Below are 118,804 nucleotides of genomic sequence, written 5' to 3' on the forward strand. Positions count from 1 at the left end.
CAGGGAAATATAACCATAAAAAGAAGCATCGTGATATGGGAGTAGGAATAGAAAACTAGATCAATGGTACAGAAAAAAAATCGAAAAATCGACCCAGGTATTGTGGGAATTCATAAATGACAAAAGTGATATTTCAAGTCACTGGGAGAGAGATGGACTATTTACTAAAATAGTTTGGGGAGAAATGACTGTCTTTTGGGGGGAGGGATTAGATTCCTAATTTACTCAATTCAGAAAAATTAATTCCAGATTGGCTAAAGACCTAACCATTAAAAAAGAACCTATAGGCTTCCCTGGTGGCGCAGTGGTTGAGAATCTGCCTGCCAATGCAGGGGACAGGGGTTCGAGCCCTGGTCTGGGAAGATCCCACATGCCGCGGAGCAACTAGGCCCGTGAGCCACAATTACTGAGCCTGCGCGTCTGGAGCCTGTGCTCCGCAACAAGAGAGGCCGCGATAGTGACAGGCCCGCGCACCGCGATGAAGAGTGGCCCCCACTTGCCGCAACTGGAGAAAGCCGTCACACAGAAACGAAGACCCAACACAGCCATAAATAAATAAATAAATAAATATATTAAAAAAAAAAAAAAAAAAGAACCTATAAAAAATAATCAGAACAAAATATGTTTGGAGACTATGTTTAAGTCTTTGGCAAAAAAGAAGGCCTTCTTAAACAGGATGCAAAAAGCGAAAGCTATAAAGAAAAGTAACAATAAGCAACATTTATCAGTCATTCTTGGCACTTTATCTGTATTCATTCATTTTAATCCTCACAACAGACCTCTGAGGAGGGTTCCATTTATTTTCCCAACCTACAGATTAGGAAACCAAGGTACAGCAAAGTTAAGTCACTTGCCCTAGGTCACACCAGTTTATAAAACCTGGGATTGGAACCCAAGCACACTTTTTAAAAAAAAATTTTTTTTGTATTTTTCTTAGCTTGAATGAGCCTGCCATCTTTTTTTCCATTTATTTATTTATTTTATTTATTTATTTTTGGCTGCATTGGGTCTTCATTGCTGCGTGCTCTCTGTCTCTGTCTTTCTCTCTCTCTGGAAGCTGGGGTTTCACTGCAACACAACTGAGGGGTGGGGTGAATGGGAGATATGTAGGGAGAAGAGAGGGCAGTTGGATGGTGAAATTAGGGATGTTCATAGAGAGATGTGAGGGGTGACTGAGGGTGGTTTGGGGTGAGGTTGGGGTCTATTACAGGACAGTTGGCACACAACTAAAGGACCACGTCTTCAGGAGGAATGGGGCTGGTAGAGGACAGTTTAAGAGCGCAGGTGGCAGCTATTGGAGGGTAAATTGGGAATACTCTTGGGGGGTTGGAAGATGGTTTGAGATGCAGTTGGAGGGACTATGGAAGGTTAGTGTGTGGTCTTTTGTAGTTTAAGGAGTTGTTAATAGAACTGTTAACTGTCATAGGATAGTGTGGTAGCCTAATGGCCCCCCAAAAGATATCCATGTCCTAATCCCTGGAACCTGTAAATGTTACCTTATATGTAAAAAAAAAAAAAAAAAAAAAGTTTTGCAGATGTGATTAAATTAAGGATTTTCAGATAGAGAGATTATCCTGGATTATCTGAATGGAACCTAATTGTAACCCCTAATTGTAACCCCTTATAAGAAGAAAGAAGAGAGACAGATTTGACAAACCATAAAGGAGAAGGCATTGTGACCACAGAAGCAGAGATTGTAGTGATACGGCCACAAGTCAAGGAATGCCAGCAGCCACCAGAAGCTGGAAGAGGCAACAAACAGATTCTCCCCTAGAGCCTCCAGGGAGAGTATGGCCCTGTTGACTCCTTGATTTTGCCCAGTGGAATTGATTTTGGACTTCTGGCCCCCAGAACCATGAAAGAGTAGATTTCTTATTTTTTTTTTAAATTTTTGGCCATGCCACGCAGCATGTGGGATCTTAGTTCCCCAGCCAGGGATCGAATGCACTCCCCCTGCATTGAAAGTGTAGAGTCTTAACCACTGGACCGCCAGGGAAGTCTCATAGATTTCTTATATTTTTAATCCACCAAATTTGTGGTAATTAGTTACAGCAGCCACAGGAAACTAATATAGATTTTGGTACCTGGATATGGGATGCTGCTGTGTCTTAGTCTGCTTGGGCTGTCATAACAGAATACCACAGACTGTGGTATTAAACAACAGAAATTTATTTTCTCACAGCTCTGGAGGCTAGAAGTCCAAGATCAAGGTGCCATCTGGGTTGATTTCTGATGAGAGCAGTCTTCCTGACTTGCAGATGACTGATATTTGCTGTGTCCTCACGTGGTCTTTCCTTTGTGCATGTGCACTCCTGGTGTCTCTTCCTCTTCTCATAATGACACCATTCCTATTGGATAAGGGCCCCACCCGTATGACCCCATTTAACCTTAATCATCAGCTTAAAAGCCCTATTTCCAAATACAATCATATTGGGGGGTTAGGGCTTCAACAAATGAATTGGGGGGGGGTTGAACACAATTAATTCCATAACGTGTTGCAACAAATACCTAAAAAAATTGAAGTGGCTTTAGAATTGGATAGTGGGTAGAGGCTGGAAGAATTTTGAGGCACATGATAGAAAAAGCCTAGATTGCCTTGAATAGACTGCTAGTAGAAATACGAATGTTAAAAGCACTGCTGGTGAAGGCTCAGAAGGAAGTGAGGAGCACAGTAGAGAAAGCATACATCGTCTCAGAGAATACGTATATCATCATAAACAGAATATTGGTAGAAATATTAATGTTACAGGTGCTGCTGTTAACAGGACTCAAGGAAATGAGGAACATGTTATTGGAAACTGGAGAAAAGAAAATCCTTATTATATAAGGCAGAAAACTTAGCTGAATTGTGTCCTACAGTTGTGTGGAAAGCAGAGCTTGTAAGTGATGGACTTGAATATTTAGCTGAGGAGATTTCCAATGAAAATCTTGAGGTACTGCCTGGTTTCTTCTTGCTGCTTATAGAAAAATGTGAAAGGAAAGAGATAAATTGAGGGAAGAACTGTTAAGCAAAATGGATCCGAGATTTGATGATTTGGAAAATTCTCAGGCTGTCCAGATTGCAAAAGACATAAAATTTAGGAGATTCATTGTCAGGAAAGTATGCTCTGGAGAGAAAGCCAAGGGTGTGGCTGGACAGCCTTTTGCTAGTACTAAAGAGATTTTGTGTGTGACTCATGGATCCTCTCAACCATCTCAGTAGAAGTCAGGAATAGAGATGGGATTATCCATGAAAAATTTGAGGAGGACCCTCTTGTCTAATGATGTGAATCCTTGTGCCTTCCATGGGAGATCCAAAAGATTTTTCAGAATGTTATACTGATGGAAACATTGCCTGATTGGCTTGGAAAAAAAAAAAAAAACAGAGACAGGATGAAATGAAGGAAGGATTTTGGACTCCCAAAATTTTACTGGAAGGATACAGGCTAAAACTACTCAGCAGCAAACATGTGCTACCTTTCAAGGGAAAGAAAGAACGACTCTGAGGACACAGCCTTGAGCCAGAGGTAGAGCATCAAGCCACAGAGGATTTATTATTCCCAGGCCTTGAAACTGAATGAAACTTGCACTGCTGGATTTCACCATTTCCTGGGACCAGTGACACCTTTTTTTCCTTCCGTTTTCTCCCTTTTGGAATAGGAATGTCTATAACTCTCAGCCTATGCCTGTCCCACCACTGTGTTTTGGGAACAGATAACTAGTTTTCTAGTTCCACAAGTCCAGAGATGGAGAAGAATTTTGCCTCAGGGTGGATCATACCCAGAGGCTCACTCATACCTGATTTAGATTATTTAAATGATGAGATTTGAAACTTCTGAGCTGATGATATTAAAGTCAGATTTTGAACTTGAGTTGATGCTGTAATGGGTTGAAATTTTGGGAGTATTGGGATAAGGTACATGTGTTTTTCACATAGAGTGGATGTGCATCTTTGGAGGCCAAATGGTGTACTGTTGTAGGCTGAATGATGCCACCACCAAAGATATGCACATCCTGATTCCTGGAACCTTTGAATGTAACTTAGATGGAACAAAGAGAAGAAAAGAAAAAGAAAAGGGACTTTGCAGTTTGTAGATGTGATTAAGGTAAGAATTTTGAGATGGGGAGATTATCTTGGATTATCCAGGCAACTCTAATCGTAACCATAGTGTCCTCGTAAGAGGGAGGCAGAGGCAGATTTGACAGAAAAGAAGGCAATGTGACAATCAAGCAGAGATTGTAGTGATGTGGCCACAAGCCAAAGAATGCTGATAGCCACCAAAAGAGGGAGAGGCAACAAGCAGATTCTCCCCTAGAGCCTCTGAAGGGAGCATGACCCGGCTGACACCTTGATTTTGGTCTTTTGGTCCCCAGAACTGAGAGAATAAATTTCTTATGTTGTTTTAAAATATTTCTTATGTTTTAAACCACCAAATTTGTGGTAATTCATCACAGCAGCCACAGGAAGCTAATACAGATGGCTTAGGGGTAGATTTGGGGTTGTTGGAGGGGCTTAGGGGTATGCTTGGAGGTGATTGAGGGCAGTTTGAGGGTATAACTGGGGCATTTGAAAGTGTTTGGGTACAGTTGGAGCCATCAAAGGGAAGACTGAGGTGGGGTTGGGGGAGTCACCAGAGGGTGGTTTGGAGTTGTGGTTCTTGAAGGGTGGTTTGGGTGGTACGGTTGGAGAAAATTGGAAGATGTTTTGTGGATGTAGTTGCATGTCCCTTGGAATCCATGGGGAGATTGGTTCCAGGACACCCCCATGTGTGAATACCAAAATCCAAGGATGTGCAAGTTCCTTATATAAAATGGCATAGTACAGTTAGCCCTCCCTATCCCTGGATGTGGGACCAGTGGATATGGAGGCCGACTGTAATTTAAGACAGCTATAGCTGTCATTGAAGAGTGGTTTGGAGGTATAGTTTGGGGCTGTAGCTGTGGGACCAAGGGAAGGTAGTTAAGGGGTATTTAGAGGCAGAGTTGGGGGCTCTCGGAAGGGAAATTTGGGGGGGCGACGTTTGTAATTGTTGGAGAGTAGTTTGGGATTAGAGTTGGGTATCATTGAAAGGGCACTTTGGGGATATTCTTGAGAGTTAGAGGGCAGCTTGAGGGTAAAGTAGGGTCAGTTGGAAGGTTTGGGGGTGAAGGTGAGGACCTGGTTGGGTAGTTTAGTGAGGAAGTTTGAGGGTCAACAGTGTGGTTTGGGGATATAGTTGAAGGCTGGTGGGTACAGTCTGGGATGCAGTTTAGCGGCCTGTTTTGAGGTCTGGATGTCAGAGGGATTTTATGTGTTATAGTTGAGGAGCTATTAGTGGGTGATTTAGGGGGCAGTGAAAGATCATTGGACGGAATACTATTCTCAGCAATAAAAGGAATAAACTGCTGATACATGCTACAACATGACTGAACCTCAAAAACATTATGCTAAGTGAAGGAAGCCAAATACCAAAAATCCACATATTGGATTTAAAAGGCAAGTCTATAGAGACAGAAAGTAGATTAGCAGTTGCCTGGGAGTGGGAATGGGAACAGAGATTAAATGTATTTGGTGCCGCAACTAAGACCTGATGCAACCAAATAAATAAATAAATAAATTAATTAATTGAAAAAGGTATTTGGGCATGAGGGATCTTACAGGGATAATGAAAATGCTCTAAAACTGGATTGTGGTGATTGTTGCACACTTTGGTAACTTTACTAAAATAATTGAATTGAATTGCATGCTTAAAATGAGTGACATTTATGATATGCAAATTATACCTCAATTAAGTTATTTTAAGAAAAGATCATTGTCACAACAATGTGAATGTACTTAATGCCACTGAACTGTACACTTAAGACTGGTTAAAATGGTAAATTTTATGTTATGGATATTTTACCACAATAAAGAAAAATGTAATAACTGCAAAAAAAAAAAAGAAAAGATCGTTGGAGGATGCTTTGTAATATATTAGAGTCACTGAAGAATGATTTAGGGTGTGGATAAGAGTCATTGGAGGGCTTGAGGGACACATTTGGGGTCACGGGAGTATGATTTGGAGGTTCAGTTGGGTAACTACAGAAAGTTAGTGGTTATGGAGGTTTGCTGAGGACTGTTGGAGAGTCCCTCAACTTCGGGGTCGGAGTTTGGATCAGTGGAATGTGGTTTGGAGGTGGAGAGGGTGTTGGAGGGTAGTTTGAAGTGTGGTTGGGGGATCCACCTTGAGTAGTTGGGAGTACATGGGAGTTTTGCCAGGAGTGGGGTTGGTCAGTGGAAGGTTTGGTGGTGTTGGTGGTGGTGGGAGTTCATGGAACATGGGTTGGAGTTAGAGCAGGTGACTGTTGGAATTGATCTGGCGTGCAGGTGGGGGACACTCCAAAGGTAGTTGAGAATGTTTGGGGTGGTGTTGAGGGCTCTTTAGTGCCATTTGGGGATCAATAGAGTGTGGTTAGGATGGTACATGGAGAGTGGTTTAGGGTCATGGAGGGTGTTTTGGGTGCATATTGGGGGTAGATGGAGGGTGATTTGGAAGTGCTCTTCGGAGGTTAACAGTTTCAGGGCTGATTGTAGATGGTTTGGGGGAACAACTTGGGGGTATTGGAGGGTAGCTTATTTGTACAGCTTGGGTGTCCAAGGAAGGCAGATTGGGGGTACTGCTTTGGGATCAATGGACAATAGTTTGGGGATACAATTTGGGAGATGATGGAGTGTGGTTTGGAGTGCATTTGGGGCACCGGAGGGTAGTTGGGGGAATTTAGAAGTGTGGTGGTGGCTGACCGAAGGCAGTCTGTGGGTAGTTCTTGGGTGTTCGTTGCGCGGTGAATTGGGGTGAGGGGCGCTAGTCTGATCACTGAGGGGGCGTGGCCTCGGTAGGGGACAGCGCCACTGCCCTCGAGAAAGCGTGTGCGCAAGCGCTCCGAACTGGTTCGGTCCTGGCGCTCCCAGGGCAGGGAAAAAAAAAAAAAAAAGAAAAAGAAAAAAAACAACAACAACAAAAAAAAAACGAAGACCCGAACTGGCGCCTGCGCACTTGGCCTCCGCCGCTGCTGTGGTCTCGCGCCCCGCCCCCTGTCTCTCCCCCCCCCCTACCCCGCCCCTCCAAGCTCGCGCTCAGCGGCGGAGGTGGCGGTGCCGCTGGGAGCGGACAGACCTGAGTTGAAGGTGGGGGGCCGGGGTCCACTGCCCTCGGTCGAGCGGCTGCTACCCTCCCACCCTCCCCGCGCCCCCCATCTGGCCCCCAGGGTTAACAGTCGCACGGCCGAACGCGGCCCACGGGCAGGGCGCGGAAGGGGAGTAGGCACGAGCCCGGGAACGAGCTGGGGGCAGCGAGGGAGGGGCGCTCCCACCACTCTTTCAGGCCTGCACCAACCCCGCCTACGCCGCGGGGCGAGGACCCTCGGTGAGTAACGCCCGCTTGGGGTTGGAAGGGAGGAGACGGCGGGGTGAAGGCCCGGAAACGCCGACTGGCGATGTACCTGCTCGCGCACCCCCGACCTCTGACCCCGTGGTCTCCCCCTCGACCCCTGCCTTACCTGGCTACATCTTTTTTTAACCTCGAAACCCGGCCAGTCTTGGCCCCAGGAGCGCTGGTCTGACCCCTGACCTAACCATATTTTGGCCTGGTGTGATCCTCAACCCCTGTTTTGTACCTCTAAATCCAGTCCTGACCCCAAACCCCATCCAGTTATGTTCTCAGGATCCTTGACCTGACCCCAGATCCTTGCCTGACCCTGTTCCATCTCTGAAGCTCATCTTGCCTTGTCTTGATCTCCCCAGTTTCCGTCCTGATGCTTGACCTGCCTATTCTCTTGTCCAGTCCCTGAACCCCTTCCAGTCATGTCCTGTACCCCTAACCCCAGTCTGATCCAGGTCTGTCCCGATTCCTGACCTCTGACTTATGTACTTTCTCCCCACCCAGTACTATCCCCCGGGTCCCCCTCCTGTCTCCTGAACTCCATCCTGGCCCACCACCTTTAGACTGTCCCTCTTGCCTCCTGCCATGTCCCTGCCCCCAAACCTATGCTGTTTTCCCTTGTCTTCTCTTGGCCCATCACTGTCCTCGTTCCTATCCTCATTCTGTCCTGGTCTTTTCCTGTTCCTTACCTCCACCCTGAACCTGCTCTTTTCCCTATCCTCTTCCTTGAACCGCTGTCTTGGCCTGTCCCCCATCATGTCTTCTGACTACCATTTTATACTGACCCTGATCCCTGCCCTCCTCTTTTGTCCCCTACTGTCCCCTACTTTTTCTCTGGCCTTTGTCCATCCTATCCCCTGGCCAGTGTCCTGGATTCTTCTCTGTCTTATCTTTTGACCTCCATCCTACAACTCTGATTCTGTTTTGTCCCTTATACCCCTTCCTGTCCTGTGTCTTCATTCTGTCCCAACCCCAGGCCCCTGTTTTGCCCCTTACCATGCCCCTCCACGCTGTTCAGATCTCCCTCCTTCGTAACACCCACTTTCCATCTCCTCTGAGCCCAGAAGGACAGGGGTTCCATTATACCCTGACCATGAACTTGGAGGTTCCACTGTACCTATTGTCTCTGAAATTCATCCCAAATGCTTCTCTTAGCATGAGCAAGAGCAAGCAGCCTTGTGGGCCCCGTGAGGCTGAGGGAGTTTTCACATGTGATTTCCCCCACCCAGTGATCTCACACAGAGCTTGCATTTCTCTCCCTGCCCCAGGAGGGCATGGAACTGTTCCTGTGCCCGCTACCCTCTCCAAGTGTGAAAGAACACCCTAAATTATTCAGTGACTCTCTGGGAGTCTGTGAGGTCTGGGTCATGTTTCCAGCCTTGCTAGGTTGGGGGCTGCCCCATGTAGGGGTGGGGGACTCAGGGGTATGTGTGAGTCTTCTAGGTCATGTTACCCCCATCTCCTGGTCTTGATCCCAGGTGCAGTGATCCCTGCTTTCCTGGCCTGGAAAAAAGTCCATCCTAGGCCAGAGGCTTCAGGGCTTGGTAGGGGTAGGATGGGGGCAGGAGTTTATCCTCCTCCTGTCAGCAGTAAGCAGTACAAATCTTGATGCTGAGTCCATCCTACCTCTGTGGGCAGGTCTGTGTGTATTGGGGGATCTCTGTTAGAATCAGGCTCATCCAGTAGTGACAATAATAACAACAACAAAAAAAGAAGTTCTCTTACTGTCTGAATCGCCTTGATTTTGAGGACAGACAGGGAGAATTTGAATAGTGAGGAAGTAACATGTCATTCAACTATGTTTTATTACCGTATTTCTCATAGAGAATAGTGAGAGTTTGAATAATGAAATATCAGACCTGTTTCATTTATCCAAAACAGGTATCCAAACCTATTAATAACAACAAACACATCCCTCACTGTCCCAGTATATTTGGTACCCAAGTTCCGAGAGGGAGAGTTTGGATAGTTCAGACAGTGAAAGATATTAAGTTATCTGAAGTTATTCTGTTTTTGCATTTTGCAGAGTGAGTAGGGAGAATTCAGATAACAAGGGATAATGGCTCTAACTCAGAAATGTATTCAAATCTATTCATTTTCCTGTGCTCCAGTGGCAAGAGTTGGGATAGTAAGGGTACAGCATTATATAAATGTATTTGGTTCCTCTGTTTTGCCTGGTGAGTAAGGAAAGCTCAGAGAGTGAGGGATACCAGTCCTATCTCAAAAATGTATCCAAATCCATTCAGTTCCTGTATTTGGATAGTGAGAGTTCAGACAATTTTTCTGAATATATTTGGTTCCTGCATTTTTTTTTGGGGGGGGGTTCCTGCATTTTTGATGTTGAGGAGGGAGAGGTTGGATAATGAGGGAAAACAGCTCTGTTTCAAATATGTCTGGTTTGGCAAGTAAGGAGGGTTCTATATCTGGGCTGCAAGTAGGGAGGGTTTCGAGGCTGAGGGATACCAGCTGTGTCTGAAAGTGTGTGTGTGTGTGTGTGTGTGTGTGTGTGTGTGTGTGTGTATTTGATTCCTGAGTTCGGACTGGGAGGAATACTTGTAATTATGTATGACATATTACATATACATATTGAGCACTTACCATGGGCCAGGCACTGTCCTAAGCAAGCTTTGAATGTCTTAGCTCCTGTCATGCTCCCAACCCCCCTGTGAGTTTTATACTGCTGTCAGCATCCCCATTTTACAGATGAAGACATTGAGGCACAGAGAAGTTGAGTGACTTGTCCAAGCAGTCACACAGCCAGGAAGTGGCAGAGCTGGGTTGAATCTCAGACCCACCACTTGCTAGCCCTATGGGAGGCCACAGGAGGCTCAGGTCCCCGCTGGGGTGGGGCTTAGAGGTGGTTGTCTTCCAGACTGTTAAAAGCTGTGGACCAGGGCAATGATGTGTGTGGGTGACTCCGCCTTGCCTGGCCCAAGAGACCCAGTTACCTGCTCTTCCCTCCTTACTCTCGCCCCAGCCCACCTCTGCCTGAGTTTATTATTGTAGTTATTAACAGTTGTTAATGATGTGGTATGAGTTTTCTTGCACTTTGAAATGTCTTCCAAAGTTACTTTGGTCTCCATTGGCTCTGTTAGCACCGTTTACCCGTTTTCCAAATGCAGAAATCTAAGCCTTGAGACTCAATCTGCATTGCTGGCCAGGTACACTTGTCCCTCTCGGCTCTGATGGGTTTTTTTGGCCGTGCCACACAGCTTGCGGAATATTAGTCCCCCGACCAGGGATCGAACCCATGCCCCCTGCAGTGGAAGTGCGGGGTTCTAACCACTGGACCACCAGGGAATTCAGCTCTGATTTTATAAACATCCCCCTTCCCAGCCTCCTTGGTGTCCCACAAGAGGTGGGAGAGGCCATGGCTGAGAGGACACTCCCCACCAACACCCAGCTGCCCACCTTGTGGCTGCTGCCTCCATCAGCCCCAGGCAGTGAAGGGAGGGAGAAGGGGGGTGATGAAAGGGGCCTTTGTGTCCCGTGCCGGAAATCTCACACCCAGCAAGAAAGGTGGGCAGGGTGGCGGGAAGCCTCAGTAACACGTACACTGGGGTACACTGGGCGTTGCTGATACAGAGCAAGTTCCTCTCCAGGCTTGGCCCACCTGCCAAGTGGAGAGGGAGCTTTCCTCACTCTCCTCTTTCACATCTTGGCGTGGGCTGCTGTCGGGGCCTGGTTTGGGCTTGGGCCCTGAGGTCACAGAGCAGATGGTCCCAAATGGAGCTCAAGATGTGTGGTGTGTGCCGGGGCAGGCCCAAAGCCCAGGTGGTGGTGGTGGGGAAACAGTACATCGCAGAGACTCAGAGCCCTCCATTTCCTTGACTCCTGGCCAGAAACGCCCCAGGAGGTGGGGGGAGGAACTGGGGAGACCCAGCCTGGATGTGAAGAAGCATGAGCCCCGTTTCCCACTCCTCCTCCCTTGCAGGAGTTGCCTCTGTCAACTTGCAACCCAGGACCCAGCCCCCTGAGTTCTGATTCTACCTGCTCTCATGCCTCTGTGATCAGAATCGGGCCTCTTCACCTCTGCGAGCCCCAGCTTTCATCTCTCCAAGCTGGCTATGAGGAGCTGGGTCTGTGCCATCCTCCCAGGTTTGTAGGGGTCAGGAGGGGTTAAACCACCAGTGTGTTTCTTCCATTTGCTGGGATGATTTCTTCTGAAGCTGCAGAAGGTGGTAGGGTCTTGAGACATGGTCTCTCCTTAGAAAAGTGGACCTTGTCTGTCCCAACTTGGGAAACTATTACCCCAGTGAGGGTGGGAATTGCCCTAAGACCTTCTCCCACCCCTGCCTTGCCCTGGGAGGAAAGGGTAGGGGTGTCAGGAACGTGGAGTGCTGCCAAGAGACGCACACCCGAGATACCCCAAGTCCTCTCCTGTGCTTACAACTCCCCAGACCTCCATCCCTTGGCTCCCAGGTAGTACCCTAGGGTGGGCAGGGTCTGATCTGGGTACTTGGGCAGCACCAGAGGCAGTCGCCGCTCCCACGACCCTTAGCCCTTCTTCCTCAATCCTCTGTTAGGTGTATGGGGTGAGGGGGGATGTCCAGGCTCTCTTCTTGGCCGTGCTGGGCACCCTGAGGGGACTTGGCTCCAAGACAGCTCCTAAGGGTGGCCGGAGCCCTGGTGTCAGGCAGGCAAGGGTTAAAAGGTATGGGCTGGCCCAGTCCCTGGCCAGGTAGGCTGGGCCATTGCCTAGTGGGAGGCGGCCTAGGCATCCGCCACTGCGCTCACCCGCTTATTGCCACTACCAGCCGGAGCAGGGCCTGGTTGAGACAACTATTTTTTTTGAGGTACCTGAGGCCACCCCACAGCACCTCTCTGCTCTGGCATTGGTGAGCACCTGGGAACAATGGGCCCAGGGGCGAGGGGTCGGGGGAGAAGGGCACAGGGTGTGCTGAAGTTCCCTGTGGGAGGCAGCTAGGTCTCTGTGAGAGGCACAGCGAGGAAGGAGGGCCTGGCTAGAGGGGCGAAGCCTAAAATGTCCAATTTTCTTTCCTGGCATGAAGCCGATTCCTTGCCGGAAGTGGACAAGGGGAAGGGATGGGGGAGAAGAGAAGCCAGCGTCCCCCTTCTCTGCTCCCCGCTCCTTCCTCTCCCCCTTCCTCCCCTGCAGGGGTAGCCTCTGCCCTCCTTCAACCTGGGGCCCAGCCCCCTAGAAAGCCCAGACTGGGCTGTTGAGAAACTACTTGCCAGCACCTGCCTGGTCCTCCACACTGTTCCCCTAGAGTGTGGGCGGGGGGAGAGGACCTCTGGGGCGGTGTGGGGAACAGGCCCAGGCATTGGGAGTTTGTATTTGCTCCGAAGGTGGCGGGATGTGGAAATGGGGGTCCCACTGAGGTGTTGGGGTGCCACCCAGGTGAGGTGTCTTGGTTGTAAACAGTCATTACAGCCAGGAATTTCTTTCTCGGCTGTGGTGTCAGAAGGGCAGACCTGAAAAACCTGCTGGGCCCGCCTCTGGGTGTGGGGGGTGCCCTCTGCAGCTCTCTTGCTGCAGCCCATCCTGGGACGGGACGGGGCCACGGGGTCACCAGTGGGGAGACCCAAGGGCTGGTGTGTGGGTGTGTTGGGGAGGGGACTGCTGGGATTCCCCCTTCTCACCATCTTTGGGTGGGAACCAGGCAGTCCCAGGACCCCAGGCCAATATGCGGAGGGTAGGTGAGCAGAGGCAGAGGCTTGGGAGCGGGTGTGAGCGTGTTGGGGGTGTGGAGCGTGGACCCTGCCCGATGACCCCATGACTCAGGCCCTAGCTATGTCCCAGAGGTCAGGCTGACAGGGTGGAGTCGGGGTTCCTGCCTATACCCCAGGTGGACTTCCAGGATGCCACGAGCTCCCAGGGAAGGAAGGCTCGAGGCATCCCAGTGTGGGATGTGGGACCAATCCTGGTGAACGGGCCCACTGGGGAGGAGTTGAGGTTCCTGTTGAGGTGCAGGAAGGTTTAGAGTTCCTCAAACCCAAATGGGGGCTGGGGAAGAAGGAACCCCAGGAGCCGAGGGGCAGAGGAGGCTAAGCTGGGACCTCAAGGAAAGCCTGCCTTGCCGGGTAATGTCAGACCTTGGAGGGGGGTGGTGAGGGCATGTGAGCACCTCTGCAGAGCACATGCTGCTGCCTGGATGTGCAAAAAGGCTTTAGGGACTGACCCCGCCCCTGATGTTGAGGACAAGGAACCCCTGCTTTGTGGGAGGGGCACAGCCCCCATGGGGTGGGTGGGAGGACTGCCGAGAAGCTGGTGGCACCCTATTAGCAGCTTGGCCACACCCCCAATGCATAGATGGGGAAGGGGCTTGAACCCACCCCTCCGTGGCTGCCTGGGTCTTCACACCTGGCCACCATGTCATGACAAAGTGCGAGGTAGGTGGGGATGGGACCTCTGTGGCCTCATGAGGTCCTCCCAATCGCCTGCCACCAGGTCAGGCCAGGTGGTGGGAGGTGATGTCACCTGGCTGCCCAGCTGGGGACTGAGCAGGCTGTGGGACGGAGGGAGCAAACTCCAGAGGAAGGGATGAGGGCAGGGCTGGCAGCCAGCCAGGGCCGGCTCCATGGTCAGCCAGGGTGTCTGGGGGCAGAGAAGGAGGCAGGAGGCAGTCAGCTTGTTATCTGTAGCTGTGGGCTCTGCCACTCCCAGTCCCAGCAGGCTGACTTCCCTGTGCCGGGTGCAGGACAGGCTGGCGTGCGGGGAGGGGCCGGAGGGGTCCTGAGGCCAAGTGAACGCTCTCCCTGCCGCACCAGGGCCGCGGGATACAGTTGGGACAAGTAGCGACCCACAGACCACAGTCATTCTTTTATTCACCCAGCAGACTTTCATTGAGCACTTGCTGTGTGCACAGAAGTGTTCTGAGTGCCAGAGATACTGATACATTTTCTGTCCTCATAAATGTACAAGGGAGGCACAGTCTTGTTTGACAGCAGTTGTGAGGGGACATAATGCGGGGGCCCACCTCTGGAAGTGACACTGAAGCCCCAGAATGTAAGAGACAACCAGGGGCTGGAGTGGCGAGAGGTGAAAAGTGCACTTTGGACAGCAGCGGCAGCCTGTGCAAAGGCCTGGCGGCCTGATGGGCTGGGAGCTTATGAGGGATTGGTGGGGTTCAGCACCTCTAGTAAGGGGGAGTGTTGGACCGGAGGGGTGGGCCTGGCTACATCCGTAGCTAAGGGCAGGTTATTTCACCTCTTTGTGTCTTACTCTCCTCACCTCTAAAATGGGGGTAATAATAATCACAGAACTGCCATCATAGGGTGGTTGTGAAGATTAAATGTGGCATAGAAGGTAACTGTTCCAGGCACCCAGGTGCTTAATAAATGCCTACTGTTCTTGTAGTTGGTTGAATCTGTACCATTAATTCTCCCTTCCCAGGCAAGACTCCTGACTGTGGCCCATGGGCCTCTGAGGAGGCATTGTAAGTCCGCCCAGCTCCCCACTTGCTGTGCTCCCACTCAATGGGAAGGGAACCAAGGTACCAGGGCCTTGACATTGACACAGATTCTCAGAGGGCAGGCCAAGCAGGCGGGCGGGGTCAGGGTACCCCTTATTCCCAGCTGGGGTGTGGGAACCTGGGTAGAGGGAGAGGTTGGCGGTGCACACCGGATGTGCTTCCTCAGTGGCTCCCGTGCATCACTGCTAGGCCTTGTCCAGCCATCAGCCACAGCCTCTTGACAGCACCAGGATGGAAGTCAAAGGTCAGCTGATCAGCTCTCCCACCTTCAGTGCCTCAGGTTAGTATCTGGTTCCCCCTCCTGCTGCCTCCTCCCCTGCTCTGAGTCACCACCTGCCCACTTGGGAAGGGTTGGTCCCTGGCCCCACAGCTGCCCCAGGCTGCCCTGATTGCCCCCCGATCTTTGCTCCCTCTGTGTCCAGCTGCCCTGTTTGGAGAGGCTGCCCCCCAGGTGAAGTCAGAGCGTCTGCGGGGGCTGCTCGACCGTCAGCGGACCCTGCAGGAGGCCCTGAGCCTGAAACTTCAGGAGCTACGAAAAGTGTGTCTCCAGGAGGCGGTGAGGGCCGGACCCTAAGGGTGTCGGTGCGGGGGGAGGAACAGGCACGAGGTAGGCAGACTGCGGTGGTGATTGCTGAGCCACTTGTCTGAGCTGTAGATTCCCCAAAGCTCAGCTTGCATGTCTTAGAATCAATAAAATATGGTGATATTTTGCCACCATCCCCTATCAACAATTTGAAATCCAAAAAAACTCAAAAACAGAACAAAACAAGTTATTTCCAAAACTTGGCAGTGAAACCTGACCTGAACTGACACGGGGTGATTTATAGTTTTGATTTATCCCCCTTGCTGTGAATGACCACACAGTTTGCCAGAAATAATAATGCAGTTCAGAGCATGCAGCCCACGCCCTGAAGGGAATGTCATATAATATGCAGTGTACAGATGGTGTCACCTTTATAAAAACTATGAAATTCTGTATTCCAAAGCAGGTCTCCCTGCCTCCCGTGCCCACTGCCCTGGGGACTTGGGCCACTGAGGCGCTGAGAGTCTCTGCTGCATACCCACCTGGTGGAGAATTGGGAGGAGGAAGAGAAATAACAGGCATGGGTGCTGAGCAGGGCTGGGCTCCTAGTAGGACTTCTGCACCTTCGGGGGTCGTTACTGCTTTGCCACATCCCCCCAACTAACACTTGGTAGTCTCTGACCCCTGCCCCTGCCCAGGAGCTGACTGGCCAGCTGCCCCCCGAGTGCCCACTGGAGCCTGGTGAACGGCCCCAGTTGGTCCGCCGGCGGCCGCCTGCAGCCCGCGCCTACCCTCCACCGCACCCCAATCCAGCACACCACTCCTTGTGCCCTGCCAAGGTGAGCAGATGGGCGTGCAGAGCAACATAGGGGTGGGACAGGAGCCCGGAGGAAGCCGAGAGCGGGTTGCAGCAGGGGAAGGAGAGGCTAAGGTGAGGAGGGAAGGAGCTTGAGGGAGGTGGGTTCCAGGTCTGAGAGAGGATGCTGGTCCCTGTCAGGATAGGCCTCTCACCCCCAGGAAGATGAAGAGACCCAGCCCTAATCCACACAGGCCCTGCCCCCAGAGGGAGAATAGGCCACCCCCAGGAGGGGCAGGCCCCGCCTCCAGCGTAGCTGGGCTTTGCCACCACTTGGTCCTGGTGCTTGGCCATTTCCATTTCCAACATTTGGTCCTGTCCCACCCTCTTGGGTAGTCCCCGCAGGAGCTGGCGCTCGAGGCCCTGGAGCGCGAAGTGTCAGTGCAGCAGCAGATTGCGGCAGCTGCCCGCCGCCTGGCCTTGGCCCCTGAGCTCAGCGCCGAGCAGCGCCGACGTCGGCGCCAGGTCCAGGCAGATGCTTTGCGGAGGCTGCATGAGCTGGAGGAGCAGCTCGGGGATGTCCGGGCCCACCTGGGTCTCCCGGGGATCCCGCCGCCCCAGCCCCTGCCGCTGTCCGCTGGGACAGTTATCACTGCCCAGGGAGTCTGCCTGGGCACGCGCCTCACCCAGCTCAGCCAAGGTGAGCCAGGCCCTGTCACCCCACCGATGAAAGCAGGAAGGTGGGCATTGGCTAAGGGACGTGGTAGAGGTGGAGTGGGTGAGCAGCCAGTGAAAAGTGGGAGGTAGGCAGAACTTAAGGGGCCCTACCAGTAAGACGAATTGTGTAAACTGGCTCCTGGGCAAGGGTGGGACCATTGGGAATAGGCATCAGGAAAGTGAGGAACCAAGCCTCTGGTGGTCTTGGATTTAGGTAAAGGTGGATTCTTGGGAAGTGTACGGGATGGGGAGGAGACGGCCCAGTGGTGTAAGGGGATGGCACCCGGACCTTGCATTGATAGGCCTGGGTCTCCCCTTCTTACCTGTAGAAGACGTAGTTCTGCACTCGGAGAGCAGCTCCCTCTCAGAGTCTGGGGCCAGCCATGATAATGGTGAGGACCCCTGCCCCCCAAATCCACCCATCTTTTGATGCTTAGCCCCCACCCTCCCTCTTCAGCTCCTCTTTAGCCATGACCCATCCTCCTGTGGAGCCCCCATTTTCTTTGCTTCAATCCCCCTGCCCCGCCCCATCAGCCCCAGTTCCTGCCTCATCCCTTAGCTCTTCCTCAGCCTGTCCTACCTGCTTAGCCCTCTGCCCCTCCCTACCTCCCTAGCCCCTGCCCTTTGCTTTGCCCACAACCCTTCAGGCACCCTCCCATTGAATTCTCCCCCACTTTCTCCCTTCCACCCAGAGGAGCCCCGTGGCTGCTTCCCTCTGGCTGAGCGCCCTTCACCACCGAAGGCCTGGGACCAGCTGCGGGCAGTATCTGGGGGCAGCCCTGAGCGGCGAACCCCGTGGAAACCACCCCCGTCGGATCTTTATGGGGATCTGAAGAGCCGGCGGAACTCTGTGGCCAGCCCCACCAGGTGAGGGTGAGCCCCTCCCCTCCTTCCCCAGGAGCCAGGAGTGGGAGCTGAGCCTGGGCTGGCAGGAGGGCCTGCTGCTAGGTACGGTCTCTAACCTGGACCCCCACCTGGGCCTGCTTGTCTCTGTCTAGCCCCACACGCTCGCTGCCCAGGAGTGCCTCCAGTTTTGAGGGGCGAAGTGTGCCTGCCACCCCTGTCCTCACCCGGGGCGCTGGCCCCCAGCTCTGCAAGTAAGTGGACTCTGAGGGTGAGATTGAAGGCCAAAGGAGGGAACCGGTAGTTCTAACTGGGGGTGTTGGGGAGAGCATTATCAAAGGGTGTGGGACATGAAAGACTGGCCTTTAAATCTATCAGTTTTATTCTGGTTTTCTATGTAGGTTGTATGAAAACGCAAGAATTTTATTTTAGTTTCAGAACTTTTGTTCATAATGCACCCTATTGCATGATAAAGAAATATAGGTAAAACACCTTTTGGAATATGCCATATGTGTATATGTGTAATGTCACATTATAAATAAAATTTTTTTAATTGACCAAAAGAAAAAAAAGAAAAGAAAAGAAAGGCTGGGTTTTGAAAGGTGAATAGGAGTTGTCTTGGTGGAGAAGGGGGTGGGGATTTGGGGCAGAAGCACCAAAGTTTGAGAATGGGCTTTTCTGTGCATTTTGGGCAAGTCATTTCCCTTCTCTGAATCTTTGTCTCCTCATTTGTGAAATGGGGATAATAATATCTGCCTGTGGAAGATACTGTAGGCATAAATGAGTTCTGGTTAACATGTACTGCGTACCTACCGTCTGCTAGGAATCAGTGCTTTACTTGGTATCAAACTCATTTAATTGTCACAACATCCCTGTGACGTAGGTGCTATTATTATTCCCATTTTAGAGATGAGGAAACTGAGACACAGAGAAGTTAAGTAACTTGCTAGTAAACTGAAGACCTGGTATTTGAATCCAGGCAAGTTTGACTCAAGAGTCCGTGCTTTTAACCACGGTACTCTACTACTTCTTAAACAAGTATGTACTTACTAAGTGCCTACTTTTTCTGGGCTGTGAACAGAACAAAGTCCCCATCCTTGTGACACTTGCATTCTATGAATAGTGGCTGTTGGGATGATAGTTTTGGGTGGTTCATACACATGATGGGACAGAGAATTCAGGAAGGGTCTTGAATTCCTGGCCTAAGGTTTAGGACCTCATGTTAGAGGAGGCGGGGAGCCCTGAGAAGCACCTTAGCAGGGGATGAGGGGTCAGATGTGTTAGGAAGAGCCCTCCGCCCTCCCCTGCTAGCATTTCCTCTTGAGCCCTACACACACTTACATCTCCCTCGGAGCTAACAGTCCCAGGCACCCCCATACGTTTTTAACCCCTCTGCTCCCCAGTCCGTGGCAGAACCTCTGCTGCTCTTTACATGCCACTACCTTTCACCTTTATACACACAGCTTCTAATCCTGGGCCTATTTTGGAGGTGTGGAAGTGAAGGCTCAGAGAGAGGCAGGATAGGGAGGGCACTCATCCCATCTCCCTGATATTTCTGACCCTTCTCCCATCACCCCCACCTCTGCTCCCCCAGACCTGAAGGCCTCCATTCTCGCCAGTGGTCCGGCAGCCAGGACTCCCAGATGGGCTTCCCCCGGGCGGACCCTGTCTCCGACCGTGCCTCCCTCTTCGCAGCTCGCACCCGCCGCAGCAATAGCTCCGAGGCCCTGCTGGTGGACCGGGCAGCTAGTGGGGGAGCTGGCTCCCCGCCTGCGCCTCTGGTTCCCCCTGCCGCTGGTCCCCCAGTCTGCAAGAGCAGTGAGGTGCTATATGAGCGCCCCCAACCAACTCCTGCCTTCTCCTCCCGCACAGCTGGCCCCCCAGACCCTCCCCGGGCCGCCCGGCCCAGCTCAGCCGCCCCTGCCTCCCGCGGGGTCCCCCGGCTCCCGCCTGTGTGTGGGGACTTCCTCTTGGACTACTCCCTGGACCGGGGCCTGCCCCGCGGTGGCGGCGGGACAGGCTGGGGGGAGCTGCTGCCCGCAGCTGAGGTCCCAGGACCCCTCTCCCGCCGGGATGGGCTCCTCGCCATGCTCCCAGGCCCACCACCTGTGTATGCAGCTGACGGCAGCAGCCCCCTCCTCCACAGCAAGGACCCCCACAGCCGTGCCACCCGCACCAAGCCCTGTGGCCTGCCCCTGGAGGCCGCTGAGGGCCCAGAGGTGCATCCCAACCCTCTGCTGTGGATGCCCCCACCCGCCCGTATCCCCCCAGCTGGTGAGCGCAGCGGCCACAAGAACCTTGCCCTGGAGGGGCTGCGGGACTGGTACATCCGGAACTCGGGACTGGCCACAGGGCCCCAGCGCCGGCCTGGGCTCCCCCACATGGGCCCGCAGCACCCGCCCTTCCTCCATGCCCGCTGCTATGAGGTGGGCCAGGCGCTGTATGGGGCCCCCAGCCAGGCGCCACTCCCGCACTCAAGGAGTTTCACGGCGCCCCCTGTCTCCGGCAGGTATGGGGGGTGCTTTTACTGATGGGTAGGGGTCTCTTGAGGCAGATGGCAAAGGTGTCCAGGCCAGGGAGCCAGCTAGTCATGGTAGTTAATGACATGGACCACGAGAGAAGTAGCTGCAGCCTTGGCCCGGAGTCACTGGGCCCTGCCTGACTCGCATTAGTCCGTGGGGTCTCGGTGGAGGGGTATCTTGGGTCCTGGTAGCAGCAGTTCTTCACCAAGCTAATACAAGAATTTTAATATTTGAACAACCAGTGCATGTCAGCTGAAAATGAGCCTTGAAACTAGGGTGCTGGGAGGAAGGGACGTCCTGTGCCCCTTGCCTTTCTCTTCCTCTTTTCACCACGCCCCACGCTTGTGAGCCTAAAGGTGCTGTCCTGTGCCTGCCTCCACCTCTTTAACGAGCCTGTTTTCCTCTCTCTTTCTGTGTCTTGTCCGTCTTTTCCTCTCTCCTCTGTCTTCCCACCCTGTCCTCCGGATTCCTGCTACCCCTTCTAAAGATACTACGCGGACTTCCTGTACCCCCCGGAGCTGAGCGCTCGTTTAAGTGACCTGACGCTAGAGGGGGAGCAGTCCTCCGGTTCTGACCCCCAGACCCCGGGGACACTGGTCTGACCCCTTCTCATATGCCCCTTGTTGGCCTGGGTATGACTTCAGTCTGGGGAGCACACAGCTGACCTCGCTGAGCCCTGGGGTGTGGCTGCTCTCGGTCCTGGGGGGCACCAACGTGATCTTCCAGGGCCCCTGGCTCCCCGTGGGCCCACGAAGGTGTCTGACACCCTGTGTCTCCTCTCACGCTGTGCTGGGGACTGGGGGCCCTCCGCCAGCTTAAAAGAGAGGGGAGGGGATGATGTAATGGGGACTCCAAGCCCCTTCCTCCATTTCTGTTTACAGTTGTGATCTAGGTATTCACTGTCTTCCCGCAACACTAGACGTTTTATAAAAAAGGAAACTGTGATCTCGTCCTGGTTGGGTTCATTCCTGTCCCCATGCCCAGCCTGTTCCATTCAGGAGCCCCCTCCACAAAACGGACCATATAGGGTCTCAGGGCCCAGTTTGGGGCAGCCAGGAGACTCCAGTGTGAACAGAACTCCCTGCCACCCCCCACTGTGGCAGTTTTTCTTGGGGAGGTGCCCACATTTGGAAGGAATGAAGTCTCTGCCCACATTTGGAAGGACTGAAGTCTGGGTGGGGGGCTTGCGTTCATTTTCCCTCCCCCAGGGTGCCTGAAGGCGCCCCAGTCCCTGTCTGCCTGTCTGTGCCCGCTGCCCCTGCCCACAGAATGAGATGGCCCAGCCTTTGGCGGCAGCCTCCTCTGCCCCGACTATCCCCAATCAGGAGGCCCCGCAGGAGGACCAAAGGGCAGAACCATTGGGTGTGTTGTGTCCTGGGATGTGGCGGTGGTGGAACCTGGCGTCTGGTAGATGACAATGAAATCCTCAAGTGACGTCTTGCCACGGGTTATGTCACACCTTCCTTGGCTTTCCTTCCATCCACCACTTTTTAAACAAATCCACACAAGCTGTGTTTTCTATGATACCTGTCTGTGGCTTTCTGGAGCTGGGGGTTCCCCTACCCCCTTTACCTAGTGTTAAACTTTTCTTTTTGTACTAATGAATCTGGGTCCAAGACACTACCCACACTGGAAGGGGATTTCTATAATAAATGTGTAAACTGAAACAGTGCATTGCTTCCCTGTCTGCCTTGCCTTGGGGGCCCACATCTTTAGCTAAGACTAGATAATGTATTTTTACAAGAAAAAAAAAATAGCACCATGGAAACAGCCTGTGATAATGTCATCTGCTTTGGTTTTACTTGCTTTGTGATGTGGGGCAACTTCTTTGCCTGTCCGTGCTCAGATTCCTAGCCAAGAGCCCTTAGTAATACAAATGCTGGCAGCAAACACTCCGTGCCCTTAACTCCCTTGTGTGTTAATGCCACCCTAGAGGTAATAGGTTCAAGAAAAGGAACTGAGAGCTCGTCCTTCAGCCCACATATTTGACAGAGACCCAGTCAGAAAGTCTCTAGTAGAACTGAAAAGCAGGTCACTTCTGGCCATTGAAACACACAGACTTTACCCAGGAGGCCCAAATTGGCTTGAGCAATGCAACAGCCTTTATTGTTGTAGCAACACTGATATATATGCCCCATTCCTGGTCAGGGCTACCCCCACCCCACCCCATCCCATCCCACCCCTTGGTCCTTGTCACTGTGGAACTTTGTGGGGGGTGGGCTGGGGAGTGGCAGAATCCCTAAGCAGAGCTGGAGGGAGGCAAGTGGGACTGGTGAATGTTGGGGTCACCTGGGACCAAGGGTTCAACTGGGTCAGGATACCTGAGTCCTCCACCCAGATGGGGGCTGAGAACACTTGGATCCTGGGTTCAAAGCTGGGGTGGGGTCTGGAAAAGCCTTGGTCCAGGGTTCAAGATCTGAGAATGCCTTGGTCCCAGTCCCCAGCTTTGGGGCTGAGCATGGGAGATAGGTGGGTCCCAGATTGGGGTTGGGGGGCAGTGTCTCTGGGCCCAGAGTTGGAGGTTGGCCATGGATGCTCTGGTCTCCAAGCCCCAGTTTTGGGCTGGATGTGGGTGTCTCTGGTTCCCAAGTTCAGGGCTGGGAAGACTCTGGTTTCCTAAACTGGGGGGCTGGGTATGAGGGAATATCCCAGTTTGGGACCTGGGGGAAGGGTTGCAGTTGTCCTGTTTTTTGAACTGGGCAGGGGCTCCTATTTTAAGGACTGGGAAAGGGCTCTGGGTCTGGGCCAGGGTGGGGATGGCATTCTCCATGTCTTGGGTACAGATCCCAGGGCCCTAGGATCCAGCCTCCTGTTCTTGTCCCAGCGCCTCCAGCAGCAACCCCATTGGCGTCCGCTTGAGACCAATGCTCTCGATCTGGTTCTCAATCTTGTTCTTGAGGTTGCGCAGGCGCAGTGACGCGTGCACCAGGATCACTGTGGGCAATACCGAGAGGAGTGGAGTCAGTGGGATGGGACATCAGCCTTTAGCTAATGGGGGCCCAGAGAAGGGAACTGGAGCACAGGCAGACCAATGGCGTGGTCAGTAGCCAGGACGCCTCTGAACCCTGCTAGTGTGGCGGAGTAATGCGCTTCGCAACAGGGGCGTGGCCAGGGAGGGTGCCCAGTAATGGGGACGTGGCCGGTGGAAGGCACTTCATACTAGCAGTGACGCCCAGAAGGGCGGTTGTAAGAGGGGCGTTCCCAGGGAGGGGAGCAAAGCCAGGGAAGGCGCTTTGTAAAGGAGGTGTGGCCTTGCCCGCCGGGTGTCCCAGCCCCCTCTCAGCCCAGGAACCAGGGTAGGGCGGGCCTGGTGCCGTTTGCGAGCGCTGGCCGTCTTCCCGGCCATCTCAGGGTAGTGGAGACTCACGAAGCACGGGCCCGGCGATGCTGAGCAGGAAGGTGTAAGCGCCGCCCGCGGCCCAGAGAACGAGGAGGCCGAGGGCAAGCACTGCGGCCAGGCAGGCGGCTGGGTGGCTGCGACGGCAGCGGCGCACGGCTGCTCGAGTCTCAGCCGCCCACACCAGCATGCCAAGGGCCACCGCCACTACCAGCGCGCTTAGGAGGGTGTGCAGCGGGCGCACGTACCTGCGGGGACAATGGAACTAAGCTAGCCGGGCAGGCGGGGAGAGGGCCGCCTGGCCCCCGTGCCTCCCAGACCACCGTCCACCAGAGTCCGTGCCCCGAGAGCTTTGGTTCCCACCCCCACCCCCCGCCCCCGCTCCCGCTCCGGACCCTCCAGCCCGGCAAATACTCCCGTCAGCCCTGTCTCCAACAGGTCCACCCTTCAGGGATTCCAACTCCCAGGAGCCCTGGGCTCCCCTGGAGCCTGTGGACCCTGTGGACCCTCATTTCTTTCTGTCAATCCTACAGTCCCATCTTCCTGAGATCTCCTGCTTCAGGCCCTCCCATCCCGCTAGGCCCCAGGGTTCACAGCCTTTCCCTGCTCTTTCCTTCCGACCCTACCCCTGCAGGACCCACTCCAGCCGGCCCCCCCAACCCAACGTGCCCCAAAACCCACTCTTTGCAAAGGCCCATCCCTTGCAAATTCCTCTTCCAGTCCTTCTGTTTCCATACGTTTCCCTCTCCCCAGGCCCAGAGTCCCTTCCAGACTTCCTCCCCTTCAAATTCCCCCTCCAGGTTCCCATTTCCTATAGATTCCTCCCTCATTACTAGAACCCCTTCCAGGCTTTCAGTGCCACTCTTAACTTCCAGTCCTGCCCAAGTCCCTCTTCCAGGTTCTCCATCCCTCCCTGGTCTCAGGCCTTCCATCCCCGGGTCCTCCCTCTAGACTCAAGTTCCCCAACAGGTACCTGCTCCTGGAGCATTCCAATTATAGCCAGGCCCCTCTCCAAGCCCAGATCCTCCACAAGTCCACCCTTCAACTTGACCACGTCCTGTCCCTGTCGTAAGTCCTCCAAGGCCATCTTAATCTGGCCCCATCACCCCTCAGGCACAGTCGTGTCCCACTTTCGGGCCCTCCTTATCTTGAGGTCCACACTTCTCCCTACCCCCGCAGGACCCACTCCAGCCGACCCCCCCATCCCAACCTGCCCCTAAACCCACCCTTTGCAAAGGCCAACCCTTTCAGATTCCTCTTCCAGGCCTTCTATCTCCCAGTTTTCCCTTCAGTTTCACACTCTACTGAATTCGCCCTTCAAGGTCTTGCAGCCCCCTCAAAATCCCGCGGGTCCACCCTCCATGCCCAGCGGGCGCCCCCGGCCAACCTGCGCCTCCCTCCCTCCCTCCCTCACCCAGCCAGAGCGAGACCGAGGCCGAAGCAGATAAGGTAGTTGGTTTGATAGTAGAGAAGGTTGTTGATGACGCGGTGGCACCATCGCTGCGGGTCGCGTGGATCCGGGGCCGCCAGACGCGCCGACCCCAGAACGAAGTCGTCCAGGGCGCGTAACGGTGGCAGCCGCACCTCCGACATCCTGCCGGTCGATGTAGCTGGACCAGTCAGAGGAGCGGCCGGACTACAACACCCGTTCTACACCGCGCCACCGTGGGGCACACCGGGAAACGGAGTCTGGGCCCTGCAACCGCTACCCTGACGACCTAGTGGACTGCGCAGAGGCAGCGGCGCACGTGACCGAAAATACCAACAACACGCCGGAACTGTAAGGTAGCAGGGGCCGCTGGGAAATTAAGTCTCCGCCGCGGGGCGAGGCATTCCCGTCCACCCCCAGGCGGGGGAGCCATGGGGACGGTTCTGGGCGGTGCTGGCGGCTCTGGCACACAGTGGCCAGACATTAGAGGACATGCAGACTGTCAGAAGGACCCGAGCAGGATCCCACTTCCTTACTGTCAGGGTCCAAGAGGTTCACACCTTTCCAGGAAACTCCTGCAGGGCTTTTTCAGCCTCATCTCCTCCAGGCCCCACTCCCGAGGTCCAGCCATAGATACTATTAGGGGCCTTTTATTCATATTCATCATATCAGAGATCGTCTCTTTCTGGTAAGTCTTTTAACACTCCGCACAGGTTGGAATTAGGGCACCCACTCTGGGTCCCTAGCAGTCTTCTCCAGGCTGGGAGCCCCAGGGGGGGCGCTGTCTCTTTGAGTCCCTGGCCTGGCTCTGTGGGCACACAGTCATCAAGAAGTGCTTGGGGCGACTGAGCTGTTTAGGCATTGCTCTTAAGAGTGGAAAGTGGGCACCTGCTCCATTAATGTTTGCTGGCTGGTGGCTTCCACAGCACTCCCACCCCCGCACAGGCTTTGCAGTCTGCCACTGCAGGTCCCTAGCACAACCCACAGGGTCCTTAAAAGTCATCATCATCACAGATGTCAAGGTACACATCGAAAGCCTCTCTGTTGCAGTTTCCATCGGGAGTGAAGACATATTTGTGGAAGGTCCCATCTACACAGATGGCTGGAGGAGGGGGGAGGATTGGAAAAGGTTAGATGCTGCCAAAGCCACACACTCCAGTCCTCTCAGGTGTCCCGTGGCCCAGGGTCTATCTCCAGGTCTTTGCCCACGTGCCATCTCCCTTAGTGATGGTGGAAGTGAACCACCTGTTTGGCTCCCTCAGGCCTCCCATGCCCTAAAATTCTTTCAGGTCCAATTTGTAGGCCTTCGCCCATGCAGTACCCCCCAGTCAAGGGCTATTCCCACTCACCAATGACAGAGTTGACATTCTTGGAAGTGTTGCGACCAAAAGCACAGATGCAGGCTGACTCAGCAGGCACGGTGAAGCTCGCCAGGCTCCACTGAGAGTCCACATACTGCCCAATCATAGGCCCCACCTTGCCCACGCGAGCCAGCCTGCAGGCAACACTGGCTAAGCCCAGGTGTGATATATGGGCAGGGGGATGGGGGTGAGGCAGGGTGGGGCAGGAGGCACTCACGCAGAGCGGCGGTTGAGGCGGGTATCCTTGAGAGCAAAGATATGGACTGTGCCCTTATCACTTGATGCACACAGGAAGGAAGAATCATGGCTGAAGTTGATGCTGAAAGACAGACCAGCAGTGACGCCCACGTGTCATGTGGTGTGGGGTCAGGAGCCCACCACGCATACCCTGTGCTCACCAGTAGAGGGTAGCGGGGTCAGTGCCTCGGCGCAGCTCCACCAGCTTCTCCTTGGACTGCGTGTCAAAAAGGCGAATAAGGGTGCCCTTCTGAGAGGCTGAGGCCACTACCGTGCCTGGCTGGTTCACAGACACGCAGGCCACGTCGCTCTGATGTGCATTGATGGTAAACGGAGCAGATGAGGTGCCGGGCTTTGTGCTTGCCAGGTCCTATGATAGAAGGAGCAGTTTGGGCTTGGGGTAGGTGGTAAGGAGGTAAGTTGCCAAGAGTCCACAGGGAGAGCCAGCCCACCTACCCACCCCTGCCCACTGGACAGCTCACCACAAGTTGCAGGCTCCCGCACTTGTGTCCTGGGAACACTAGCAGTTGTTTCTCCAGGCTGGGGCAGAGGTCACAGAGCCCTAGGGTGGGGGGCGGTGAGCTGGTAAAGAGGATGTCAGGGCCAGGCAGGGTCTCAGGATGGACAGAGCTGGATAAGGGCCGGACTTCAACCTTCCATGATACATGTTACCCACAGAACCCACAGGGGGCTTGCCCTCAGGTGTGCTCCCCACCATCAAGGCAGATTCCCTGCCTCCCTATGCAGCTCTGGCAGCCCCAGGAGGCCTAGGAATCCCTGGCATACCCATTAATGTCCTTAATGAGCCTTTCTGCTCTGCTATCTGAGGTAGCCAGGGGTGAGGCGGGGCCGAGAGTAGAGAGAGAGAACTGGCTAAGGATGGGAAAATGGATAGATTGGGAGTGTGGGCATCTCAGCCCATTGGAGCATCTTTATACAAAGAATCTCTCCCTGCCTCTCTTTCCAAGTTACTCTCTGTGTGCCCCTTTCTGTCTCTCTTCATTTCTGCCCCTCTGCCCCATCCACTGCCTCCTGCCACTACACCTGCATCTCTGGGTCCTCTCACCCTTGGGGTTGTCCCGGGTGTCAAACTCAAACAGCTTTCGGGGATTGTCGGGGAAGGAGTACACATAGATGCGGTTCTTCAGCACGATCACGATTCTGTGGGCATCACACAACACAGGATGGTCGTGAGAGGAGGGCAGGGTGCCCATGCAGGACTAACCCTCTAGCCTGCTGTGGGGACCTCCGACCTCCCCCACCCCCAGCCCACCTCAGGCTCACTTGTCATGGCGCATGCGCACAGCCAGCACTGGCTTGGTGAAGGTGAACTCCAGCACCAGCTTGTCCTTGGAGTCCTTGCCCTCCCGGGCATCGTCCCAGATCAGCACTGCTGGGCAGGTGGGTGTGTTGTCGGGGCCAAGGTTTAGGGTGAGGGGCAGCCCTGGTGACACAAGACCTACCCCTACTCCCCATGGGACCTCAACCCACTTGCTTAACCTTTTGCTAACACCCAATATGACCTCACACAGCATGAGCACTTGTAGATGTGATTCCTGAGAAGACAGGTTCTAGAACCATTATACTCATTTACAGATGAGGAAGCTGAGGCTTGAAGGGGTTTTCTATCTAGGCAAGGACCTCACAACCCATCAGCAACCAAGCAGGGACTCACACCCAGGCCTGTAACTTCTCATCAGTAACTATTTCTGCCTCCAGGGTCCCAGCTCATACCCCCCAGAAGATTTCTGTGAGGAATCCTAGGGCATCTTTTGCCATGTCCCAGTGGGATCAACAAAAGCCCTTAAAATAAGATGGTGCTTGAGACTCAAAGCAAGAGGGCATTGGGGAGACAGCCCCAAGATTTTAAAACCTATTAGTTGTGTGACCTTGGATAAATCACTTAACCTCTTTGGGCCTCAGTTTCTTCATCTGCAAAAATGGGGATGATGATACTTCCTACCACACAGAGTTACTGTGAGGATTAAATGAGTTAATACATGTAAAGTGGTTACAACAGCACCAGGCTCACAGCAAGCGCTCCATAGGTAAGGACATGGCATACAGGAGGCATTCAACAAGTGTTTGTTAAATGAAGACAAAACACCAAGCTTCTCAAGCGATAAGATCCAGGACTTGTAAGCTGTAGGCCTCACTGTGTGACTCTGAGTTACTCTGACATCTTCATTTGCCAGAGACTCCGGGAGGCCAGGATTCCGGGGAATCTGGGCCAAGGGTGGGACCGGATGAGGACACTTACCTGAGATCTCTGAGAACTTGGGGCTGCTACCACCGCCCACCAGGGCCAGCAGGTTGGAGCGGTGCAGCATTTCCACCAGGCCCATGCTGCCCACCTGCTCATGGTCTGGACAAGGACCAGGATGTCAGTAGGGGTGGGTGCCAACGCCCAGCCCATCCCTTCTGCCCATTGCCCCTCCCCCACCGACAGCTCACCCAGATGCCCCTTCTCCATCAATGGCTCCACGTTGTAGATGCGCACACCTGTCTCCATAGCGCAGCAAAAGCAGCCTGGGGACGGGAGGAATCCGGGCTGCCTCAAAGGATGCCCAGGTGGGAAGCTAGGGGCTTAACACCCACCTCTGGCCATTCTCTCCCTCCCTCCCTCCCAAAAGGGCACAGGCACAAGCCTCTCTCACTTTGGTCTTGGTTGAAACGCAGACTGGTCACTCCTCGAAGTGGCTGCTGAGTCATGGTCCAGGATTGCTTCCCTGGACACAAATGGGGGTAGGGTTGAGAAGAGTCCTGGGGTCTGTTCTCTGAGTCCTAGAACTCCTGTCCCCAACTGATTTCTTCTTCCTCCTCCCACTCTGCTACCTAACCCCAGCAGGACTGCAAAGAAGACAAAATCAGGGGGAGAATCCTAGGGTCCCCACTCTAAGCTCCCAAGACCCCAAAGAGCATGGACAGGAACATTCACATCTTCTTACACTTGGATGACCCCAGCTCTCTCGGCCTACCCTGACCTGGACTCCCCCACCTCCTCCTTACTCCCTCCCTGACTGACTGCTTATCAAGAGATAATGGGGTAGGGGGTATCCCAGTGATACCTCCTCTCTACCCTCAGCCAATCCTGGCCCCAGTGCCCAACATGGCCTGGAACCACCCCCTACCCACTTCTCATCTTTACACCTGGACCCAGCACCTAAGTCTGCCTGTCAATAAATGGGGAAAGGGGGCTCAAACATCCACTTCTTCCTGCACCTCCCTGACCTGGCCCTGAGACCTGCTATGGTTGGTCCACCACTCACAGGAACTCCCCCGCCACGTCCTTCTACTCCAACCTATTCTACCACTCCAGAGCTCTCTCACACCTTCCTTCCTCACAGGCTTCCTGAAATCCCTTCAGGATTCCATTCCCACCTCCACACAACCCCTTCTCATGACATGCTAACTTCCGTCCAACCATGGACAACCTGGACCTTCCCCCAGACCCCTGTATGCCCTAAAGACCCTACCTCAGGATTCCCTTATCACTCCAAATCCCCCACCCCTGGGACATACCCTTCCATGTGTTCTGCTGTCCCTGACTCTGACATGGGTTGGCTTGGACGTACCCCCAGGAATTGCATCCCCCTAAGGTTCCTCCTCCAGACCCCCTATCGCCTCCCCAAGACCCTGTTCCAGGGCACCCCTAACCCCTCAAAACCCTTGCCCAGGACACACACTTCCCAAAACCCCTACCTGGGACAACTCAATCCCCCCTGCAAGACGCCTGCCCTGGACCCCCCCTAATATTCTTGTCCCAGAGTCCCCATACTCCCTTCAAACCCCCATCTCCGCAAAACCTTTGCCCAGGCACACCCCTTCCCACTCTCCAAACGTCCTCCCTTCCCCCCTGTACCACCTCCACCGGACCGCCTCACCCCCAAAGACCCATTCTTTGGACAGCCCCACCTTCCAAGATCCCTTTTTTGGGACCCCCATTCCAAAGACACTTGCCACCCAGGAACCCTGCCCAGGGATGCCTCACACATCGCTCCCACCACTTATGTCCAAGACCACCCTCATACTCCTTCCAGTGCCAGCATCTACTCAAGATCCCTGTCCTAGATACCCCCCATCCACCAAGACCCTTGCTCAAAAGACCCCAGACCGTCCCCCAGACCGCAACCAATTCTTGGACCATGCCCCAGCTCCCTGCCGCCTGCACTGACCTGACCTCTGCGCGTCCCCGATCCTGGCCCAAGCTCTCGGTGCCGCCCGCGGCACGGCTTTCTGACCTCCAGTGCCTTGACGCCCCACTCCGGTGTTTACATCAGGCCTTACTTCCGGGGGAGGGAGTCTGTGACCGGAAATGACTCACCCTCGCCGGAAAGCGCGGCTGCAGTCCTCCAAAACCAGCTTCTGGGTCTTTAGAGCAGAGAGAGGGAGTGCGGCGTTCTCCGAGGAGAGCGCGGCGAGCAGAGGACGCTCCGCCAGGGCATGACTGTCTGAAGGAACCGAGGACGGGTGGGAGAGAGAGAGCCTTCCCCTCGCTGAGCGGAAAAGGGCGAGAATTCCTTAACTCGGTCCTGCTCGTAGAGCTAGCGGCGTTACCTTCTGGGCTAACAAGACTTGGACCTCCGAGGTGGGCTAGAGGGGCCGCCCTGTTAGCTATTTGTAGTTCTCCCAGACTTCTAGGGAGGCGACCGGGGAGCCTCGAGGCGGGGGTGGGCCTGGAGACCTTCAAAGCTGAGTCTATCCCCATAGCCAGGGGAAGCCAGGATGGGATTCCCCACCCCACCCATGCTTCGTTTTATTTACAAAGTGAAAAAGTATTTTTGATGGCAAGAGGAAGTGTTCACTGTGGGAGGAAAAAAGACCCCAATTGTGTACATACTGGAAATATTTTTGTATTCAACTTATAAATTTTGAGATGTGGACTCACGTGTAGTTTTGAGAAATAATACAGAGAAATCCCATGTGCTTTAACACTTCCCCCTGAAGGTAACATGTTGTATAGTAAAATACTACACTCAGAATGTTGACACAGTTGTGACACTAAGTATCACAGAGTTGTGATATTGACACAATCCACCCATCCTTTACTTTTTTTCAAATATTGTTTTGATGCTTTAAAAATTATTAATATATAATAGACATCTGTTTTATTCATCCATTTTAATTGATTCATGGTATTCCGTGGAATAAATGTATAACTGTTCAGCTGTTCCCCTACTGATGGCCATCTAGGTTGTTTGATGTACTGTGTTGTCAACATCCACAGACATATTTACTTGTGAATTTTGTCCCCGTGTACTACCCTAGGCGTGACTCCATTGCTGTGCTCCTCAGCAAAGCCAATCTTCTGGCTTTCTTCGGTCTCTACTTCCTCACATCCCAGAGCACATTTAACTTTTTTTTTTTTTTTTTTTTGGCCACAGCATGGGATCTTAGTTACCCAATCCGGGATTGAACCTGGACCCTCGGCAGTGAGAGGGCCGAGTCCTAACCACTAGACCACCAGGGAATTCCCAGAGCATATTTAACTTAATTCAGTTTGGCTTTTGTCACTTCCATGTCTCTGAGACTGCTCTTAACCAGATCACTGATGAGTAACAATCTTCCCAAACCAGCAGTCACTTCTCTACCCCTTCCTGTAACCACCCAGCATATTCCACAGTTTCTTGCTCTCACTCTCTTAGTTTTCTCCTATATCTCTGGCTACTCCTCCATCTTTACCCAATTTCCAAATACTGTGGTATCCTTAGGTATGATCCTGGCCGCCTTACTTTTGTAGTCAGTATTCTCTCCCTAGGTGACTTCATGTTGTCTCATAGCCTTAATTATTGCAAATATTTGGAAGATCCACTAATTTAGGCCTCTAGCCTAGACCTCTTTCCTGAACACCAGACTCATATGCTATGGCCTGTTTGATGTGTTCACGTGGATGTCTCATAAGGCATCTCAAATTTAACGCATCCAAACAGATCTCTTGAATTTCCCTGGCTCAACCACCCTCCTGTCTCCCTCATCTTAACCAATGGCACCATAACACCCAGTTTGTCACTCAAGCCAAAGAGCAGATATATCATGCTTGATTCTCCTTCTTTGTCACTGGCAAGTTCTGTTGGTCCCACTGTCCAAGTGGTGTCACAAATACAACCCCTGGCTCATGCACTTTTAGTCAAGATGGAGTAACAGGGACCAAATTTGTCCTCTCACATGAAACAACCAACCACTGCCCTCCCAAAAGGCAGAATACATGAAACAATGGTTTTCAAGGCATACACATCAGACAGTGAAGGACAGTGATCCCTGAGAAATGGGAAAGAAGATGAGTCCCAAACTGCCCCAAGTTACCACTTGGAGAGTTTTCATGCTGTGGCACAGAAAGGGGAGAAGGCAGAGCCTGGTGGCCTCCCTAAATTGAAATAATCCAGAGAGACAAGGGCAGCTAGAGTTCGAAGGACAGAATATCAGGAGAGAGCTTCACAGAGAGAGAACCACAGAGATCTGCAAAGAGTCCCCCTTGAATATTCAGCAGAGTACTGATAAGTGCATGCATATGAAGAAACTACCCAAGTCCAGGGAAAGAACCATCCAACTGGATTAGAACAAGGCCTGGCATATACGTCAATTGGAAAAACGTAATTCACAGGGCACAGAATACACAGGAAGGTTGTGGGGAATAATTAGCCCTGGAATTAGTACCAGTGCAGACCCAATTAACAAATCATAAAAGGAAGACCCTGAAAGATCAAATTGTTTCCAAGTAACTTAACTATCTCAGTACAAAGATCAGGAAGATTTATAGGAATACTAATAATAAAACCCTAGCACCTAAGGTAAAATTCACAATGTCTGTTATCCAAACAAAAACGTATGCTAAGTGAAAGGAGCCAGTCACAAAGGACTGCATATTGTATGATCCCATTTATAGACAATGTCCAGAATAGGCAAGTCCACAGAGACAGAAAGTAGATTAGTGGTTGCCTAGGGCTGGTGGGGTGGGAGAGGAAGGTGACTGGGGAAAAAAAGGCAATGACTGCTAAGGGGTATGGGATTGCTTTTTGGGGTGTTGAAAATGTTCTAAAACTGATTGTGGTAATGGTTGCAGAACTCTGTAAGTATACTAAAAAAAACTATTTAACTGTACACTTTATTTTTTTTATGAATTTATTTTATTTTTGGCTGCGTTGGGTCTTTGTTGATGTGCGCAGGTTTTCTCTGCCTGCAGCGAGTGAGGGCTGCTTTTCGTCGTGGTGCATGGGCTTCTCATTGCGGTGGCTTCTCTTGTTGTGGAGCATGGGTTCTAGGTGCGTGGGCTTCAGTAGTTGTGGCACACGGGCTCAGTAGTTGTGGCTTGTGGGCTCTAGAGCACGGGCTCAGTAGTTGTGGTGCATGGGCTTAGTTGCTCCGCGGCACATGGGATCTTCCTGGACCAGGGATCGAACCCATGTCCCCTGCATTGGCAGGCGGATTCTTAACCACTGCGCCACGAGGGAAGTCCTAACTGTACACTTTAAATGGTGTATTGTGTGGTATGTGAATTATATCTCAATAAAAGAGTGTTGTTTTTTTTTAAGCAGGAAAACACGAACCATAATGATCAATCAATGGAAACTAACACAGAATGGACACAGATATTAGAATTAGGAGAGAATGATGCTAAAAAAGTTATTAAAGCTACACTCCATATGTTAAAAAAGTTGAGCAGAGACATGGAAGATATATAAGTACCCAAAATGAAATTCTAAAGATGAAAAATACACCAGATGGGATTAATGACTAGACAGTGCAGAAGAAAAACATCAGTAGTTTAAATCATAGCAGTAGAAACTAAGAAAATGGAACAGAGGAAGAAAGAATCCCCCGAAACTGAAAATAGAAAAAAGCATAAATGAGCTGTGGGACAATTTCATGTGACCTAATATGCAGGAAATAGAATCCCCAAAGGAGAGGAAGGGGGACAGAAAAAGTATGTGAAGAAGTGAAGTCCTAAAACTTTCCAAAATTAATAAAAAATATAAACTCACAGATCCAAGAAGTTCAATGAACACCAGCAAAAAGTAGATGAAAAATACTACACAAAGGCACATTGTGGGAATTCCCTGGCCGTCAAGTGGTTAGGACTCTGTGCTCTCACTGCCAAGGGCCCGGGTTGGGGAACTAAAAAATCCCACAAGTCACGTGGTGCGGCCTAAAAACAAACAAACAAAGGCACATTGTTATAAAACTGCTCCAAACCAATGATACAGAGAAAATCTTTTTTGTTTATTTTTTCTTCCAATTTTATTGAGATATAATCAACTTACAGCACTGAATAAGTTTGAAGTGTACAGCGTAATGACTTGACTTACATACATCATGAAATGATTATCACAATAAGTTTAGTGAACATTCATCATTCCATATAGATACAAAATTAAGGAAATAGAAAAAAAATTTTTCCTTGTGATCCTCTTAGGATTTACTCTCTTTTGTATATAACATACAGCAGTGTTAATTATATTTATCATGTTGTACATTACATTCCTAGTACTTATTTATCTTATACCTGGAAATTTGTACCTTTTGACTGTCTTCATCCAGTTCCCACTCCTCCACCCGCACCTCTGGTAAACACAAATCTGATCTCTTTTTCTATTAGTTTGTTTTTGAAGTATAATTGACCTTCAACCTTCCTGGTGCTGTTATAACTTCTGGTTATAGAAGTATCACCCCACCTTCACCTCCACAATGAGTGTTTTACCTCACCTTTTTTCCTGGAGCAAATAGGACTTAACGTCTTTTTTTTTTTTTTTTTTTAATTTTTGGCCAGGCTGCGCAGCATGCAGGATCTCAGTTCCCTGACCAGGGGTCGAACCCGCACCCCCTGCATTGGAAGCGCGGAGTCTTAACCACTGGACCGCCAGGGGAATCCCTAGGACTTAACATCTTATTTGAATTAAGATGGGTTCCTAAGTCTTTAAATCCTTTTTAGTTTGCTTTTCAAACCAGTGGTCTGGGTATTCACTTAATGCTGTATATTAATAGGACTGTCACCAGAGAATGAAGAATGATGCACATGCCTGTCATACAAAGTTGTCAGGAGGAAGGGTGTCAGAGTTGAAAAGGACCAAGATCTAATGACCGAGTAACCTGTGGAAGAAATCCAAACTTGGATGAACGTTTAGGCATTCCAGATTTGTGGGAATGAGTTGTAAGTATCTATGTCTCAGTAAAAATCTTTCTCAAAACATAAATCTTGAAGTTAAGCATGGCTCTGCTCAGACCCGGTTGGGTCAACTTTAATATTAGAATTGCTCCTTGGAGCATTTCACCTTCTTTTGTGGACGTGACTCAATGAATTAATTTTCTCTAATGCATCCTGGAAAATGGATTGTTTGTAGATTGAGAAATTGTTTAAGTTTTGCCCTGATGTCTTGAAAAGTAGCATACTAATCTCCTTCATTTAACAACTAATTATTGAACATTCATTCATTCATTTATCCAATATATATTGAGTGCCTCCAACGCACCAGGCACACTGTGCTAAATTTGGGGAATCAAACAGTAAACAGAGCAATGTCCTTGGAGGAGAAAGGTGATGAATGAATGAATATACATATATTTATATTTATATATAAATTAGAGATAAGATGGATTAGGAGATAGGAAGGGTTGAGGTAAGGGTAGGAGGTTGCTATCTTATTTGGGATGATCAAAGAAACTTCTGTGATAAGGTGACATTGGAGCAGAAACCTGAAGGGAGTGTGGGAATGAACCCTGTGGAAATTTGGGGGAAGTGCATTCTGGGCAGAAGGAACAACAAGGATATCAGTGCAGCTTGAGCAGATGAGTCACAGAGGGGTGGATGGGGGGCAGAATATGCAGGGCCTGTAGGCCATTTAAAATGCTTTGACTAATTGTGAACATGTGGTTTCCCCAACCTGAGTAACCTTCTCACATCCCTCTGTTGTTCCCTACCATCCCTTGGCCACATCCTCTGTATAACTTGTACCAATTCCTGAAGGCTTAGTTTTTTTTTTTTTTGTTTTGTTTTTTTAAATTATTTATTTATTTATTTATTTATGGCTGTGTTGTATCTTCATTTCTGTGCGAGGGCTTTCTCTAGTTGCGGCAAGTGGGGGCCCCTCTTCATCGCGGTGCGCGGGCCTCTCACTATCACGGCCTCTCCTGTTGCGGAGCACAGGCTCCAGACGCGCAGGCTCAGTAATTGCGGCTCACGGGCCCAGTCGCTCCGCGGCATGTGGGATCCTCCCAGACCAGGGCTCGAACCCGTGTCCCCTGCATCGGCAGGCAGACTCTCAACCACTGCGCCACCAGGGAAGCCCTGAAGGCTTAGTTTTTGCATTATACTTTCTTGAGAGTCTTTCCTAATATAAAAGTTGTATTAAAAATTCCTCCCCCATAGTGCTCTGCACCCCCCCCCACAATGTTACAAGGTACAGAGTTGACTTGCTATGCTTGAGACTTCTCCAAGGGCAGATGTTATGTATCCCCAGTGCCCCTCATCAAACCTAATACTTAGTAGATGCTCAAGAAAATGTTTGTTGAACCAAATAAATGTACAATTCATTAAAAAAAATGCTTTGACTACTATTCTGAGTGGGATAGGGAGCCATTTGGAGGGTTTGGAGCACAGGAGAGAGACACGACCAGACTTGCCTTTTCAAAATAGCACTGGCTTCTGTGTGTGGACTAAGGCAGGGAGCAGGAGAAGGGAAAGCAAGGAGGGCAGTTAGGAGGCTATTTCAGTAAGCCAGGCAATGGTTTTTGGTGGTTTGGACACTGGGCAGTGGAGGAGATAAGATGTATTCTGGAATTATTTTGAAGGTAGAGCTGCAGAGATATGTTGATGGGTTAGATATAGGATGTGTGGAAGATAGAAGTTAAGAATGACTCAGAAGGTTTTAGGTAAGCTGAGAGTCAGCTGGAGGAACAGATTAAGAGGGGGAATTGAGAGTTTTGTATTATTTTTGTGAACTCTGAAATGCGTATGAAATATCATATAGAGATGTTGGGTAGGTGATTGGATATAACTGAAAGTCAGGAGTGAGGTACAGGCTGGAGATAACAAATTTAGGAGGCATCAGTATATCAAAGTCGTTTAAAGTCAGGAGACAGAGGAGATCACCTAGGAAGTGAAAGTAGGTGGGGAGGTTAGAAGCCTAAGCCCCGAAGCATTTCCAAGGTACAAAGGTCAGGGGAAAGAGGAGGAACTGGCAAAAGATTGAGTAGGAGCAGCCAGTGAGGCGGGAACAGAACCAAGAAAGGATTTCTGGAAGTAAAGAGAAAAGGCATTTCAAGAAGGGAGTCAAATGTTGCTGAGAGGGAGGAATTCCCTGGTGGTGCAGTGGTTAAGAATCCACCTGCCAATACAGGGGACATGGGTTCGAGCCCTGGTCCGGGAAGATTCCACATGCCGCAGAGCTTAGTTGCAGAGCAACTAAGCTCGTGTGCCATAACTATGGAGCCTGCGCTCTAGAGCCCGCGAGCCACAACTACTGAAGCCCGCCTGCCTAGAGCCCGTGCTCCTCAACAAGAGAAGCCACCGCAATGAGAAGCCTGCACACCACAACGAAGAGTAGCCCCCACTCGCTGCAGTGAAGACCCAACGCAGCCAAAAATAAATAAATAAATTAATTAATTAAAAAGAAAAATGTTGCTGAGAGGGAGGATGAGGAGCACTCATGATATGCACGCACTGGGTGTACAAAGATGAACCAGAATGCCAGGCACATAGTAGGTGTCCATGTACTTTTAATTGTAACAAAATATACATAACATAAAATTTACCACCTTAACCATTTTTGAATGTACAGTTCAGGAGTGTTAAGAATATTCACACTGTTGTGAAACAGATCTCCAGAACTTTTTCATCTTGCAAAACTGAAACTCTACTCGGTGCGGAGACTGTTTAGTCCCGGGCCTTGCAAGTTTATTGTTCTCTCCATCTGGACTCGAGGCTTCCGTCACAACCATGCTCCGCCAAATCATCAGTCAGGCCAAGAAGCATCCTAGCTTGATCCCCCTCTTCATATTTATTGAAGCGGGAGGTACTGGAGCTACACTGTATGTCTTGCGCCTGGCATTGTTCAATCCAGATGTCAGTTGGGACAGAAAGAGTAACCCAGAACCCTGGAACAAACTGGGTCCCAATGATCAGTACAAGTTCTACTCAGTAAATGTAGATTACAGCAAATTGAAGAAAGAAGGTCCAGACTTGTAAATGAAATGTTTCACTATAAAGCTGCTTAGAATGAAGGTCTTCCAGAAGCCATCAGCACAATTTCCCACTTAACCAGGAAACATTTCCCCTCTAAATGCACGAAATCAGGGACTTCCCTGGTGGTCCAGAGGTTAAGACTTTGCATTTCCACTGCAGGGGGCGCCGGTTCGATCCCTGGTCGGGGAACTAAGATCCCACATGCTGCGTGGTGCGGCCAAAAAGTAAAAAATAAATAAATAAATGCACGAAATCATGTTGGTGTATTGTGTTGGGGTTTACACTGATTAATAAATAGTCTGAAACTTGAAAAAAAAACTGAAACTCTAGACCCATTAAACATCTCCCTACCTATTTCCCCCTCCCCCAGCCCCTGGCAACCACCTTTCTACTTTGTTTCTATGAATTTGACTCCTTTATTTTATTTATTTATTTATTTATTGGCTGTATTGGGTCTTAGTTGAGGCACGTGGGATCTTTCATTGCAGCGCACGGGCTTCTCTCTAGTTATGGCACGTGGGCTCCAGAGCATGTGGGCTCTGTAGTTGCAGCACGTGGGCTCTCTAGTTGTGGTGCACGGGCTTAGTTGCCCCCTGGCATGTGGGATCTTAGTTCCCTGACCAGGGATCGAACCAGTGTCCCCTGCATTGCAAGACCAATTCTTAACCACTGGACCACCAGTGAAGTCCCAATTTGACTCCTTTAGATACCTCATATAAGTGGAATCATACAGTATTTGTTTTCTTATGACTGGCTTATTTCACTTAGCATAACATCCTCAAGGTTCATCTGTGTTGAAGCATGTGTCAGAATTTCCTTCCCTTTAAAGGCTGAATAATATTCTATTGTATGAATATACCACATTTTGCTTATCAATTCATTTATCAATGGACACTTGGATTGCTTCCACCTTTTGGCTATTGGGAATAATGCTGCTATGAACATGGGTGTGCAAAGTCTCTTTGATACTGTGCTTTCAATTAATTTAGATATTTGTCCAGAAGTGGAATTGCTGGATGATATGGTAATCGTTTTTTTAATTTTGGGGGGAACTGCAATATTGTTTTCCATAGCAGCTGCGCCATTTTATATTCCTACCAGTAGTGCACAAAGGTTCTAATTTTCTCCATATCCCAACCAACACTTCTTTTCTTTCTTTTTTTTTTTATAGTAACCATCCTAATGGGTGTGAGGCCAAGAAAATTGTCATTCTTGACCTGTATAGCAGTTCCTTGGAAACCCTCACTTATAGGGCTTGTCTTTATTTGACCTGATTCAGAGCTCTCTCAGGTCAAATAGCCTTTTAAAAAATAATTGGTGACAACTGTTTAACATCACAGCTGCCTGAGGTGGTGATAACAGCTGGAGCAAACAAGAAGTTGACCAACAATCATGAAAAACTGGGAATAAGATATCCAGAGGGACCTTGAAAAGCTCTGACATATTGCTGGGAATCTGGAAGGCCATATGCGTGTGCAAGTGCAGGGCTGCAAGCATGCCAAGGAAAGAGCTGAGAAGGCCCTAAGCTTTCAACTCTGGGTGATTTTTTTTTATTGGAGTATAGTTGATTTACAGTGTTGTGTTAGTTTCAGGTGTACAGCAGAGTGAATCAGTTATACATATATCCACTCTTTTTTAGATTCTTTTCCCATATAGGCCATTACAGAGTACTGAGTAGAGTTCCCTGTGCTATACAGTAGGTCCTTTTTTTTTTTAAAATAAATTTATTTATTTATTTTTGGCTGCGTTGTGTCTTCATTGCTGTGCGGGGGCTTTCTGTAGTTGCGGCGAGCGGGGGCTACTCTGTTGCGGTGCACAGGCTTCTCATTGCGGTGGCTTTGCTTGTTGCAGAGCATGGGCTCTAGGCACGCGGGCTTCAGTAGTTGTGGCTCGTGGGCTCAGTAGTTGTGGCTCACGGGCTTCAGTAGTTGCGGTGCGCGGGCTCTAGAGCACAGGCTCAGTAGTTGTTGTGCACGGGCTTAGTTGCTCCATGGCATGTGGGATCTTCCTGGACCAGGGCTCAAACCCATGTCCCCTGCATTGGCAGGCAGATTCTTAACCACTGCACCACCAGGGAAGCCCTACAGTAGGTCCTATTTGTTATGTATTTTATATATAGTAGTGTGTATATGTTAATCCCAATCTCCTAATTTATCATTTCCCCCCATGTTTTCCCTTTGGTCACCATAAGTTTGATTTCAAGATCTGTGAGTCTGTTTCTGTTTTGTAAATAAGTTCATTTGTATAATTTTTAAATTAGATTCCACATATAAGCGATATTGTATATTTGTCTTTCTCTGTCTGACTTACTTCACTTAGTATGATAATCTCTAGGTCCATCCATGTTGCTGCAAATGGCATTATTTCCACCTCTGGGTGATCTTGAAGCTCTATGGAGAACTCTGCTAAGGCAGAGTTGTGAACTACCTTGCTGGAGTGTTCAAGCATGCTCCAACACACACAGAGATACCCTAGGCAAAGGTTGAAGACTTATTGGTTCAAAACATTTAAAGAAATCTCTCTCTAACCATTAGCTGACCACTAAGTTAATGAAGCAGAGACTTTGGTGATCACACATATCAAAGAATACAGACTTTACAAAACTAGTTCAGAAAAGTCACTAAACAGACAGCAGCAACAATAAAGCCTGGGGTGGAGAGAATCTGAATTCCAGAGCTGCTGCATTATTTAAAATATCCAGATTTTAAAATTGCAATGAAAATAGAAAGTATGAACCATACACAGGGCAAAAAAAAGCATGAAATAGAAACTGTCCCTAAGGAAGCCCAAACATTGGATGTACTAGACAAAGATTTTAGGTTTTTTTTGAAGTATAGTTGATTTACAATGTTGTGTTAGTTTCTGGTGTACAGTATAAGTGATTAAGAATATACATATTCTCTCTCTCTTTTTTTTTTGGCCGTGCCTCGTGGCATGCAGGATCTTAGTTCCCTGACCAGGTATCAAACCCATCCCCCCTGCAGTGGAAGCACAGAGTCCCAACCACTGGACCACCAGGGAATTCCTGAATATATATATTCTTATATATATGTATATATATATATATATATATCTGCTAATCCCAAACTCCTAATTTATCCCTCCCCCATCCCCTTTCCTCTTTGTTAACCATAAATTTATTTTCTATGTCTGTGAGTCTGTTACTGTTGTGTAAATAAGTTCATTTATATCATATTTTAGATTTCACATATAAGTGATATTGTATGGTATTTGCCTTTCTCTGTCTGACTTCCTTCACTTAGTATGATAATCTCTAGGTCCATCCATGTTGCTGTAAATGGCATTATTTCACTCTTTTTTATGGCTGAGTAATATTCCATTCTATATATATACCACATCTTCTTTATCCATTCATCTGTCGATGGACATTTAACTTGTTTCCATGTCTTGGCTATTGTAAATAGTGCTGCATGAACATTGGGGTGCATGTATCTTTTCTTTCTTTTTTGGCTGCGTTAGGTCTTCACTGCTGCATGTGGGCTTTCTCTAGCTGCAGCGAGCGAGGGCTATTCTGAGTTGTGGTGCGCGGACTCCTCATTGCAGTGGCTTCTCTTGTGGCGGAGCACGGGCTCTAGGCGTGTGGGCTTCAGTAGTTGTGGCGTGTGGGCTCAGTAGTTGTGGCATGTGGGCTCATTAGTTGTGGCACGCGGGCTCTAGGGCACGCGGGCTGCACTAGTTGTGGGATGCGGGCTCAGTAGTTGTGGCTCACAGGCTCTAGAGCACAGACTAAGTAGTTGTGGTGCATGGGCTTAGTTGCTCCATGGCATGTGAGATCTTCCCAGACCAGGGATCGAACCCATGTCCCCTGCATTAGCAGGCGGACTCTTAACCACTGCGCCACCAGGGAAGTCCTGTATCTTTTTGAATTAGAGTTTTCTCCAGATATATGCCCAGGAGTGGTGTTGCTGAATCATATGGTAACTCTATTTTTAATTTTTAAAGGATCCTCCATACTGTTTTCCATACTGGCTGCACCAATTTACATTCCCACCAACAGTGTTGGAGGGTTCCCTTTTCTCCACACCCTCTCCAGTATATATTATTTGTAGACTTTTTAATGATGGCCATTTTGACTGGTGTGAGGTGATACCTCATTGTAGTTTTGATTTGCATGTCTCTAATAATTAGCAACATTGAGCATCTTTTCATATGCCTATTGGCCATCTGTATGTCTTCTTTGGAGAAATGTCTATTTAGGTCTTCTGCCCATTTTTTGATCAGTTGTTTTTTGGGTTTTTTTTTGTTATTGAGTTGTATGAGCTGTTTGTGTATTTTGGAAATTAAGCCTTTGTTGGTTGCATTGAAACCATGCAACTCAGATTGTGACTTGAACCCAGATGGTTGTTTCTGGATGCAAAAAAATAAAGTGATGGTTACAGAAAGTAATGAAAGGTTTGTGGAAAGTGGACTGTGAGAAAAGTGTTTTGTGCACAGTCAGGATTGACTAAGTTTAGAATATATTTAATTGAGTAAATGAATTTTAAAAGTAAGCTGGTGCAAGACTTGAATGTGGCTTTTCTCTCTTTTAAGAGGACATGTTTTCTTTTTTTTTTTTAATAAATTTGCTTATTTATTTATTTATTTTTGGCTATGTTGGGTCTTCATTGCCGTGTGCGAGCTTTCTCTAGTCGTGGTAAGCAAGGGCTGCTCTTGGATGCGGTGCACGGGCTTCTCATTGTGGTGGCTTCTCTTTGTTGTGGAGCATGGGCTCTAGGGACGCAGGCTTCAGTAGTTGTGGCACACGGGCTCAGTAGTTGTGGCTCGTGGGCTCTAGAGTGCAGGCTCAGTAGTTGGGGTGCATGGGCTTAGTTGCTCCACAGCATGTGGGATCTTCCTGGACCAGGGATCGAACCCGTGTCCCTTGCATTGGCAGGCAGATACCACTGCACCACCAGTGAAGTCCCAAGAGGACAGGTTTTCTTAAAATGTTGAACTGCCTTTGATAACAGATATTAAGTTTCTTTACCTTTTAAGTGACCTGTATTTGTCTTTGAAATCTTTTATTGTCACTTTGATTACGGAATAAGTATTGTCTCACAGTGACCTATGATCTTATTTGACCAAGTGTTTGAAAACTTTTTGACAAACTTCCCAAATATCAAATTTTAATTAAAGTTCTTTTGATTTCCAGCTAATTTTGGGATACTGTAGAGGGCCCCTGAAGTATCTCAAAGAGAAATATTTAACTAGGGTTATTTGGTATGTTAAGTTAAATGTAATCATTCGTAATTCTGGTTATTGTAACCAAGTTTCTTTACCAATTACACTGTAATCAGATGTTTAACCATGCCTTTTAAGTCTTTTGTCATTTATAGATAGTTATTTTTGTACTCTGATGCTGTTACAAAACGTGCTTCATCATCAAGGAGGTTCATAGAAAGGCTATGGAAGCAGTTACAACAGTTCCACATCAAGATGATAACTATGCGAGGATTCCAGCCCATACTGACTTAAAACAAGGAGCTGTCCTGCCCCTGGGGCCCCTAGATCAGGCATCCAGAGATGTTTTTACTCCCTGACAGGCAGGGTCGACACCCCTACTCAGCCTCGAAGCAGTTACAGAAGATGGACCATTGCCCCTCTGCTTCCCATAAGAATATGGGAATAAAATCTCTGAGAGGAGAATGAAACAGGAAGGAAGGGGGCAGGGCACAGCCTTTAAAAGAATGATATAGCCCAAGGACACAACATAAACTGATTAGAACCAAATAGATCCAAGATGGCTTCCACTAGACCTTGAGCCTCAGTTTATGCTCATTGTAACACACCCGCAAGCTAAATGACACACCCACAGGTGACATGACAGTTCCAAGGCCGACCATAAAGGTCAAAAAGTGGGCGGTGGCCCTATTTCTGGAAATCCCCACCCCTTCCCCCAAATAGCTGGAATACTCCTCCCACTCATTAGCCTATGAAATTACCCACCCCTATAAAAACTGACAACCCCATACCCTGGTGCTGCGCTCGCCTTCTCAGATGGCCCACACTCTGTGGAGTGTGTTTCTCTCTAAATAAATCCACTTCCTAATTACTTTGTCTCTCACTGAATTCTTTCTGTGATGAGACATCAAGAACCTGAGCTTCATTAAGTCCTGAGACCAGGTGTGTGATCTCAGTTAAAAAAACGTGGGTTCAAGTCCCAATCTGGGTTTTGGCTGGGTTCGAGTCCTGGCATGTGGGTTTAAGTCCCAATCTGAGTTGCACGGTTTCAGCATCAGCATCATTTGCAAATATTTTCTCCCAGTCCCTAGGTTGTGTTTTTGTTTTGTTTATGGTTTCCTTTGCTGTGTAAAAGTGTATAAGGTTGATTAGGCTTCATTTGTTTATTTTTGCTTTTGTTTCTATTGCCTTGGGAGACTGACCTAAGAAAACATTGCTATGATTTATGTCAGAGAATCTTTTGCCTATGTTCTTCTAGGAGTCTTATGGTGTCATGTATTATATTTAAGTCTTTAAGCCATTTTGAGTTCATTTTTGTGTATCGTGTGAGGGAGTGTTCTGACTTCATTGATTTACATGCAGCTTAGACAAAGATTTTAAATCACTAGCATAAATATGCTCAAAGAACTAAAGGAAACCATATCTAAAGAACTAAAGGGAAGTATAATAACAGTGTCTCACCAAATAGAGAATATCAACAAAAAGATAGAAATTTAAAAAAAACAAATTCAGGAGTTAAAATAGTTGAATATGATAAAATTAAATAAAAAATAAAAAAAAATAGAATATGAAAATTATGTAAAGAAAATAAATATGAAATAACTGAAATGAAAATTCACTAGAGGGGCTCAACAGCAGTTCCCCATATCCTTTGTCCCACAGGATGATACTGAAACAAAAGGGTCCAGATGGCTGCAACACAAGTGGTGGAACACCCTGTTGCTGAGGCGCTGATTTCATGCTGCAGGTAAGCATTTTTATACCCTGCAGCTGTACCCTAAGGGTGAGACAGAAAGCCTCGTATCTCATCAGAATTTGGGAGATGATAAGAATCTCTCATGATGACAGCTTCCCATGAAGATAAAAAAGTGAGTGGGAAATGGCCTTGTAGCAGTTCTTCACAAGCTTCCCATGCTCTCATGTTCTGGGAGGATCACAAGGCTTCTGCCAAGACCTAGATAGATCAGCTGTGGTTAAGCATTACCTACAGGAACTATGAGGATCTATGCAAGGTCAAGGCACCAGCATGAAGCAGTTTCCCTATATTACCAAGATAGACCATTTTCTGGGCCATAAAATTAATCGCAATAAATGCAAAAGGATTCAGGTTATACAAATTGTTTTCTCTGGCCACAATGGAACTGAATTAGAAATTAATAACAGGAAGATCTCTGGAAAATCTCCAAATATTTGGAAACTAAGTAACACACTTCAAAATAATTCATGGATCAAAGAAGTCAGAATGGAAATTAGAAAACATTTTGAACTGAATGAAAATGAAAACTCAACATATTAGTATTTGTCAATGCCACTAAAGCAGTATTCGGGGGTGAATTTATTGCATTAAATGCCTGCCTATATTAGAAAAGAAGAAAGAACTAAATAAGAAAGGTCTAAAATCTATTATCTCAGCTTCCACCATAAGAAACTAGAAAAAGAAGAGCAGGGCTTCCCTGGTGGTGCAGTGGTTGAGAATCTGCCTGCCAATGCAGGGGACACGGGTTCGAGCCCTGGTCTGGGAAGATCCCACATGCCGCGGAGCAACTAGGCCCGTGAGCCACAAGTACTGAGCCTGTGCGTCTGGAGCCTGTGCTCCGCAACAAGAGAGGCTGCGACAGTGAGAGGCCTGCGCACCACGATGAAGAGTGGCCCCCACTCGCCACAACTAGAGAAAGCCCATGCACAGAAACGAAGACCCAACACAGCCAAAAATAAATAAATAAAGTGTAAAATTAAAAAAAAAAGAAAAAGAAAAGCAAAGTAAACCTAAGGTAAGCAGAAGAAAGGAAATAATAAAGATCAAAGTGGAAATCAATGAAAATAGAAAACAGAAAAACTATGGAGAAAATCAGTGAAACCAAAAGCTGGTTGACTGAGATCAACAAAACTGATAAACATGAAGACTTACAGGAAAAAAAAAAAAAAGGGAGAAGACACAACTTACCAATATCAGGAATGGGAGGTGACATCACTACAGATTCTACAGATACTAAAATGGTTAAAGGAATATTATAAACAACTTTATGCCAATAAATTCCACAACTTCATTGAAATGTACAAATTCCTTGAAAGACACAAATTACCAGAGCTCACTCAAGAAGACACAGATAGTTGCCAGGGGTTGGGGAGAGGAAAGAATGGGGAGTAATTGTTTAATGGGTACAGAATTTCAATTTTGCAAGATGAAAAGGTCTGGAGATGGATGGTGGTGATGGTTGTACAACAGTGTGAATGTACTTAATGCCACTTAACTGTACACTTTAAAATGGTTAAGTTGGTAAACTTTATGTTATATGTATTTACCACAATTTTTTTAAAAAATAGAAAACTGAATAGCCTTATATATATTAAATAAATAAATAAACTTTATACTTAAAACCCTTCCTGGAACTTCCCCTGGTGGCACAGTGGTTAAGAATCTGCCTGCCAATGCAGGGGACATGGGTTCGAGCCCTGGCCCACGAAGATCCCACATGCCGTGGAGTAACTAAGCCCATGTGCTACAACTACTGAGCCTGCACTCTAGAATCCCCGAGCCACAACTACTGAAGCCTGCGTGCCTAGAGCCTGTGCTCCGCAACAAGAGAAGCCACCGCGATGAGAAGTCCGTCCACCGCAATGAAGAGTAGCTCCTGCTCGCCGCAACTAGAGAAAGCCTGTGTGCAGCAATGAAGACCCAACACAGCCAAAAAATAAATAAATTTATAAAAAACAAAACAAAACAAAACAAAAAAACAAAAACCCTTCCTACAAAGAAGACTTCAGGCCCAGAATGGTATCACTGTCGAATTCTTTTTTTTTAATTTAAAAATTTTTTTCACTGATGAATTCTATCATGCATTTAAGCAAGAAATAATATCAACTCTACATAAATTCTTGCAAAAATTTGAATATTTCCCAGCCCATTCTATGGGACCAGCATTACTCTGATACCAAAATCAGATAGACATTACAAAAAAAGAAAACTAATATCCCTTATGAATACAGGTACAAAAATTCTAAACATAATTTTAACAAATTGATTCCAACAATATATTATAAGGATAATACATCATGACCATGTGGAGTTTATCCCTGGAATGCAGGGTTGCTTTAACACTCAAAAAATCAATCAATGTAACTTCTCATACTAACAAACAACAAAAGAAAAAAAAAAAGTGATCATCTCAATGGATGCAGAAAAAGAAGTTGATAAAATTAAACATGATTTCCTGATAAAACTCTCAGGAAAGTAGGAATAGAAAATAACTTCCTCAACCTCATAAAGAGCATCTGTGTAACAGGTATATTAAAAACACTCATTGCCACTAATTATTAGGGAAATGCAAATCAGTACCACAATGAAATATCACCTCACACCTGTCAGGATGACTATTATCAAAAAACCGAGAGACAACATGTGTTGGTGAGGATGTGGAGACATTGGAACCCTTGCACACTGTTGGTAGGAATGCAAAATGGTGCAGCCACTGCAGAAAACATAATGGATTTTCCTCAAAAAATTAAAAATGGGGGGGGGGGAATTCCGTGGTGGTCCAGTGGTTAAGACTTCATGCTTCCACTGCAGGGGGCACAGGTTCGATCCCTGGTTGGGGAACTAAGATCCCCACATGCATGCAGTGGCAGCCAAAAAAAATTAAAAATAGAACTACCATATGATCCAGCAATTCCACTCCTGGGTATATATCCAAAGGAATTGAAATCAGGATTTCTTAGAGATATCAGCACTCCCATGTTCATTGCTGCACTATTCACAATAGCCAAGGTATGGAAACAACCTAAATATCCATTGAAAGAAGAATAAACAAAGAAAATGTAGTATGTACATACAATAGAATACTATTTAGCCCTAAAGAGGAAGGAATTACTGAAATATGCAACAACATGAATGGACCTCGAGGACATTTTGCTAAGTGAAATAAGCCAGACACCTTATATGAGGTATCTAAAATAGTCAAATTCATAAAATCAAAGACTAGAATGGTGGTCAACAGGGGCTGATTTAGAAGGGGAAATGGGGAGTTATTAATCAACAGGAATAAAGTTTCAGTTAGGTAAGATTAATAAGCTCTAGAGATTTGCTATACAATATTATACCTATAGTCAACAATAATGTATTATATACTTAAAATTTGTTAAGAGCATAGATCTCATGTTTAGTATTCTCATCACAATAAGATTAAAAAATAAATAAAAGCTCCTTGGAAGAAAAAAAAAAAGATACGTGGATTGGCTAAACTATTTTGGAAGCCTTCTGCATTTTTCATTAATAGGCATGAGAGTCTAGTTGTGACCATGGCCTCTGTCCTTAGAGACATTGTCCAAGGTTTGACCCTGAAACAGATCCACTTCTGCCGTTTTCCTGTGAAAGCAGTTCGTAACTGGTGCTTACATCATAAGCCCCTGGGGGGTTCATTATAACAGAGTGCTGGTTCCTATCCCCAGAATGTCAAATTCATTAGGTCCAGGAAGAGTCTGAGAATTTGCATTTCTACCCTGTTTTCAGGTGATGCTGCTGCTGCTGGTCTGGGGTCCACACTTTGAGAATCACTGGTTGCCTGATACCACGAAGTAACAGAACTCTGCCCCTGGAGTATTGTCCTAACTTCCTCAAGGGAACCCTTGATTCAAGGTATGCCCAGAGTCCCTAGAAGGACAGGAAGCTGGGATTTTGCCGTGTTTATAAACAGGTTTATGGTTAGCATGTATTGAGCCTGCTTGGTAATAAATGTTTGTTTAATAAATGACAAGTATGTTGGAGAGAGAGAAAAAAAACCCTGCAGCTAACATTGTACTTAATGGTGAAAGACTGAATGCTTTCCCTCTAAAACCAAGAAGAAGATGGATACCTACTCTCACTACTGCTATTTTATATTGTACTGAATATTCTGGTCAGTGCATAAAAGGCAAGAAGAAATAAAAGACAATCTGAATTGGAAAGAAATAAACCTGTCTTTATTTGCAGAAACATGATTATCTAGTAGAAAACCCAATGGAATCTATAAAAAAGCAAATAAAATTAATGATAGTTTAGCAAGGTTGCAGGATACAAGATCAATGTACAAGAATCAATTGTATTTCTATACATGAGCAATGAACGATTGGAATTTTTATTTAAAAATAATATGTACATTCAGAGAAAGATAGACAAGATGAAAAGGCAGAGGGCTATGTACTAGATGAAGGAACACGATAAAACCCCAGAAAAACAACTAAATGAAGTGGAGATAGGCAACCTTCCAGAAAAAGAATTCATAATAATGATAGTGAAGATGATCCAGGACCTTGGAAAAAGAATGGAGGCAAAGATCGAGAAGATGCAAGAAATGTTTAACCAAGACCTAGAAGAATTAAAGAACAAACAAACAGAGATGAACAGTACAATAACTGAAATGAAAACTACACTAGAAGAAATCAATAGCAGAATAACTGAGGCAGAAAAACAGATAAGTGACCTGGAAGACAATGGTGCAATTCACTGCTGTGGAACAGAATAAAGAAAAAAGAATGAAAAGAAATGAAGACAGCCTAAGAGACCTCTGGGACAACATTAAACGCAACAACATTCACATTATAGGGGTCCCAGAAGGAGAAGAGAGAGAAAGGACCAGAGAAAATATTTGAAGAGATTATAGTCAAAAACTTCCCTAACATGGGAAAGGAAATAGCCACCCAAGTCCAGGAAGCACAGTGAGTCCCACACAGGATAAACCCAAGAAAGAACACGCTGAGACACATAGTAATCAAAGTGGCAAAAATTAAAGACAAAGAAAAATTATTGAAAGCAGCAAGGGAAAAACAACAAATAACATACAAGGGAACTCCCATAAGGTTAACAGCTGATTTCTCAGCAGAATCTCTACAAGACAGAAGGGAGTGGCATGATATACTTAAAGTGATGAAAGGGAAGAACCTACAACCAAGATTACTCTACCTGGCATGGATCTCATTCAGATTCGATGGAGAAATCAAAAGCTTTACAGACAAGCAAAAGCTAAGAGAATTCAGCACCACCAAACCAGCCCTACAACAAATGCTAAAGGAACTTCTCTAAGTGGGAAACACAAGACAAGAAAAGAACCAACAAAAAGAAACCCAAAACAATTAAGAAAATGGTCATAGGAACATACATATCGATAATTACCTTAAACGTGAATGGATTAAAGGGTCCAACCAAAAGACACAGGCTTGCTGTATGGATACAAAAACAAGACCCATCTATATGCTGTCTACAAGAGGCCCACTTCAGACCTAGGGACACATACAGACTGAAAGTGAGGGGATGGAGAAAGATATTCCATGCAAATGGAAATCAAAAGAAAGCTGGAGTAGCTATACTCATATCAGATAAAATAGACTTTAAAATAAAGAATGTTACAAGAGACAAGGAAGGACTACATAATGATCAGGGGATCAATCCAAGAAGAAGATATAACAATTATAAATATATATGCACCCAACATAGGAGCACCTCAATACATAAGGCAACTGCTAACAGCTATAAAAGAGGAAATCGACAGTAACACAATAATAGTGGGGGACTTTAACACCTCACTTACACCAATGGACAGATCATCCAAAATGAAAATAAATAAGGAAACAGAAGCTTTAAATGACACAATAGATCAGATAGATTTAATTGATATTTATAGGACATTCCATCCAAAAAAGCAGATTACACTTTCTTCTCAAGTGCGCACGGAACATTCTCCAGGATAGATCACATCTTGGGTCACAAATAAAGCCACAGTAAATTTAAGAAAGTTGAAATCATATCAAGCATCTTTTCTGACCACAACGCTATGAGATGAGAAATGAATTACAGGGAAAGAAATGTAAGAAACACAAACACATGGAGGCTAAACAATACGTTACTAAATAACCAAGAGATCACTGAAGAAATCAAAGAGGAAATCAAAAAATACCTAGAGACAAATGACAATGAAAACACGACAATCCAAAACCTATGGGATGCAGCAAAAGCAGTTCTATGAGGGAAGTTTACAGCTATACAAGCCTACCTCAAGAAAAAAGAAAAATCTCAAATAAACAATCTAATCTTACACCTAAAGGAACTGGAGAAAGAAGAACAAACAAAACCCAAAGTTAGCAGAAGGAAAGAAATCATAAAGATCAGAGCAGAAATAAATGAAATAGAACCAAAGAAAACAATAGCAAAGATCAATAAAAGTAAAAGCTGGTTCTTTGAGAAGATAAACAAAATTGATAAGCCATTAGCCAGACTCATCAAGAAGAAGAGGGAGAGGACTCAAATCAATAAAATCAGAAATGAAAAAGGAGAAGTTACAACAGACACAGCAGAAATACAAAGCATCCTAAGAGACTACTACAAGCAACTCTATGCCAATAAAATCGACTACCTGGAAGAAATGGACAAATTCTTAGAAAGGTATAACCTTCCAAGGCTAAACCAGAAAGAAATATAAAATACCAACAGACCAATCACAAGTAATGAAATTGAAACTGTGTTTAAAAATCTTCCAACAAACAAAAGTCCAGGATGAGATGGCTTCATATGTGAATTCTATCAAACATTTAGAGAAGAGCTAAGACCCATCCTTCTCAAACTCTTCCAAAAAATTGTGGAGGAAGGAACACTCCCAAACTCATTCTATGAGGCCCCCATCACCCTGATACCAAAACCAGACAAAGATACTACAAAAAAAGAAAATTACAGACCAATATCACTGATGAATATAGATGCAAAAATTCTCAACAAAATACTAGCAAACAGAATCCAACACCACATTAAAAGGATCATACACCATGATCAAGTGGGATTTATCCCAGGGATGCAAGGATTCTTCAATATACGCCAATCAATCAATGTGATACACCATATTAACAAATGGGAGAATAAAAACCATATGATCATCTCAATAGATGCAGAAAAAGCCTTTTGACAAAATTCAACACCCATTTATGATAAAAACTCTCCAGAAAGTGGGCATAGAGGGCACCTACCTCAACATAATAAAGGCCATATATGACAAACCCACAGTAAACATCATTCTCAATGGTGAAAAACTGAAAGCATTTCCTCTAAGATCAGGAACAAGACAATGATGTCCACCCTCACCACTATTATTCAAAATAGTTTTGGAAGTCCTAGCCATGGCAATCAGAGAAGAAGAAGAAATAAAAGGAATACAAACAACAGACACAAAAGACCTGTATGCAGAAAACTATAAGACACTGATGAAAGAAATTAAAGATTATACCAACAGATGGAGAGATATACCATGTTCTTGGATTGGAAGAATCAATATTGTGAAAATGACTATACTACCTAAAGCAATCTACAGATTCAATGCAATCCCTATCAAACTACCAATGGCATTTTTTACAGAACTAGAACAAAAAATCTTAAAATTTGTATGGAGACACAAAAGACCCCGAACAGCCAAAGCAGTCTTGAGCGAAAAAAAACGGAGCCGGAGGAATCAGACTCCCTGACTTCAGACTATACTACAAAGCTACAGTAATCAAGACAATATGGTACTGGCTCAAAAACAGAAACATAGATCAATGGAACAAGATAGAAAGCTCAGAGATAAACCCACGCACTTATGGTCAAGTAATCTATGACAAAGGAGGCAAGGATATACAATGGAGAAAAGACAGTCTCTTCAGTAAGTGGTGCTGGGAAAACTGGACAGCTACATGTAAAAGAATGAAATTAGAACACTCCCTAACACCATACACAAAAATAAACTCAAAATGGATTCAAGACCTAAATGTAAGACTGGACACTATAAAATTCTTAGTGGAGAACATAGGAAGAACACTCTTTGACATAAATCACAGCAAGATCTTTTTTGATCCAGCTCCTAGAGTAATGGAAATAAAAACAAGAATAAACAAATGGGACCTAATGAAACTTCAAAGCTTTTGCACAGCAAAGGAAACCATAAACAAGATGAAAAGACAAGGGAGGGTGGGAGGGAGGGAGATGCAAGAGGGAAGAGATATGGGAACATATGTATATGTATAACTGATTCACTTTGTTATAAAGAAGAAACTAACACACCATTGTAAAGCAATTATACTCCAATAAAGATGTTTAAAAAAAAAAAGATGAAAAGACAACCCTCAGAATGGGAGAAAATATTTGCAAACGAATCAATGGACAAGGGATTAATCTCCAAAATGTATAAACAGCTCATGCAGCTCAATATTAAAGAAACAAACAACCCAATCCAAAAATGGGCAGAAGACCTAAGTAGACATTTCTCCAAAGAAGACATACAGATGGCCAAGAAGCAAATGAAAAGCTGCTCAACATCACTAATTATTAGAGAAATGCAAATCAAAACTATAATGAGGTATCACCTCACACCAGTTAGAATGGGCATCATCAGAAAATCTACAAACAACAAATGCTGGAGAGGGTGTGGAGAAAAGGGAACCCTCTTGCACTGTTGGTGGGAATGTAAATTGATACAGTCACTATGGAGAACAGTATGGAGGTTCCTTAAAAAACTGAAAATAGAATTACCATATGATCCAGCAATCCCACTACTGGGCATATACCCAGAGAAAACCATATTTCAAAAAGACACATGCGCCCCAATGTTCATTGCAGCACTATTTACAATAGCCAGTTCATGGAAGCAACCTGGATGCCCATCGACAGACGAATGGATAAAGAAGAAGTGGTACATATATACAACGGAATATTACTCAGCCATAAAAAGGAACGAAATTGAGTCATTTGTTGAGGCGTGGATGGATCTAGAGACTGTCATACAGAGTGAAGTAAGTCAGAAAGAGAAAAACAAATATCGTATATTAACACATGTATGTGGAACCTAGAAAAATGGTACAGATGAACCGGTTTGCAGGGCAGAAGTTGAGACACAGATGTAGAGAACAAACGTATGGACACCAAGGGGGGAAAGCAGCGGGGTGGTGGTGGTGGTGGTGGTGTGCTGAATTGGGCGATTGAGATTGACATGTATACAGTCATGTGTATAAAATTGATGACTAATAAGGACCTGCTGTATAAAAAAAAATAAAATTCAAAAATTAAAAAAAATATGTACAATAATATCAAGAAATATGAAATACTTAGGGATAAATCTGACAAAAGATTTAACCTTTTTTTCTTCAGTACAAAACTTATACACCGAAGACTACAAGAACTGCTGAGACAAATTAAGGAAGACCTGTATAAATGGACCTTGTTCATGGGTTGGAAGGCTAAATATTATTAACATGTTAGTTCTTCCCAAATTGATCTATAGATTTGATCCAATCCCAGTAGGCTCTTTTGTAGTAGAAATTGACAAAAAAATTCTAAAATTCATATGGAAATGTAAAAGACCTAGAATAGCCAAAGCAACTCAGCAAAAGCATAACAAAGTTGCAGGGCTAATCCTACCTGATTTCAAGAATCATTATAGGACTTCCCTGGTGGTGCAGTGGTTAAGAATCCACCTGCCAATGCAGGAGACACAGGTTCAAGCCCTGCCAGGAAGATCCCACATGCCACAGAGCAACTAAACCCGTGCACTACAAATATTGAGCGTGCGCTCTAGAGCCCACGAGCCACAACTACTGAGCCCCCACGCCTAGAGCCCATGCTTCGCAACAGGGGAAGCCACCACGATGAGAAGCCCGCGCACCGCAATGAAGAGTAGCCCCTGCTCTCCGCAACTAGAGATAGCCTGCGCGCAGCAACAAAGACCCAACGCAGCCGAAAATAAATTAATTAATTTTAAAAAAAGAATCATTATAAAGCTATAGTTATCGGTACAGCATGATACTGGCATACAGATAGACAAATATATCAATAGAACAAAACAGAGTCCAGAAATCAATCCAAAAATATGTGGACAACAGATCTTTTTCTTTTCTTTGTGGTGGATAACTAATTTTCGAAAAAGCGGAAAGCAATGCAGTGGAGGAAGGGTAGTCTCTTCAACAAATGGTGCTGTAACAGTTGGATATCCATACCCAAAAGAATGAGCCTGGATCCATACCTCCCACCACACACAAAAATTAATTCAAAATAGATTAAAGACCTAAACATATAATCTAAAACTATAAAACTTCTAGAAAACCTTTTTGATCTTGGATTAGGCGAATATTTCTTAGATATGACATCAAAAGGACAATCCAGAAAGAACAAATTCATAAATTTGACTTCATCAAAATTGAACATTTCTGCTTTTCAAAAGACATTAAGAGAATGAAAAGACAAGCCACAGACTGGGAGAAAATACTTGCAAAGCACGTATCTGATAAAGTATCTGTATCTAGAATATATAAGAACTGCTTTTTTTTTTTTTAAGATTTTTAGAAATTTCATGTAATGTCTGAAACATTTATAGTAACATATTTCCATACATATTTCCATACAAATACAAATATAAGATTTTTAGAAATTTCATGTAATGTCTGAAACATTTATAGTAACATATTTCCATACAAATAACCCAATGAAAGTTTAGTATTAGTTGTTTTGTTTGTTTTTTTATACTGCAGGTTCTTATTAGGCATCAATTTTATACACATCAGTGTATACATGTCAATCCCAATCGCCCAATTCAGCACACCACCATCCCCACCCCACCGCAGTTTTCCCCCCTTGGTGTCCATATGTCCATTCTCTACATCTGTGTCTCAACTTCTGCCCTGCAAACTGGCTCATCTGTACCATTTTTCTAGGTTCCACATACATGCATTAATATACGATATTTGTTTTTCTCTTTCTGACTTACTTCACTCTGTATGACAGTCTCTAGATCCATCCACGCCTCAACAAATGACTCAATTTCGTTCCTTTTTATGGCTGAGTAATATTCCATTGTATATATGTACCACTTCTTCTTTATCCATTCGTCTGTCGATGGGCATTTAGGTTGCTTCCATGACCTGGCTATTGTAAATAGTGCTGCAATGAACATTGGGGCGCATGTGTCTTTTTGAATTATGGTTTTCTCTGGGTATATGCCCAGTAGTGGGATTGCTGGATCATATGGTAATTCTATTTTCAGTTTTTTAAGGAACCTCCATACTGTTCTCCATAGTGACTGTATCAATTTACATTCCCACCAACAGTGCAAGAGGGTTCCCTTTTCTCCACACCCTCTCCAGCATTTGTTGTTTGTAGATTTTCTGATGATGCCCATTCTAACAGGAGTGAGGTGATACCTCATTGTAGTTTTGATTTGCATTTCTCTAATAATTAGTGATGTTGAGCAGCTTTTCATGTGCTTCGTGGCCGTCTGTATGTCTTCTTTGGAGAAATGTCTACTTAGGTCTTCTGCCCATTTTTGGATTGGGGTGTTTGTTTCTTTAATATTGAGCTGAATGAGCTGTTTATATATTTTGGAGATTAATCCTTTGTCCGTTGATTCATTTGCAAATATTTTCTCCCATTCTGAGGGTTGTCTTTTCGTCTTGTTTATGGTTTCCTTTGCTGTGCAAAAGCTTTGAAGTTTCATTAGGTCCCACTTGTTTATTTTTGTTTTTATTTCCATTACTCTAGGAGGTGGATCAAAAAAGATCTTGCTGTGATTTATGTCAAAGAGTGTTCTTCCTATGTTTTCCTCTAAGAGTTTTATAGTGTCCAGGCTTATATTTAGGTCTCTAATCCATTTTGAGTTTATTTTTGTGTCTGGTGTTAGGGAGTATTCTAATTTCATTCTTTTACATGTAGCTGTCCAGTTTTCCCAGCACCACTTATTGAAGAGACTGTCTTTTCTCCATTGTATATCTTTGCCTCCTTTGTCATAGATTACTTGACCATAGGTGCGTGGGTTAATCTCTGGGCTTTCTATCTTATTCCATTGATCTATGTTTCTGTTTTTGTGCCAGTACCATATTGTCTTGATTACTGTAGCTTTGTAGTATAGTCTGAAGTCAGGGAGTCTGATTCCTCCAGCTCCATTTTTTTCCCTCAAGACTGCTTTGGCTATTTGGGGTCTTTTGTGTCTCCATACAAATTTTAAGATGATTTGTTCTAGCTCCGTAAAAAATGCCATTGGTAATTTGATAGGGATTGCATTGAATCTGTAGATTGCTTTGGATAGTATACTCATTTTCACAATGTTGATTCTTCTAATCCAAGAACATGGTATATCTCTCCATCTGTTGGTATCATCTTTAATTTCTTTCATCAGTGCCTTATAGTTTTCTGCATACAGGTCTTTTGTCTCCCTAGGTAGGTTTATTCCTAGGTATTTTATTCTTTTTGTTGCAGTGGTAAATGGGAGTGTTTCCATAATTTCTCTTTCAGATTTTTCATCATTAGTGTATAGGAATGCAAGAGATTTCTGTGCATTAATTTTGTATCCTGCAACTTTACCATATTCATTAATTAGCTCTAGCAGTTTTCTGGTGGCAGTTTTAGGATTCTCTATGTATAGTATCATGTCATCCGCAAACAGTGACAGTTTTACTTCTTCTTTTCCGATTTGTACTCCTTTTATTTCTTTTTCTTCTCTGATTGCCGTGGCTAGGACTTCCAGAACTATGTTGAATAATAGTGGTGAGAGTGGACATCCTTGTCTCGTTCCTGATCTTAGAGGAAATGCTTTCAGTTTTTCACCATTGAGAATGATGTTTGCTGTGGGGTTGTCCTATATGGCCTTTATTATGTTGAGGTAGGTTCCCTCTATGCCCACTTTCTGGAGAGTTTTTAGCATAAATGGGTGTTCAATTTTGTCAAAAGCTTTTTCTGCATCTATTGAGATGATCATATGGTTTTTATTCTTCAATTTGTTAATATGGTGTATCACATTGATTGATTTGCATATATTGAAGAATCCTTGCATCCCTGGGATAAATCCCACTTGATCGTGGTGTATGATCCTCTTAATGTGTTGTTGGATTCTGTTTGCTAGTATTTTGTTGAGGATTTTTGCATCTATATTCATCAGTGATATTGGTCTGTAATTTTCTTTTTTTGTAGTGTCTTTGTCTGGTTTTGGTATCAGGGTGATGGTGGCCTCATAGAATGAGTTTGGGAGTGTTCCTTCCTCTGCAATTTTTTGGAAGAGTTTGAGAAGGATGGGTGTTAGCTCTTCTCTAAATGTTTGATAGAATTCACCTGTGAAGCCATCTCATCCTGGACTTTTGTTTGTTGGAAGATTTTTAATCACAGTTTCAATTTCATTACTTGTGATTGGTCTGTTCATATTTTCTGTTTCTTCCTGGTTCAGTCTTGGAAGGTTATACCTTTCTAACAATTTGTCCATTTCTTCCAGGTTGTCCATTTTATTGGCATAAAGTTGCTTGTAGTAGTCTCTTAGGATGCTTTGTATTTCTGCTGTGTCTGTTGTAACTTCTCCTTTTTCATTTCTGATTTTATTGAGTTGAGTCCTCTCCCTCTTTTTCTTGATGAGTCTGGCTAATGGCTTATCAATTTTGTTTATCTTCTCAAAGAACCAACTTTTAGTTTTATTGATCTTTGCTATTGTTTTCTTTGTTTCTATTTCATTTATTTCTGCTCTGATCTTTATGATTTCTTTCCTTCTGCTAACTTTGGGTTTTGTTTGTTCTTCTTTCTCTAATTTCTTTAGGTGTAAGGTTAGATTGTTTACTTGAGATTTTTCTTGTTTCTTTAGGTAGGCTTGTATAGCTATAAACTTCCCTCTTAGAACTGCTTTTGCTGCATTCCATAGGTTTTGGGTCGTCGTGTTTTCATTGTCATTTGTCTCTAGGTATTTTTTTATTTCTTCTTTGATTTCTTTAGTGATCTCTTGGTTATTTAGTAACGTATTGTTTAGCCTCCATGTGTTTGTCTTTTTTACGTTTTTTTCCCTGTAATTCATTTCTAATCTCATAGCGTTGTGGTCAGAAAAGATGCTTGATATGATTTCAATTTTCTTAAATTTACTGAGGCTTGATTTGTGACCCAAGATGTGATCTATCCTGGAGAATGTTCCGTGCGCACTTGAGAAGAACGTGTAATCTGCTGTTTTTGGATGGAATGTCCTATAAATATCAATTAAATCTATCTGGTCTATTGTGTCATTTAAAGCTTCTGTTTCCTTATTTATTTTCATTTTGGATGATCTGTCCATTGGTGTAAGTGAGGTGTTAAAGTCCCCCACTATTATTGTGTTACTGTCGATTTCCTCTTTTATAGCTGTTAGCAGTTGCCTTATGTATTGAGGTGCTCTTATGTTGGGTGTATATATACTTATAATTGTTATATCTTCTTCTTGGATTGATCCCCTGATCATTATGTAGTCCTTCCTTGTCTCTTGTAACATTCTTTATTTTAAAGTCTATTTTATCTGATATGAGTATAGCTACTCCAGCTTTCTTTTGATTTCCATTTGCATGGAATATCTTTTTCCATCCCCTCACTTTCAGTCTGTATGTGTCCCTAGGTCTAAAGTGGGTCTCTTGTAGACAGCATATAGATGGGTCTTGTTTTTGTATCCATTCAGCCAGTCTATGTCTTTTGGTTGGGGCATTTAATCCATTCACGTTTAAGGTAATTATCGATATGTATGTTCCTATGACCATTTTCTTAATTGTTTTGGGTTTGTTTTTGTAGGTCCTTTTCTTCTCTTGTGTTTCCCACTTAGAGAAGTTCCTTTAGCATTTGTTGTAGAGCTGGTTTGGTGGTGCTGAATTCTCTTAGCTTTTGCTTGTCTGTAAAGCTTTTGATTTCTCCATCAAATCTAAATGAGATCCTTGCCGGGTAGAGTAATCTTGGTTGTAGGTTCTTCCCTTTCATCACTTTAAGTATATCATGCCACTCCCTTCTGGCTTGCCGAGTTTCTGCTGAGAAATCAGCTGTTAACCTTATGGGAGTTCCCTTGTATGTTATTTGTCATTTTTCCCTTGCTGCTTTCAATAATTTTTCTTTGTCTTTAATTTTTGCCACTTTGATTACTATGTGTCTCGGCGTGTTTCTCCTTGGGTTTATTCTGTATGGGACTCTCTGCACTTCCTGGACTTGGGTGGCTATTTCCTTTCCCATGTTAGGGAAGTTTTCGACTATAATCTCTTCAAATATTTTCTCTGGTCCTTTCTCTCTCTCTTCTCCTTCTGGGACCCCTATAATGCGAATGTTGTTGCGTTTAATGTTGTCCCAGAGGTCTCTTAGGCTGTCTTCATTTCTTTTCATTCTTTTTTCTTTAGTCTGTTCCGCAGCAGTGAATTCCACCATTCTGTCTTCCAGGTCACTTATCCGTTCTTCTGCCTCAGTTATTCTGCTATTGATTCCTTCTAGTGTAGTTTTCATTTCAGTTATTGTATTGGTCATCTTTGTTTGTTTGTTCTTTAATTCTTCTAGGTCTTTGTTAAACATTTCTTGCATCTTCTCGATCTTTGCCTCCATTCTTATTCCGAGGTCCTGGATCATCTTCACTATCATTATTCTGAATTCTTTTTCTGGAAGGTTGCCTATCTCCACTTCATTTAGTTGTTTTTCTGGGGTTTTTTCTTGTTCCTTCATCTGGTACATAGCCCTCTGCCTTTTCATCTTCTCTATCTTTCTGTAACTGTGGTTTTTGGTCCACAGGCTGCAGGATTGTAGTTTTTCTTGCTTCTGCTGTCTGCCCTCTGGTGGTTGAGGCTATCAAGAACTGCTTTTTGAAAACAGTTTATTAATAGGATATGGCAAAAACAAAAGGGGTGGTGTATCTGTAATTTTCATAAAGATTCTTAAAGCGCTTTTTTTAAAATAAATGTTTGCTTATTTTTTATTTATTTATTTATTTATTTATGGCTGTGTTGGGTCTTCGTTTCTGTGCGAGGGCTTTCTCTAGTTGTGGCAAGCGGGGACCACGCTTCATCGCGGTGCGTGGGCCTCTCACTATCGCGGCCTCTCTTGTTGCAGAGCACAGGCTCCAGATGCGCAGGCTCAGTAATTGTGGCTCACGGGCCCAGCTGCTCCGCGGCATGTGGGATCTTCCTAAACCAGGGCTCGAACCCGTGTCCTCTGCATTGGCAGGCAGATTCTCAACCACTGCGCCACCAGGGAAGCCCAAAAGCGCTTTTTTTAAAAAGAATCAGCTTTATTTTTTTAGAGCAGTTTTAGATTCATAACAAAACTGAGTAGAAAATACACCCCTGCCCTTACCTCCATGCACATCTTCCCCCACTATTGACATCTCGCACCATGGTGGTACATTTATTACAATCAGTGAACCTACATTTATTGACAATAGTACATCATTGTCACCAAAAGTCCCTAGTTTACATTAGGGTTCACGCTTTGTGTTGCACATTCTGTGGGTTTTCACAAATGTATGACACGTGTTGACCATTAGATTAGCATACAAAGTAGTTTCATTGCTGTAAAATCCTCTGTGCTCTGCCTATTCATCCCTCCCTTACTCTCTAACTCCTGGCAACCACTTTTTACTGTCTCCATAGTATTGACCTTTCCAGAATGAATGTCATATTGTTGGAAACATTCAGTATGTAGCATTTTCAGATTGATTTCTTTCACTTAGTAATATGCATTTAAGTTTCCTTTCATGGCTATATAGCTCATTTCTTTTTAGCACTGAATAATATTCTATTGTCTGGATGTACCACAGTTTATTTATCCATTCACCTACTGAAGGACAATTGTGGTTGCTTCCAAGTTTTGGCACTTATGAAAAAAGCTGCTATAAATATCCATGTGCACGTTTTTGTGTGGATATGTTTTCAGCTCCTTTGGGTAAATATCAAGGAGCGTGATTGCTGGATCATATGGTAAGAGTATGTTTAGTTTTTTAAGAAATGGCCAGATGGTCTTCCAGAGTGGCTGTACCATTTTGCATTCCTACCAGCAATGAATGAAAGTTCCTGTTGTTCCACATCCTCACCGGTATTTGGTATTGTCAGTGTGTTGGATTTTTGCCATTCTTATAGGTGTGTAGTGGTAGCTCGTTGTTTTATTTTTTTTTTCATTGTTTTTTTTAATTTGCAATTCCCCAAGGACTTAAAGCACTTTTGAAGACAAGGATGGGATGAGGTTATAAGGAAAATCAGTACTACCAAAAGATTAGTGAGCAGAGTTGTGGCATTTAGTCCTCTTCTGAGATGCTGTGGGGGAACAGGATATATTTAGTGCCTCTCCTCTTTAGCTGGTGGTGTCTGTTTTTAGACAATAACTCTTCCAGAGAAGTGGTTAAAGATCGGGGGTGGGGTGGGGTGGGGTGTGGAAGTCAGGTGCTGAGGGTGCCTCCGAGGCCTGGGAAGGAACTTGCTTCCCAAGTTTGAGGCAATGCCTCAAAGTACCCCACTGGCACTGACAGAGAAGTAAGCCTTCCAGGAAGTTCCAGTAGCCCCCTGGGCAGCCAGTGGGAGAGTCATTTCCCGACAGTGGAAATCAGCCAGACTGACCAAAGCACTTGAGGGGCAGCTGTATTTAATGTGGCTGTGGGGGTGGGGGTGGCATCAGCAGGCAGTCTCTGGCAGCGGCTGCATGAAGACTTATGATTGTCACCTCAGTCAGAACATTGCATGTGGCCCTCAAAGCACCATAGTACCTCTCGGACCTGACCTACTACGTCCCCTCTCCCTCATTTACTCCCCTGCAGCCACACTGGCTTCACTATTCCTCAAACACACCAGCATTGGTGCCACCACAGGGCCTTTGCACTTTGTGTTTCCCGACTCAGACCACTCTCCAGATAGCTGCATGACTCTCCCTCACTTCTTCATATATTTGCTCAAATGTCACCTTTGTAGTAAAGCCTTCCCTGGCCATCCTGTGAATACTGCCCACTCTGGATCCCCTTTACCCTGCTGTACTTTCTCCCTGCTCCCCCGCCACCAGCCCCATGGCTGTTAGCATCTTCTAACATACTGGATAATTTACTTCTTATGCTTATTGTCTCTCAGCCCCACTGGAATGTCAGCTCCACAAGGACAAGGATCTTTGTTTTGTTCATGGTGTTTTTTAAATCTTCAGTAGCTAGAATCATGCCTGGCATAGAATGGAGACTCAATACTTGTTGAATGAATGATTTACCCTTTACTGTATCCCTAGCATGCAGAATAGTATCTGGCATACAGTAGGGGTTCAACAGATGCCTGCTGAATGAATTGGAGCAATAGGGGTAACCTGGTGAGGACGTAGCTTTCCAAGTTGTTGGATACTTTCTCTCTCTGCTTGATGCTACAAACATAGAGATTAAGAGGCCCCAGTGTGGGAGTGGAGGGGAGCATTCCCCGGCTGAGGAAGCAACGTCAGAAATGAAGGGCCTACCTGTATATTTCTGCCACCAAACTCAGCCCCACGCAGTAGTCCCAATCACCCAAATAATACACTTCTCTCTCAAAAGGCAGAGAAGTTGCTTCTTGAGTCTGCTGCCACACATTCCTGGTTCAGTGCCTGGACAGTTTTTTAACAGAGGTTGCACCCTGCCAGGGAAACTTCTGGAGACTTGGCAGAAGAGGCAGATGCTTTTTCACCCACATCTTGCTCAGACCCTGTGATGTGGAAGAAGCCAGTCTGGACAAATTGTACGGGTCATGGTCCCCGGCTTGTGAGTGGTCTGTGGAGAGTTCATGGGCTCACAGAAGCTGTCGTTGCAGTAACCACTGCCGAAGGGGCAACACTGGCAGCAAGCACAGCAGCCGAGAAAACTGCACAGACTCAAAGGGTATTTGTACACAGTGAACAAGGGGCAGATTGGGAAAGCTTCCTGATATTGTCTACGCTTCCTGGAATGTAAGGAGCCCTGTCCTCAAACTGAGGGATCAGGAGGGATCCTCTCAGGGGAAGCATGTAAAGCCCCAATGATCTGCCCCGGGGGGACCAGGTGCTCTGCCGAGGGCTAGGCCTTCTGGACACAGGGCCATATGCAAGAACTTCAGGCCCCATTTCCAAAGGCAGGCTCAGGAGAAACATTAACTCCAGGAAATCAGATCTGATGAAAGATCTGTTTTAAGTGTCATGGCGCACAGAGGAGATGGAGGGATTTGTCTGAAACTGCCAGGTTATGCCACATTGCAGGGCAGACACATGGGACCAGGGCGATTCCCCGAGGAGCTTTCTGTCCTTCTCAAGGGCATTACCAAGATGGATTTATTATGATTTGGAGAAAGGAGGCGGCCTTCTTGACTGGGTGAAGCACGTAACAGCATAGGAAAGTGATTTCTGGGTGTGCCAAATAGGGAACCTCTAGAACTCCCAACCGTTCCCAAGATTTTTTTAAAAATATTTATTTATTTATTTATTTATTTATTTTTAAATTTAATTTATTTTATTTTTGGCTGCGTTGGGTCTTCATTGCTGCGTGCGGGCTTCCTCTAGTTGCGGTGAGCGGGGGCTACTCTTCATTGCGGTGCGTGAGCTTCTCATTGTGGTGGCTTCTCTTGTTGTGGAGCACAGCCTCTAGGCACGTGGGCTTCAGTAGTTGTGGCACGCGGGCTCTAGAACACAGGCTCAGTAGTTGTGGCGCATGGGCTTATTTGCTCTGCGGCATGTGGGATCTTCCTGGACCAGGGCTCGAACCCGTGTCCCCTGCATTGGCAGGTGGATTCTTAACCACTGAGCCACCAGGGAAGCCCTATTTATTTACTTTTGGCTCACGCCAGGTCTTTAGTTGCGGCACATGGGATCTTTTTTTTTTATAAATTTATTTATTTATTTTTATTTTTGGCTGCGTTAGGTCTTTGTTGCTGCGCGTGGGCTTTTCTCTAGTTGCGGCGAGCGGGGGCTACTCTTCGTTGCGGTGTGTGGGTTCTCATTGGGTGGCTTCTCTTGTTGCAGAGCACGGGCTCTAGGCGCGCGGGCTTCAGTAGTTGTGGCTCGCGGGCTCTAGAGCGCAGGCTCAGTAGTTGTGGCGCACAGGCTTAGTTGCTCCGCGGCATGTGGGATCTTCCCGGAGCAGGGCTCGAGCCCATGTCCCCTGCATTGGCAAGCGGATTCTTAACCACTGCACCACCAGGGAAGCCCCATGTGGGATCTTTTAGTTGTGGCATGCGGGCTTCTTAGTTGTGGCACTCATGTGGGATCTAGTTCCCCGACCAGGGATCCAACATGGGCCTCCTGCACTGGGAGCGTGGAGTCCTACCCACTGGACCACCAGGGAAGTCCCCTAACCCTTCCCAAGACTAAAAATACAACTCAGCCTGGAATTCCAGGGCAGCGTGTGCAATCACGATGACGACTCGAGAACGAGCAACTGGGGGTGGGGGTTTGTTCTCTGGTATCTGCCTTAACAACCCTGTTTGGCTAATCTTGAAAACAGAGTTCTGGAATTAAGCAGGGACGATAAAAAAAAAGTAAATCGGTCTGTGTAAGTGTCCCTCATATTGGGGTTACTATACTGGAAGGTTTTCTAATCATCCCTTACCTTACTGGGCACACTGATCTGGCCAACTCACTGTCTTTCTATACCTGCTCATTTTGGCTCAAAAGGGTAGTCTGCCTCTGCTTGGCAAGGACAGAAGCTCACCTTTATTATCCTGCTTGAGGGGGAAGGGTTTAAATTCTCCACAGCTGTGCTGTGTTCTGAAGCATCAGGAGTTTATAGCAGAAGCCTAGATCTAACTCAAATACCATTAATTACATCAATGACTTAGTGACTGGGGATGATTTAGAAACACTTGTGCCTAAAGTTCTGACTTCCCCTGATTTTTTTTTTCTTCCCTTGTTGATTTTGTATGTTAGGCCATTAAACAGGAAAAAGGATTCTCTGGAACCCTTTAATGGAAAAAGGGTAACCTTTTTGAGAATCCAGTTACCTGGAGCAACCAGAGAGATTCTACCCGAGATAGACAAAACTTTTTCACCTTCAAAGTTTTGGGACTAAAACGGGGGCCCCGGGATTAACTGGCTCCTCTGGAAAGTAGTGCTAACACGTCCCATTGGTGGGGAGAAGCCTCCCTTCCACTTGACTCCTGTCACAGGCTCAAGATATCCTCTGGGCATCTGCTCTGGACCAAAAGTAAAAGCAGAGACTGCTAGATTCTTGCTCAGAAAGTTGTCCAGAGATGTGGTGTTCCAGAATCCCTAGTCTCTGCTCGGGGACAGTGTTCATAGCTTCTGGACTCTGATAGTGAGCTCGGGAGCGGATGGATCCTTCCACTTGGTGAGCAGCCCAAGCTAGGCGGTGGGGCTGAAAAAAGGACTGGTTCCCACCTCAATCAGCGCAGCTCCCATCTGCACTCACAGCTCAGCACACCATTTATGATCTCTTCGTGTTACAAAGCATTTGAACTGGTTTTTATTATATACTAACTTCTGGTAAACACTGGGTTTGTTTCTAGCCTCCCTTCTGGTCCATCCTGTCCCAGGGCTGCACTGCAAGTGGAGGGCGGAACCATGACCCCCCCCCACCTTCGTAAAGGCAGGCTTTTCACACTGTACGGGATTGGTAACAACCTGGGGGATGGGAGTGTGTCCACAGGTCAGTCCTCCGAGTCGCTGGGGCCCACGTACTGGCAGATGGCATCATAGTGAAGCTCCACCACCCGACTCTCTCTCTGCAGCTGCACAAGAGCCCGGCTCTGCTCTCTGTCCCGGTCCAGCAGGTGGCCCACCTAGAGTAGGGGCGGGTGGAGTCAGCAAGGCCAACCCAGACTCAGGGACATTCCCTGAGTGCTCCTGCGCCCATTCCCAGGTCTTGGACTCACCCTTCCAGCCCATGGCCCCAGAACCACCATCACGCGGTTGCCCTGGACCTTGGGGACCAGGGTCTCCAGCATGTCTTCCCTCAGGCCTGTGGATAAGAAGAGGGGAGTGAGGCCCGCAGCAAGAGCCAGACCAGTCAGGGCCCTGTCAGAAGGGCCTTTCCTGTATTCCCTGGTGCCACTCTGTGCCTGTTGACAGATGCGAGGCCCCCACATCCATTTCACAGAGGAGGAAACCTAAGGAGCGGTTCCTGGCAATAGTTGTAATAAAGGGAGCATTTATGTATGATGATGATGGGTGGGGGTGATAACAGACACCATTTATTGTGGGCACGTTGTATGCCCTGCCCTGCACGGGGAGCTTACACACATCCCTACAAGGCACCAGTTATAAGAGGGAGAAATAGGTTATCTCCATGCTAATTTTGCAGAAGAGGAAAGTGGGGCCCAGATATTCACCATCATGGAAGCGTCTAATGATATGTTAGAGGATGCTGGGCCTTGCAAAAAACTTAACTCTGTCCAACCTCCCGCCTTTGCCTGGGCCAGGCTCTTGGCCCAAGACAGCCGTCTCAGTCAGCCTCCAGGATGATAACGACCCAATGGCCATCCCTCAGACTCACCTTCCAGGACCTGGCCTTCATCTGTCCGACACACACAGGTATCTGGGCTCAGGACATCTTCGATTGTCATCTGGGGAAAGGGTCAGGGGACATGAGAATGTTAGAGAGCTAAGTGGGCCCAGTCCCTGGGGAGGAAGCGGACCCAGGTGCGGGGCTCTCACCTTGGTGTTGTAATACTGGCCACCCTTGTGCAGCTTGTCCACAAACCGCACACGCAGGTCCCTGTGCAGCCAGTGCTGACTCCTGGGAGCTGCTTTCTCACTCTTGGCTGCAGGCGCATCCTGTCTGTGGAGCGGGGCCAACACCAGGCTTAGTTCCTTCTCAGAGGCACATTCTGGTCATCCCACCTACGCCGATGTCTTAAAACCCACTCATAATGCCATTCCTAGTTCCTTCTAGGCACGTGCCTTGCCCCAGAAGCCTTCTCTGACTGCTGGAGCCTCCCCACAGCCCTGTCCCCTACCCCCATCTGAGATGCTCAGAGTCCCACCGGTCTGGATGGTGTTTCCGCTTCCTCGCTGAGTCCTCCTGCCGGACGTGGAGGTCCTGATGCTGAAGGGCCTTCCATGACGAGGTTGTTCCGTTCTGTTGCCTTGGGGAAGTTTTGCTCACCTGGCCTGTTCGAGGGGGTGTGGAGAGAACCAGGAAACAACCTCAATGTCTCCCTCTCTTCCCTTCCAGGCCACACCTCAGCCTCAGGCCACCTCCCATCTGCCAAAGTGCCCGTCTCACCAACAAGCCTTTGCCTGGGCTATTAGAATGCTCTCCCCTTCCTTTCAGCTGTCTCAGCCTCCTTCAGGAAGCCTTGCTCAACCACCCCAGCCCGTCCTGTCGGCGCTTACCTGAGTCAACTGCCTAGGGCGGGCTAGGGAGTCCTGGAGGGCTGTCGGCTCCCATCTTCTACGTGCCAAACTGATCCATCCTACTGACGTGCCTAGAATGCCTTTCTCCCCATCATGCCCTAGTCCTAGCTGCTCTCAGTCCCTAGCAAAAGAGAGGTTCACCACCCCAAAGAGACAAAGACATCCCAAGGGTAGGAACTGGTTTCCACACTTGTTCCTTCCTCCTCAGAAAGAGGCTAAAGACCCAAGGGTACTAGATCAACCTCTCTTCAATCAAACTGAATAAACCACTATGTTCATTCTTACATCTTAACTCTGACCAGAAGTCATCCTTGCCAGGCAGACCACTGTCCTGCCCCTCTGCAGATCTAACCCCCCCCCCGCCCCAGGAATACTTCTCCAACTCCCCCAGCTAGGTTAAGAGGCTCACTCACTCGGATCCAAGGAGTTCTTGTCAAACTCCTGCTGGGAGACAGGCCGCAGGCAGTACTCACTAACCGTCACCATGCGGCTCCCCACAGCCAGACGGACCATGGCCCGAGCATTGTCAGGATCGAGGCCTTCCACCTAAAGTGTTGGGGGGGAAGAAGTGAGTGGACCTGACCCACGTTCCTAGGACCACGCTGTCCACCCTTACCTCTAATAGGCCTGACCCCTGTGCCTCTCCCAGCAGACTGTGGGGCTTGGATACACTTTAAGTATGTAATCCTCAGGGACTTGTGGCATATGGCATTCTCTCCCTTTTAGTTGAAAACTGAGGCTCAGAAAGGCCCAGCAAGTAGTCCTGAGTTATTGAATGAGGCGGCAGGCCAGGCAGTCCTGAAAGACAAGGACTTCCGGCCTTTATACCCCAAACCCAATTCTGCCTCCCTTTGACCCTCATGTCAATTTTCCCTGCTGCCTGTCTTGGGCTCCAGGCACATCTTGGTTCCTTACCTTCCCATAGAGGCCTCGGTGAGGGCCAGAAAGGACCGCCACAGCTCCTCCAGGCGCCAGTCCTTGAGGCTGGTCTTCCTTATCCTTCTCTGGCTCCTCATCTGGCCTCAGCAGGTGGTGGGGGCCGGTGGGGGCCAGGGCCTGGACCTCAGTCAGGTTGGCGCCCAGCCCTAACCCCCTGGGCCTCAGTGAGTTGACACGGGGCTTCACCACTCTGCAGGGAACACAGAATATGGGCTTGTTGGGGGGATGCATCGGTCTTCAGTGCTCCGTTCCCCACCCCTACCCCCAACCACCACCCAAATCCCAACCTATCGATATGTTTGAGAGTATCCTTCCCAATCTCATATTAGGGACTATTTCTGACCTGCAGAAATGGCAATTTTATTTGGTTCAACCTAATAACCTATGGTGTATAACATCTATGACACAGTATTTACAGTGGGATATGAGGCAGATCCCAATAACCAAATATACTAATTTTTCTACAGGGGAAACCATGACTATTCATACCAAGCAAGAGAAACAGATTGTAAAAAGCTCAATGTCAATTCAGTTCATATTTGGCTGCCAAATAGTTTATGAAAAAAAAAAAAGTTTGGTTTTCAGAATTCTTTAGAGTTTAGAACTGTGGAGAACAGATTGTAATCTGTATGATCATGATAATAGCAAGTGTTTAGCCTATGCTTATCTGGGGCCAGGGCCTGCTGTAAGTGCTTTATGTGTATCATTTCACTTAACTCTCACAACAGCCCTGGGAAGTCAGTACTGTTATTATCCCCATTTTTCAGATGAGGAAGCTGATGCCCAGAGAGGCAATCTTTACATAATAGGATCTCTTAATGGAGTTTCAAAGGGCAAATAGGAGGCTTAAACAGTAGTGGAAGGGGCTACTGAAATACATAGGGTGGTAATGTGCCCTCTCCCTGCCTGGATGGTTCTAGGTGGGCGGTAACCATGGGGGTCTGTTCCCTGGCCCGTCTGCTGTCCCCTGCCCCTACCCTAGAAACTCACTGATTGAAGGTACGGCCGATGCCCTCGCCAGGTTTCCAGCCCATGCCCCGCAGCATGGCCAGCCCATAGGCCTCTACAGGGACTGCCTCATAATCAGCCTCCTCCGGCACCTATGGGTTTAGGCAGAGGAAGGATGGTCAGGCTTGGCTTACAGTGGGCCCTCTGAAGTGTACTTGCTATCACCCACTGGGTGACCCTCGAGACTTCTTTTCCAGTCAGCTCAAGGGTGAATTTTTATTTCTTCTTGCCATCCCTCACTTTATTCCTCCATGTTCAGTCCTTGGACAAATCTTTATAAAGCACCTATTCTGTGCCAGCTACTGTTCTAGGTGCTGGGGATAAAACAGTGAACAAAATAGACAAAAACTCCTGCCCTTTGTGTGACTTACATTCTAGTTGTGGAGACAGAATAAATAAAATTCATAAAACATGATATGCCAGGTAGTGATAAGTCATATGAAGAAAAATAAAGCAGGTTAAGGGGATGCAGAGGGCTGAAGAAAGGAGTGTCACTGAGTTGATATTTGAGCAGAGACCAGAAGGAGAGACAGAGGGAACCCTGAAGATAAGAGTCCTCCAAAGAGAACAGTAAGAGCAAAGGCCCTGAGGCAGGACAAGATCTTCTATGTGTGGAGAGAATTGTGAAAGTCAATCTGACTGAAACAGATGTGGAGGCAAAGAGGGGTGGTAAGGGATTAATCAGGAGAGCTGGGCAGGAGCCACGATAGGGTGGCAGCCACAGGGGGACGAGTGAGGAAGTTACTGCAATAGTCCAGATGAGAAATGCTGGTGGCTCAGACCAGAGAAGTGGTAGTGGTGATGGTGAGAAGTGGTCATATTCTGGATGTATTTTGAAGAGGAAGGATGGATGGAACTGTGATCAACTGAGATGCGGAAGGCTCTGAGAGGAGGGAAAATTCGAGAAAGGAGGCCAAAGCTGGAACAGGATGGAGAGTGAAGTGAAGGTCTTTTTAAGATGAAAGATACCAGAGGATGTCTGAAGGCTGATGAGAACAGTTCAGTTGAAAGAGTCTCTCTGGTGTGGGGCTATAGGAGAACTAGGACCCAAACAAGCATTGCCAAAAAATTGTGAACGAAGAGGTGAAAAGTAGGGTCCATGGGTATGAAAGACAGACTTGGTTACTTCTGTGGACACATCCCTCACCTCTCCTGTTATCACCTCCCATCATCACTCCCTCCCTCAATTCTTTATATTCGCTCTAGACACACCACAGATTGTCACTGATGGACACACACCATACTGATTTTCTGCCACCATGCCATTGTCTGGGTGGTTGCTGCCATTATGAACACTCACCCTCCTCTTCCCTCTCACTAAACCCTACCTGTCTTCCCGGCCTCACTCCTACCACTCTGATCTGAGTCTCCATCACCTCTAGCCTGGACTGCTGCTCTCCTTGCCTCTGCCTCTGCTTACTAGTCTGTTCTGCTCATAGCAGCCAGAGAGAGCCTGTCAAATCATAAGTCTTGTCCCTTCTCTGCTCAGAGCCCTCCCATGGCTCTCATCCCACTCAGAGTAAAAGCCCAAGTCCTCACCATGGCCCACTTCTGACCTCACCTACTACCCTTCCCTGTCACTCATTCCACTCCAGCTACGTTGGTCTCCTTGATGTTCCTCAAACACTCCAGGCAGAGTCTACCCTCAGGATCTTTACATTTCCTGTTCCCTTTGCTCATCTCCTTCAGATAATCCCAGAATCCAAGTATCTTTTCACACCTTAGTATCTGGATTCATTTGTTAATGCTTCCAAAAAGGATGGAAGGAGGCAGGGCGAGGCAGCAGGCCTTTAGTACACACACAGACTCTGCCTGCTGTGTGCAGGGACGCAAGTCCTGGCAGACAGGGCAGTGAGAGACTGGGGAAGGAGGGAGGCCAGGGGCCAGCTCACTGTCTCAGCCTGGGGTTCGCTGTCTGCCCCTTCCCCGTTGGGGGTGCATCCTTTCTGGATCATGGGGATAGCGAGCGTGTGGTCGACACCTGCATTCTCTCTCTCCTCCAGAGACTTCGTGGATTCTAAAGAAGAATGGGAGGGAGCAATGAGGTTCCACCCTATCCTTCCATTTTCCTCCCCTTCTTCCTTCACTAGGGCAAGGCAAAGGAGGGATCACTCACCCTCAATGAGCTCCTTCACAGCCTGGGACAGCATCCCATCCACCAAGACCTCAGTATGTGTGGATGGCCCAGGGGCCTGGGTCGGTGGCTGCCTGAGATGGCCATTCTGGATCAACGGGATGACAAGTTCCTTGGGGGCTTCTGAGGGCTGCACACTGATGTGGACACAGAGGGGGTGAAGTTGGGAGAGTAGCACAATCAGTGAGTTCTGAGCCACAACCCTTCATTCAGAAGAAACACAAGAGCCAAACACACCCCCAGCCCCATTGACTACACCCTCCCTTCTCCTGGCTGGCTCTCCTGTTATATCTCTGGTGGTGCTTTCTTTGGATCCTCTCCCCCACCCCCAACTCTTAAATGTCAATGCCTTCGAGGAATCAGTCCTCAGTTCTGGACCCTCTGTTCATCCCAAGACCCACTTCCGTGGCTTCCACTATGACCTAAAAATCACCATCTTCAGCCCAGACTCTCTCCCCAGCTCCAGGCTCCACACCAGCCTCCTGGATGGTTGATTCTCTTCTGGAAGTCCCTCCCTCAGACTGTCCTTTCCGAATTAAGCTGACGATCGCCTCCCACAACCTGAATCTGCCACTCTATCCTGCTCCCCGTATGGGAGAAGCCCCATCGCTTCACCTGGGACACTAGGAGTCCTGTCATTCTCCCCTCCTTTCCTTCTTTCAGAACGCACGCTCCTCAGGGTTCTCAAGGCCTAAAGACACTCCCTCTCAGGAGTACATCCTCTCCTCTCAATCCCCTCGGCCAACAGGTCCAATTTCCCCACCTCCCCTACTAACTCCCTCCTTCTGAGCTCCACGGATTTTCTCCGGCTGTGCTTCAGACTTCCCAGGCCACTGTCACCAAGACAATCAACTCAAGATTCCACCCTCCCGCAGGCACCCACCGCACCGCGTTCCAAGGGATGAAACACCCAGCGCTTCACCTCTGCAGCTCCCTCCCTTTCTCGGTCTTCAAGAAATCCTTCTCCGGAGCCGCGTCTCCCGCCAGCCGTCTCCGGGCGGACGTGCGACTGAAGCTGAATGAAATTGGAGCACTGAAGGCTCCCGCAGGCCGCAAAACACCATCTTTGGCGTCCGCCATTTTCCCCTCTTCCCAGGCCGGCGTGCTGCTTGCTGGGAAGTGTAGTTTGCGCTCGCTTTGCTGGGGCTTGACCACCCGTGCTTCAACTACGTTTCCTAAGAAACACTGTGGCACCGCCAGGCGAAGGCGGATAGGGGCAGTAGGAAGTAATTGCCGCTCTTTTTACGTCACAAGAGTGCGTGGCGCCAAGCGTACAGGGAAATGTAGTTCTTGGGGAAGGTAGGCGTGGTAGAAGGTGGCTTCCTTCTTGCTAAGTCGTCACTCCTTCGTGTAGGCGTTTATTGGTCGCCTACTGTGTGCACGTTACTGTGCCCTACTGGTGTGGGAAATGTAGGTAAAATAAATCATTAAGAAAAAAATCTGGGGCTTCCCTGGTGGCGCAGTGGTTGAGAATCTGCCTGCCAATGTAGGCAACACGGGTTCGAGCCCTGGTCTGGGAAGATCCCACATGCCGCGGAGCGACTAGGCCCGTGAGCCACAACTACTGAGCCTGCGCGTCTGGAGTCTGTGCTCCACAACAAGAGAGGCTGCGACAGTGAGAGGCCAGCGCACCGCGATGAAGAGTGGCCCCCGCTTGCCGCAACTAGAGAAAGCCCTTGCACGGAAACGAAGACCCAACACAGCCATAAATAAATAATTTTTTAAAAAAAGAAAAAAGAAAAAAACTGGGCTTCCCTGGTGGTGCAGTGGTTGAGAATCCGCCTGCCAGTGCAGGGGACAAGGGTTCGAGCCCTGGTCTGGGAAGATCCCACATGCCACGGAGCAACTAAGCCTGTGCGCCACAGCTACTGAGCCTGTGCTCTAGAGCCCGCGAGACACAACTACTGAGCTCGCTCACCTAGAGCCCGTGCTGCTAACAAGAGAAGCCACCACAATGAGAAGCCCACGTACGGCAACGAAGAGTAGCCCCCCCGCTCTCCGCAACCAGAGAAAAGCCTGCGTGCAGCAACGAAGACCCAACGCAGCCAAAAATAAATAAATAAAATTAAATAAATTTATTAAAAGAAAGAAAAAAAATCTGTGAGTGCCAGTTGTGTGCAATGATAAATAATAGACATGTAAGTGGTACCTACAAGATGACAGATTTAATAGTGGATAAACTCTAGATTCAAATACAGTTGACCTTTAGATAACACGGGTTTGAACTGTGAGAGTCCACTTACACATGGATATCTTTCACTAAATAACCTACTACAGTACTACATGATGCAAGATTGGTTGAATACGAGGATGCAGAACATGGAGAGCAGACTGTAAAATTATACGGGGATTTTAGGGACTTCCCTGGTGGCCTAGTGGTTAAGAATCCACCTGCGGGGGCGGGTGTGGTGTGATGAATTGGGAGATTGGGAATGACAATATATATACACTAATATGTATAAAATGGATAACTAATAAGAACCTGCTGTATAAAAAAATAAATAAAATTCAAAAAAACAAGAATCCACCTGCCAATGCAGGGGACACGGGTTCGAGCCCTGGTCTGGGAAGATCCCACATGCCGCGGAGCAACTAAGCCCAAGCACCGCAACTACTGAGTCTGCACTCTAAAGCCCGTGAGCCACAACTACAGAGCCCACGTGCCACAACTACTGAAGCCTGCGTGCCTAGAGCCCGTGCCCTGCAACAAGAGAAGCCACCGTAATGAGAAGCACGCGCACTGCAACGAAGAGTAGCCCCCACTGGCCGCAACTAGAGAAAGCCCGTGCACAGCAACGAAGACCCAACACAGCCAAAAAAAAAAGTTATATAGGGATTTTAGACTGTGCTGGGTCGGTGCCCCTAATGCCTACATTGTTCAAGGGTCAACTGTATTAATAAAATAGTCTGGCCTCCTCTCTAGAGGCTCCAAGTCTAGTGGGGAACAATGACACTCAAAACGGATTTTTAAAAAAATAGTTCCTACCAACTTTAAATATGTTGTGAGAGCCAGGTCCTAAGCCCTCAGAAGATTAATGAGACAGACTCCTGTCTCAAGAGTTTGTAAAGTAGAAGAGTGATACTTAAACAAATAGTCACAAGAAAGAATACTACAAATCTGCTAAAAATTCATCCCAAGGAAATCATCCAAGATGTGCAAAAGTATTTTTATATGAGATTCATCAGAGTATTATTTATTGTAACAAAAGCTTGAAGACCACTTAAATGAACAACAAAAGGGCTAAAAAGGCTAAATGAATTACAGCACATGGTTTGGGTGGAACGAATATACTAGAGCCTTTAAATATGAAGCTATACATATAGTTAAATGAAATGGGGACATAGTCACAATGTTTGGAAAGTAGAATAGTATGGTGGGTCAGAGGTTGCTCTTGAAAACAGGAAGCCCAATATTCAATCAATTTTGTGGCCCTGTTTTGAGGCTTACAAGCCCTGGCCATCCTGGGATGGGCACTGGTATCTCAAGGGAGAAGCCATTTTGGTTTTCAAAATATACAACAACAACAAAAACTTTAAATTTTTATTTTGAAATACTTTTAGACTAAAAGAAATGTTGAAAAAATAGTACAGAGAGTCCCTGTATATCCAGATCCCCCTAAACATTTTATATAACAATAGTATAATTATCATAATCAGGAAATTAACATTGATGCAATACAATTAACTAAATGATAATTTTCTGTTCCAGGATTCAATCTGGGATCATACTTTGCATGTAATGGTAATGCCTTTTTTTAAAATTTTATTTTTGGCTGTGTTGGCTCTTTGTTGCTACGCACGGGCTTTTCTCTGGTTGTGGTGAGCGGGGGCTACTCTTCGTTGAGGTGCGCAGGCTTCTCTTGTTGTGGAGCACGGGCTCTTGGCGTGTGGGCTTCAGTAGTTGCGGCGCACTGGCTTAGTTGCTCCGCAGCATGTGGGATCTCCCCGGGCCAGGGATCAAACCCGTGTCCCCTGCATTGGCAGGAGGATTCTTAACCACTGCACCACCAGGGAAGCCGTGGTAATGCCTTTTTAAGTCTCCTCCAACCTGTGAAAATTCCTGTCTTTCCTTGTCTTTCATGACCTTAACATTTTTGAAGAGTACAGTTCAGTTATTTTGTAGAATGTCCCTCAGTTTGGGCTTGTCTGATGAGTTCTCACAATTAGGCTGAGGTTAAGGGTTCCTGGCAAGAATGACACAAAGGTGATGTGCCCTTCTCATCACATCATATCAGAGGGTTCACAATATTATATCTTATTACTAATGATGTGAACATTGCCTGGGAGGTGAACTGTCCATGGCTGAAGTGATACCCATTTCCTGAAGCAGCCACCTGAGATAGTGTGCACAATAAAGGCTTACACAGGCTAGGGCCAGAGGTCCCTGAGGGTCTTGCCTTCTGGGTTGGTTCACACCTGGTCTCTGACTCATTCCTGACATGTGCCACAGAGCTCATGCCAAGTCCTGATGCAAAACTTCGTGGTGAAAATGTAATGGGAGAAAAGACACTTTTTTCCCTATCTTTCCTTCATTCTGAAAACAAAATCAGGAATTTTTTTCTATACAAGCACTGAGAAAAGTATTTGCTTGCCATGCAATGAAGGAAGAATATGAAAGTTTTGCAAATTCAACCATTTATTCTTTTGTTCATTGAATAAACATTAATTGAGCACCTACTCTGTTACATGCCCTTCCTTCAAGGTACTCATATGGGATTATGGGGAAAACCCATGGTTACGAGTGTGGTTATGGCTGTAGACAAACAGGGCTGTGGGAAGGAGTGGCTGAGAAGACAGAAGGGGATTAGTTGTACATGATGCCACTTCTAAGAGGGGCTGAAGATTTTAAAAGCTTTCTAAAAGATGGCAGGAAGCGAAGCTGGAGTGATGTGCAGTGGTTTGGTCATGGGTAGCAAGGAATTCGAGGCTTAGGACTTTCTGCTGCATGTGATGAGAGAGTCATGAGAAGGTTATGTGACATGACAAAATTTATGTTTTAAAAAAGTAATGTAGGGGGACTTCCCTGGTGGTGCAGTGGTTAAGAATCCGCCTGCCAGTGCAGGGGACAAGGGTTCGAGCCCTGGTCTGGGAAGATCCCACATGCCGCGGAGCAACTAAGCCTGTGCACCACAACTACTGAGTGCTCTAGAGCACGCGAGCCACAACTACTGAGCCTGTGTGCCACAACTATTGAAGCCTGTGCGCTTAGAGCCCGTGCTCCACAATAAGAGAAGCCACCACAGTGAGAAGCTCACGCACCGCCATGAAGAGTAGCCCCCGCTCGCCGCAACTAGAGAAAGTCCGCGTGCAGCAACGAAGACCCAATGCAGCTAAAATAAATTAAAAAAACAAAAAGTAATATAGGCACTTCCCTGTTAGTCCAGTGGTTAAGACTCTGGCTTCCACTGCAGGGGGCGTGGGTTCGATCCCTGGTCGGGGAGATCCCACATGCCATGCAGTGTGGCCAAAAATTAAAAAAAAAAAAAAGTAATGTATATCAAAAGTATAGGGATGGGCTTCCCTGGTGGCGCAGTGGTTGAGAGTCTGCCTGCCAATGCAGGGAACACGGGTTCGAGCCCTGGTCTGGGAAGATCCCACATGCCGCAGAGCAACTGGCCCCGTGAGCCACAATTACTGAGCCTGCGCGTCTGGAGCCTGTGCTCCGCAACAAGAGAGGCCACGACAGTGAGAGGCCCGCGCACCGCGATGAAGAGTGGCCCCTGCTTGCCACAACTAGAGAAAGCCCTCGCACAGAAACGAAGACCCAACACAGCCATAAATAAATGAGTAAATAAATAAATAAACCCAAAGTTTAAAAAAAAAAAAAGTATAGGGACAATGTACTCAATACACAAAGAACTCCTGTAGTTCAATAACTATAAAAGGCAAGCAACCCCCAACTGAAAAATGGGCAGTGGACATAATTAGGTGGTTCACGAAATGGGAAATACAAATAGCCATGAAGCACATGTAAAGATTCTCAACCTCACTAATACTCAAAGCAATGCAAATAAATAAATAATAAAATGTTCTTCATTTAACTCATTGGTAAAGACCAAAAGTAAAAATGACAAATACTTCTGTGGTAAGTTCTCTATGCCAATTGCCCAACTAAGCACTCGTTTAGTCCTCCAAAGGATTCTGTGAGGTAGGAACTATTTTTAAAATCCATTTTACATATAAGAGAACTGCAGCACAGAGAGGGTAACTGAGTTGGCCAAGATCACAAAACAGTAAGTACTATGGATGATGCCCAGAGTTACTAAAGATGGAAGAAAATGGGCACGTTCATACACTGCTGATAGGGGCACAAATTGATTCAACATTTATCAGGGGCAGTATAATAATATATATGCCTTCCCTGACCCAATGACTCCATTTCTAAGAATAGATCTGAAGGAAAGAATGGAAAATTGGGGCAGGATGTTCTGTATGCTAATGAGTGAATGTATGTTATACTTTTACTAAAAAGGTTTAAAAATTCTTCATGGCTTGACAAGGAACAATAGCTACAATATTTCGTTAAATGGAAAAAGCAATTTGAGGAATATGTAGGGGATTTCTGGGAAATTAATAACGTTCTCTTATTTAACATGGTGAGAGTCACACAGGTACTGTACTGATTTTACAATTTGTCAAACTGTTCATGTATGTTGTATGCATGTTCTTCTCTATTAGGTATCTTTCACTTTTTTAAAAAATAGAGAAGCACTTCCAGAATAGTAGCACTAGGAGCTTGGTAGACCTTATCCTCAACAAAGCAACCCTAACTAGTGAAAGTTATTTTTTAAAACAACACTTTAAAGTCTCTGGGAATTGCATAAGGGCATACAGGAAATGGAGAAACATTTGTTCAAGAAACTCCAATAAATCACTGTAAGAACACCAAGAGTCTGGCTCTTGAGCCATGACTTGCTCCCTCCCTGCACCCCAGCTCAGTGTGACAAAAAGAAGCTCTACTCCAGGACAGTGTGGCCAAGAACATGGGGCTCTCTCTCCCTCCAGCTCCCAGTCTAGGGCAGTGATTTCTCCTCATGAGGGGTAGGCTACCAGCATGTCTCATCTCCTCCAGCCCCATGTTACAGAAGCTCTATTCTGGGAACGCATGACTAAGAGGTCTGGCGCTCTCTTCTACCACCCAGACCCCATTCTTAGGGTGGAAGCTTTACCCCAGTGTGGCAGACCAAGTATACTGGGCCCCAATTGCCCACTCCACAGCTTACTGTTAGAGTGGGGGTTCCACACTGGGAAAGACAAGCAGATAATGTCAAGGGATATAACCTCCCCAGCATCCTGCTCATAGAAGAGGAGTGTCAGTCACTCCAAGAGAAGTGGGCTTCTGATCCACCCCCAGCTCTTGAGGGGGAGTACAAAGAACAGACAGTTTAATAGCTCTTCTTAAGGGGACTGACTTTATTTGGACAGAAAGTCAAGAAGTTAAAGAATAAGGGCTTTATGAGCGATTAAGAGGCGGCTGGTATCTCCAAGATAGCAACAAGCAAAACAGAGAGAAACAGCTAAGAAGAATCCTTCTAGGGTCAAAGCAAGCCACAAAGACTGCTCTCAAAGACTACACCATACTTATACCGGAAACATTGTAAATCAACTATTCTTCAATTAAAAAAAAAGATTTAAAAAAAGACTACCCCATATTTTAATTGAATAAGGGGCCTGACTTTAATTGAATAAGACTTTAATTGGTTAACTGGAAAAAATTATGCACCAGGGTACTGTAAAAAATTAGTACCGGTTAAGCTAGGTGTGGTATCAATACAGGCAGACCAGCCAGAAATTAAACCAGGAGATCAGGGAAAGAAACAAAGAGAGCCTGGATAAAAGCAAGGTCATCCCAGGGTGACTGTGCTCATGCCCAAGCCTGAACCCTTTGAAGAAGGACATCAGGTGGAAATAGATTTGACTAAATTAGTCCAGTCAAGTCACTAAACAAATAAACAAGCAAAAGAAAACAAAAATGGGCAGATCAGTATCTAGAGTTGCTATAATATATTATCTAAAATGTTCAGTGAAATATGCAAAGAAACAAGAAAATGTGACCCATACATGGCAGGAGCAGGAGGAACAGGGAACAGAAACTGTTAGAGGGCCCAAATGTAGGACCTAACAGATAAAGACTTCAACGTGAAACAGGAAGGAAGGGGGCAGGGCACAATCTTTAAAAGAATGACATACCAGTTGAGGATAAGACATAAACTGGTTAGAACCAACTAGGTCCAAGATGGCAGAAGATTCAACTTCCAAGAGACTTTGAGCCTCATTATATGCTCATTTTGATATATTAGCATACGCTAAATGACACACCCACAGGCACCATGACAGTTCCGAGGCTAAACATAGAAGGCCAAAAAGTAGGTGGTAGCCCAAATCCTGGAAATCCGTGCCCCTTCTCCAAAATAGTTGGAATAATCCTCCCACTCAGTCTACAAAATTACTGAACCCAAAGAAACTAACCACCCCATATTTCAGGGCCTCTCGCCTTCTGAGCTGGTCCACACTGTGTCTGTGGAGTGTATTTCTCTCAGGGCCACTCTCGCCTTTTGAGACAGACTGCATTCTGTCTATGGAATGTGTATCTCTCTAAATAAATCCACTTTTTACCTATCACTTTGTCTCTCACTGAATTCTTTCTGCGATGAGACATAAAGAACCGGAGCTTCATTAAGTCCTGAGACCAGCTGTGTGATTTCAAATAAAACACAGTGGGTTTAAGTCCCAATCTGGGTTTCAGCTGGACTTGAGTTCCAGTCTGAGGTGTACGGTTTCAAAAACAGCTATTAAATTTGTTCAAAGAAGTAAGAAATCATGTATAAAGACGTAAGGGAGGAAAAAGTGATGTGATGACAGGAGCAAAGAGAAAGAGATTGGAAGATGCTATGCTTCTGGCTTTGAAGATAGAAGAAGGGGCCACAAGCCAAGGGATATAGGTGGCCACTAGAAACCAGAAAAAGCAAGGAAACTGATTCTCCCCTAGAGCCTCCAGGAGGAATGTAGCCCTAACAACACCTTGAATTTAGGAACTCTGACTTCCAGAACTGAACCAAGATGGCAGAGTAGAAGGACGTGCTCTCACTTCCTCTTGCGAGAACACCAGAATCACAACTAGCTGCTGGACAATCATCGACAGGAAGACACTGGAACTCACCAAAAAAGACACCCCACATCCAAAGACAAAGGAGAAGCCACAATGAGATGGTAGGAGGGGTGCAATCAGAGTAAAATCAAATCCCATAACTGCTGGATGGGTGACTCACAGACTGGAGAACACTTATACCACGGAAGTCCACCCACTGGAGTGAAGGTTCTGAGCCCACATCAGGTTCCCAACCTGGGGGTCTGGCAACAGGAGGAGGAATTCCTAGAGAATCAGAATTTGAAGGTTAGTGGGATTTGATTGCAGGACTTCGACAGGACTGGGGGAAACAGAGATTCCACTCTTGGAGGGCACACACAAAGTAGTGTGTGCATTAGGACCCAAGGGAAGGATCAGTGACCCCAGGGGAGACTGAACCAGACCTACCTGCTAGTGTTGGAGGGTCTCCTGCAGAGGCAGTGGTGGCTGTGGCTCACTGTGGGGACGGGGACACTGGCAGCAGAAGTTCTGGGAAGTACTCCTTGGCGTGAGCCCTCACAGAGTCCGCCATTGGCCCCACCAAGGAGCCCAGGTGGGTTCCAGTGTTGGGTTGCCTCAGGCCAAACAATCAACAGGGAGGGAACCCAGCCACACCCATCAGCAGTCAAGTGGATTTAAGTTTTACTGAGCTCTGCCCACCAGAGCAACAGTCAGCTCTACCCACCACCAGTCCCTCCCATCAGGAAACTTGCACAAGCCTCTTAGATAGCCTCATTCACCAGAGGGCAGACAGCAGAAGCAAGAAGACTACAATCCTACAGCCTGTGGGAAAAAAAACCACATTCACAGAAAGACAGACAAGATGAAAAGGCAGAGAGCTATGTACCAGATGAAGGAACACGATAAAACCCCAGAAAAACAACTAAATGAAGTGAAGATAGGCAACCTTCCAGAAAAAGAATTCAGAATAATGACAGTGAAGGTGATCCAGGACCTCGGAAAAAGAATGGAGGCAAAGATCGAGAAAAGGCAAGAAATGTTTAACAAAGACCTAGAAGAATTAAAGAACAAACAAACAAAGATGAACAATACAGTAACTGAAATGAAAACTACACTAGAAGGAATCAACAGCAGAATAACTGAGGCAGAAGAACGGATAAGTGACCTGGAAGACACAATGGTGCAATTCACTGCTGCAGAACAGAATAAAGAAAAAAGGATGAAAAGAAATGAAGACAGCCTAGAAGACCTCTGGGACAACATTAAACGCAACAACATTCGCATTATAGGGGTCCCAGAAGGAGAAGAGAGAGAGAAAGGACCCGAGAAAATATTTGAAGAGATTATATAGTCGAAAACTTCCCTAACATGGGAAAGGAGATAGCCACCCAAGTCCAGGAAGCGCAAAGAGTCCCATACAGGATAAACCCAAAGACAAACACGCTGAGATACATAGTAATCAAACTGGCAAAAATTAAAGACAAAGAAAAATTATTGAAAGCAGCAAGGCAAAAACAACAAATAACATACAAGGGAACTCCCATAAGGTTAACAGCTGATTTCTCAGCAGAAACTTTACAAGCCAGAAGGGAGTGGCATGATATACTTAAAGTGATGAAAGGGAAGAACCTACAACCAAGATTACTCTACCCGGCAAGGGTCTCATTCAGATTCGATGGAGAAATCAAAAGCTTTACAAACAAGCAAAAGCTAAGAGAATTCAGCACCACCAAACCAGCCCTACAACAAATGCTAAAGGAACTTCTCTAAGTGGGAAACAGAAGACAAGAAAAGGACCTACAAAAAGAAACCCAAAACAATTAAGAAAATGGTCATAGGAACATACATATCGATAATTACTTTAAACGTGAATGGACTAAAGGTTCCAACCAAAAGACACAGGCTTGCTGTATGGATACAAAAACAAGACCCATCTACATGCTGTCTACAAGAAACCCACTTCAGACCTAGGGACACATACAGACTGAAAGTGACGGGATGGAAAAAGATATTCCATGAAAATGGAAATCTAAAGAAAGCTGGAGTAGCAATACTCATATCAGATAAAATGGACTTTAAAATAAAGAATGTTACAAGAGACAAGGAAGGACACTACATAATGATCAAGGGATCAATCCAAGAAGAAGATATAACAATTATAAGTATATATACACCCAACATAAGAGCACCTCAATACATAAGGCAACTGTTAACAGCTATAAAAGAGGAAATTGACAGTAACACAGTAATAGTGGGGGACCTTAACACCTCACTTACACCAATGGACAGATCATCCAAAATGAAAATAAACAAGGAAACAGAAGCTTTAAATGACAAAATAGACCAGATAGATTTAATTGATATTTATAGGACATTCCATGTAAAAACAGCAGATTACACTTTCTTCTCAAGTGTGCACAGAACATTCTCCAGGATAGATCACATCTTGGGTCACAAATCAAGCCACAGTAAATTTAAGAAAATTGAAATCATATCAAGCATCTTTTCTGACCACAACGCTATGAGATTAGAAATGAATTACAGGGAAAAAAACGTAAAAAACACAAACACATGGAGGCTAAACAATACGTTACTAAATAAACAAGAGATCACTGAAGAAATCAAAGAGGAAATCAAAAAATACCTAGAGACAAATGACAATGAAAACACGGCGATCCAAAACCTATGGGATGCAGCAAAAGCAGTTCTAAGAGGGAAGTTTATAGCTATACAAGCCTACCTCAAGAAAAAAGAAAAATTTCAAATAAACAATCTAACCTTACACCTAAAGGAACTGGAGAAAGAAGAACAAACAAAACCCAAAGTTAGTAGAAGGAAAGAAATCATAAAGATCAGAGCAGAAATAAATGAAATAGAACCAAAGAAAACAATAGCAAAGGTCAATAAAACTAAAAGCTGGTTCTTCGAGAAGATAAACAAAATTGATAAACCATTAGCCAGACTCATCAAGAAAAAGAGTGAGAGGACTCAAATCAATAAAATTAGAAATGAAAAAGAAGAAGCTACAAAAGACACCGCAGAAATACAAAGCAACCTAAGAGACTACTACAAGCAACTCTATGCCAATAAAATGGACAACCTGGAAGAAATGGACAAATTCTTCCTAGACTGAACCAGGAAGAAACAGAAAATATGAACAGACCAATCACAAGTAATGAAATTGAAACTGTGATTAAAAATCTTCCAACAAACAAAAGTCCAGGACGAGATGGCTTCACAGGTGAATTCTATCAAACATTTAGAGAAGAGCTAACACCCATCCTTCTCAAACTCTTCCAAAAAATTGCAGAGGAAGGAACACTCCCAAACTCATTCTATGAGGCCACCATCACCCTGATACCAAAACCAGACAAAGATACTACAAAAAAAGAAAACTACAGACCAATATGACTGATGAATACAGATGCAAAAATCCTCAACAAAATACTAGCAAACAGAATCCAAGAACACATTAAAAGGCTCATACACCATGATCAAGTGGGATTTATCCCAGGGATGCAAGGATTCTTCAATATACATAAATCAATCAATGTGATAAACCATATTAACAAATTGAAGAATAAAAACCATATGATCATCTCAATAGATGCAGAAAAAGCTTTTGACAGAATTCAACACCCATTTATGATAAAAACTCTCCAGAAAGTGGGCATAGAGGGAACCTACCTCAACATAATAAAGGCCATATATGACAAACTCACAGCAAACATCATTCTTAAGGGTGAAAAACTGAAAGCATTTCCTCTAAGATCAGGAACAAGACAAGGATGTCCACTCTCACCAGTATTATTCAACATAGTTTTGGAAGTCCTAGCCATGGCAATCAGAGAAGAAAAAGAAATAAAAGGAATATAAATTGGAAAAGAAGAAGTAAAACTCACTGTTTGCAGATGACATGATACTATAGAGAATCCTAAAAATGCCACCAGATAACTACTAGAGCTAATCAATGAATTTGGTAAAGTTTCAGGATACAAAATTAATGCACTGAAATCTCTTGCATTCCTATACAATAATGATGAAAAATCCGAAAGAGAATTTAAGGAAACACTCTCATTTACCACTGCAACAAAAAGAATAAAATACCTAGGAATAAACCTACCTAGGGAGACAGAAGACCTATATGCAGAAAACTATAAGACACTGATGAAAGAAATTAAAGATGATACCAACAGATGGAGAGATATACCATGTTCTTGGATTGGAAGAATCAATATTGTGAAAATGACTATACTACCCAGAGCAATCTACAGATTCAATGCAATCCCTATCAAATTACCAATGGCACTTTTTACGGAACTAGAACAAAACATCTTAAAATTTGTATGGAGACACAAAAGACCTCGAGTAGCCAAAGCAGTCTTGAGGGAAAAAAACGGAGCTGGAGGAATCAGACTCCCTGACTTCAGACTATACTACAAAGCTACAGTAATCAAGACAATATGGTACTGGCTCAAAAACAGAAACATAGATCAATGGAACAAGACAGAAAGCCCAGAGATAAACCCACACACGTATGGTCAACTAATCTATGACAAAGGAGGCAAGGATATACAATGGAGAAAAGACAGCTTCTTCAATAAGTGGTGCTGGGAAAACTGGACAGCTACATGTAAAAGAATGAAATTAGAACACTCCCTAACACCATACACAAAAATAAACTCAAAATGGATTCGAGACCTAAACATAAGACCGGACACTATAAAACTCTTAGAGGAAAACATAGGAAGAACACTCTTTGACATAAATCACAGCAAGATATTTTTTGATCCACCTCCTAGAGTAATGGAAATAAAAACAAAAATAAACAAATGGGACCTAATGAAACTTAAAAGCATTTGCACAGCAAAGGAAATCATAAACAAATGAAAAGACAACCCTCAGAATGGGAGAAAATATTTGCAAACGAATCAATGGACAAAGGATTAATCTCCAAAATATATAAACAGCTCATGCAGCTCAATATGAAAAAGCAAACAACCCAGTCCATAAATGGGCAGAAGACCTAAATAGACATTTCTCCAAAGAAGACATACAGATGGCCAAGAAGCACATGAAAAGCTGCTCAACATCACTAATTATTAGAGAAATGCAAATCAAAACTATAATGAGGTATCACCTCACACCAGTTAGAATGGGCATCATCAGAAAATCTACGAACAACAAATGCTGGAGAGGGTGTGGAGAAAAGGGAACCCTCTTGCATTGTTGGTGGGAATGTAAATTGATACAGCCACTATGGAGAACAGTATGGAGGTTCCTTCAAAATCTAAAAATAGAGTTACCATATGATCCAGCCATCCCACTACTGGGCATATACCAAGAGAAAACCATATTTCAAAAAGACACATGCACCCCAATGTTCATTGCAGCACTGTTTACAATAGCCAGGTCATGAAAGCAACCTAATTGCCCATCGACAGATGAATGGATAAAGAAGAAGTGGTACATATATACAGTGGAATATTACTCAGCCATAAAAAGGAACGAAATTTGGTCAGTTGTCGAGACATGGATGGATCTAGACACTGTCATACTGAGTGAAGTAAGTCAGAAAGAGAAAAACAAATATTGTATATTAACGCATATATGTGGAACCTCGAAAAATGGTACAGATGAAATGGTTTGCAGGGCAGAAATTGAGACACAGATGTAGAGAACAAACGTATGGACACCAAGGGGGGAAACTGGCGGGGGGGTGATGGTGGTGGTGTGATGAATTGGGCGTTTGGGATTGACATGTATACACTGATGTGTATAAAATTGATGACTAATAAAGACCTGCTGTATAAAAAAATAAGTAAAATATAATTCAAAAAAAAAAAAGACTGAAGGAAAAGTATGATAAGAGTATCTCAAAAATAGAGGACATCAATAAAGAAGTAAAGTTACAAAACGACCAAATGGAAATCCAGGAGCTGAAAAGTACTGTGAAATATAATTCATATTTCATGGCAAGACAAGGAAAATTTAAACATAAAAATTCTTCTCTGCCCTTTGGCCTCCTCTCTCCCCGCACTGTGCATTGTGTATCAGCATTATGCATTGCCCAAACCTCTCCCATCAGCAGGAATACCTGCTCAACCATAAAGAGCAGCATTGAAACAGGAGGGAAGGGGGCAGGGCACAAACCTTAAAAGAACAACAGGGACTTCCCTCGTGGCACAGTGGCTGGGAATCCACCTGTCAATGCTAGGGACACTGGTTCAATCCCTGGTCTGGGAAGATCCCACATGCCGCGGAGCAACTAGGCCTGGGTGCCACAGCTGCTGAGCCTGCACTCTAGAGGCTGCAAGCCACAACTACTGAGCCTGCGTGCTGCAACTACTGTGGCCCACGTGCCTAGAGCCTGTGCTCCGCAACAAGAGAAGCCACCACAATGAGAAGCCCACATGCACCGCAATGAAGAGTAGCCCCCACTCGACTCAAGTAGAGAAAGCCCGCACGCAGCAACGAAGACCCAACACAACCAAAAAATAAAAAATGATATAGCCATTGTGGATAGGACAAAAACTACTTAGAACCAATTAGGTGCAAGATGGCAGAAGATTTGACTTCCAGTAGACCTTGAGCCTCATTATATGCTCATTGTAATATATTAGCATGCTAAATGACACACCCACAGGCACCATGACAGTTCTGAGGCTGACTATAAAAGGGCAAAAAGTGAGCGGTGGCCCAATTCCTGGAAATCTCCACTCCTTCCCCAAAGAGTTGGAATAATCCTCCCACTTGTTAGCCTATGAAATTACCAAGCCCATAAAAACTAACCACCCCATGTTTTGGGACCACACTCTGTCTATGGAGTGTATATCTATCTCCCTAAATAAACCTACTTTCCTTCTTGGGGCAGAGCCCCCTTGCCTGCCCACTTGTATCCCTCACAAGAGTCCTATATTAATAAGTCTACTTCTTGCCTATTGCTTTGACTCTTGCTGAATTCCTTCTGTGCTGAGACATAAAGAACCTGAGCTTCAGTAAGTCTTGACTTGAGCTGAATGACTTTAATTAAAAGACAGTGGGTTTGAGTCCCAGCCCATGGGTTCAAGTCTCAATCTGAGTTTTGGCTGGGTTTGAATCCCATCTGAGGTGCGATTGTGTTCTAATCTAATCAGACCAGGTGTGCAGGTTTCAGCATCAACAAGCCAACTCCTTAAAAGATAATATTCCTTCTTGATCTTGTAACATGACCTACCATGATGATGCTTAGATATGGATTATGTAAACCATCAATAATACATCATTTGGGCTTCCCTGGTGGCACAGTGGTTGAGAATCTGCCTGCCAATGCAGGGGACACGGATTCAAGCCCTGGTCCGGGAAAATTCCACATGCCACGGAGCAACTAGGCCCGTGAGCCACAACTACTGAGCCTGCGCGTCTGGAGCCTGTGCTCTGCAACAAGAGAGGCCGCGATAGTGAGAGGCCCGTGCACTGCGATGAAGAGTGGCCCCCGCTTGCTGCAACTAGAGAAAGCCCTCGCACAGAAACGAAGACCCAACACAGACAAAAATAAATAAATTAATTAATTTAAAAAAAAAGGAATCCCTGTCTTTAAAAAAAAAATACATCATTTGATGTACAGCCCTCTTTCTCAAAAAACATATAACTGTGCCTTGACTTCTAAGGGGTGGAACAGTTCTCAGAGCTTTCTCAGATGCTGTTCCTGGGTTATAACCCTCAAATTTGGCTTGAATAAAAATTTCCATTTCTTTCTTGGATTGACTGATTAGTTTTTCATCCACAGTACAATAACCAAAATGAAAAATTAACCAGAAGGGCTAAAGGTAGATATGGTCTAGCAGAAGAAAGGAGCAGTGAACTAGAAGAGAGGGCAATACAGATTATGCAATTTGCAGAACATGCAGTAAAAGGAATCAAGAAAAAATGAACAGAGAGTCAGACAAATATGGGACACCATTAGGAGCACCAACATATGTGTAACGGGGGTAGCAGAAGAAGTGGAGACAGAGAGAGGAGCAGAAAAAAATTCCAAGGAAGTAACAGCTAAAAACATTCTAAATTTCATGAAAAAAACTTTAATCTACATGTCCAAGAAGCTTAACTGACTCCAACCAGGATAAAATACAAAGAGATAGATACTTAGGCACATCATAGTCAAAAATGTTAAAATCCCAAGAGAAAACTTGAAAGAACAAAGAGAAAAATGACTGATCATCTATTATACAAGGTAACCCCAATAAGATTACAAGCAGGCTTCTTATCAGAAACAGTGGGTCCATGAAACAGCTAAGATCCTATTTAATAGTGAAAGTCTGTATACTCTGCACCCACGATCTGGAAAAAAACAATGTCTGCTCTTGCTACTTCTATTCAATATTGTACTTGAAGATCTAGCCAGGAAAAGTAGGCAAGAAAAAGAAATAAAAGGCGTCCAGATTGGAAAGTGTTAAGAAAGGAAGGACAAGGAAGTTAAAAGAGTGAATTATTTCTGGCAAGGTCACCCTCCCTTAGGGGGAAGAGAGGGGAGGGTGTTTTAGGCAGATTACCTCACTAGTGCAGACCAGGAAAAATCACAGACTGATTGGCTTAAAATTCAAATGTAGGATAGCCTGAAACTACAGTTAGGTTAGTTATTAAGTATCAGTGGGGCTTAGCACAAGTCACTCCATTTTGGGCTGGTTGTTTCTTTTTAACAAAAGAAAGAAGTAAAACCATCTCTATTTGCAAATTAATCCTAAGGAATCCACTAAAAAAACAATTAGAACTAATAAACAAGTTTGGCAAGGTTACAGGATAGAAGATCAATATACAAAAATCAATTGTATTTCTATAGACAAAAATGAAATTAAGAAAATAATTCCATTTACAACAGCCTCGAAACAATAAAATACTTTGGAACAAATTTAACAAGAGAAGCTTGAAAACTGTACTCTAGAAACTACAAAACATTGCTGAAAGAAATTAAAGACGACCTAAATAAATGGAGAGACATCCAATATTGACTCAAGGCTTGTGCTGGATTCTCAGCTGGCCCTGTCCATTGCTCTCCTGCAGCACCCATCCTTCTCTGCCACCCTCTCTCCCCATCCAGGAACCCAAGATTCATTAAGGAAGTCTTGGCAGGATGGACAGTTCAAGCTTCCCAAAAGTACACAAGGTTTTAAAAACCGACTTTATTTGCCATGCTAGGAACTCTGGCTGGGAGGCAAGGGGATGTTGGGACAAGTGACTATCCATGATGTTATTGTCCTTACATTCCAACATTGAAGGGCTGAAGGATGAAAGAGGCTAAGAAAACCGTTAATGACCCTCCAATGAAACAGCATAGGCCTATCCCCCTATATATACATTCTAGCCTCATCTCTTTGAACTCATCCGGGCCTCGTTCACCATTTACTACTTAGGCAGTGACCCTCAAGTAATCATTCAGGCTCCGGCCACCCGAATGACCATCCTGATCCCGCCTTCTTAGCTAATAACCCTGGGACCAGCTATTTGAATAATCCTAAAGACCTTCCTACCTCCCTCTAATAACACGCAGATCTCGCCCCTCATATTAAACCGTTAGGCTCACCCTGCAGGGTGCTACTCCAGGATTCCGCTGCTGAAGATTCCAGGCCCCGCCCTCCAATCAGCCTATAAACTTCAACCTATTCCTGACCTTTCGAGCCGCTACCGCAGTACGCTTATAGACTCCACCTCCTTGACTAACATTCCAGGCCCGCCCCTTAGCCAAATGCCCGCCCCCAACCCTCTCCAGGCCCCGCCTCCTCAGAAATGCCACTCGAAACCCTGCTGACAAAAGTAAAGATCAAGCTCCGCACCCACAACTAACCTTGCAACGTTCACCTACTGCAGTAAACCTCTCTGTGTCACCTCCTAGAGGAATAATCTAGGCTAACCCCAGCACCCTCGAATCACCGCCGAAGCCCGTCCTCCCAGCTCACACCCATTGGCCCCACCCAGGGGAGTAGCTAACAATCCTGGGCCCGCCCCCCAGAACCCCGCTCCACTCCGACCACGCCCCCGGGAGGCCACGCCCCCATCACGCACCCTCCTTGGGGCGCAGGCGCAATGTGGCGCCGGCCCGGCGTACCAGCGCCGCCACGTCGGCCGCAGCTCGGGCCGCCAGGGGGCGCGCGTCCAGCCGCGCCAGGAGCTGCCGGGCGCTGGGGCCCGCGGGCGGGGGAAGGCCACGGCCTGCGCGAGTGAAAAGAACAGATCAGGGCCCACCCTGAGTCTCAGCGACCCCCTACGCCCCCCCCCCCCACGACCGAAGACCTAGAATGCCCCTCAGGATCCCGGAGACCCGAGACCACTCCCTCGATAGTTCTGAAAGTCACCGACTGCCCCTCTCATCTCCCGTGACCCCCGACCATCGCGGGTATGCCCGTGGACCCCCGCCTGCCCCCACGACATCCCTGGACAGCTATTTAACCCCAATATTCCTGGACACCTCCGAACACCCTGTGAATAACTCTGGAGGTCTCTCACTACCCCCCTATAACTCCAGATTCCAGACTCTTCCCCCGAACATCGAGAAGGATCCCGATTCCCCCAGATGTCCCAACAGAACACGGTCTGCCCCCTGTGGCCCAGGCACCCCCGATTCCCCTCCAGTTATCCTAGGCAACCCTGCCGGCCCACATATCCCCAGAGCCCCCAGCCTAACCCCCCACAATTCACCAAAGACCCCGAGTGTCCAGTTGTCCCCAGTGACCCCGGGCAGACCCCTCCGGCACACCTCCCCGGAGACTCCGGAGAGACCCCCGGGTCTGGTGCGCCGCCCCGCAGCGCGGGTGCGGGTAGGGCGCCTCGAGCCCAGCCCGGGTCGCTGGGCCCCTGCCCTCCACCGCCGCCGCCCGCAGCCGCTAGGGCGCCAGGGTTGCTTTGTTTACCACCTGTCAGAAGGAAAAGGTGAGGAGCAGACAGGAGGGGTGAGGGCTGGCAGGGACGCGCCCACTACCCTCCCACCCCGCGCCCCGTACCTCGTCTGCTCCCCTTAGGGTCCGTGGCGCCCCCCGCGCGCGGCTCCATGACCCGTACTTGGCCTGGTGGACGCACTGCCGCCAGCGACGCATTTGGAGCGCCCGGGAGCGCTCACCTGGCGGCCCGCCCGGGCTTGGACGCGGCTGAGGCCGGCCGGCCGGTCCCGTGCTCGTCGCCCCAACCAGCGCGGTGACCTACCTGGCGGCCGCCAAGGAGGCCTGGCCCTGGGAGCCAGCGCGAGCTCTTGGCCTCGCTCTGCCTCAGGCGCTGCCTCTCTTTCCCAGCATCATGGGAAAACTCTTTCCGCCCAGGGGATGTTGTTATTCCACGTGTGAGAGGGGGAAGTCGAGGCCCAGAGAAGTTAAGGGCCCCACCCGAGCTCTGACGACTAAAAACGGGGTGCAGAACCGGAACCCAAGTTTACCAGGGTATTCTGCAGCCTCCACCAGAGCTTTGCACATCGTAGGCACTCAGTAAATTTGCAGTGAATGTTTCCCTACTGGGGGACTGGAAGAGTACGGTGGGCTGGGGAGGGGGGTGCCCTTGGAGCCTTTGGGAGCTCCGGGAGGCTTCAGGGGCCTGAGCATATAGGGTTGGGGGATTCAAAAAGTAGGGAAGGGCAGGTCTCCTGGAGAGTGGAGAGGCAGTAGGAGCCTGGACTTGAGGAGCCTTTGAAGGCACATGGTGGGGGAGGGGACACTAGCCAATGAGAGGGGAGAAATGAGGCCCTTCCTAGGTTTGAAAAGAGGTGGGGCTTTGTCTGGAGACAAAGCCCCCAAGGGTGGAGCACTTGCGCAGAGTGCTACTGAAGTGGAAGGAGGAATGGGGAGCTGTGAGAGAAGGCCTGTGGCCACCACTTTGTGGAAGAAGAAACAGGCAAAAGATTTGAACACAAACTTTACCAAAGAACATATACAGATGGCAAATAAGCGTGTAAACAATGCTTAATACTATTAGTCTTTTGGGTAATGCAAGTTAAAATCATGATGAAATACCACTACACACATATTAGAATGGCTAAAGTTAATTAAAAATCTGACCATACCAACTGTTTGTGAAGATGTGGAGAAAATGGAACTCTCATATACTGTTTACTTTTTTTTTTTGTCATGCCGTGGGACTTGTGGGATCTTATTTCCCCAACCAGTGATTGAACCCAGGCCCCAGACAGTGAAAGCACCGAGTCCTAACCAATGGACCCCCGGGGAATTCCCTCATATACTGTTGATGGAAATGTAAAATGGTATATAGCATCTTTAGGAAACAGTTTGGCAGTATCGGTTTTTTTTTTTTTGGCTGCGCCTCGCAGCATGCGGGATCTTAGTTCCCAAACCAGGGATGAAACCCACATCCCCAACATTGGAAGCACTGAGTCTTAACCGCTGGACCACCAGGGAAGTCCAGCAGTATCTTTGAAAAGTTAAACTTACTTACATGTATGATCCAGCCTTTCCACTCCTAGTTATTTACCTAAAAGAAATGAAAGCATATGTCTACACAAATATTTGTAAATGAATGTTCATAGAAGCTTTATTTGTTGTCTTAGTCATCTCAGGCTGCCATAACAAAATACCATGTGACTTAACAGAAATTTATCTCTCACGGTTCTGGAGGCTGGAAAGTCAAAGACCAAGGTGGTAGCCAATTTGTTTCCTGGTAAGGCTCTCTTCCCAGCTTGCAAATGGCCACCTTCACTCTGTATCCTCACATGGAAGAGAGAGAGAGAGAGAGAGAGAGAGAGAGATCTTCCTCTTCTTATCAGGCCACATCCTATCAGATTAGGACCCCACTCTATGACACCATTTTTTAAAATTTTGGCCACGTCCTGTGGCTTGTGGGATCTCAGTTCCTTGACCAGAGGTTGAACTTGGGCCACAGCAGTGAAAGCACCAAATCGTAACCACTAGACCACCAGGGAACTCCCATCTTATGACATCATTTAACCTTATTTTCCTCCTAAAGATTCTATCTCCAGATACAATCACATTGGGGGTTAGAGATTTAATATATGAATTTTGGGGAGACACGAGTCCATAGCATATGTTAATAGCCCAAAACTGAAAACAACCTAAATGTCCATCAACAGGTGAATGGATCAGCAAACTGGAATATTCATGCAATGGAATACTACACTGCAATAAAAATGGATGTAAAATTTGGATGGATCTCAAAATAATTATGTTAAGTGAAAGAAGCAAGACCTACCTCCCCACGCAAAGAGTACATTCTGTATGATTCTGTTTATATAAAAATCTAGTAAAATGCAAACTAATGTATAGTGAAAGAAAGTAGATTGGTGACGAGGGGGAGGGGGCAGCAGGCAGGAGAGAGGAATCACACAGGGGCAGGAGAAAACTTTTGGCAGTGAGGATTGTGTTCTCTATCTTGATTGTAGTGATAGTCTCACAGTTGTAAACAGTTTGAAACCATGCCCCATAGGGTTAATGTTTCTGTTCAAGTGCCTAACAGAAATTCTTGAGCTTGTCTTACAGAACAGCAGGTAAGGGAACAGCTTGTTAAAAACCCCTCTGCTTGTAACCTGCCTTCACTGACCAAACTCGCCTTAATTATTTTTGACTCCTTTACCACCCCCTATAGATAACACCTCTGACATATGGGTTGCTATAGTAATGGGGCTGACCATTGTTTTCCAGGAACTTGGAGTCAGCTCTTGTCCAATTCGAGCCAGTTAAGACTGGTTGGGACCACCGACCCCAAAACTGGGCCTGCACAGGTGTTTGATGAATGACCTTTTGACATCAGAGGGCTGAAAACTCCACCCTCAGATCATGCTAAGCACCTCCATTTTTGAACATGCATTCCATGAAGAAGCATGTAACTCATATACACCTGTGCAGAACATCGATTGCCTCACCTTTTCCCTGCCTCCAAACACTTTACCCTGGGCCTAAGACCACCCTGATTCTTTATCCCATAAGTATCTCAAGCCCTGTGCCTTTGGGGAGGTGGTGAATAAACCCTTTCTCTGCTGCAGACCTTGCTGTCTCAGCGTTTGGCTTGCTGAGTGTTGAGCAAATGAACCTCGTTCAGTAACAAGTTCAAAACCTATCAAATTTTATGGCAATTAAACCTCAATCCCTTTAAAAGGGATCTATTTCTTAAAAAGAAGAAATATTTGATTAAATTAATAAGAACTGGTGGGGTTGTGAGAGGGACTGACTTAAATCCATGAATGAGGTGATGCTAAAAGGGGCAAAAGGCTTATTTTCATGAATGGATGAGGCTAAGAATGCATTGGTTTAAACCCACAATGGAGCAGGACTAAGAGGGGGTTTGGCCTGTCCAGCTTGATTGTAATCAATATTGATTAAAGATAAGCACCGGAGCTGCTACCACAGGTTGGCTGGGCACAATGCAGGTGGTTTGGAAGGTTTATTCCTAATCCTTTGGCAATTTTACCATGCACACTTCATTACCACCACTTCCCAGAGGGGTACACTGAGGGTCCAGACAAAGCAGTAGCTAGGGTTCCACCTTCTGTAGCTAGGGTTTGCCTTTTTTTTTTTTTTTTAATCTTTTTTTTTTAATTAATTTATTTATTTTCGGCTGTGTTGGGTCTTCATTTCTGTGTGAGGGCTTTCTCTAGTTGCGGCAAGCGGGGGCCACTCTTCATCACGGTGCGCGGGCCTCTCACTGTCGCGGCCTCTCCTGTTGCGGAGCACAGGCTCCAGACGCGCAGGCTCAGTAGTTGTGGCTCACGGGCTTGGTTGCTCCGCGGCATGTGGGATCTTCCCAGACCAGGGCTCGAACCCGTGTCCCCTGCATTGGCAGGCAGATTCTTAACCACTGTGCCACCAGGGAAGCCCTAGGGTTTGCCTTTTGTCTGGGCCCGCCAACCCTGCCAGCTGCCTTGGTGACCTGAGCATGGCTCCCTCAACCCCAATCCTTGCCCCTATCCCCAGATTTGTGGCCCTGCTGGTATCAGCTCTCAGCAAACTCTCACCCAGGGTCCCGTCCCTACCATTCATCCCTGAAGCCATCCTTGGACACCCCATTCCTTTGCAAACTCCCCTAAGACTGAGCATCTCCCAGTCTCAAACAATCCCCCATCTCCAAACCCTCGAGCCCCCATCCAGTTGGCAAGCTCCTTGCCCCATTTCTGAAACATCCAGGCTGCCGGATACTTGGAAAGCTCCCCTCACCATCCACCATCCTGAACTTTCGACAATGCTCCTCTGCAAGGCCCTCCCATCAAGCAATCTATAGAACCTCAGGCACCCATTCCTCAACCTTTAAGCACCCCTCTACCACAATCACTGGTTCCCCAAGCCCCAAACCCCAGATTGGAAGCTGCCATCTCCATCTTCAGTGCTTGAAGTCTCAGTAAGAACAGGGCCAGACGAGGGTAAGTTACTTACACTCTCTGGGCCTCTTTCTCCCAATTTATAAAACTGGGGTAATAATTGTGCCTTGTGTTGCCTTATTTCTCATTCCACAAGCCATACGTAAAAAGTTTACACGGCATTATACAAAGAAAGCATCTTGGCTTCTCCGAAGAGAAGGTGGGCAGATGCAGCCATCTTATGCTGGGGACTGCTGGGGACCCCTGGGAGCGCACACATCAGCTGGACTCCCAAGGGTGGCCAAGAGGGACAGAGCAGATCCCAGTTCAGGCAGGCAGATGCCCAGAGAGGCCAGTGATCCTGGTGACCAGCACTGCCCTGCAGGATTGGGGAGGTCCCTGGGGGAGGGAAAGGGGACTGGACCCTGGAGGAGAGAGTGGCAAGGCTTCCCAGTGGAGGAGAGGATATGGATGCCTAGGGCTCAGCCTTGGTTTTTCTCCTCAACCCAGTTCTCTTGGGAAGACTCAGGAAAAGAAATCAGCTTGGACTCATCCCCACAGACAGAAGCACTTTGGTTTACAATTCTGCAGGGACAATCATCCATCGTCTGCATATAAACATGCGTTCTTTCTTTTCAGAAATGGAAGAACGCAGGGTTGAGGACTTTGAATTGGGCCTTGATAACACGCAGTCACCGTCCAGGTGGACAAAAGGCTGGGAAAGGCCTCCTAGAAAGAGGGAACAGCATAGGCAAAAGCAGGGAGATGGGAATAACAGTGGGCATATTTAGGGAGCTGTGAAAGCCCCATTCGGTCACAACAAGAACAGGGCAGAGCAGTGAAGGAGGTCCAGTGTGTTCCCCCACAGACAAGGTCAGGTCTGAGATGGGAGGAGCATGGGACTAGAGGAGGAAGGAAAGCAGGGACCATTCAGCCCTTTCAACTACAACAAAACCAGGACCCTGAAAGGTGGATGAGAGAGGTTGCACAGCCTGCCAGAATGGACATCAGGACACAGTGTGTTCACAACCCATAATGAAACAGTCATGGACCAGATGACTGTTGGGGGTAAGCTGCCTGAGACCCCCACTGTTGTTGGCTGACTGTGCGACCCTGGGCCCCTACCATCCTCAGTTTCTTCTTCCACAAAGTGGTGGCCACAGGCCTTCTCTCACAGCTCCCCATTCCTCCTTCCACTTCAGTAGCACTCTGCGCAAGTGCTCCACCCTTGGGGGCTTTGTCTCCAGACAAAGCCCCACCTCTTTTCAAACCTAGGAAGGGCCTCATTTCTCCCCTCTCATTGGCTAGTGTCCCCTCCCCCACCATGTGCCTTCAAAGGCTCCTCAAGTCCAGGCTCCTACTGCCTCTCCACTCTCCAGGAGACCTGCCCTTCCCTACTTTTTGAATCCCCCAACCCTATATGCTCAGGCCCCTGAAGCCTCCCGGAGCTCCCAAAGGCTCCAAGGGCACCCCCCTCCCCAGCCCACCGTACTCTTCCAGTCCCCCAGTAGGGAAACATTCACTGCAAATTTACTGAGTGCCTACGATGTGCAAAGCTCTGGTGGAGGCTGCAGAATACCCTGGTAAACTTGGGTTCCGGTTCTGCACCCCGTTTTTAGTCGTCAGAGCTCGGGTGGGGCCCTTAACTTCTCTGGGCCTCGACTTCCCCCTCTCACACGTGGAATAACAACATCCCCTGGGCGGAAAGAGTTTTCCCATGATGCTGGGAAAGAGAGGCAGCGCCTGAGGCAGAGCGAGGCCAAGAGCTCGCGCTGGCTCCCAGGGCCAGGCCTCCTTGGCGGCCGCCAGGTAGGTCACCGCGCTGGTTGGGGCGACGAGCACGGGACCGGCCGGCCGGCCTCAGCCGCGTCCAAGCCCGGGCGGGCCGCCAGGTGAGCGCTCCCGGGCGCTCCAAATGCGTCGCTGGCGGCAGTGCGTCCACCAGGCCAAGTACGGGTCATGGAGCCGCGCGCGGGGGGCGCCACGGACCCTAAGGGGAGCAGACGAGGTACGGGGCGCGGGGTGGGAGGGTAGTGGGCGCGTCCCTGCCAGCCCTCACCCCTCCTGTCTGCTCCTCACCTTTTCCTTCTGACAGGTGGTAAACAAAGCAACCCTGGCGCCCTAGCGGCTGCGGGCGGCGGCGGTGGAGGGCAGGGGCCCAGCGACCCGGGCTGGGCTCGAGGCGCCCTACCCGCACCCGCGCTGCGGGGCGGCGCACCAGACCCGGGGGTCTCTCCGGAGTCTCCGGGGAGGTGTGCCGGAGGGGTCTGCCCGGGGTCACTGGGGACAACTGGACACTCGGGGTCTTTGGTGAATTGTGGGGGGTTAGGCTGGGGGCTCTGGGGATATGTGGGCCGGCAGGGTTGCCTAGGATAACTGGAGGGGAATCGGGGGTGCCTGGGCCACAGGGGGCAGACCGTGTTCTGTTGGGACATCTGGGGGAATCGGGATCCTTCTCGATGTTCGGGGGAAGAGTCTGGAATCTGGAGTTATAGGGGGGTAGTGAGAGACCTCCAGAGTTATTCACAGGGTGTTCGGAGGTGTCCAGGAATATTGGGGTTAAATAGCTGTCCAGGGATGTCGTGGGGGCAGGCGGGGGTCCACGGGCATACCCGCGATGGTCGGGGGTCACGGGAGATGAGAGGGGCAGTCGGTGACTTTCAGAACTATCGAGGGAGTGGTCTCGGGTCTCCGGGATCCTGAGGGGCATTCTAGGTCTTCGGTCGTGGGGGGGGGGGGCGTAGGGGGTCGCTGAGACTCAGGGTGGGCCCTGATCTGTTCTTTTCACTCGCGCAGGCCGTGGCCTTCCCCCGCCCGCGGGCCCCAGCGCCCGGCAGCTCCTGGCGCGGCTGGACGCGCGCCCCCTGGCGGCCCGAGCTGCGGCCGACGTGGCGGCGCTGGTACGCCGGGCCGGCGCCACATTGCGCCTGCGCCCCAAGGAGGGTGCGTGATGGGGGCGTGGCCTCCCGGGGGCGTGGTCGGAGTGGAGCGGGGTTCTGGGGGGCGGGCCCAGGATTGTTAGCTACTCCCCTGGGTGGGGCCAATGGGTGTGAGCTGGGAGGACGGGCTTCGGCGGTGATTCGAGGGTGCTGGGGTTAGCCTAGATTATTCCTCTAGGAGGTGACACAGAGAGGTTTACTGCAGTAGGTGAACGTTGCAAGGTTAGTTGTGGGTGCGGAGCTTGATCTTTACTTTTGTCAGCAGGGTTTCGAGTGGCATTTCTGAGGAGGCGGGGCCTGGAGAGGGTTGGGGGCGGGCATTTGGCTAAGGGGCGGGCCTGGAATGTTAGTCAAGGAGGTGGAGTCTATAAGCGTACTGCGGTAGCGGCTCGAAAGGTCAGGAATAGGTTGAAGTTTATAGGCTGATTGGAGGGCGGGGCCTGGAATCTTCAGCAGCGGAATCCTGGAGTAGCACCCTGCAGGGTGAGCCTAACGGTTTAATATGAGGGGCGAGATCTGCGTGTTATTAGAGGGAGGTAGGAAGGTCTTTAGGATTAGTCAAATAGCTGGTCCCAGGGTTATTAGCTAAGAAGGCGGGATCAGGATAGTTATTCGTGTGGGCGGAGCCTAGTTAAATGGATGAGCAAGTCTGTCTGCATCCTAGAGGCAAGGAAATGAGATGAGGCTAGAAATATTAACTCAGTAGGCTGGTCCTAGATAGTTTCTTTATAGTAACCTTCCGACTGCCTTTTTCATCCCTCAGCCATTAGCGTGCTGGATTCTGCGGACATAGAGGTCACAGACAGTCGCCTTCCTAATGCCACTTTCGTGGAACACCGGCCCCAGGTACCACCTTGTCCTCCTTCGAGGCCACCTGCCTCGAGACTGGCAGTGTATGTATACTTGTGTCCTTACTCCAGCATCGTCGGTCAGAGACCTTGGGTACACGTACCGCGCCGCTCCAAGTGACCCAGGGTAAGGCACGTCGTGCTTCGAAGCCGCCCCAGGCCTCTGGTCAGTTCTGTGTGGAACTCGTTCGCAGTTCCGTGGGCTTTGGCTTCACATTAAGTGGAGGCCGAGATGCAGGCGGGGACGCTCCGCTGGCAGTGCGCGGGCTGCTGAAGGACGGGCCGGCACAGCGCTGCGGTCGCTTGCAGGTGAAGCATAAGGCACCCTCCATTCGACGGTGCCAGCCCTGTCCTATCCTGTTGTCGATGTGCTCTCCATTTTGACCTTTCTACAACACCCCTTGCCTTGCACTCTTGCAGGCCGGCGACCTCGTGCTCCACATCAATGGAGAGTCAACTCAGGGGCTCACCCATGCCGAGGTCATGGATCGGATTCGCGCAGGCGGTCCCCGGCTCTACCTTGTGCTAAGCAGGCCTCCTGAGACCCACCCCGGCAAGCCTGAGGGGGTGGGAGGGCCCTGGAAAGAAGATGGTGGGTTTCTCAGAGGATTGGGGTCAGGGATCTGTGAGACGATGAGGGTCGCAGAGTGGAGAGGCTGGGGACCTGGCTGAGAAGGGTTTGGTGGTCTCAATGGGGAGGATCAGGGCTTGGTGTTTGTGAGGGTCATGATATTTTCAAAAGTGGGGATGGGAAGACCGGGGTCCCAGGATAGGAATAAGGGTGGATTTCAGAGGGGAGGCTTTTGAGGTACTGGGAGGGAAGAGAAAAGAGGGGTTTGGGGTAAAAGTGGTTGTTCAGAAGGAAGGGTCGTGGTCCCCAGATGGGAAAGCAGAGTGGGTCTCAGTGGAGAGGGGATGGGATGGGCATCCAGAGGGTAGGGGGTCTGGTCCCAAAAGATGAGGGATCCATTAGGGAAAGAGTTGGGAGTTGAGGAAGGTAGGATGAGCAAGGAGAGAGTCTGGGATGCTAGATGGGAGGGGTTTGACTTCCTTTGGGAGTTGTGGGAATTGATTTCTGAGGGGAGTGTTCTGCATCCAGGAAAGAAGGGGACTCGGGAAAGGAGGTGTCGGGTCTTGAGGAGTGGCTCCGGTTCCTGAAGGGCGTGTCCATTCCTTGAGGGAGGTTTCTCTAAGTACTGGGGTCTCTGTCTCCCGCAGCCCTTCGAGTCTGCCGGCCACCCTCAGCCAAGGGGCCCCATCTCCGTTCCCCACCCTATCGCCCAATCTAATCTGCAGTCTTGCCATCCCCAGATCGCAGCGCAGATCCTGGGGGACCAGCGGTGACGAGGTCTCGCAGCTCCAGCGCTTCCCCACTTCAGCACCCTCGACCCCGTACGACGCCCCAAACCCGGGGCAGCCCGGAGTCTAGCCCAGGAGTGGCGGACGACCCCGCGGTTCCTCCTCCTGAGGGCAGCACGGAGGACCCCAACGACCACACCCCGGATTCCCCTGGACCCTGGCTGGTGCCGAGCGAGGAACGGCTCTCGCGAGCCCTAGGGGTCCCAGGGGCCGCGCAGCTAGCCCTGGAGATGGCAGCCGGAAGGCGGAGGCACTGAGCGTGTAGCAGACGGGTCACCTGGTACTGCCCAACCTGGATCTGGCGTGCTCCGCCCGCCGCTCACTAGCATCATGGGGAGAGCTTCCTTGGTCTTCTCCCCCCTCCTGCTTCGCAGTCGACCAGCCCGCGCTCCCCTCGAGGCGTCAGTGGTACGGCCCTCCCGGACCGGCCAGCCCTGCGCTTCTTGCTTCGGGCAGGGGAGGTAATAAAATGGTTCGATCCAGTCTTGACTTGCCAGGTGCTCTAGGCCGGGTGGGGCTCCCGAGTCCAACTCGTAAAGCAGCGGGTGGGTCGACCTGGTTGCGAGGAGGGCCTCTTCTAGCAACCCTTGACAAGCTTACTTCCTGCTGTTTCTTTCATGCCTCTAGAGAGGTCTTCGCTTCTGCCGGCATAGCCCCACGCCGTTCCCCTTCGCCAATTCCTGCTTCTCTCCCCATTTATTCATTTCACTTTTTTGGACGTGTGCAGGGCTCAGTTAATTATTGCGCGTGGCGTGGGGAATGCAGAGGTGGGCCTATTGTGGCGGGGTGTGCACCAGTGTACCCACAACCCCGGCCAGGAATCGTCCAGACCCTCAGCTGGGCTGGATAGCAAGGCTAGAACCGGGGCGGCTTCCTTCGCCGAGAACCTGCGGTCTCTCACTTCCAGCCTGGTCTGCCAGCTTTGGCTGGCTGTAGACTGCCACCCTCAGGGCGCTGGCTGAGGCCCCGAAGCCCCCTTCGGGGCGGAGCCAGGAAGGTGTGAGTCAGCGGGCCGGGCTAAAAAAGGCTTTTAGAACCGTTGGGCTGCGCCCCCCTCTTCCATAGATGGTGACGAACTGCAGACGGGCTTGTGTGCACACGCTACACGCTGGGCGTTCCCGGTCCTGGGAGAGGCCCGAGTTTCCTCCGTCCTGGGAACAGAGCCCCAAAGCCAGGGCTTATATGGCCAGCCGGACTCCGGTGTAGCCCCAGTGCGGGCGCTGACCGAGGCCAGAAATGTCCAGTCACCTCCGCTGTCACCACATCCTGAACACTGCGTCCCATCCCCCCCAACGAAGGAAGCTGTGGTCTGGAGGGAATGGGCAACTCTACCCCCTACGGGGAGGGGCTGGAGAGGTGAGGGAGGGAAATTAAAGGGCCCGAGTGTGAGTGTCCAAGGTGGCGCTGGGGAGGAGAGAGGGACTGTAAAGCTAGGCTGGGAGTTGGGGTATAAAGAGGTGAAGAGGTGAACCCTTGAATGATTAGCGCTGTAGGCATTGTGGGGGAGTGCACTGGGGCTTCTAGCTGACCCTAACTCAGAGCCTGGTAGAAGTGTGGCTCTAGGGAAGTCAGGAAAGGGCTCCAGAGCCCCAGTCCTATAAAAACAGTCACACCCAGGAGACTAATAATATCGATAGTACCCGCAGCCACCATTTACTTGGTCTTATCCTGGCTACCGGCTTTACTGGAACTATCTATTTCCATCTAGTTACATATCGACTCAACAATCCCGATGTGACCATTTCACAGAGGAGAGAAATGAGGCCCAGTGAGTATAAATAGCTTGAGGAAGTTGGGGATTGAGGCAATATTTAATCTTCCCCGATTTCCAAGCCTGTCCTCTTAATCTCACCTGCATTTGAGAAGTATTAATTGAGCCCCAACTGTTTACCTTGCACTGTGATAGGCACTGGTGAGATGCTGGAGGAATGAAATATAAAGATTTCTATCCTTGTGTAGCTGAAGTAGTGGGGGCAGGTAGACAGATGTCAGAAAAGACACAAGAAGATGAATAAATAAAAGATAATTTCAGAGAGAAGTGAGAGTTAGGAAGATAGCAAAAGATAATGGTGGGGGAGGTAATGATGGTGGGCTGCTGGCCTCTTTGAAGACATAATATTTGATCTGGGACCTGAGTGACCAGAAGCTAGATGTTTGTAGAACTGGGGGAAGGGCATTGACAGCAGTGAGAACAGCAAGTTCAAAGGCCCTGATACAGAGCAGAGTTTGTTCTGTTCTAGAAACTCTGGCATGGCCTCACAGAGTTGGAAAGCAAACACTCAGCCTTGGGAAAGGTATGCTTCATGCCTTCCACTATCCAATCCCTCTTTCAGCAACCTGGGCTGAAAGAGGGGAGCCCCTTACTTAGTTTTGTGGGACCCCGGGTTCGGGGGTGGGGGGGAAGCAGGCAGGCCCTTGGGTTGAACCATCCTGGCCTTCCAGCCATGGCTCTCCTCTCCTCAGATGAGATGAGAATGAAACCAACACTCACTCTGGAGAGAGTGTGCCCCTCAGCACATCTTGGGGGAGATCCTGATTCCGTGACCAGGTGCATGTCTCAGACGCAGAAATTGAGGCTGAGTCAGGAGAAATTACTCGCTCAGGATAACACACTCTTCAAATGTCATCAGCCTTTTCACCCAGTCTGGCACCCAGCAGCCTTCCCCTCATCTTGCCAAGCTCATGGCAATAAATAAAGCTGTGCTCCTTCCCCATTCTTCATCTAAGAGTGGGCTGACAGCCCCTCTACTTAGAACCAGGAAATGGAAGCCCAACACTTGGGGCCAGGACCTCCCTAGAATTGCAGAACAGAGAAACAGACCCTGAGCTCTGACACTATTAATAACGTCCACCCTTCATTTACCGAGCAGCTTGATGCTCAACAGGCTTTGTTCTCTCTCAGCCTGTGCACTGGCGAGGTCTCATTCTATCACTGCTAAGAGGTTTATTCTGTGGTCCACGGTCTTTTATCCACAATTCCGAAATCCAAACAGCTTTGGAAACCAACAGTTTTCCCACAAGTTGGGCACCATTTGGTTACAAAACTTGACCTGACTTAACCAGGAAAAATTTTTGGTCCTGGCCTATCCCACTTACTGTGAATGTCCACACCATTCCTTGAGGAAATATTAACGTGTTTTTGTTTGTTTGGTTGGTTTTTTAACGGGGCAGTCTCAGACCCTGCTGAGAGTGTTAAATGATATACCTTATATGTATTGAGAAAACTTTCTAAAATCCAAAATATTCCGAATTCTGGAAACATACCTGAGTTTAACCCTGGCCTCGGCCGTTTTTACAGCTAAGGAAACTGAGGCATTCCCTTCCAAAGCCAAATCCCCACGGTTCTGAGTTGAGGCAGCCCTAGGCGCATTGGTATTCTAAAAGCATGAAGGGTCTCTCCAGTGCAACACATGGTTCGCAAAACTGCCAAGCCTCAGAGGCTGGCGCCCCCGTAGATGGGACGCCCTGGGGGCTGTGCGCCGGGCGGGGAGAATCCTTGGCGGGAGGGGCAAGGGGGCTTCCGGGGCGGCGGCCACCTGGCCCGGCCCGCTCCGGCCCCGCCCGCTTCTGCTCCGCGCGGTGATTCACTCCCTCCTTCGCCCCGGGGCCCCCTTCCCGGCCAGACGGCGGGCAAGACGGCTGGGTGTGCACCGTCCTCGAACCCACGAGCAAGCGAGCAGATCCTCCGCGCCTCTCGGGACTCCGGTCCACGCCATGGCGGATTCCGAGCGCCTCTCGGCCCCCGGCTGCTGGGCCGCCTGCACCAACTTCTCACGCACCCGAAAGGGAATTCTCCTGTTTGCTGAGATTGTGAGCGTCCCGGGACTGGCGGGTGGGCAAAGGCGGGGTGGGGTGGCTGGACTGCGCGGAGCGGGGCAGCTCCGGGGGAGGCAGGCGCGTGGCCCGGGCCTCTTGGCAGTGGGGCGAGGGGTGCGTGGGTTGGTGGCGCAGGCCCGAAACCAGGGGCGCACGCAGGGCGAGTCAGTGAGGTTTGGAGAAGGTGGTCGGGAGCTGCTGGCCCACGGGGTCAGGCAAGAGACCCATAGGACATATGGGGGGCCCCATAGAGAGAGACCCCGTAGACTTATCGGTGGACTCATCGAAGGGGTCCCCAGGGGCTGGGTGTTGGGGGGCATCCCGTGGCAGGGCGTGGCGCGGCCTGGGCACTGGCGGGAGGGTTGGCAGAGCGCCCAGGGGCGGGACCTGTTGGGGTGGGGCCCCCGCGCGCTAGTCCCGCGTGGTAGGGTGACCAGCCCTCCCCCAGTTTTTCCTCGCCTCTCTGTGGTGGGGTGGGAGGTCCTCAGCTATTTGGGAGCCTCGGTTTCCCGTCCCTCTCAAAGTGGGCGCCTCCTTTGAGTCACTTGTAAAAGGGGTGCGGCGCCTTTAATGGAGCCCTGCCCCTCTGGTATCGCTCTCACCGTTTCCCAAAGAGGTTGCTGGGAGAACCGCACGTCCCGCCCCGTCAAAGCCCTGAAGCTGGCGCCGCGAGTGCTCACAAAAAACACCTGGAGGCACCACTCCCGGCAGGCCATCCTAGAAGGGAAAAGAGGGGAAACTGAGGCACCTAAATCTACTCCTTACTAGCTGGGTGATCCTGGATAAGTCACTTCATGTCTCTGTGCCTCACTTTTCTCATCTATAAAGATACTAATGATAGTACCCGGCTCATTAGGTTGATGTGACGATTGAGTGAATTAATACTTGCACAGCTCTTAGAACAACATTTGCAACACAGTGTGCACACAATAAGTGTTTAGCTATTATTATTTGTCATTTTCCCAGTCCTGGTAGGCATCTGAGTTTGAGACCCCCAATTTAAACCAGTCCCCTCAGCCCTGGGAGTTGATTGAGGCCCCCTTTCACATATCCTTCCAGATATTGTGCCTGGTGATTCTGATCTGCTTCGGTGCCTCGACATCAGGATACTCCTTCTTGTCGGTGATAGAGATGATCTTTGCTGCTATCTTCTTTGTCGTCTACATGTGTGACCTGCACACCAAGATACAGATCATCAACTGGCCTTGGAGTGTGAGAAAGGGGCCACAATGGCAAGGCTAGGGAGGGGCTCGGGAAGTTGGGATTGTGGGGGGAATTCTGGACACTGACTTCCCTCTTCTCCCTACACCTCACAGGATTTCTTCCGAACCCTCGTAGCAGTCATCCTCTACCTGATCACCTCCATTGTTGTGCTTGTTGAGAGAGGAAACCACTCCAAAATCGTTGCAGGGGTAAAGGCTGTGGAGTCAGCTCCAAAGCACAGAGAGAGGGGTTTGAGGATCCTGGGGTCATTTCTGCCTCTGCTTCTGCCAGAAAGTGTGTGACCCACAGTAGGTCACACCTGTCCTCAGGGTCTGCAGGAAAGTCTGACCCAGGCCCTGGTTTTCCTCCCCAAATCATTTGCTGTAAAGGGCCATCCCTTGTCCGACACAGGGACTTTTGTGGGAAGCACAGAGAGGTGGCCCCTTTGTCGATACACTAGACTACACCATCTGCTAGAGCTTTGTCTCAATGTACAGTATGAATGGCGTCCCCTATATGTGGGGCCACTGTGTGGCTGCACTGTGTTGAAAGGTACTAGGAAGAGGGAGGGTGGGATAGAGTCCAGTCTCTGGCCTTTCCCTGGGGCTCTCTGGCTTGCCAACCTGGGGCTTTAGCTACCGTCCCTGCATGGGGTAGTCACTGGAGGTGGTGGATACAAGGAGGTAGGAGGCCGAGTAGGCTGACCAGCCTAATCCACTCCCACCTCACTCCCATCCCCATCCCCAGGTGCTGGGCCTAATCGCTGCATGCCTCTTTGGCTATGATGCCTACATTACCTTCCCCTTGCGGCAGCAAAGACATACAGCAGCCCCTACTGGTAAGTGTGTGGGTGTGTTGCGGGGCGGGGGGGGGGTGTTGCTAAGGGGGTGAGAAGAAAATGGGTCTCCCAAGGGGCATGAATGCCAACTCTGTCTCTTATTGATACTTAAGGCTTTGGTGCCAATAAGTACCATAAGCTTCAATATTCTTATCTGCAAAATGGACATGTGGATCCAGCCAATGCGTTCTCTCTTTTCCTCTTGCAGACCCTGCAGATGGCCCGGTGTAGGTGAACTCCCTTCATTTCTATCAGCAACCTGCAAATAACACCTCCATCGAAATAACTCCTCCCCGCCCCTACTACAACACTCCCAGTCAACTCCCAGCCCCCTACTGAGGTAAAAGTGCCTTTATCTCGAGAATTTGTCTTCCAGGCTGCTAATCAACTCCTCTGGGTATGGCCACCTTTATGGGTGTGCCTAGGTTCCCCTTCCTTCTGCAGTATCCAAACGGAGACACCAGTTCTGCTTGGACAATGCCCCCACCTAAGCCACAAAATGACGGAGAGGGTGCCTCAGATTTCAGACTCCAGGCCCCAGGTTGTAACCCACTCCTAATAACCTTCTCAGTGTGCATGTATGTGTGGGAGGAGAGGGGTTCTGTGGAGGAATAAATAAATAATAAGCAGATTATTAGAATATATGATAGTGAATAAATTAATCCTTTGATCAAATGTAGATAAATCTCAAGCATCAGGAGGGGGAAAACTGGGGGGAGCTGGAGCAGCTGGAGCAAGGAGGTAAAGAAGCCAGGCCTGTTTTAAAACAAATATTAAATTACTTCAGTAATACAAACAGACAAAGGAGGGAGGAAGGCAGGGGATTTATGACTTAAGTTGGGGTGGGTGGGTCATCATCTACACTGACTTGAGAATGCAGCCCTCCAGAACTGTCACTCCTTCAAGCCACGATGCAGTTCTTGTCTCTGGCCTGGCGAGGCATCCCTGGGCGAGAGTTCCTGGGGAGCTGTGGAGATGGGGAATTGGGGGTCTCAGTTGCAGTGTCCTGAGCAGGCATTGGCCTGCACAGGTGCGGGGGCAGTGGGATGCGTTCCCCTAGGAAGAAGCCGTCGTCCTCTGAGGATTCGGAACTGGGACTGGAGGGCGAGCTGGAGCAAGATCCCGAGTCCGACCCTGATCCCAAGTCACATTGATGGTGGCGACGTCTGCCGGAGTGGCAGCGGTGATGGTGGTGGTGGTGGTGGTGGTGGCGGCGATGTGTGGGGCCCCTGGGCGGGGGGCTGCGTGGCCTGCGGCGCTGGGCTGGGGGCACACTCAGGGACCGCCGCGGGCCTCCCTCAGACACCAAAGGGTCACGGAAGCTGACGCGTGGGGTGCTCTGGCGACCAAAGGCACCATCTTCTGGGCGCGGGTCCGGCTGGCCAGGAGGCCCTGAGGCTGGTTCAGGGACACTGCGGAGCCCCAGCTCAGGCATGGAGTGGCGGTGAGGGGCCCCTCTCAGAAAGCGGGCAGGCTCCTCGGGGCCTGCAGCTGGAAAGAGAGATGGAGCGACTCCCTGTATCTCTTACCCCACCCCTACCCCAGCCCTGGGGAGGTCTTTGGAAAGGGCCTTCTCTCTCCCCTATCAGGACTGGGAAAGTGGAGGCAGGCATGGGGCGGGGCAGCGAGGTGGGGAGTCTGGGAAATGTGAGGCCTGGGGCAGGTTCTGGGTGGAGGGAAGGAGGTTGAAAGCAGGAGGAATAGGGCCAGATGGATTGGTGTATGGGGTGTGGCCGGGGTGGGGGCGTGGCTTCTGGTGAAAGGGGCGTGGCATAGGCTGGAGCAGACAGGGTCTGGGATAGAATGGGGGCGGGGCCTGGGGGCGGAGGGTGACGGGTAGAGGGTTTGGAGGAAAGGAGGAACTCGGGCTCAAGCTGGGACAAGTTGAGGTAGGGGAAGGGCACTGTACAGAAGTGGGGTGGAACCAGGGTTCACGTTGGGGTGTAGTTGGGGATGGAGACTAGGCCTGGAATGGTTTGGGGACGGAGCCAGGGCTGTGATGGGGGCGGGGCCAGGGATGCCACAGGTGAAGGGCCTGGGCAAATCAAGGGGAGGGGACAGGGTTGAGGCGGGGGCACCGGAGTGGCTGGGCGTGGCTGGAAGGTTGGCTCACCAGGCGCTGGCTCGGTGCTGGTGCCTTTGGTGGAGGTCTCAGACGCCCCCTCCACAGCAGAGAAAGAGGCTGTAGAGGCTGTGAGAGGTGTGGAGACCGTGCCTGCGCTCCAGCTGCGGCGGCCGGGCCCCGGAGCCGTGGGCTCTGACCCCAGGCTGCAGGCTCGGGAGCAGAAGATTAGGCCACGGCGTGGCAGGAAGGGGCGGCCCAGGAGGGCTCGCCCACAGCAACTGCAGCAGAAGCAGCGGTCTGAGGCGTGCCAGTGCTGGCCCTCATAAGCCATCTGGCCCTGGTCCAGGCCTGCGGGGATGGACACGAGGGGGAAAACTGAGGCAGAGCCCCCAGGCATATTCCCAACCCTCCTGAATAGGGGCCCTTCTTGGGAAGAGGCAGGGAATCTGAGGCAGGGTACCCGGAGATGCCCTCTCCCCCCACCTCTCCAGAATGGGGCCCTTCCTCATCCTTCTCTCCTGGAAACTGGCTGATAAATGTCTCCTCTGCCTCCCTTTCTTTCCCAGGGTGGGGGTAGACATTGGACTCCAAGATGTGGGTCAGGCTTAGACATTAAGAGGTGGCTTCAGGTGGAAGGAGAGTGAAGGTGGACCTGAAGAAGAGGCCTGGGTGGTGGCGGCAGGACCTAGAAGGTAGGGCATGGCCTTGGTGGGAAGGGAGTGGGTCTTAGAGAGTAGGGTCTGGCTTAGAAGGTAGGGTTTACCTAGGCTGATGGAGGAGAGTCTTAGAGAATAGGGCATAGCTTGGAGTAGGGGCCAGGCTGAGAGGGTAGGAGGGTAGCTCTGGTGGGGGGCAGGGCTAGGAATTAGAGGGCACTCTGGAGGTGGACCTAGATGTGTAGTGGTGCCTAGTGTAGGTGGGGTTTAGAAAGTATGGCATGATGGGGGACATTGGTAATGGAATTGCAGGGAAGGGTACAGGGCTACAGTGCTGGAGCTAGACTTAAAGTATGGGGTATAACAGAAGATGGGGCCTGGAAGATGCCCCCAGGAAGAATCCTGGGGGTGGGGCTGTGACCCAGCTGTCCATCCATCCCCCATCCAGTCCCATGTTCACCCACCAATGTGCTCCCCACAGCCATCACAATACTCCGCGTGGCGGGCCTCGTAGCAGGCGCAGCAGTGGGGGCGGCTCTGACGCATGACATAGCGCTGCCCTCCCAGTGACGCTTCACACTCAAAGCAGCAGAAGTGACCCATGTGCCAGTGCCGGCCCTCGGCCTCTGTGCACTCAGGGGAGAAGATGATCTGGGGGGCAAAGGCCATCCATGGCCATCAGAAGGGCCTGCCCCTGCCCACCCTCCGTTCACACCCCTGGGCAGAGAGACACGAACCTCATCACAGGCTTGGCAGCGCGGGCGCAGGCGTTCAGCATGGTGGCGACCACAGTAGACCTTGCCAGCATGGTAGAAGTAGATGAGGTCCACCAGCAGCTCCCGGCACGTGGAGCACACAAAGCACTGTGGGTGCCAGCAGGCACCCAGGCCTGCACGGCTGGCAAACACGGCGATGTCCCCACCTCCAATCTGCTTCCCGCACTGCCAAACGACAGGTGGACGCCGTCACCATCACCAAGATGGTAGGATGGATGGGGGTCAGCCAAGGCGTGTCACATGTGGGCCTTCCCCGTGGCCTTTGTGACCGGCCCCATCCAGGGGGTAACTTTGAGATAGGCCCTGCCTACATGGCCAGGGGTGGAGGTGGGAGCAGGAGCCTTAGAAAAGGGCGCTGCTCCTGGGGGAAACCACAGAGACAGGCCCTATTCCTCGTGGGTGGCCTTAAAGGCAAGTCTCCCCTTTAGGGGGTTGGGGAAACCACAGAGACAGGCCAGGCCCAGTTGGGGGATCTTAGCAACAGACCTCACCTAACGGTAAGATCTAAGGTTAGGCTCCACCCACCAGGGGGGCCTTAGAGACAAATCCCACCCATGACCCAGCTCTAGAGACAGGCCCTGCCACTGTGGGTTGGTTCTTAAAGACAAGTCTCAATCATAAGAGGACCAAAGAGATAGCCCACGCCCTATGTACACTGCATGGAGGGGAGAAAACTCTTTCCAGGGCCTGGCAGATGGGCCCTGTACCCCAGGGCTTGGAGCAAAGGCACCATTACTCACTGAGGCCCTCCATGGCTCACCTCCTCACAGATGGCCCCAGTGATGGTCACGGGGAAGATGCGCACGGTGCCACGCCCCAGATTCTCCCGCTTCCGCTGCTGGCTGAAGGCTCTGAGCTCTTTCTTCTCTTCCTCTTCCAGTGCTGTGCAGTACTGTGCCTGGAGTAGTGGGGATCTTCCAGGCTCCTCCCCTGATGCCTGCCCCCAGCCTTCTTCCAAATTTCATCCGTGCTCAAAAAAATTTACTTCTAGGCCTTTATATAGATGGTGCTTCCTGCCTGAAATACCCACCCCTTACCTCTTCTCCCAAGGCACAGCTGTGGTTTTGCCAAGGAATGTCCCCGGATTGCCCCTGCCTGTCCAGACCTGTCACCTCAGATCAGCTCACCTTTCCTCCTCTGACCCTGCCCACTTCTTTCCAGCTGCCCAGCATTTGTCCAGGCTGTGTCCCCTACCTGGCATGCCCTTCCTGTCTTCTGTCTCCTCACCTCACTGTCATGTGGGGGCAGCTGGTGCAGCAGCTGCTTGATCCTGTACTTCTCCCCGGGACTGTTGACGTAGGGGACCTTGTCCTCTGGAAGGCAGCTGAAAAATTGGTATACCTGGGAGGACATGGGGGATGGGAGAAAACAATTGAGACTAGGGGTGATGCAGTGGGATGGTGGGTCCCTACTTTTCTGAGAAAATTAAAGTCATCGGGAGGGAACTTCTATTGACCCCCTCCTCCCTACAGGCCAGATCATTTCTGCCACTTCCCAAGCCTACTGAGAGTTCCCTCATGTCTTGACCCCACTTTTCCCTCCATCTGCTGCTCCACTTTTCTTTCCCCTTTATAGCAAAATTCCTTGAAGGAGTTGTGTGCATTTGCTGTCTCCACTTCCTCTCCTCCCATTCTCTCTAGACCCCACTCCAGTCAGGCTTCCCCACCCCCTCTGTCCCGGCCTCTCCTCCAAAGCTATTCCTGTCATAGTCATTGATGATATCCACATCGCTGAACTCATTGTTCAGGTCTCAGTCTTCATCCAACTTGACCCATCAGTAGCACTGGACACAGCTGATCACTCCCTCTTCCTGGAAACACTGTTCCCTTAGCTTCCAGAACACCACACAGCCCTGGGTTTCTTTCCTCCTACCTTACTGGCTGCTCCTTCTCTGTCCCTGTTTTGGTTCCTCCTCAACTGGCCAACCCCTAAATGTGGGAGGGTCCTCAGGCTCAGTCCTTGGTCCTCTTGCCTCTGTCTACCTTCAGTCCCTTGGGAATCGAATCCACCCTCATAGCTATAAATACCATCTCATGGCTAATGCCTCACAAATGCATACCTCCAGCCCTGTGACCTCTCACTTGAGTTCCAGACAACGTGACCACTCAGATGTCCAACAGGCATCTCAAACTCCAGATAGCCAAAACCAAACTTCTGCTCTTAGCCCTCAAACTTGCTCCTGCCTTGGCCTGCCCCATATCAGTCAATCCATCCATCCTTGGGGTCATCTTTGACTCCTCTGTCACACCCACAAGCAAATCCTCTCAGCTCTACTTTCAGAATTTAACTAGAATCTGACCACCGCTCACTACTTCCACTGCCAGCGCCATCATCAGTCACTTGGACCATTGCAGTAGCCTCCCCTTCACTGATCCCCTGCTTCCACCCTCACTCTTACAGTCCATTCTACACTCAGCAGCCAGAGGGACTGTGTTAAGTCCTAAGACAAATCACATCCCTTCTCTGCTCACAAGCCTCTTGTGTCCTCTCCCTCATTCAGAGTGGAAGTCAAAGTTCTGTCCATGGCCTCCACCATCTCTGACATCACCTCCAACCACTCGCCCCATTGCTCACTGTGCTCCAGATACACTGGTCTCCTCGCTGTTTCTCATACATGCCAAGCACACTCCTGCCTCAAGGCCTTTGCATTAGCTGTTTCCCTTGCCTGGATCGCTCTAACCTCAGATATCTGCATGGCTCATATCCTCACCTCCTTCAAGACCCTCAAACATCGTACTCTCACAGAGGTTGACCTGGGCACCCTATTTACAATTCTAACATCTCTCTCTCTCCCTCTCTCTCTCTCCCTCTCTCTCTCTCTCTCTCTCCCTCCTCCCTCTCTTCCACTTCCCTGCTCTATTTGTTCCATAGCCCTTACACCATCTGACATATATTTACAGGTTTGCTTATTGGCTCTTGCTCCCTTTGGGAATACAACCTCCATGTGGGCAGATGTATTTTTTTGTGTTTTGTTCATTGCTGTGTTCTCAGTGCCTAGAACATTGTCTGACATGCAGTAAGTGCTCAGTGACTGTTTGCTGAATGAATCAATCAATGGAAATGAAGTGAATGAAGTGCTGGGATAAGACCTGAGGTAAGGGGAGGACAGGAGAGGGGTGAACAGGTCCTGAGGAACTGGCTCAGCGATCAATCAGGGTTCCCTGCTAGACCACAGAGGGGTCAGAAGGACATGCACAGTCTGACCACGCACGCTAGAGTTTCCCTGGAAATAGGTTCCCACTTGAGTGTGCATGTGTGTGTGCCCAGTGGTGAGCAAGAGTGGGTGGTGGCGTTTGGTCACCTGCTCGGGCTTGAGACCAGGGGGCACCCAGGCATACTCCTCCGAGGCACAGCCAGAGTCGTCATCAGAGATGGAGTGGCGCTGGAAGTCTGAGATTAGCCGACACATGATGCGTTCCAGGTCCACAGGCACTGCGTGCACGGCGTGCTCCTCCCGTGGGCATTTGCAGTGCTGGCAGATCTTTCTGAGGGGACCGGGATGGGGGGTCAGTTCCTAAGGGTTGGCCCACTTGGACCCCTTGGCAGCCCAAGGAAGTCCAACTGAGGGCCAGAGACATTCAGATTATCACCAGCAAAAGACTCCGAGCCAGACAGGGGCCTGGGGGCGGTGCTGAGCGGAGGTGGGGCTGTGAGCCAGACTACTGTGGGGAGTTGGCGGGGGCTGTGAGGGGCAGAGCGGCCAGCTGGGGGCAGGGCTGTGAGCTGGGAGTGGGGCTGCGGGGCCTGGGCCGAGGATGTGAAGGGGTGGTGGGGCTGTGGGAGGTCTCAAGGCCATCCCCTGACTTTCAGCACTGGGACTTGGGTCACACTCTCCTGGCAACGGGCCTGAGTAGGGGTGGGGCTCTGAGTCTGAGATTGGAGTTATAAATCTAAGGGTTTCCCCTCATGACTTTGGACGTGGTGGGGGAACTTTCCCTAGGGGCGGGCTCTAGCTTGTGCTGAGGCTCTGAACTTGTGAGTGGGTGGGGCTCTGAGCCTGAGTGAGTAGGGCTCTGTCTGTGGTATTTTATGGGACGTTTTGGGTACAGGGCTCCACTAGGAGGATAGGACCTGGGTCTGGGAGAGGAGTTCTGAGCCCCAGAAAGGGGCTGGAGGTCAGTGGGCGGTGCTTAGAGCCCGGGACGGAGGATCTCCCTAGAGATGGGACTCAAAACTTCTGGGGGCGGGGCTGTGTAGTAGGCGGAGCTCTCCTGGGAACTGGACAATTGGGAATGAGTCAGGGGAGGGGCTCTGGACCTGAGCTTTCTCTAAGACCTGGCTCAAGCCTAGGGGCGTGCCCTAAGTCTCGGTGGGGGGGGGGTCCCTAAGGGCGGGTTCCCATAAGGGCAGGACCCTGACGAAGACAAGGTCCTGGGATGGTCACCTACCTCCAGCCATGCAGCAGGAAGCCGGGGCACTGCTCCCTGCAGGAGTTGCAGGGCTGGCCGCGGTCTGGGTCCTCTGCCTCTTGAGGCTGTAGTGGGCGGGGGCAGACGCGGGACCCGGCGAGGTGCGCGCGGGCGGGGAGGGAGAAAGAAGTCAACGCCCGCCTCTCCACTCCGAGGCCGACAACCACACGCCGGGGCCTGTCCCACCAGGGCAACGCCGGGCAGGCTGGGACAGAGCCCAGAGTGCGGGGGAGGGGGACACAACCGAGGTAGAGGCGGGGGAGCTGAGGCCACCTCCCTATATGCCGCCCCTTTCAGGGAATTGCCCTCCCCGGGCCAGCATCGGACTACCCTCACCCAGCCTCGACACCTCCCACCAGCCTCTGACTCCTCCAGGCCTCAAAACACCTCCCCCTGAACTCAGAGTACTCTCCCCACCAGAGCAGAGCCCCTAATCTGGGTGTCTCCTCTCAGGCCTCATCTCGGCCCCTTCTCCACTCAGGAAGCCAGCAGCACTCCAGTTCCACAGGGTAGGAATCTGAGACCCTATCCTTACTTGGGATCCCCACGTGAGCCCTGCTCCTCTTTTCAGAAGCTCAAGAGCCCATCCCCCAAACCCTGGCTTCACCCTTTCATACCCAAGGAACTGAGACCCTCCTCCAGGATCTCAGGAGGCCCTTGAGCCATTCAGAAACCCACACCCCAAGAAGCCTTGGCCCTTACCCCTCATATCCTAGGGCTATTCACTCTTCTGGACCACCAAACGCAGACCCCACCCAGACAGCCCCTCCAAAGGAAGAGGGAGACCCTCCCATCTAGGAAGGCAAAAGCTTCCTGGCTCAAGTGGAAGCCTGGAAGCCCTCTCCTCACAAATCCCAACCACTCGACTCTCAGTATTAGGGCACCCCAGGAGTGTAGGGCCTCACTCTTCAGTTCACCTTCCGCCAAGGTACAGGGGGAGGTCCCTTTTCTCATAAGCTCAGGAGGCCCCTGCTCAATCTAGGACTCCAGGACCCAATCTTTTGGCTCTCAGAATCCCCTCCCATAATTCACCCGAGAGGGGAGTGCACCAGGTCCCCGGGGTGCTGATAAAGGTGATTAGGGAGCAAGGGCCACCAGATCTCCACGTTCCTTCATCCACATGCTTCCAGCAGCCCCAGGCCCTCCGGTTTGGGAACCCTGAGGATGGGGATTCCCAGATCCTCTGGGAGCGCCTCCTCGCTATCCCTATCCCCTGCTCCCTCTCCCGGGCCTCAGTTTACCCCGACCCCCACCGCTGCCCTGAGTCTCGCTCACCGCGCGCCCGGAGCGGCGCCTCCGGGACCCACGCGCGAACATGGCGCGCCCGGGCAGGGTCAAGCCGGGCCGGGTCAGGCGAATGGAATCCTTGTGGCCGTCTGGCCACCGCGCGTCCGGCAGGGGAGCTCTCGGTTCCGTAAACCTGACACCGGCGTAGGAGGAGCGCGCCCAGCGGGGTCCGCCCCTGGGCCTGTTTTCTCTCCCGGGCCAAGGCGCCCCCTGCCTAGAGGTGAGGGGCGCGCAGCCCAGGAACGCCGTGCGCGAAAGCTTCCTTGCACTCCTGCCTGGGCGGCAGCTGGGCCTCAGAAAACACGGCCCCCAGAGCCCCCAGGGTTCCACATGGTCTCTCACAGGACATTCTAGAGCTTGAGGGCTCTGTAGTGGTGGAGTGGGAACTTGGAAGTGGCGACCTGACTGCAAGGAGTGTGCGCTACAGTACTTGTATTGACGCTTCGTGTGGATTTATCTTGGATGTTTATTTGGGGGATGGGTTAAAGCCACCTCTTGGCCCCCTCCCCACTGGTGATGTTCTGAGGGTCTCTTTCCCCCGGATGAATGCTGCAAGAACGGTCCCCAACCCCATCGCAGCCCCAGCTGGTGCTCCCTCACCCCATCAGAGAGCTCGATCTTATGCCCCCGTCCCACGTCCCCGCTCTCATAAGTTTTCACAGCCAGGGTTATCTGAGGTTTATGGGGAGGCGGCTAAAGTTACCGGCCAGGTTCCGAGGCCCTCTTCCCTGTTCGCTCCCCATCCTTACAGGCCCAGCTGCGATGACCCCTAAGTCCCGAGAAATAGATTTTCAAGCCTTCCCTCCCCTGCTCCCACTTTTCTCTCTCCAGTGATTCTTTCCCTGAGCTCATTCCCTGAGCTAGGAGTCTCTCCGCGCTCTCAGGCTTCGCTATGCCTCGGGACTGGGAGGAGGGGGTCCCCGGCACACAGCCAGAACTCCGGTGCCCGGCCAGGGTCTCTAATTAGGCACCGCGGTGGCGGCGGTCAGCCGGGCCCTTCATCGTGGGCGCCGGGGACCTCACCCACCCCCACCGCGCCCCATTACGCACATCCTGGTCACTTCCCGCCCCTCCCTGCCCCAGGGAGGAGCCTGAGACAGGTTATAGGGAGTGAATGAAAGAACTAACGAGTCACCTTGGCGCCCCGCCTCCCGGCCTCGCAGCCTAGTCTGTCT

The 118,804-nt window shown here is 48.6% G+C and overlaps 7 protein-coding genes and 1 pseudogene across 33 annotated transcripts; 4 read left to right on the top strand and 4 right to left on the bottom strand.

The window, feature by feature from the left end:
* The first annotated feature begins 6,537 nt into the window (after positions 1 to 6,537).
* Positions 6,538 to 21,885, top strand: CCDC120 (coiled-coil domain containing 120). Of its 10 annotated transcripts, none has more exons than XM_082446495.1 (11): positions 6,538 to 7,361; positions 11,311 to 11,474; positions 14,734 to 14,883; positions 15,002 to 15,092; positions 15,235 to 15,368; positions 16,034 to 16,174; positions 16,528 to 16,831; positions 17,178 to 17,240; positions 17,541 to 17,715; positions 17,847 to 17,945; positions 19,286 to 21,885. In XM_082446495.1, the coding sequence occupies exons 4-11, from the start codon at positions 15,044 to 15,046 to the stop codon at positions 20,220 to 20,222; spliced, it is 1,902 nt and encodes a 633-aa protein (XP_082302621.1). In that variant the 5' UTR covers positions 6,538 to 7,361; positions 11,311 to 11,474; positions 14,734 to 14,883; positions 15,002 to 15,043; the 3' UTR covers positions 20,223 to 21,885. The 10 variants fall into 10 exon arrangements, with proteins under 10 accessions (XP_082302621.1, XP_082302616.1, XP_082302619.1 ...); XM_082446490.1 differs by having other exon boundaries at positions 14,734 to 14,833; XM_082446493.1 differs by having other exon boundaries at positions 14,734 to 14,776.
* Positions 21,886 to 22,292: 407 nt separating this feature from the next.
* PRAF2 (PRA1 domain family member 2) lies at positions 22,293 to 25,460 on the bottom strand. Its single transcript, XM_082446681.1, has 3 exons — positions 24,965 to 25,460; positions 23,581 to 23,798; positions 22,293 to 23,147 (listed from the first exon to the last, which is right to left on the bottom strand). The coding sequence occupies exons 1-3, from the start codon at positions 25,141 to 25,143 to the stop codon at positions 23,008 to 23,010; spliced, it is 537 nt and encodes a 178-aa protein (XP_082302807.1). The 5' UTR covers positions 25,144 to 25,460; the 3' UTR covers positions 22,293 to 23,007.
* Positions 25,461 to 25,613: 153 nt separating this feature from the next.
* Positions 25,614 to 30,890, bottom strand: WDR45 (WD repeat domain 45). 5 transcript variants are annotated; one of them, XM_082446617.1, is made up of 11 exons: positions 30,753 to 30,890; positions 29,235 to 29,306; positions 29,032 to 29,106; positions 28,838 to 28,942; positions 27,862 to 27,967; positions 27,644 to 27,738; positions 27,060 to 27,139; positions 26,739 to 26,947; positions 26,558 to 26,659; positions 26,329 to 26,474; positions 25,614 to 26,081 (listed from the first exon to the last, which is right to left on the bottom strand). In XM_082446617.1, exons 2-11 carry the CDS (start codon positions 29,287 to 29,289, stop codon positions 25,972 to 25,974), a joined length of 1,083 nt encoding a protein of 360 aa, XP_082302743.1. In that variant the 5' UTR covers positions 29,290 to 29,306; positions 30,753 to 30,890; the 3' UTR covers positions 25,614 to 25,971. The 5 variants fall into 5 exon arrangements, with proteins under 5 accessions (XP_082302743.1, XP_082302742.1, XP_082302741.1 ...); XM_082446616.1 differs by having other exon boundaries at positions 27,862 to 27,970; XM_082446615.1 differs by having other exon boundaries at positions 27,862 to 28,036.
* Positions 30,891 to 34,552: 3,662 nt separating this feature from the next.
* GPKOW (G-patch domain and KOW motifs) lies at positions 34,553 to 93,276 on the bottom strand. 10 transcript variants are annotated; one of them, XM_082446555.1, is made up of 13 exons: positions 93,130 to 93,276; positions 73,991 to 74,180; positions 73,051 to 73,205; positions 72,827 to 72,951; positions 70,917 to 71,026; positions 69,903 to 70,116; positions 69,401 to 69,533; positions 68,615 to 68,741; positions 68,286 to 68,409; positions 68,125 to 68,194; positions 67,505 to 67,590; positions 67,254 to 67,411; positions 34,553 to 34,720 (listed from the first exon to the last, which is right to left on the bottom strand). In XM_082446555.1, the coding sequence occupies exons 1-12, from the start codon at positions 93,176 to 93,178 to the stop codon at positions 67,280 to 67,282; spliced, it is 1,515 nt and encodes a 504-aa protein (XP_082302681.1). In that variant the 5' UTR covers positions 93,179 to 93,276; the 3' UTR covers positions 34,553 to 34,720; positions 67,254 to 67,279. The 10 variants fall into 10 exon arrangements, 8 of the variants coding, with proteins under 8 accessions (XP_082302681.1, XP_082302683.1, XP_082302682.1 ...); XM_082446557.1 differs by lacking the exon at positions 34,553 to 34,720 and adding an exon at positions 42,632 to 46,922; XM_082446556.1 differs by lacking the exon at positions 34,553 to 34,720 and adding an exon at positions 65,357 to 65,775.
* LOC309652627 (cytochrome c oxidase subunit NDUFA4 pseudogene) lies at positions 38,303 to 38,888 on the top strand (annotated as a pseudogene). Its single transcript has one exon. The product of its transcript is annotated as a cytochrome c oxidase subunit NDUFA4 pseudogene (transcript).
* Positions 93,277 to 99,281: 6,005 nt separating the features above from the next.
* Positions 99,282 to 103,061, top strand: MAGIX (MAGI family member, X-linked). 3 transcript variants are annotated; one of them, XM_082446632.1, is made up of 6 exons: positions 99,282 to 99,441; positions 100,230 to 100,376; positions 101,136 to 101,218; positions 101,293 to 101,529; positions 101,641 to 101,812; positions 102,532 to 103,061. In XM_082446632.1, exons 1-6 carry the CDS (start codon positions 99,393 to 99,395, stop codon positions 102,834 to 102,836), a joined length of 993 nt encoding a protein of 330 aa, XP_082302758.1. In that variant the 5' UTR covers positions 99,282 to 99,392; the 3' UTR covers positions 102,837 to 103,061. The 3 variants fall into 3 exon arrangements, with proteins under 3 accessions (XP_082302758.1, XP_082302759.1, XP_082302760.1); XM_082446633.1 differs by having other exon boundaries at positions 101,641 to 101,773; XM_082446634.1 differs by lacking the exon at positions 100,230 to 100,376 and having other exon boundaries at positions 99,284 to 99,441.
* A 3,099-nt stretch (positions 103,062 to 106,160) lies between these two features.
* PLP2 (proteolipid protein 2) lies at positions 106,161 to 109,078 on the top strand. Its single transcript, XM_082446697.1, has 5 exons — positions 106,161 to 106,389; positions 107,455 to 107,607; positions 107,712 to 107,807; positions 108,346 to 108,436; positions 108,645 to 109,078. The coding sequence occupies exons 1-5, from the start codon at positions 106,294 to 106,296 to the stop codon at positions 108,665 to 108,667; spliced, it is 459 nt and encodes a 152-aa protein (XP_082302823.1). The 5' UTR covers positions 106,161 to 106,293; the 3' UTR covers positions 108,668 to 109,078.
* PRICKLE3 (prickle planar cell polarity protein 3) lies at positions 109,068 to 117,784 on the bottom strand. 2 transcript variants are annotated; one of them, XM_082446520.1, is made up of 10 exons: positions 117,618 to 117,781; positions 116,322 to 116,407; positions 115,235 to 115,418; positions 113,161 to 113,274; positions 112,694 to 112,831; positions 111,895 to 112,098; positions 111,622 to 111,808; positions 110,550 to 110,849; positions 109,305 to 109,927; positions 109,068 to 109,192 (listed from the first exon to the last, which is right to left on the bottom strand). In XM_082446520.1, the coding sequence occupies exons 1-9, from the start codon at positions 117,657 to 117,659 to the stop codon at positions 109,338 to 109,340; spliced, it is 1,845 nt and encodes a 614-aa protein (XP_082302646.1). In that variant the 5' UTR covers positions 117,660 to 117,781; the 3' UTR covers positions 109,068 to 109,192; positions 109,305 to 109,337. The 2 variants fall into 2 exon arrangements, with proteins under 2 accessions (XP_082302646.1, XP_082302647.1); XM_082446521.1 differs by lacking the exons at positions 109,068 to 109,192; positions 110,550 to 110,849 and having other exon boundaries at positions 109,196 to 109,927; positions 117,618 to 117,784.
* Between the last annotated feature and the right edge of the window lie 1,020 nt (positions 117,785 to 118,804).

Source organism: Balaenoptera physalus, assembly GCF_965194825.1.
Source record: "Balaenoptera physalus genome assembly, chromosome: X".
Classification (NCBI taxonomy): Eukaryota; Metazoa; Chordata; class Mammalia; order Artiodactyla; family Balaenopteridae; genus Balaenoptera; species Balaenoptera physalus.

Bases quoted from the DNA above. Each gene is read 5' to 3' on its own strand.
- PLP2 (XM_082446697.1), top strand. From the start codon at position 106,294: ATGGCGGATTCCGAGCGCCTCTCGGCCCCCGGCTGCTGGGCCGCCTGC. The intron at 106,390-107,454 runs GTGAGCGTCCCG...ATATCCTTCCAG, and splicing joins TTCTCCTGTTTGCTGAGATT to ATATTGTGCCTGGTGATTCT. The intron at 107,808-108,345 runs GTAAAGGCTGTG...CCCCATCCCCAG, and splicing joins ACTCCAAAATCGTTGCAGGG to GTGCTGGGCCTAATCGCTGC.
- GPKOW (XM_082446555.1), bottom strand. From the start codon at position 93,178: ATGGAGCCGCGCGCGGGGGGCGCCACGGACCCTAAGGGGAGCAGACGA. The intron at 71,027-72,826 runs GTGAGCTGGCCC...CTAAACCCATAG, and splicing joins GCGAACCCCAGGCTGAGACA to GTGCCGGAGGAGGCTGATTA. The intron at 68,742-69,400 runs GTGAGTGAGCCT...CCCCTCGAACAG, and splicing joins CAAGAACTCCTTGGATCCGA to GCCAGGTGAGCAAAACTTCC.
- PRICKLE3 (XM_082446520.1), bottom strand. From the start codon at position 117,659: ATGTTCGCGCGTGGGTCCCGGAGGCGCCGCTCCGGGCGCGCG. The intron at 113,275-115,234 runs GTGACCAAACGC...ATGTCCTCCCAG, and splicing joins CTGGTCTCAAGCCCGAGCAG to GTATACCAATTTTTCAGCTG. The intron at 112,099-112,693 runs GTGAGCCATGGA...GTCGTTTGGCAG, and splicing joins CTGGGGCCATCTGTGAGGAG to TGCGGGAAGCAGATTGGAGG.
- WDR45 (XM_082446614.1), bottom strand. From the start codon at position 29,289: ATGACTCAGCAGCCACTTCGAGGAGTGACCAGTCTGCGTTTCAACCAA. The intron at 28,043-28,837 runs GTAAGTGTCCTC...CATGGGGAGTAG, and splicing joins CAAGTTCTCAGAGATCTCAG to GGGTAGGTCTTGTGTCACCA. The intron at 27,140-27,643 runs GTGAGAGGACCC...CCCCCACCCTAG, and splicing joins CACCCGGGACAACCCCAAGG to GGCTCTGTGACCTCTGCCCC.
- CCDC120 (XM_082446491.1), top strand. From the start codon at position 15,044: ATGGAAGTCAAAGGTCAGCTGATCAGCTCTCCCACCTTCAGTGCCTCA. The intron at 16,832-17,177 runs GTGAGCCAGGCC...TCTTACCTGTAG, and splicing joins CCTCACCCAGCTCAGCCAAG to AAGACGTAGTTCTGCACTCG. The intron at 20,201-20,700 runs GTATGGGGGGTG...CCCCTTCTAAAG, and splicing joins GCGCCCCCTGTCTCCGGCAG to ATACTACGCGGACTTCCTGT.
- MAGIX (XM_082446632.1), top strand. From the start codon at position 99,393: ATGGAGCCGCGCGCGGGGGGCGCCACGGACCCTAAGGGGAGCAGACGA. The intron at 99,442-100,229 runs GTACGGGGCGCG...TCACTCGCGCAG, and splicing joins CCCTAAGGGGAGCAGACGAG to GCCGTGGCCTTCCCCCGCCC. The intron at 101,219-101,292 runs GTACCACCTTGT...TCCTTACTCCAG, and splicing joins TCGTGGAACACCGGCCCCAG to CATCGTCGGTCAGAGACCTT.
- PRAF2 (XM_082446681.1), bottom strand. From the start codon at position 25,143: ATGTCGGAGGTGCGGCTGCCACCGTTACGCGCCCTGGACGACTTCGTT. The intron at 23,799-24,964 runs GTGAGGGAGGGA...TTGTCCCCGCAG, and splicing joins CTCGGTCTCGCTCTGGCTGG to GTACGTGCGCCCGCTGCACA. The intron at 23,148-23,580 runs GTGAGTCTCCAC...TATTGCCCACAG, and splicing joins CATCGCCGGGCCCGTGCTTC to TGATCCTGGTGCACGCGTCA.